Source organism: Meleagris gallopavo, chromosome 15 (genome assembly GCF_905368555.1).
Source record: "Meleagris gallopavo chromosome 15, MGAL_WU_HG_1.1, whole genome shotgun sequence".
Taxonomy (NCBI): domain Eukaryota; kingdom Metazoa; phylum Chordata; class Aves; order Galliformes; family Phasianidae; genus Meleagris; species Meleagris gallopavo.
The window spans coordinates 12,517,915-12,653,395 of record NC_139418.1 but is presented as its reverse complement, the minus strand read 5'-3'; the positions used below and the strand labels follow the sequence as shown (position 1 = coordinate 12,653,395).

The window sequence follows — 135,481 nt, the reverse complement described above, 5'->3', positions numbered from 1 at the left end:
CCTACGCAGCTTGTGTTATCTCGAACCCAGATCCTATTGCTGGGGAAAAAAAGAAGAAAAAAAAAAACAGACTGTAAGAGAACTCCAGCTATGTAACAGCTCATTACCTACTTCAACTTAACAGCCAATCCAGCTCTCAAGATTACATAAACTAAATAAAGATCCACATAGTTCTGTCTATTTGAGAATCAAGCCCCTGAGGACAGCATACACACGGCAACTGAGAAAGTGATAATGTGTCTCCACGTCACTCCCAGTACTCACCTTCCCCATTTGACATTGAGCCTGCGACCGTTGACAATGAGCTTGTTGAAGGATTTCTCAGCAGCCACTTCTGCAGCTTGCCGGGTGGCAAACTGGATGAAAGCACACTGTTGCCTCTGCACTACTGTTATTGTCCGGATCTCCCCAAACTGGTAGAAGTGATTTCTGCATGGAGGATAAGAGAGTATGAAGCCCTTTTCCTCTTGGCCACAGAATACACAGCAGTTAAATGTGATAAAATAGGTATGTTTGGATCCTTTCCTTTCTCCATCACCAGTTCGGAGCAGTGAGTACAAACCAAGCCACTTGCTCTTCCTTGTAGTTATGGAACAATAAAATAAACACTTTAGCATAGGATAAGGGTTAGGGCTTTTCTCAGCAGCTAACTAGAGAGAAAATATGGAATTTGTTGTAAGAAGTGTTAACGCATTATCCCCAAGAACTCAGAAAGATGACTCATCTTTAAGATTTCTCTCTTAATCAAAGCTCTTGAAATGTGCTTGTTTATTTGTTCTCCAACAAGCTGGCACTCCTCTGCACTTGCCCACGAACAAGTTCCCCATTAAAGAAAACTGAAAGCCAGTTTCCATCCCCCAAACCCCCCCTTGAAGGACAGATTTCCTCCCCTGAAGATGAGAAGTACCAAAGCATAAAGCATACAAGCAAATGCACCAACACACCTGAGATCTGATTCAGTGATAGTATCTCCAAGCCCTCCAACATACAGCGTAGTGATAGTCTTATCATCAGGAGGGTCCAGTCGAGGCATGGTCGATGCTCGTTTCAGAAGCTTATCAGCTACAGGATCATTAATTCCATAGTAACGATCTTTGATATTCTGATCAGCCAGAGGATCGTCTGGATCCGTAGGTTTCTCATGCCTGGGGTTCAGCAAACAAAGTGTTTCTTAATGCCCGTCACAGCTGCAGCTTACATGACTTCATCCACTACTTTCCCCTCTAAACACCATCTGGTTGCTTATATGCTTAACCCTGCTCACAGAAAGATGTCAAACTGGAACAAAAAGCCCGAAGAAGTCAGACCGGGGCTACCAACATGCTATTGGCAGAACTGCCTGGAGTTCAGAATGAATGGCACTTCTGACAGCCAAGCATTCAATACTACAAAACATAAGAGCTGGATTTCAAATGGCCTCTTGTTCAAATACAAAGACCTCTGATTGTGGGGACTGACGCCACGATGGGAAGAAATGAACTGTGCAAGAGAAGAGCTGCAGTCACTGCTTTGGCAAAACACTACAAACCTACGCAGCAAATCCCTCACAAATGAGCCTGTCACAACAAAGATTTATTCGGATGCTGCATGCCACCTTACTGCAAATTTCACAGCTCCAATCACAGTGTTGCACCTCCTGCTCACTGCAGCACTTCCTGTTCTTCAGTCCCTAAGGGGAGGCGTATCTGACCACGGTGAACAGAAATACTTAAGATTGTGTGTACCTGTAAGGACATTCTTCTCCTCTCTTGCATTCCCCTTTTACCCAGAAGGAACAGATGTGAGGACGATTACGTTTATAGTAAGGAGTGGTCCGTGCCAGCTTCAGCAGCATGTCACTGGTAGAAGTAGCTTTTCCTAGTGCACCAACTGGTCTAGTGCCATCAGAGTTGGCTATCTACACAGCAGTTAAAAGGCAGACAAGTTATTATAAATACACACACAATACTGACAAGTAATGCAGAATGAAAACAAACACATGATTTTAAGATGACATAGGTCATTCTTTTTCAGAGAAAGTGTGTTTGACCCCCCTTCCCTCCCCTGTACACATCCATACACAGAGATCATAATCATAATGACACTTTCTTACCTCTCGTTCCATGTTCTGGGTGTAGTACTCTTTATTGACATCAGATTTAGGCATTTCATCCTTAAGGGACAGTCCTGCATCCCGGACTTGAATAGGCAAACCTAGAATTAAACAAACAAAAAACCCTATGAAGCACAAGCTGAAAGAGCAAAAAAATAATTACAACAACTCAGGTTAAGCAGAGATAATTTGTCTCCTGCTCAAGCACATCAAGCTGCCCCTGAATCTCAGAAGAGATCAGATCACAAAGACTTGCTCTACTTAAAGTCTGGAAACAACTACTCCAATTTAATGCACAGATTTAAAGAAGCTTTCACTTCAGAAGCAAGCAGAAGTGCTGCTTCTCTCAGCTGACCCTTTTTGGTACACACCATATTCCAGGTCAAGCAGACAGGTTTGACAGACATTCTTCAACTTGCTGCAGGTCTGGCACACTTCTGTTTTCTTGAAACGCATACGAACACCAGGACACCAGCGAAACACTGTGAAAGGCCTGGCACAAATCTGAAAGACAGAAAGCAGACAACTGAGCTGCTATCACACCACAGCCAAGATGCCATTTTGAGTTTTACATTTCCATGCAGGAACTCAAACACGTCCAGCCTCATTGAAGTCTTAAGCAAAGTTCTAGGCAAAAAAGTTCAAGAGTTCAGGATAATGCTGATTGCTATTTGCTGCCTTACTGTGACAGGAGAAAGCTTTTGGAAGGTCTGGGGAAAGTCTGGAGTTATTAAAGTAACCTGAATGCTGAAAGCAGATCTACTCAATGGAAGGAATTCATTTTTTATTCCAGATGACGTCAGCATGGAGCTATTAGAGATGAATTACCAATTATGTGTAAATGGAGAGGTCGCTGAAATAGCAGCAAGCCCAGTGAGAGCTTACTGACACAAAAAGTACTGCCCTCTACGTTATGTGTTGGAGAAATGCATCTGCTTCTGCTGCACATATATTTGAGGAACAGAAGCAAGATCTCAACACGTACCTCGTCCCTGCCTCAGGTGACAACTGATAAAAGGGGCAGAGGGACAACTCACGTCAAGAAAACACTAAATAATTCTTGCTCTCTCAGATACAAACCTGTATTACTTCGTACAATGGCTAACACAAATTATTAGCTGGCAAAAAATAACAGATTCGCAGCAAAACCTAAACTCCAGTTACTTCTGCATCACATAGCAGTAAAAACAAACTTGCAGCAGAAAATATGAAATACTTTAGCAAAATCTAATAATTTTCATAAGCGTGAGCAAATCTTAACTCTGTTAGCAGTAATTTTACAATTCAAGAATAACTAGCACAGAGAAGATGATATACCTAAAATTTCATGTAGTTATGTACATGTTAAGCTTTCAGCCAAGATAAACACTTTCATGAAGGCAGCAGATGTTTTAAAAAACATTAAACACACATTACTCCCAGATGTGCACCAATTTAGAAGCTTGTTCTTCAAAAGACAAGGAACATACCTTGCATTCTTTTCCATATTTCTCTTTGGTCTGAAATATAATAAATAAATAGAAAAGAAAATATGAAATATCAAAATATCATTAGTGAATGATGAAATGTCATCACTGAACTTATAGCACAGTGTTCCTGTTCTTATCATACTGCATTTAGACTCGCTCACCTCTACTTTTGGTGCTTAAGCAGAATCTCTCTTGCCTGGCAAACAGGACCAAAAAAAAATCTAAGAAACTCTCAACCTATTTTTGTTTTACAAGCACTCATTAAAACAAAGTATTATGAGCTCCACCTCACATACCAAAGAAAAACAATCATGAAACAGGTTATTAATACTATTTTTAATTGAAATGATGTAAGTGCATAAAAGAAACACACCAAAACAAAGCATTTTTTAAATATCTATACGGACTATAAAGTCACGTTCCATAAAAATATAACAGCTCTCAGCAAACTTGGAGAAAGGAAACGCAAGGCAAAGATAATCTAAAGGTACGCCCTATGTAACTGGACGGAGCTCTGAGAAAAGCAGCATAGAATGGCCTGACTCATCCTGGATGTATTAAACCATGGTCAACAAAGCAGGATTTAAATTACTGTCAGCAGCCTTTGTAAGACGGTTCTAGCTCCTTTTCATGTTATGCAGGTTTTAGAGATTGTGCTCATCCATTTAATATTTCTTCCCACGTCACATGATTTACTGGTACTGGCTTTATTGGTATTTCCTGCACTCCAGACATCAGACTGTGACATCCTGCTCAGCTTTTTGACTGAGTTATTGTCACCTGCACCAACCACCACGATGTGATGCACTTAACAAAGGCATGAACTAAACCCTGCAGTGCACCGCCAACGAGCCAGGAGTGCATGTCCTCGGCATCCCCTCCTGCACCCAAGCTTGCTTGAGCCCTCAAAACCGAACAGTTCTACAGCCATCAGCACCCAACGAAGGACACAAGGCCACCAGCACATACCATGCGAATGTACGGGTTTTCTCCAAGACACGTCTGGCACAGAATAGGGAAGTCCTAAGCAGAGAAAAAGAAAGAAAACGTGCACCGAGCAATCAAATCATCACAACGGCACCGGAATCACCCTCTGCGCTCACCCTGCCGAGGGAACCCAGCCTGACTTAGCGAGGTGCTCACAGGACCGGCGCACAGGAGCCATGTGAGAAGCCGCAACCCACGCCCTTATGGCTGAAGGACCGCAGCAGGCCAGCCGCTCCTGTTCTCACCGCCCACCTTACACACACACCCAACCCAAAGGACGTTCTCGAGGCCGGCGCTCCCCAGCTCTGCAGCAGAAGCCACCCTCGGCCCTAGGGGGCCCATCGCGTCGCCCCGGCCCTGCCCGCAGTCCCCAGCCCCACAGCACGGTCCCCCCGGGCTCACCGCATCCTCCCAGTTCTGCCGGTTGTAAGTGTTGGAGCCCAGCGACGTCGACATGGCGGCCCCGCGCCGCTCCGCCTCGATCCCGGCAGGCGGTGGGACCCGGAAGTGACGTCACTTCCGCTAGCGACGTGCGGGCGCGGGAGAAGCGGTGGGGGCGCTCTAGGCACTGCCAACCATAGAGATGAGCCAGCGCGGAGGAATTGGTAGGAGCGAACGGGGGAGGGGACGAAAGCGCTGGGAGCGCGGGGTGCTCAGCTTTTCATATTTCAATTATTATTATTTCCCCATTAACGGCGGTGTAAATAACAGTGCAGAGCCTGAGAGCCAAGGTCGCTTTATTGAAGATTACTACATGAAGTTAAGCAGTAAGGCAACAGTCGCCTGTCATTAACGGGTAACACCGATGGGCAAGAACTCCTGCGCTCCGGGAGCAAGGACAGACAGACGGACAGACACAGCTCACGGCATCGCTATCACCTACAAGCACCTAAAGGAGAGGAACATCTCACCGAGCACAACGGACTGCTCGGACAGCCACCGACCTGCGCACCCAGCAGCTGTCGGTGAGGCACAGAGCCCAGCAGCCCGTCACTGTCCAGTAGCACAGGGCACAGCCAGAGCCCATCCCAATGCCTCTGGTGGCACCGGGACCGGGAGCTGCAGCCAGAGGGCTCCATCAGCCAGCAGCATCCCAAAAGCTGCTTCCATAGGTAGTAGTGTTGCGGCTAAGGAGAGAACTGATGGCCATGGTTTAAGTGTTTTGTTATCTGGAAGGTAAAACAGCAGCAGACGCTAGTGCTATACGTTAATAAATACAAACTACACTTCTTAAACTCATGCTGGATACCTGTGTGTAACCTAGGCATTGTAAACGTGCTGACTTGCTGCTCTGGGAGGTGCTGCAGGAGCAGGGCAGTAAGGAGGTGCTTCCCTTCCAGGCATAGGGAAACCACCCCTGTGGGCACACTAAGGCAGGCTGCTTGGTTTGCAGGAGATGTGGCCTTATCCCTCCCTCCCACACAGGGATTTGCAGCTCTGGGGTGGCAGAACCACAGCACAGTGAGCAACAAAGCTGTCCTTGGCCGATACACAAACATCTTCCAAAGCCAGCACATCAAAGCCCATCAGAAAGGGGGTAATGAAAGTAAACATTGAACTGGGAATGAAACTGAAGTCTCCCAAGGACAAACAATCTCACCCACTCGCACTGTACTACTGCAGTGAACTGGCATTCAGTACCCTGCATACACTCTTCTTAATTAAAGTTTTAGTTTGGGCTATGGCCGAATTACACCCCAGATAATTTTTTTCTGCTTTTTAAACAGTGGTACAGTGTATGCTAGTTACAGTGGAACAGCCTTTCCTCCTTTATACCCCCACTCCCACAGCTGGAAAAGACAGTATGAACTTGGACAGCCTCAGTAGTTTTTTGTATGCTAGAGCTAATCTCAATTCTCCAAGTTTAGTACTGATTGCTATCCCTATTAACACACATTTATTAATACAAAGATTGACAGGCAGCCTCTCAGGACCACTCTCACCTCAGTAAAGAAATGTAGCACAACGGGACTTCCCAGTTTCTAATAATTCACACTACCACATCCACCTTGCAACACAACGAGCCTACAGTGTGGTTGGTGGCCAGTCAGATCCATGAACACTGCAGTATATCACGTTCTGGGACTGAAGACAAAGAGACCGTTTCCTTTGTGAAAAGATTTACCACTTTGGCTAAGGAAACTACATGTGCCAGAGTGTTTTTTCACAAGAACAGAAAGGGTTGTACATCTGAGTGCCCCACAGTTATTTGAGGTATCCTCACAGGAAGCAAAAAACAAAGGAAAGAAAGCATCATGCTGCAGCAACAGACTCATCAGTAACGCAGCAGACACTGCCACCTCCTAAAATGTTTGTTTGAGAAGGGCATAGCTCTGTGTGGGGAAAAAGTTCACTTTTGTGTATGTAACATTAGGTTTGTGGGCTGACTTGAAAGAAGAAGAAAAACAATAGGGTTTCTTTTTTGTTGATAAAGCCAAATTCAGCCAGTAACACAAATCTGGAGAAAGCTAGCTCTATCTGCGTGCTGAAACACGTGCTGTGAGTTAAACTAGCCTGTGGCAGTGTGGGGAAGCAGAGCTTTAGTTAGTGGGCACTACGATAAGAAGAGAGAACAAGTCATCCCAAACCACAGCACCCTCACCCACGCAGCCTCCTCCTGATGGCCTGGCTGCAGCCTGTGGCACACACCCACACATCACACAGGAGCTTTCACAGAAGGTTTCACCAGGGTGCATTCTTTCACTGACAGTCCATCCTGCGGCCAGCCATGGGGACACGAGTGCTGGGAGCTTTTAGGGGAGCACTGGACCGAGGCTGAGCTCAACGTGGTGGGTAAGCCAGATGACCTCTGAGACCTGATCGCATTCCTCACTGGGCCGGATTGGAGCAGCAAGGTTTTTAAACTCGTGCTTCATCTTAAAGCTCACGGTCACGTCGCCCTCCTCTTTCTGTGGGGTAACCTTGATGAAAACTCCTACCTTATTGGCTTTTCTGAAGGCAATAACGCTGCAAAACAGAAAACAAAAGAACTGGGTCAGCTGAGTTCTCCATCTATTGTTCTGAGAGATTTATTCTGACACGAAGTAAGGGGGATGCTCAGTTTACAGTCCACGGGCTGAACATGCCTCACTAGAACAATTGCTCTGGTTGGTGGCTGTTGCTCTTTTCCCAGGGGACTCACAGCCCCTCCTGCCTCAAGATCAGAATGCACTACCCTCCTCTAAGCTGGCAGCTGCTGGCAGAACAGAACATGCCTGCTTTGGCCATGGAAGTTATGTACCTAATTATGCAACAGAGAAAGGCCATAATATATGGTTCAAGCTGCTCTGTAAGAGGCTGCAGAGTGTATTTCAATTCAAAAGCTGGAGGCACCTCTGTTGTACACACTACTGTGTGGTTCCCATCACTTCTTTGAACCCTCTGCTTGCAAAGGAAAGGATTACATAGAGTATTGAAGAGAGAATCAGTACCACCACCTATAACTCAACTGCTCTAACACCATACTTGCTTTGAAGGAATGAAATGTCTCCTGAACAGTCCAAACCACAAACAGAAGAGAAAGATTTGCACTGCTCTTCTCTGATCACAAAACTAAACAAATTAACAATTTAAAAAAAAAAAAAAAAACAACAACACCCACAACATGCTGAAGAGAGAGAGTACATAGCAAGCTACTTGGTTAAAGTGCCAAGTATTTAAGGGACAGGATCCCTACAGGACAGACAGCACTCACTCAGGGTCATCCTGGAAGTCCTGAGGCTCTGCCAGCTCATCATATTCTGCTGCAGCATCTTTGCCAGCCAGAATAAGCTCCTTGGGAGGAACTACCACCTGAAACAAAACAGAAACCTTTCAGTACTGACCACCATCTACACCACAAACAGGACAAAGTAATTCCCTTCTGAATTAAGATCACCTACAGCTTAATAGAATGATTCACCCTTGGTTTCTCCCTCCTCTGGCACTACAACTCATTTACAACTCTTATCTCTGAAGTGACATATTTCTCCCTTGGGTTCTGAATCTCAATGATCAGACAGAATTTTAAAATACACTAAGAGCTGATGTTTACACTGACGGTGGTAATTTGAACCTCCCAGGAAGAAAAGGAAACACAGTCAGTATGGACTAAAGGTATGACCTGAGGAAAGATAAATGGGAGCAGAAAGCCTTGGAACAGGCCTGGCTTGCACAGCAGGTACAATACCTTGGCACTGCTGTTAATGTTGTCAGGGTCTCCTTCTTCACACTCCAGCAGCGTGACATGTGTTATATTTTCCACTGGATTGGTCAGAGTCAGAAGAACTTGGCTTTCCTGGAAAGATTCAAGAATTGCAAGTCAAGAAGTAATTATGCTAAAAGTCATCATTATCGTTAGTACCCCCACACTCTGTGACTGATCGACACCTTCAAAAAAATCACACTGCTTACTCAAAGGATGGACAGCAAACAGCCCCATTCCTCCAGAATGCTGGCAACATCATGCAGCTCTCCACACCTTTTATTCTTCAGACACCAGCATGTACTTGCTATGCCAGATATCAGACTGCACTGTAATCTACTCACGTGGAGTGACAAGTGCAGGCAGTGTTATTCTGACCGCTCCCTTAAGCCCTGCACTCTCTCTAAACAAAGCTAGCAGAGCCCTCAGGAAACAATCCCACATCCACACCTCTCAGTTATATCTTACCCTAAAATGTTTCTGGAAAAAAACACTGACCTTCATGTAGCGCAGGTTGGGAATAGACATGATTCTCACTTCAGGGATGTAGTTACTAAAACAGCAACAGAGCAAATGAATGTGATAAACTGCACTGCTGTCTGTAACCTACCTGTTGAAGCAAGTATTCACAGGCATCTGGCTGGCATGTTCAATGCTAGTAGAGCTTAGCTTACATCAAGCAAATAAATGAAGAGCTTTTTGCTGTGTAAGGCTAAACCTACAACTCCTGCTACTACATGGAGCTGAACAGCATGCATTGCCTTTTTCAAACTGCTGAGGTCCTCAGCAAGCTTCCAATACATCAGGGAGCAAACTTACTACAAATTACTCAAATACATGAACTGATTATATCATTTTAACAGATTACACAATTGTACACAAGGTCAAATCAAGAGCACAAAAGAAATGAAAATATAAGGCTCTAAGTATTGGTAGGCAGTTGCTGGCCCCACCCCCCACATCTTACTTACACAGCAACCATCTGGATCTTGAATTTGATGGATGTTGGGTTGAATTCTGGTTTGCTGAGGTTATGTTCACATTTCTAGACACAAAGATATTTTTGTTAGCACCAAAAGATAGCATATGCTCACAAGCAGATGAACCAGAGCTGCAGGCACAGGGCCACTAACCACAGCATTACCAACCTGTAGCACAGTACACATCAAGCTATCTTGGGGTGCATGTAGCCACAATGGTGGCAAGTTATTGATACTTTGAAAGTGTCTTATCAGTTCTATAGGTGCAATTTCAGAAATACAACTTGGAACCAAGCTAAAAAATACTCAGATGCAGCAGAAGGAAGGCAGAAATAGCTGGAACCCAAGACTGACCTCCTTGTGGGCCACTCCTTAAATACAGGCACTGTTTGACACAAATGATTTCCTAGAAAACGTTCCTAAACTGGATTTAATTCTTGCCCGTCTTCATGATCCAGCTCCCTGCTTTTCTTCTCTTTCTGTATGGCAGGACACACAGACTCTTCCGCAAATCCATATTTGTGTCTTTACATGTCTTTCAATAATGTGAAGGGGTAGCTGCATTGTCATCACACCAGAGATGCGACAGCCTCCCTAATCTCCTCACGCTGCTTCCAGTATTCAACCACCAAAAGCATTTGAGCAGTTTCTTTTAAAAAAGAAATGCAGAGCTCATTTCCCATAGTCCGAGTCCTGTGAGCCTAGAAGAAGTCATTACTGTTTTGTAGTCATTACTCACCCGACAGCGCAGTGAACGTTTGATCAGGAGGTGCTTATGACGTGGGTAGAGCTGGGAAGCACAGATTGGCTGGAAGTCAGGCTGCAGCAAGCGCTGATGCAGTGTCGTCACTGGGTGACACAAAGGAGACCAAATTTACAACTTATCCACGCACTGAAACTCAAGCCAGACTGTACATATGCACTGGTCTAACAGCATGTGTGCAAAGGGCATTTCATAGCTTTGTTACTGTCACAGCTGGGTGCTGCTTCAGTAGAAGACAAAGTTTTGCAGCAAGGAGTTTGCGTAATTCAGACTCACACAAAGAATTATTGACTACAGTTACACAGGCAAGGAACTTCAGCAGCCAAACTCCCCATGGTATTCTTCCATAAAAGAGTCTCCTCACCACTGTCTAACAGGCAGCGAGCCACCTGGCAGCCTTTCCCCTCAATGCAGAAGTTGTCTTCTTCACCAGCATCCTATTTTCTCAACGCTGACAGAGCCTCATGAGGAAAGGAGACCATCCATGCCTTCCCAAAAATCTTTTATGAATTATTTAATATGTGTGAACTTTGTAGGCCTGCAGAACTGAGGACATCTGTCCTGCTTAGAACCACCTCAGTAGAAAGTTCACATTGCTTCCTGTTCCTGCTGTTTTATCCCACTTACTCCTTCATTTCTTGGACCAATCTACAATATGTGCTGATTGAATCATGAGTCAACTATCTCACAAGCATACGTAAGCTGTTCCAACCTGATGTCAAAATGATGCACAACTGTTACTTAACAGGTCAGATAAGGTGCCAATTCACCAGCAGCACAACTACTTCCTTATTATCTGCTATTATTTGAAAAAGGATGTCAGGTCTTTCCTTCACCCAAATCTCACATGCAGAAAAATTACAATCAGTGAAAAAATGTAACAATAGCAAAGAAGTTGGTTTTGGATCTGAGCTTTCCTTATTTATTTATTTATTTTTGCTGAGCTGCAATCAAAAGTGCCATTAGAAAATCACAAATTTCACACCATTTCAACCCCAGCATGCTAAAACCTTAAACCACTAGGAACCCATTGACACGTTTCCAAACACTGTGTTATAAAATGAATGGACAAAGTGACAAAATGTTAAGGTATTACCTTCAGTCAGATTGATTGGTCTTGTGTAGTAATCCTCAGGAAGGGGTTCTACTTCTTCTACTGCATCAGCTGGCTCAATCTTGATCTCCTTTTGGTCCTCTCCTTCTTTCAGACTGAAGCAAAACACCAAGAAACTTAGTCATAAAACACAGCACAAATGCTCTGACAGACAGCAAGGATAGCACTGCGTTATACCACAGAAGGCAGGCGGTGCTAGGAGTGCAAGACAACAGTAAGTGCACAGGGATGTGAGAATGTACTTGTTTCTGTTAGGTGACACTCACGAGAGTCCAGCAAGAGCACTGATGGGAGCACCGGGCCTCTGGCGCTGTAGTCTGGTTCCAAGGCCATATTTGTCCTACAGGAACAAAAAGGCATTGTCAGCCTGAGGTCTGCTTCCTTCCAGAGCAACAAGACCTACTGCAAACTCATTCTTTGAGCTGCATGATAAGCATAGGGAAACAAGCAAATTAAAGCAGAAAGGGAAAGGTATTCAAGGCCACTCAAGATTTTTTTTTCCCCGCTCAAACTGTAAATGAGGAGAAAATAACTGAAGAGACTAATGTTTGTGGATATTGCTTATAACATTTTTTGTTGTTTCTAAACCATCAGCCTACAGTACTAACATATTCTCCCTTAACTGCTTGTCAAGTCGTGCAGAATGAGAGTTCAACTGCGTAAGAACTAGGTAGACGTGGCTATGTGTCCATATGAAATGTTCTCCCTGCTGCACTCCTACAGATGCTGGAAGGTTCCATTTCCTATGAGCTTTGTTACCTAAAGGTATGTTTCTCTCACCAGGCACAACCACTCAGCAGGAACAGCTGAGCTACTCCTCTGCTTTCCGCAGCTGAACTGTACACATGATGTTTGGAAGCAGAGATCTTCCTTCTGGGCAGAACTGAAAATTTATTTCTTACCAAATGAGAAATCTGAGCATCAGCCTACCCTGATCCTCACAGATCAGAAGACTGAGACTAGTACCAGTTCCCTCAGGTATGCGGATGGAGCTCTTGGCTGAGATTTGTGAAGAACTGCCTTTCAACTGTGAATTACTTACCCAAAGGCAACGCTCTGTTTCCAAACTAGCAAAAACCATGTTTTTTAAACACATTACCCTCTAACTAGTTAGCTTTCAGGTGCTTTTGCTCTATACTCATTCAAGTCAGAGGCCCTGAGGAAAGGTGAAGAGCAGAATATGTTACTGCCCTTCAGTTGGTATGAGAGCTTTAACACCAGCAGAAATGGTGAAAAGACTTACCACTACATGTATAGTGTGTTGCTGTGGAGAGCCCCCAAAATAGCAGCAGGTAGCAACGGAGACAAAAAAATGCAGCCATAAGACACAAGCAAGGGCACAGAGCAGGCACAGTTAATTGAGAAGTAGCAAGCATATGCGGAGTCATCCAGCTGAACGAAGTAAGCATTTACCTGACAGTTACAATGAACAAGTAATTCAGGCCACAATCAAGTCTTAACATTAATTTCAGTTGAGACTTCATGCAGCAAAGTGCAGGACAATCCTGATTTGGTACTGAGCAGCAGTATGCAACTTTCCTAAGAAGGCTACCACCATATCGTAACTACAGCTGCAATGCACTTCACTGCTAGATATGCACTCCTTTGCCTGGCAAGTACAAACCCTTCTGACACGATCAGAGAGGATTATTACAGAAAAATGCAATATAGTACAAATTAAAGGGTGCAGAACTACTCATCCCTAACGAAATCCTAGCGCGTTTTCTTCACGTTATTCTCAATTGAAAAAAAGAAGAGAAAGCAAAGTAGCCCTATCATGCTACACCTCTAACAATCATTTTCCAAGGTGAGGCTGCTGTGCATCACTTTGCCTGCTCTGAGAGCACAGGACTCCCAGCTCACCGAGAAGGCCAGAGGCATGTAGTTTCGGCGCCGCACCAACTTCTTCCGGTCCCGCTCGATCTTCTCTTTCTGAGCCAACTGCTGGTAGTACTCAACCAGCTTGTTAATCTGGAGTTAAGAAGAGGAACAGATACCCAGTGAAAGAAGAACAAACATCACACCAGCTGCAATATTTCAGTGTGAACAAGCTGGGGTTCCTGCTAATTGTTTCATTCCGTTCCTAGTTCCAGTATATCACAGGATATACATAAAGAAGCTGCTGTGTCTTTAAATTTATTGTTGCGCATCATGGGTGACAAACTGATGGTCCTCTGAGAACGAGGCCTCCCAGAAAACAGCATCCTGTTCTGATTTTCCAGTTAGTAACTGTCCCTGTTTAGAATCATCCTTTAGTTTTTCCAAAGCGTGCTTTCAAACTTATTAAGAGTTTTAAAGGGAGACCAGTAAGGCAAAATTTGATATGCTCCATCAAAGGTTAAGAACACTTCTCATTAAATAGCAGGCTTACTCAGACACATAGACAGCATGCTCATTACTGCAATTTTAACAGTGCCACTTGTTACCATGTTTGCAGTGGAAATCCTCCCAAACAAGCAATTTCATACTACGACATCCATGGGTATGCCTCTAAGAGGCCTTTCTTCCACTGAATTCAGTCAAGGCAGAGATTATGAACTGGACATGGCACCAGAAGAATTGTACAGGTGCAAAACCCAAGATTGAGATGGCCTGGCACCTCTAGCAGTTCTTTTTAGCTGATGCCATCTCAGCCCAAGGGTGGCCTACCCCTTCACTCACCCTCTGTGTGTGAGGATTCTCTGGTTCCTGCCAGCCACCACTAGCTGCAAGAGAATAAAACAAAGTCCTGAGGAGATTTCCAGACTCCACATAGAAATCACCCCTTATATCCACCTGTCTCAGTCCTAGCTTTGAAATATGGCATTCCCTATTCACTACTCTTACGATCACAGTTCTTAAGTTTGTACCTGTATAAATATATACCTCTATGAGCTTTCCACGGGCAGGGTTTGAGTTGAAGTGACTTGTTCAGGTTTTACACTGCATTTTTGAACAACTTCTGCTTGAGGAATACTCAGAACAGCACCTAAGGGTGACTATGGCAGTATGCACATCAGTTTATAACTACTCTTATTAACAGCTGCCCACGTCTCTGCACCTTCACCTCCAAGTCTTCAGTCATACGAACACTAGGAGTCAAAGAGAACCTGCCTGCTCTACTCAGCCTCGTTCCTGGAGCCTGGTACATATTTCCTTCCTATGGACTGAGAAATAGACAAAAGCTCTGTTCCATTTCTGTCATGAAGAGAAAAAACAGGGGCACACAGTGACTAATACCTCTGAAATAAGCCTAAACAAACAGAAGTGACAGGAAATGAGCAAGATTTCTGTGCTGTCAGACTGAGTAACTTCAAAGACTGAAGCAAGTTCTCAGCTGGGAGAGAGAGCACACCTACTGACAAAGATCCACGTCTGACAGTTTTCTGATAAGTCAGGTAACACAAGCATGGAAGGGGGTCAGATGTTACACTAAACTCAGCTCTTCAGATGAGATTTCACCAGAAAAGCATTTTCCCAACTGCAACTCAAAACCTAGACAAACCTTATGCTTATCATACAGCCATAAATTAGGCTGGTTGTATTCTACCTTCACTAGACATGGTGGACTGCTATTTGCCTTGTATTTTTGCACGTCACTTACCAACAGACTTATCTGCCATGCCCACATCCCGGGAAGTCCAGCGGCAAAACCCACAGGCCAAATAATATGCTTTCTTCATGGTAGTTTTGGCTGGGTCATCGGGGAGTGGAGCAGGAATACTAGTGGCCCGGGTGGAAAGGGTGTGCATGCAGCAGGGGCAGTCAAAACAGTTAGCACACCTGGAGAAAGAAAGGCCTTAGAATCATGGAAACATTAAGGCTGAAAAAGCCCTCCAAGATCATCCAGTCCAATTGTCAGCCCATCACAGTGCTCCTAACGCAGCCCACAGGCACAGGAACACACACTCAATGGGCAAATTAAGATTAAATCAACATCATGGGAGAACAATTTTTCCCCAAGACAAACCAAAAGGTAACAAGTGATGTAATTTTTGAAGGGGACTTCAGGTACGTGTAGTTGGGTGCTCACAATGTAAGGACAAAGCCGCTCTGAATGGTGGCCCTTGATGACAAATGAACCTTACCGATTCTTTTTCAGCTTGGCCTCAGCTGACGGCATGTTTTCCAGGCAGCTGGGGCAGTAGTGGGAATCCACCTGAGGGACAACACAGACATGTCACTGTTCTGCCATGCTGCAGCACACAGACTGCAGCTGGAAACTGCTGTGCTATTCGTGAGGCTTTGCCTGCAGACAGGATGGCGAAGCCAGAGAGGACCTGAGGTATTCTTTCAGTATCTGAAACCTCTGGCTGTCTCAGCCAAAAACTGATGTTTAATAACATTGGGAGGTTTCTTAAGGCACTTAAAGCACTCTGCCTGGTACAGGGCAAAGGCCATTGGATGATTGCAGATCCCACAGTGTCACTTCTGAGCCCAGACAGCAGGCTGCAATGCACTATTAGCCATTTCCATCTACATTTATTCTGCCTTATACCCACAGCGGGCACAAAGCCACACGTTTCAGGAAATGTTTTGCTGCCACAAACTGACGTTGTCAGTTAGCACAACGGTAACAGGAAGGAGACCCTGCCCAAATTAGGAAGCATCCACAGTTAGGAACCAGGCCTGAGGCCTCCCGGGAGCAGCGCGATGGAGGCAGATGGTGACACATCTATTTTCTGTTCCCGGGAGGCTTTACGGTTTGCAGAGACGCCTCTTCAAGGAATCTAATGCTTTTCGTAACGCTTCTTTAGCCTCCGATGCTTTCTTAATTCGCGGTATAACCGGGCAATCGATTTAGGGAGCCCGAGCGGCCACCAGAGCCCAGGGCCCAGGACAAGGCCGCACCGCCCCGCAGGAGCTCGGCCCTCTACACGCGGTCCCACCCCTGCCCCGTGCGATCTCGCCAATCACAGCCCAAACTCCGCAGATGGACAGGATCACTGAGCCAATCCACCGAGAAGCACCGCCCCCTCTGTCACGGACAGCCAATCGCATCGCCAAGCCCGGGCACCGCTGTGCTCACCCCCGGCCGGCGCCGCGAGCCAATGACGAGGCGAGTCGCGAGTAAGCGACAGACGAGATAGCCAGTAAGCGCGCGCGGAGGGCAGCGCCCCGTTCTGTATGCCGGCGCGGCGCGGCCGGGCGGCCGTTACCTCGTGCGAGACGCACTCCAGGGAGCGGAGCTCGCTGCAATAGCGGCAGAAGTAGAGCTGCGACAGCGGAGCCCGCATCTCCTTCTCGCCGCGCACCAAGTACAGCACCCGCTCCGACTGCAGCAGCGACGCCATCTTGGGAGGGAACGGCCGCCACGCGCCGCGCCGCGCTTACGTCACCGCGCTGCGCCGCCCCCGCGTGCGGCGGAGACCACGTGACCTGTCACTTTAACCCCTGCGGCGCCGGGCGGGATGAGATGGTACGCTGACGCCCTGTTGTATTGTTGTACTGTGTGCAGAGCTCGTGTACGGCCTGCAGAGCCTGAATGCCCCCTGCAGTGTTCCTGTGGCCTCTCGCAGTGCACCGCTGTTTGTTGTTGCATGGGTACTTGCAGCGTTGCATTGGGCGTGCATGGCCTGGGTGCCTCTCGCAGCGTTGTGTTGCTTGTACATTGCACAGGTGCTTCCTGCAGCGTTGCATTGCTGCATTCAGCTGCCTCCTAAGCAGTGCGCTGGCTGTGGGGAGGAGGAGAGCAGCAGTGCCCTAGCTGTGCCTGCAGCTCCTGATTGTCCCTGTGCAGGGCTCAGGCACAGCCACTCTTTACTGAGAAGTGAGCAGCACAGAACAACCCAGAGATCTGCTGATGTGTGTCAGGTCCGGGCGCTATGCTTTGTTGTGCTCTGCAGGCAGGGTTCATGAAGTCAGCTCCTGGGTATAGAACTGAGGTTCCTCTGTGTGAACCCTGCGGTGTCGTGCAGCTCCAGCAGCCGCCTGCCCTTCCTGTGCGGCTGTGGAGGAAATCCACGACTGTGATGCTTCCTCTGCATGGTGATAAGAGCCCGTGTGGCTTTATCCCAGGCTGCACTGGAGGCTGATGAGGGCTGAGCTGCTGTGGGCTCCTGCCTGGCTCTGAGCGAAGGGCTGCTGAGCTGATGGAAGTGATCTGTGACGGTGCTCAGCCATGAAATGTCAATAGAATACAATGAAAGAGTGTCATGACCTGGGAGGAACCCACAGGGACCACCGAGCCCAACTGTGGCTTCATACAGGAACGCACAAACCCTATGGCTGAGCGGTGTCCAAAATTTCCTGAGCTCCTGCAGCTCCGGGCCATACCCCTGCCCTGGGAAGCTGTTCCATGCCCACTGCCCTCTGGTGCAGAACCTTTTCCTGACGCAGCACCATGCCGTACCCTAGAGTCGTATCACTGGTCCCACGGCGCATCCATCCCACATCCATCCCCACACCCCGCAGCAGTGGCCGCGTTACCCCATCCCCTCTTTCTCCGGCACGCAGCGGGCTGCAGGGGCTCGGACTTCACTCTGGAGAGTGAGTTCCCAGCCCTCTCTCCCCTCCGGGCCTCCTCCCCCTCTCCCTCCCCCGCCCGGCCCCGCTTCCCCTCCCCGCCCCGTCCCTCCCCCGACGGCCGCCCCGGCTCCGCGCTCCGTGCCGGGGCCGTGTTCGGCGGGACGCTGCCTCCGCTCTGCGCCGCAGGTAGGGGACAAGCTCCGGGGCGTGGGTACCGGCGTGATGTTCGCTTCGTGCCGCGCGGTGCTGCTCCCCGCCCCGAGCCACGCGTGGCCGTCGGCACCGCGCTTGGTCCCGGGAAGCTCGGAGCGCACCGAGCGGGCGTGGAGCGGCCCCGGTGTCCACCGGTGGGACCCCCGCCCCGTCGAGGAGGCGCTGGGAGCGCAGCCCACGCGTGTTTTCAGCGCGCTCGAGTTGCTGAGAAGGAGGGGAGGCACCGCGGTGGTGATGCCCACCGTGTGGTGCCGAAGCAGCTCTGCTAATTGAGCCGTTAATTGCGTGACTCAGCGGGAACCGGGGGGTGCGGGGAGCTGTGAGCTGCGTGGCACCGTGCGTTCCAGTGCTCTGCTTCCCCAGAGAGCTGCCTTGGGGCTGGACACCCACCGGCTGCCCGCAGTGCCTCACTGCAGCATCGTTCTGCACTGCCAGCAGACCCCAAAGTGAGTGGGCAACCGGTGGGATGCCTGCTGGCAGCTTTGCTCCATTAGTTCCTTTAATTGCAGCAGCAATTAACAGGGAACATTTTTTCTCCCGGGCTTCCATCCAGCTGCATCAAAGCATGCTGTAAATCCCACGGCGTCTCGAAGGAGCTTTAGCCAAAGCCTGTTTGCTCTGCAAGGAGCACATGGCCAAGGCTGGATGTGGTCTCCTTGGGGAGGCTTTGGGCTCTACAGCCCTATCACTGATCTGTGTCTCCCTCTTAGGATGGACCTCCCTATCCCTGCTGATCCCGCTGCCCTCCCCAAGCACATCTTGGACATCTGGGTCATCGTTCTTATCATCCTGGCCACCATCCTTGTCATGACAGCCCTATTGCTGTGCCCAGCCACGGCTGTCATCATCTACCGGGTACGGACTCACCCCACACGCAATGGCATCGTGTGAGGGAGATCAGCAGGACTCCCACCACGGGACACCCCGAGAGTGGAGAGAGGATGGGGCTGGAGTGGGAGTGAAGCCACTGTGCTGCTGGGGAGCACAGCAGGATCTGGTTGTGTGGCATTGAGGAGGTGATGCCCAGCTGGAAGTGACTTGTTCTTGTAAGATAGCTTGCCTCTGCTATCTTGCAGCCATGTTATCCCATTGGGACTCTCTCAGCACCAGCAGCAAGGCAGTAAGGACCGTAAATGCCTGGCATAGTTATTTCTCCAGCTGCTGGGGTGATTGGAAAAGAAGAGTTGAAGCCAGATGACGGATGTGGCTTCCATATGTGCAGCCGTACTGCTGAAAGCATTGCTGCAGGAGCCCATCCCAGCAGGAATGCAGCTGGCACCAGTGGTTCCATGTGTCAGATATCAACTGGAATTGCAGGAAACCCTGCACGGTTCAGATCCTATGGGTCCAGTGGGACAGAGGAGTGTGGGAAGCTCCTGCCTGCGTGGTGTCGGAGCTGCGTCCCTTCCCTTGTGCCTTCCTATCAAACAGGCAGCAGAGGGTTCACCCACAGGTACTGCCAGACCAAATAAGCTCATAGAAAATAAATTGATTTTATTCTATATGTTTATATGTCTATCTATGTGTTGTGCAGCTCTGTCCACGTGATTGGTGTTGGGGCGCAGTGCTTTGCCACAGCTTCCCAAACCCTTGCCCATCCATGAGCCCATTGGCACAGCCCCATGCTGCAGTGCAGCCCCTGTGCTGGGTGCGATGTAGGTCCAGGGCTGCTGTGTGTGGGACAGAAGCCCTGAGGCCAGACCAGCATCCTGGCATGACTCAACATGAGAAAGTACGTAAGCAGTGAGCTGAATCAGGCTGGGATGTGGGAACGGTTGCTTAAACGCTGTGTTCACCGCTGCGGAGGTACATCCTCTCATTTTGGGCAGGGCTTGCTTTAGGGTCAGCGGAAAGCACAGATCCCAGGGAGCAAGGAGATGTTCTCCTTTCGAGCTGTCGTGTTGCTCTCCCCTCTCGAGTTGCCGAACTGGAGCAGAGAACCAGATTTCTTCCTCCTTTGTTCCTCCTCTCTCCCTGTCTCGCTGGCAGTCACAGTGTGCAGCTGGTGGTGGTCACGGTGCTGCGGCTCAGAGCAGCCCCCGCCTTGCTGCTGTCCCCCCATCCCACCCCACTGCCAGCAGCTGCTGCCTGGGACATGCGCGGGGCAGCCGCGGTGAGTGGAGCAGAGCAGAGCAGCATTACAGGAGGTAGACAGGGACAGAGCCACAGCTGTGTCAGTGGTTTGAGGAGGAAGCCTGGCTTGAGGTAAGAGAACAAAAAACAGCTGTTCCCACCTCCCTGAGTGCTTTTCTCCTGGGCCAGGGGTGCACGAGGGATTTCCTTTTGCGGCGGCGGAGATTTCTGGGAAGATTTGATCCTATTGCAAACATTTCCAGGAAAGGCATTGTGGAACATTGCAAAGAAGGCTTTGTGAGCAGAGCCCGGAGCCACGTGAAGCAACATGGCAGCAGAAGGGAGAGCAGGGGGGAGCAGGGGCACTTCCAGAGTGTAACAAGGAGGGATTGCACACCTGCAACAAAAGTTCAGAGGTTGTGCTGGGACTAATGTTTTTCCACGGCCATGTGCTGTCTCCCAGGTAGCAGAGGTGCACGGGTTCCCTGTCCCTTGCTGTGATCTCTACAGCCTCTGATGTGCAGAAGGGATGAGTGCTACTGGAGGAGAAGGGAATGGAGGCGATGGGTGTGGAGTGCCTGGTGCTGACCCAAAGCCATGCAGGGCAGGATGCTGCTGTCCCACTGCAGCACCGGAGGTGATGGTAGCAGGAATGAGACTGGAAGCACTGCTGGCCGTCTATCCCCAGCCCCTGCCAAACATCTGCAGCAGGCGGGGCTGGCTCCAGCAGAAAAACACCCGAGGAGGGAAGCTGCTGGGCGGCCAGCCTATCCCACACTCCCCTTGTTGGGGTGGGGGATGCTGCTCCAGTCTCGGCACGGATTTGGGGTGACACAGGCAGGGTCCCACCGAACTCAGCCATGGGGATGGGAATCCATTGACCACAGCTTGTTGAATCCTTCCCTGTGGCTCAGTGCTCTCCCCAGGGAGGCTGGCCTGGCGTCAGGACCCAAGGAACAATTTATTTTTGTTTTGGTTTAGGAAAAAAAAAAAGGTTCAGGAGCAGGTCAGCCCTTCCCCGTGTGCGGAGGCGATTTAGAGACGTGTGGAAGGGACGTGTCCACTTCTGAAGCACAGCCCCAAGTCCCTGTGCACAGCTGGAAACCCACCAGAGCCCCACACCAGCAATTAGGGGATAAATATAAGAATGGTGTAAAACAGCAGGGAGAGAACACACCTCGAGCAGGGGGACTGCTGTGTCCAGAGCGTTCCCTGCTATGGGGGATTAGAGAAGGGCTAAGCCACCTCTCCATGTGCTTAAAGCTTTGGGGAACACTGTGATTGAGGAACACAGAGGGACCTGTGGGTACACTGCCCCATGGCCAGGCTGTAAGGTCCCCTTCATTTCACTGTGCAGGGAGCACACCCTGAGCCAGCTCTCCCCTGCTGCAGACATGACCTATCCACTCTGCTCCTAGGACCAGAGGTTCACTGCTCTGAACCCTGTTTCCCTAATTAAGCAATCCCAGCTGTGTTCCATCAATCTGTGATACTTCCCATCACTGACACCAAGCAACCCTGGGGCCTTTTCAGAGCAGCCTGCTGCCCCATGCCAAGACATCGTGTCCTTGCTGTGGGATGGGGATTGCTCCCCTGAGCCCACAGCACTGCTGCCCCTCTCCTTCAGTCCTCTTGATTTGGGAGGAAGCCCTGGTCTGGCCAGCACTGCTATCTAGCAAAGGTAAAGTCCAGCTCTGGTGCTGGAGGCTGGATACTCACTGTGTCTCAGGGCCACACTTTGTCCCAGGTCAGTGAACCTCTGACCACAGCCTCCCCCCCACTCCCTCAGACCAGTTCATCAGGCCATTTGGAGGGATTTAAGGGAATTTACACCTCATTGCGGATATTTCCCTTGGAGCCAGCCCAGGGTAAATGTTTGCATTCCCTGAGTGTGCAAGAAGGGCCTTGGAAATTCCTGTCCCTGAGGATAAGGGGATAAGGGTCCTGCCCTCGGCTTGTGACTGCAGCATTACAGTGGGGACACTGCGGAGTCACCCTATAGAGCCCAACCCAATCTCCTGAAGGATGCTGATGGAGTGCTTTGGTCCCTGCACTCGCCCATCCCTACCCGAGGATGGCAGCAGGGTGTTACCTTGCCCAGGTGCTCCTTGCCAGGTTGGGGCTTTTAAATCCTATTGCATAAACCAGGATTTTAATCCCCAGGGGCTCATATTGCAGCCTGTGGGCCACACATCGCTGCCAAGAGGAGGCGGCACTGCCAACAGTCCCCAACATCCCCCTCCCCACCCCAACGTAATAAAAAATAAAGAAAAAAAAAAAGAAAACAAACACTTAAACCCCTCAAATAAACCAAAACACAATAAATCAAAGTAAAGGAAAAACAAAAAAACAAAAAACCACGGTGCACCGCAGGCTGCGCATCGCCCGCCCCAGGGCGCACACACGGTTAACGGCGCGGCCCCCCGCCCTCTCCCCCCCCCGCCCCGCCGCCGGCGCTTGGCCCGGCCCCGCGGCCCCGCCGCTATTTCCCCGGCGCTGGGCCGGGTGCGGGCAGAAGGCGGTGAGCCCGAACCCCTCCGTGCTACCGTCCCGGGGGTCCCCGCACCACTCGCCCGCCCCCGATATGGGGTGCCGAGCCGTCTGCGTGCTGGCCGTGCTGCTGGCCGGGCTCGTCCCTCTGGGGCAGGGCCAGGAGAGGGAGATGGTAAGGAGTGGGGGGTCGCGGAGGGGTGCGTGGAGCAGTGCCGAGGAGGGGGGGGGGTGCAGAGCGTTGCGCCCCCACTGCGCTGCCCGGGCTGGCCGGTGCTCCCAGCGCCGTGTGCGCGGAGGGCGGCAGGATACGGCCCGGGGCGGCCGAGCTCCCCGTGACTCTGTCCCCTGCCAGCTCCTAAAATAGCCCCCTACGGTGCCGGGCACCTCGGTGGGCACGGCCGCCCGCTCCCCCCGTTAACCCTCGCACCGCGCGGCTCCGAGCGCGGCTGTCCCTCGATCACAGCGATGCATTCCGTCCCGCGGCGCCGCGTCCGCCGGGGGAGGGGATGGGGGGGGACAGTTCTCATTCCCGCTGTGGCGCGGCCCCCCTTTCGCCTTCCCGGGACTCTGCAGCCGGGTAAACATCCCCGCCGCTGCAGCAGCCGCTCCCGTAGGATGGGTCTGCGCACATCTGCACGTGTGCGTGTACCTCCATACGGTGCCCACCCTGCTGCCGTGACACGTCCCTCGTGTCCTACGCGGTGGCCAACGCTGTCGTGGCACAGTGACGGCCCCCAGCCCGGCCCCACAGACCGCTCCCCGTAGGTGAAATGCTACGACTCCGTGCGGGGCACCATCTATGACTACGGGGCGCTGACCATCGATGGGGACGAGTACATCCCCTTCCGAAAGTACGCGGGGAAGATGGTGCTCTTTGTCAACGTGGCCACGTACTGAGGGCTCACCCTGCAGTACCTCGGTAAGGTCCCCATACCTGCCCTGCCCTGGGGATGGGGTGACAGCGATGCAAAGGGCTTGGATTCCCCTAACCTATCCCCGGCTCTTTGTCTGCAGAACTGAATGCACTACAAAATGAGCTGGGGCCCTATGGACTTGTCGTCCTGGGCTTCCCCTCCAACCAATTTGGGAAGCAGGAGCCTGGCCAGAACTCTGAGATCCTCCCCGCACTGAAGTGAGTACTGGGGATGAGAAAGGTGGGGTATGGAAAGGCTGCGGCAACATGGGAGTGTTCATCCCCAGCTGGAGAATGAGGTTTTGGGGTCCCCTGCCCAACTTGGAGATGAGATTTTAGCATTCCCTGTCCATCCTGGGGATGAAGTTTGCGGTTCCCACATGTCACACCTCCACCTGCTGTGCCCTTGTCTCCCACAGGTACGTGCGGCCAGGAGGTGGCTTCGTCCCCAACTTCCAACTCTTCCAGAAAGGGGATGTGAACGGGGCAAAGGAGCAGAAGGTCTACAGCTTCCTGAAGGTAGGTGCTGTGCCAAGGGTGGAGGGCAGCACCCAGATTTTGGGGGTCATGCGGCACTGACGCATCCCTTTCTCTTTGCAGAACTCCTGCCCTCCGGTGGCAGAGGAGTTCGGCAACCCCAAGAACCTCTTCTGGGAGCCACTGAGGAACCACGACATCAAATGGAACTTTGAGAAGTTCCTGGTGGGCACTGACGGGGTGCCCATCATGCGCTGGTACCACCGTGCCAACATCGCCACCGTCAAGAACGACATCATCGCCTACATGCGGCAGCAGCGGGGCCATTAGCCCCCCAGCTCAACCCCCTGCAGCCCCCAACCCGGCCCTGGGGAACTGAGGATGACATCTCCATGAAGGCCTGGCCTGAAAGCTCCACCGTGGGGTGGGCTCGGCCTGATCCTGCCCGGGTGCAGTGCAGTTCTTCAGTGCATTCAGGCTGCCCGCACTGTGCAGGGATGTGCTCCTCTCCCAGCCCCGGGGGCCGACCCCCAGTGCTCCAACCCCACAGCAATGCCAAATAAAGGCTCTGCAACCGCACTGCTCTGCTTGTTGCTTGTCACCACCAGAGGGTGGAATGCTTTATGGGATGGGGTCAGCGCTTCCCAAGGGGATGACAACTACACCCCCCCCCCCCAGCCAGAGTGCAGTGTCTCCAGCTGGAAATCTCTGTGTGTTTATTAATTATAGCACACACACATTTATCACTACGGCTCCGAGCGCTGCAGGCTGAGCCCAGCCTCCTCCTGGCTGCCCTCATGCTGGGTCACGGAGCGGGGCAAGCGCTCGGGTTTCAGTCCAGAGCACAGAAGGGAAAAATAACAGGCAGCAGCCAGGCAGGAGGAATGCTGCCGAGCAGCACCTAGAAAAAAGCACAGCTGCTGCTGGCACGCGCATGACACCGATGGCTGTATTTTTCCCTCTGCAGCTTTGTTTTCCTGGAGCAGGATTGGCTCCAGGGAGCGGGGGGATGCATGGGGCTGAGCCCGGGGCTGGGCAGGGCTCAGATAAATGAATGTTGACCGCTTGCGCAGTGAGCGGGTTCATGTTTTGCTCTGGACACGTGGTTACATCTGAATCAATCTGGGCAAACAGTCTGAGACAACTCCCACCTCGAGTACTGCACTGAGACTCTTCCGGCGAAAACACACTTTTAGAATGAGAACACATTCAGTTCCAGTCCTTAAATAAATACATCACCAAGCACTCTCAGTGCGGGATCCATCTGGCCACAGGTGCTCCCAGCACCAGGAAGGGACCGCTGGCAGAGGTGCTCCAGGAACAGAGGGAGCGCAGCTCCTTTTCCTGGCTCAAGATCCCAATCCCAATCCTTCAGGTGGAATGAGATGGCTATGCCATCCACAGTCCCTCTGCCACCACTGCGGCCTCTCTGGCCCCAGGCGTGCATCCACTGTGTGCAGATACAGCGGGCAATCAGCTGGAGGAAGGTCCTAGCTCTACATACACGGGCACACACACACATCCTGCTTCTCTTCTGCCATCAGCCCCCATCGCAGCACAGCAACGCCGCTCCTCGGCATCACGGCAGCGCAGGACCTGCCTGGTCTGGGACACAAGAGACACAGTATGGCGTCAGCACCGCTCCTCAGCCACCACTCCATGTGTGACACAGGGACAGAAGGCTGGGACACGCTGCAGGGCCCCAGAGGGATGTGGTGCAGGACAGCAGGGGGATGCTACCGTCAGGGTCCAGTCCCCACCACCCATTCCCACTCCCCCTTATGATACAGGATGCCCAAACCCATGGGATCTGAAGGGAACCCCTCCAGCTAACCTGTCCCATCCCTTACCCAAGTCCTTGGGGACGGGTTTCACCCCGGGCACTGCCGTGGCATTCTGGCTGCGGGCCATAGCACAGGGCGGGCGCCAGGGGTATTCCGGCTGGAAGAGATGGGAATGGGATCGATGAATGACTGTGCATGTGCATCACAAGCCCCAGACCTGATCTGTGCTCCCCGTTGTGCTCACTGGGGGATAATGGTGGAAGTTCTGTCCTGGCGCATGCTCGCCCTGCAGCGCCGGTGGGTAGCGGATCTGCTGCCATTCGTCGTAGCCATGGTACATGGGGTGAGGCACGGAGGGGCTGTACTGGTACTGGTACACGGGGCACGCAGGGCCCAGCGGTCCGGGCACTGGGTCAGGGTGCAGCCTCTCTCCAGAAGCCTGTGAGAGGCCGGGAGAGATGTTGAGAGCCTAGGGACAGCCCAGAGCAGTCCCAGCCCTCTCTGTGCCAGGCCCTCCACCAGGAAGTGCATTTCACCATCCCACCTGTTTGTGCTGTTTCAGCATCTTCTTCAGCTTCTCCTTCTCCTCCTTCTCTCTCTGGCAGTCATCCTTGGAGGCACGCAGCTGGGGGTGAGGAGAGGTTAGGGCAGAGCATGGGGCAAGGAATGCTGCTGTGCCCCAACCAGACTCATTGGAAAAGTGCAAGGGGCAGAGAGGAGAGCCCTAAACCTCTCCACGGGCACAGCTGGGCTGGGGAGATCTCTGTGCCAGGCAGGATGGGAGGGCAGTACCACCCACTTAATAAACTTCAGCTCCTGCATTAGGCTCTGGCAGGGATAAGCAGCAGTAAAACCACTGCTCTGTCCCCTGTCCCTCCTCATCCCCTGCTCTGAGGTGTGTGACACGGCTGCAACACAGGGGACAAGCATCTCCAACTCATCCATGAAGGGTGCACTGCTGCTCACCTGGTTGTTGGACACGGCCAGCTGCTTCTGCAGCTTCTCCAGCTGCTGTTTCAGCTCCTCCTTCTCCTCGTTCATCCTCTCCCTATCACTGCGCTCCCGCTGGAAGTCTTCCTCGAAGATTTTCACCTGGTGGAAGACAGAGCACTGGGTGCACCCGGTCTCTGTGTTATAAACCCCAACCGCAGTGGCTGTGCCAAGTCCTGGGCACACATGGTACCATTACAGTCCCTCTGGTGAAGGACCACAGGACGCTCTGCTCTGCCCTCCCTCCCACCCCTCTGGCCCTACCTGCTGCTTGAGCAGCTCGTTCTGGGTCAGCAGTTCCTGTGGTGGCACCTTCCCGGCTGGCTCCAGAGTGCCAGCGAAGATGGGTGGAGGGGAGGCCTGGACATTCAGTGCCTCCTCCAGTGCCTGGAGAGGGAGAGGAGTGTGAGTTAGAGTGGGCATCATCTCTGGGGTTGCATCCTTGGAGAACCGATGGGGATGGGATGGGCATCGTCTGATGCTGTCACTCTGCAGCAAAATGGTGGCAGGGGCCATTCTGCAGCTTCTTACCTTGTTCAACCGCTGGATCTCCTTCTCCTGGTACTCCCTCTGTCTGGTGACTGGCGCCAGCTGTTCCTGCAGGAACCGCATCCTCTGCTGCAGGTCCCGCACCTCCATGCCCAGCCGGTCCTTCTCTGCCTGCAGGGATGGGGTCAGCCAGGGAAGGGCGATGGGTTTGGCAGCTGCCCACTGCTCTTCCCAGGGGACTTGCCTCCTCCGTTTCGATCCGGGATTTGGCCAGCAGCAGCTTGCGGTCAAAATCCCTCTGCTTCTGCTCCCTCTCTGACTCCAGCTCAGTCAGTGCCCGCCGCGCCTCGGCCAGCTCCTGGTGTAGGTCTGTCATCTGCCAGCACGGAATGGGGATGCTGGGATGGCCTCAAGCCCCTTCCCCATGCTGGGTCTCATCTGAGCATCCCATGTGCCCAGCAGATGTGTGCAACCCGAGCACAACCCCAAGTCCTACCTTCTGCTCATACTTCTGCTTCATGGCTCGGAAGTGCTGGTCCCACTGCTTGTTCACTTCCAGCAGCTGTGGGTACAGAGTGCTGTTTGCAGGAGTGCACACTGTGCCCCCGCAGCCCAAATCCTGCTCCTCCTATGGGCTGTGTCTCAGTCTCAGCCTCATCCTCACCTCCCGGCGCTGGTGCTCCAGGATCTTCACCTTCTTCTCCTTGGCCTCCAGCTCTCCTCTGCCCGCTGCCTTCTCTATTACCACCCCGCTCTGCTGCAAGTGCACACACAGTGACCTCAAGCTTTTGCAAGCCATTTCCATCTCCACCACCAACCTCACCCCTCAACACCCTGAGGATTTGCACCAGTCCTACTGGGACAAACTGGAGAGAACTGAGACGAGGCCATGGGGATTCTTGCCTGCCCCCTGCCCAGCCCTGCCTGAGGTCCGTGCTCTCCCCACACCTGTTGCTGCTCAGCTGCCTCTCTCTTTGCGCTCTCCTGGTTGCTAAGGGTCACCATCCTCCGCAGCTCCTGGTTCTCACACCTGCAGGCAGAGACCCCTGGGGTCAGTGGGGAAAAACCCCCCGGGTGCCCCATCCCGCCCCCCACAACATGCTGGCTGCCCTCACCTGAGCTTCTCCAGCGCTTGGTTTCTCTGCTCCAGGTCCCTCTCCAGCTTGGTTCGCAGCTCCTTGTTCTCTGTGTGCAGTGTCTCGCACAGCGTCTGCAAGGTGAATGACGGCAGTGTGAGGATCCCCCAGCACACAGCTTCTACTGGGGTTGCCACCCCTAGTCCCCCCCTGGGATGTCTACCAGGCACAAGAACCTTTGTCATTCCCAGCTGCCCAACTCCACAGAATGAAAAAAAAAGGAAAAAAAAAAAGTGGAAAAACAAACATCCATGCTTCACTCACCTGCAGGAAGGACGTCCTCTGCTCATTCTTGTGCACCTTGGAGGCCAGGCGCTTCAGCTCGGAGGCCATGTAGCCCATGCGCACGAAGACCTGGTCCTTGCTGGCCTCACGAGCACAGCCACTCAGTGTGCTCTCCAGCTGCTGCAGCTGTGGCAGAAGGTTGGCATCCTCATGGGGCAGCGGCTCCAGCTCCTGCACGAAGCTCTGCATCACTCTCTGCTCAGGGTTTCTGCTCCTTCCCCTCGTCCTCCCTCAGGGCTCTGTGTGTCCCTGGCACACCGTGGGATTTAATGCAGCCTTGGGGAGCGCGCATCGGGCGCACCCTGCAGCGTCACGGCACATCCCCACCTACACACAGGGGGTGTCCCCAATGGGCTCATCCTCCCTTTTTGTGGCATCACCTAGGAGACCTGTGGCAGCACTGGCACAACACAGCCTGACTCTGTGCTGTGAACACAATGGCACACCTTCACGGCACCACTCCCAGCCCCACTGACTCATCACTGCCCTCGGGAACTCCCCAGGCATCCCCTCCTGTCACAGCCTGTCCCCGTGCCCTGTGCTCAGGGATAAGTGCCCTGAAACTGCCCCAGGAGGGTGTGCTGCAGGGCATGGCCCTGGGATGGCATGGTGAGGCAGGGTATGGCTGTAATGCTGGAGTCGCTGTCCCTGCCCTCATCCCTTCCAGAGCACACAGAACTGCAGCAGATGGAGGTGACAGTGCTAGCCAAGGGGACATTCAGCAAACAGTTCACACTGTGCCGGGGTTGGGGCAGACCCTGCCAGCGGTGGTGCACAATGCTGGTCTTCCCACTGGCTCTGAGAGGGGAGCACCGAAGCATTCAGCTCCTTGGGCTGTCGCCGTCACTGTCACAGCTGACACACCGGTGCTCCCCTTGCCCCCGAGCCCACTGTGCACTGTAAGAAGCCTTGGGCCATGCAGTTCCTCCTGCCCAAATCCCAGCACTCACCACTCTGCCACTGTCCTGGGGACAGCCCTGTGCTTCCACAGCCACCACCTCTGATGAGGAGCCCTGCAATGGGAGCAGCATGGTCAGCTCCAGCTGGGAGTGGCATAGCCCCTGCTGCACCCCTCTCTTCTCAGCCCCACTTTCACCACTCACATTTGGGGATTTCTGTGTTCCTGTGTCTGGCTGGGCACTGCCTGGGGCAGCTAGGGCAGAGCTGTGCTCAGGGCCAGCGGCTGCAGGAGGAGAGAACAGGCACACATCAGACCTCCTTCACAACCTCTGCCTTGCCCCAAGCTCAGCTCCTGGGCTGTCAGGTTCCCTCTGCTCAGTGAGATCCCATCTCCAACCTCCAGTTTCCACCAGCTCCTCCAATGTGGACGATGCTATCAGCATCTTGTTGTCCTTCACGAGGTCCTCTGCCTTCTGCCGCAGCTTGGATGCCTCCACCTGAGACTCCTCCAGCAGCTCTCCTGGGGGACAGCAGAAGGATGCTCACCAAGGGCACTCCTCGAGGATACTCCCCCCTACCCACAGTGCCCACACTGCTGCAGCCACAGCCATCAGCATCAGTCCCCCTACTTGGGTATGAGGTCTGTTTTTACCCAACAACATCTCCTCCTGACCAAATCCTGGGGCCAAGCTGTCTTTGTGGCTCACAGCCGCAGGTTCCTCATACTGATGCAGGGAGGATTGGTTCCAGGAGGTGGAACAGCAGCACTACATTTGTACACCTCCCACAAGAACCCAATTTAAGCCTGGGTAATGTACAGTCAAGGCTGCAAGCCTCAGGGCAGCAAACAGCTTGAGCCCCAGGCAAGGACATGGCAGACGGGGATCAGGAGGGAGGTAGAAATTCAGTTGCTGAAGCAGAAGGACTCGAAAGCAGAAGCTGGGTCACGGGACTGAAAGCAAAATATGGGGTGGGTGGGAGAAGGAGGATAAAGAGGAAAAAGGGGGTGGCACAACTGCAAAACACCCCAGGAGCTTAGAAAGGTCTCAGTCCATCCACATCCCACGGTAAAAAGGCCCATGAATGCCGCACAGGCTGCAAAGCTGAGGCTGTCCAGAAACCAAACCCCATCCTCTGGGTCTGGTATCCACCGTGCAGTGATTACCAATGGATTTGATCCCCTGCATCCTCTCCTTCAGCCGGGTGTTCTCCTCTATCAGCCGCTCGAAAGCCGTGGATCCATTCTCCTCCGTGCCCCCGCCAGGGTCGTAGATGCGATAGGGTCCCCTCCCTTCCATGGCCGCCATTCAGCCGCCCACCTCCCAGCCCAGCATCCCTGCAAGGAACAGCAAGTCACCCTCCTGCCCCGGCTGCCGCCGCAGTCCCCACTGCAGCACCGCACCAGGTGAAGGCACTGCGCTCTGCACGCTCTGCTCGCGCCCGCCCTGTGCGAGTGACAGCACCGGGGTGACTCAGGGCCACGAGAGCTGTCACATGTGGTAGCATTGCTGGCAGTCCTCGTGCCGTGTGGATCACAGCTCAGCAGACACAAGGGTCCCCGCGCAGCCCCAACCACCTGCATTGCTGAGGGAACGGAGGCCCTGGTGGATACTGCAGCTTGGGGCATCGCCTGCATGCAGCAGGGTGCTGTTAGTCAAGGAAAACAGCTGAGGTTGGGCTTTTGTTTTCCTGCAAGAAGCCTTTTTCCTGCTGGGTTTGAAAACCATTGAAGTGATGGGAGCTTTACAGTGAAGTCACAATTTCCATCCATGCAGCAGGGCAAACAAACAAATGAACTAAAGGAACACACAGAGCCTGACAACATCGTACTGGAAAGCCCCTCAGACAGAGATTTCCGCAAACAATTGTCACCAAAACAAAGGGAAATGAGAAAAAAAAACAAGTCCTTCCACTCCGCTCCCAAGCACTACTCATGTTGAAAATGAAAAGCCGTGCCTGTGTGGGTGTCCCAGTCACACTCCTTGCATTCGTGGCAGTGGGAGCAGGTTCCCAGCCCAGCTGTTGTCCTTACCCTGCAGGTGACAGCTTAGCAGCCAGAAGGGCACTGAGCAGCTGTGCCCAGCTAAGGGGGAATGGAGGATCCTGGGGGACATTTTTGAAGAGGAAGCCCTGATTTTAGACCAGTATCCACATCACATGTCATCTGAGCAGGTCACAGGGGATGGTGACTGCCCAGAAGCAGAGGGGACATCCTAGGTGACAGCTGCCACCTGGCAGCGTCCACAGCAGGAGCAGCAATTAGCGCTCACCTTATCAGGAGGTAATTATCATACACCACATCTGACAGCAGTGGCATGTCCACTGCAGGGAGATGGCACAGCAGGTGCCTCACTCACCTGGGCAACATGAGGACAGCAGCACACACAGGCTGGGGACCTGTCTGGTCACCATGTGCTGTTCCAGGTGCAAGCATGGGGCTTTCAGAGTGGCTGGCCAGCATTGTGCTCCTGCATCCAGCACCTTGCTGGCACACACACCACTGCCCTCCTGTCCCCTGCTCTGACCTTGTACACAAGGGGATTTGACATTAAGCATCCCAACATGACCCACAGCACTAAATCCAACTATGGCCAAGCACACAAACCAAAGCCTCCAGCCTCTGCTTATCCCCAATACCCACAATTCTGTCATGGATTTCCCTATCCACGGGCCATCCCAAAGACTGTAAATGGCCATATCAAAACCACAACGTACAATGAAGATCCCACATTTCACTAAAAACAGAGGAGGATAGACATGTCAACAGCCAACTCAAGCGAAGCTGCTGGTTTTTGAGTAGGTTGGATGTTTGGTTCTTAATCAAACCACTGAGGTCATTCCATGACTCCTTGCTGGCCATGGGATGCTCACCAGGAGGGAGGCAGAAAGGCCTTTGGTAGGGGTGCCAGAAGGTGCTGGCAGAGGCTGTGAGACACTGTGGTCACCACTGGGGTTTTGGTGCCCGTGGGCAGGTTGTGGATGCAGGCAGGGCAGCGGGACCTTGGGGTGGTGAATTTTGGTCACAGCTCAGCAAAAGGAGAGAAGGACAGAGTGGGTGGGCAGGGAGACTCTCAGGTGTTTATGTAGCTTGGGAGTAAGGCAACACGGAAGCCATGGGCTGGTTGTGGTGCTGCAAGGTCCCCATGCAATGAAAGAGGACACAAAGCACGTCCCCTCTGTGATGTCCCAATGCTCAAGAGGATACTGGCTTTCATCCTCATCCCCGCAGCAAAGCAAGGCTTGCTGCAGCAGCATCTTCGTGCTGCCTTCTCTGTTCCTCTCCCCAGAACCCGGAGGCTGTCACACACGGCTGTATCACAGCTCTCACCATGCAAGGAAAGCAGCAAGGCTCAGCGCTGCCACCCTCACTGCTCTGCACAGCACTGGGGCAAAGCACACTGCTCCAATGCAATCAATGCCAGCAGCAGAAGGCTGCAAAGCTGTGCTAGCAAAGTTCCCCTCTGGCACCCAGAGTGAAGGGATTGTTGTTCTCAAAGCACTGAGATCTGCAGTGCTACAAGAGGTGGTTCGGCTGCCTCCACCCACGGTGTTTTGCAGCAGCTGTTGGCAAGCAGCAGCCCACAGCCCCGTGCCAAACAGGTCGGGCCAAAAGGGCATCTTTCAGAGCCAGGAAGGATGTCAAAGGATGCCAACCCCCCCTCCTTTGATTGCACGCTTTGCAGAGCCACATACAAGGCTCCCAAGGGCGCGCCTTGCTGGAACCTTCCTGCCTCCACAAAGTGCTCTGTGCTCAAGGTCTGCTCTCACAGCCCAGCTGTCTGTAAACAAACGTGCACTTCGGCAGGACGCGCGGCGGCACAGCGCTGCCTCTTTGCCCAGGAGGGTGGAAATAGCGAGCTTTGGGAGGAAAGCTGCGTTTGCTGTGCTATGGGGTGCAAAGCGGTGCACACCACGAATCCAGAATCGGGGTATGCACGGCACAGCATCCCAGCAGAGCACGGCACCTGCTCGTGTTCCAGCCCCAAAAGGCCCATATCAGTGAGCAGAGCCGTGGGGTTTGGGAAACCCCGGGTTGTGCAACCCAGCGCCGGGTTGCGGTGCGTTCCGCGATGGGGCAACGCGCGGCACGCGGCCACGCCGAGCCCGGAGCCCACGGCCCGCCGGCCGTCAGCAACGGGAACGTTCCGAATGGACGCGCCTGGGGTGTTCGGGAACGCGGAGCGGTGTGGAGCATCCCGGCACCGCTCCGCCCCGAGGGGAAACCGCGGCACGGCGTCACCGCGCGACGGAAGCACGGAAAGACGTTCATCCCAACGGCGAGCGGCACGACAGCCCCGGGGATGTCACCGCCGCACGCAGCGACAGCCGCCCCATTTCAGAAGAAGTCGGTTCAGCGTCCCAGCAGAGGACAGCCGTGCCCCTCCGGGACGGCCTCCACATCCAACCCAACCCCACCGAGCCGCTACGAGCCCACCTGCAGCCGCGGGGCTCCCAGCACCGCTCCGCTGCGCTCCGCCGCCGGCACAGGAGGAGGAAACGGCGCGGCAGCGCTGGGCCCGCCCTCGGGAAATTCCCAGCATGACGGACAGGCGCCGCAGCCAATCGGAGCGGCCGGTGCGGATTATAAAGAACGAGGGTTGGGGCGGCCGGGGCAGTGGGGTGTAATGGCGGGCGGTGGGTGGTGTGTATTATAGGATATGTGCGCTGCTCGTCCTCACTCTTGGGGCTCTGAGGGGTGCGGGGTCCCGGCCTTTCCCCATCTGAGGGGGTTCTCTGTGAGAGGAGAGGCAGACCCGAGGCTCTCAGCCCTTCAGCTGGCTCGCAGAGAGACAAAATGGCTTCTCGCTGCCTTCCTGAGGGCTGGTGCAGGTCTCTGCCGCGGGCCGGGGAGGAGCTGGGCAGGGGCTCTGCCGCAGTGTCAGGCCTTCCTGCGTGAGCCCTGTGGGAGGGCAGCGTGAGGCTGAGCCTGTCCTTCCTCAGCTGGGCAGCGAGAATTCCCCGCTGAGTCTAATTACAGAGGAGTGATTACGGCCCTTCGGCTGCAGCGCCAATTACAGCAGGCCGTCTCTGCGCTGCTGCTTTGTTTGTCGCCTGCTTGCTAACAGCAACATCAGCCGGAGGAGCAGAACTGCAGAGAACGCCTCTTGGCTTCTGCAGTTCTCTGGGACTTGCCAAGTTGCTACCTGGTTCTCTGTCCTGGTTCTGCTGTGAGGAAGGTGTTTGGTATTCAATAAACAGGAACTGCTGTAAGCAGTTGTCCTCCTTCTGTAGGGACCTGCTGTGCTCCTGGGGTGGAGCTGTCTCAATCCTGGCTTCCTAGGTTCTGTGCTGTTCCATTGTTTCCTGGCAATTTGAGGTTTTGGGGCACTGCCTGGGTTAAAAAAAGTAAAAGAAAACAAATTCTGTTCCCACCGAATTTAACGCCCTGCTTGTTTTCCTCCCTGAGAGGACATCGCCCTTGAAGCCTGGCTGGGTTGTGGGAGGTGCTGGAGCCCTGATGTGCTGTGTGTCTGCCATGTCCAAGGTCTCATCGAGGCACGGGACGAAGAGCTGAGCAAGCGATGTTTCCCTTTTTCTCCATCAAATTCTTTGTTTTCCTCCAGAGACCCAGAACTGTTCTGTGAACCCTCAGAAATCTTGGCTTTCGCACTAAACAAAATCCCACAGACCCAGAAAGCATTTTGTTTATACAGTGTCCCAGCCTGCAATAAATAGCCAAACCCTCTTCTATTTCTCACAGCTCTGAGCTGACAACCAAAAGCTGCTTGCCTTCCCCTCCGCTCCATCCCGAGAGAAGCATCCTGCTACTCACCTGGCTGGGCACGAGGGGCTCAGGGAGCGAGAGCCTGTCGGTCTGGGTGCTCGGTCCTGGCTGCTGCGATCCCCGACTGCAGGAAGGCTGGCCCAGCTGAGTTTACTTTTAGGCATGGAGAAGGGGAATTCCCCATGATGGAGGCCCCAGACAGCCTCTGGGTGGTTTCGATAGGCAGCCAGGCACCACTTAAAGGGCTCTCCTGTGCCATTCCTTCCACACTGAGGGGCCGCTGAGCAGTGTCGGGTATTAGTCAGCAAAAGGGGGGTGTCATGGGGGCTGTGATTCACTTTGAGAATACTAGAGAAACTGATTACATCATTGTCATCATTTGATTTCTGAGCGATTTCACCAGGTTTGCAAACAGTGGGCGCTTCTCCCCAGGGAACCCGCTGCATCTTGTGATGCTGCTGTTGTGCCACACACATTTCTGTCCTGCGTATGGCAGTCTCTGGAGCCAAAACAGGAGGATGATTCCATTTGGGAGAGCAGGGAAGAGCTGTCTCTGCTACAGAAGCCAGAACTGCAGGGAGACCTCAGTGGCTGGCCATCCACTGAGATGATCAGAAACAAGTCTGGAACTGGCTGGTGCTGAGATTTGTGTTGCTATTTTAGAAGCTGAATACAGTTCCTGAGCTCCTTACCTGTGGCCTCATTGTACCTGTGTGCTACTGAGGCAAGAGCTGGCTCACTGGCTGCCTGGTGGTCCTGGAAGCAGAGGGTTGTTCTCCAGCACTGTGCTGCTGCTGCATACATGCCCACTGGCTTCCTTTGTGTTTTCCCCAGTTGTTCTTTGTACTTCTGCCTGAGGTCACCAACCCAGGTTGCCCCAGAACAAATTTCATTCTGAAAACAGCAATCAGGACACGGTTGTTACCAGAGGCTTGTGGTCCTGCTGGTTCTTCCTCGTTCTCTTGGTTCTTTTGTGCTCACAAGAGAGAAAACTCATAGAATCATAGAATGATTTGGGATGGAGGGGACCTTAAAGATCAGCTAGTTCATCTGTAGGCACCTCCCTCTAGACCAGATTGCTTACAGCCCCATCCAGCTTGGCCTTGAATGCTTCCAGGGAGGGAGCATTCACAATCTCACTGGGCAACCTGTTCCAGTGTCACACCACCCTCACAATAAGGAATTTCTTAATATTTAGTCTAAATCTGCCCTTGTCCAGTTTAAAATAGTTTCCCCTTGTCCTGTCACTACGTGCCCTTATGAAATGTCCTTCCTCAGCTTTCCTGTAGGCCCTTTCTGAAGGCCGCTGTAAGGAACCCCCAGAGCCTTCTCTCCTCCAGGCTGAAGAGCCCCAGCTCTCTCAGCCTGTCCTCATAAGGGATGTGCTACAGCCCTCTGATCTCAAACACCTGATAGCAACTGCAGTACACAAGCATGTGAGCATGGCTATGAGATGTGTTTTTGCATACTGGTGTTTTTTGGTTGGGGAAGACCAGGCTCAGTACCTTTAGCTGAGGTTCATTCACACGAGGGCACTCTCGTTGCTTCTGTGGTCTCCTTTTGCCCCATGCTCCTGCTCATTTCAGTTCAATAGTACTTTCCTTTGGGTTGTGCCTTCTCAAGTGGGAGCACGTGCATATCCAGCCTTGGAGATCCCAAGTGGCACTGACCCAGCAGTCCAAGGTATCTGATAAATCCACCTCTTCTAAGTGCTTCCAGGCAAACTGAGTGCATTGCAACTCAAAGGCTGATTGGTTTTTGGGCTTCAGTGAAGCTGAGTGAACTTCAGTGAACCCCAGCAAAGACCAACAAACCCAAGCGGACCTCAGCAAACCTCAGTGAAGACCTGTGGGTTCACATCCCCTGCCTTCATGGGCTTCCCATGGCAGAGCTGCTTTTCTGGTTCAAACACACACGAGTGCCAAGAGCTCCCAATATTTGCTTGAGTGCTTTAAGCTTTGAATTATTTGGAAGCTCAATTTGCAAGGTCAACAACTCACACAAAGGGGATTTTCCCCTCTTCTGCTCTCCCCACACCATGTCTTATCCTGTTGCAATGCCTGAAAAGAAGCAGATGTGTCAACAGTCAGCATGTCCTGGGAAGGCAGCACAAGGCTGGCTGCACGTGGAGAGCTCGCCTATTCCCCGGCCTCTTCTCACCATGGGGTACAGCATTCAGCAGTATGCACGTGGCAGAGCTGTTTCTTCCTCCTTTGGCTTGAGAAGAAGGAAAGCCAGGCCCTGGCTGGGTTTCTCCCTGCAGAGGATGGAGTGCATCGCAGAGGAGGTGGAAGTGGCTCGCTGAAATAGCAGCGTGAAGTGCTGGGCCAAGAACCAAGACAAGAACCAAGCATCTGTAGGTCGTGCACAGACGTGGTGTCTTCTGGTGGGCTCTTGTAGCTAAGAGGCTGTATGGTGGCTGCAGGAGCTGACTCAGAGGCAGAGTTCTGGCCCTCTGCATGCAGAATGCAAGCTTGTGGGGTTTTTTGGATGTTGCAACCTGTGAAATCTAGCACTGGTTTGCCTGGAAGTGAGCCCTTGCCTCCGGTGCTGCTGGTCAACGTGCGGAGCAGATGGGTGCTGGGGAGAGTCCCTGATCCTGCTGCAGCCCTAAATGCCTGCAGTGTGGGTGGCTGGTGGGGTCCTGCCTCTGGACCGTGCCCTGCTCACAGCTCTCCTGCTTCTTTCCCTTCTCTGTGCCCATCGGTTTGGGCACTGGCAGCAATTTGCTGAGTTCAGTCCTGTTTGCAGCTTTCTCTCAGAGCACAGCCCACTGTGAGCAGCCCCAGGTGTGCTGCTGGCCGCTGCAATGTGAAGGCTGAATGTTTAAATATCTGATGCTTAAATAGGATATTAACTAGTATTTCCAGCAATTCAAATGCTGCTGACTGCATTCTCTTCCAGCTGTAGCAACAGATGATGCAGATGGATTGTGCGACGCTGGGTGCAGAAAGCAGGACAAAGGCTTCTTGGCAACAGGAGCTGCCCAGAGATCTTCCAAGGGAGGGTGTTCCTCTGAGGAGGAAATCCCATCCTGCTCTCCCTCCCTGTCCCCAAACACTGTGTGACTCTGGTATCTCATTGTTTTGGCAGTGGGTGCCAGGGAAATTCCTAACATGGGGAAATGGAATGTGGGGATCAGGTGGGTTTCTTGGGGAGTGCTGGCAGTGTCACAGCTTCAGCAGGGCTGGGGGCAGCCCTGAGGCTCATACATGGTCCTGTGCTGCTCGGAGCCAGTGGGTGATGGAGTGGTTGGTCACAGGTTTATGGCGATCGGTGGGGTGGGAGCCCACCCCTGCACGTGTATAGGGAAGGCCAAGGGAGGAGTTGGACTCAGTGGTCCTTATGGGTCCTTCCCAACTTGGGATGTTCTAAGAAATCTCTGTCAGAAGGTGAAATTGTTCAGTGGGGTTGTTCACCCTCGAGAAAAGCGTGTTTGTCACAGGGGGTGTTTTACAGGAACACATTGAGAGAACGCTCAGTGCAGTAACCCCAAACCAAGGCATGTCAGCTTCCGTGGTTTGTCTCTACATGTTGCTGCTGTTTGACCTCAGCTGGGTTTGAAACACTGTAATAACGTTGCGTTATTACTCCTAGTGCTGCTTTGATATTTTGAAGGTGAGCCTTTCCTCATCAGGCTGTTCTGAGGAAAATGTGGGTATTTAAGACTTTTTGTTCTGACTTGGAAACAATTGAAAGTGCTGGAATTTCCCACTTTTGGAAATTCCAGTTCTTTCCTTTTGGGAGCTGGGGGAAGTGCAAACATAAACTCTTTGGGGGTGTAGCCTGCATGGCATGTGCATTTCAACTGCTGTTTTGGCAACTTGAAAGCACAGGAAACTGTGTGTGAGGACGGCTGGGTGCCATCGAGCCTGATGTGTATCTCTAGTTTATGAAAGCCCCATCTGCACGAGATCCAGCCCTGACCACAGCACAGAGGGGAACGGCACAGAACCTGCCAGGAGCTTTCAGAGGTATGGGGAGAGCTTTCAGAGGCTCTGGGTGACATCCATGCACTGCTGCCAGCCCCGGAGTGGTTAACAGCCTTTTGATGATAAGGGTTTGAGGCATCAGTTGCTTAAAGTGGTGGTGGATGTCCTGTCCCTGGAGACACCCAAGGTCAGGCTGGATGGGGCTCCGAGCTCCTGATTGAGCTGTAGGTGTCCCTGTTCATTGCAGGGAAGTCAGACCAGATGGCTTTTAAGGTTCCATTTCAACTCAAACGATTCTACGAACAAATGGACAGGTCTCACCCCAAGGTCAGCAACAGTAAGGTTTTATTCATGAGATTTAAAACCATCTTTTTGATATGGATAAATTTCTGATATGGATAAATTCCTGGGCTAGTGGCACATTTGTGTATGCATTTGCACTGAGACAGACAGTAATCCCCCCACGTAGTCCCCTCCCCGTGTGCCCCCCTCCCGCAATGCGGTGCTGCTCTCCGGTGCGAAACGAGCTGTGCTCCGCAGGACCCCGCGTCCCCCCAAAGCCCCCAAAGCTGCAGTGACATCCAGGCGGTGGGTGTGCACGTGCTGGCTCAGACACGACATCGAGGCTGGCCTGGCCTCCTAGTCATCCCCCCCACACAGGGCCAGCAGAGCCTTGCGATAGTCACCGGAGGTGTCCTTCTGCAAGAGGACATCTGGCTCAGTGCTCTCTGCCCAAGAATCCTCAGATTATGACTTGGCCAGAAAAAGTGCTGAGTCAAATGGGGTGCCACCCTCCCCTTACCTCGATCATATGGTACAGAGATTTATCAAACAGGTCTATAAACTCGCCCCGGATGTTGAGCAGGTCGATCTCGCTCCGGGAAATCATGATCCGAGTGAGAGTTCTCTCATCTGTGCCGGCACCCTGTGGAAGGGAACTTGAACAAATAAACACAGAAAGAGGGGCACGGGAGCCTCTCAGCATATCCAGCACAGCCCAAGTTGGAGGTCACCACTGGGGCATATGCAGGGCTTGCTGCTGGCATGGCACGAGGCTCCTGTGTCTCCACTAATCCAGAACTGGTTTGAGCTCAGTCCTGCTCCCTTGGGGATAATTGGAGGCCAAGCCCCATTGCTACAATGGGATGAAATCAGAGTCCCAGAGGGTCCCATAGCCCTGCTTCCCTAGGAGAGCCCATCTGTACCTTCATGGATTTGTAGAGCTTGTCAGCAAAGAAGGCTGGCTTGTTCTTCACACTCCGCACTGCACCACAGAGGGAAGAGAAACTGAGTGCAGGCATAGTCCCATAGGATGCCTTGTATATGTCCCAACCCCACGCCGTGCTGTGAGCCTCCCTGTCCCAAAGCAGGGAGGAAGCAGGCAAAGGGGCTGCTGCCTGGTGCCGTGCACTGACCGATAGCCACAAAGGCATCTCTCACATCTCCTGACATCCGCTTCCTGATGGCGTGCTCCACGTCGTGGTTGGTCATTTTGATGAACTCCTGGAACACTTGGGATGGGGAAAGGAAAGATCAGCACCAAGCACTTGTCCCAGCCCCGGGAGACCCAAGCCTCAAATACGGAGGTTTCTGGACAGTATGGGACAAGCTTGGATGACCCCAACTGACCACCCCAAATGGGGGGCTATGCTATCTCCTCCCACTGCCTCGTCCCCATCGCTGTTGGAGATATGGAGCCACCCAAGGATCAGAGCACTTGTGCCACAGGCAGGATCCAGCACAGAATGACAAAATCATAGTCATAGAATCATTAAGGTTAGAAAAGACCACCAAGGTCATCAAGTCCAACCACTGACTCATCACTACTGTGCCCTCTAAACCATGTCCCTCAGTGCCACATCTCCCTCAGCAGGGAGGAGCGGGGCAGTCCTACCTCTGCGGAGGTGCGGATAGCTGCGGGTGCAGAGGATGCTGAGGAAGCGGGTCTCCAGGGAGTCGCTGGAGTCATTGCTGGCAACGTCAGCAAGTTTCTATGGGAGGAGGAGAGAGTGAGGAGGGGGGCAGGGGGAGGGATGTCAGTCAGCTCTTCCTAGATGTGAAGGTTCCCAGCTGCACAACCACGCATTATGTCTGAGAAAAAGTGACGTTCTCCAGTTTTTATGAAAAAAAATGGAATGCTTGTCGTTAGGGTATTCTTTCCATCTTTTGAAGTGGATGACCAATAGTGCACAGGGAACTCAGAGCTGCCAGACACAGGAACCCCCAGCCCTAGCCCTGCACCCATGGACTGCAGCTCTCAGAAATATGCAGAAGGCTGAGGAGCAATAGGGCAGGCACTCACCAGGGTCTCAGCAACAACCTGGTGGAGAGAAAGAGAGAGACAGGAAGACAACAGGATCAGAAGGTGCTGCACAACCTTTCGCTTTCCTTTGACAATGTGAAGGAAGTCTATCAAAAGCCCACAAAATGACCTGTCCCCTGCTTCCCCAGGCTGAGCTGATCACAGAATCCCCCATCTCCTTCTCCAGTTCGATCCCAGACTGATGGGGACTAAGAGAATGGGACAGAGCTGGGGCTGGATTTAAGCAACCCAGATCTGGAGCACACCAGCCACCTCTGCTTTGCAGCAGAACACCACCGGGCGCCGGGACAGCTGCCGTCCAGCTGCAATCCCTGTGCTCGTCACCCCTGGCTCTCTCTTTCTCCGCAGCAGCACCAGCAGCAGCACCAGCACATGCAGAAGCGAAGCAGCCGCTCCCTCTGCTGGCAGCAGCTCGGCTGTCCCCATGCTTATGGCATGCACTGGGGCAGGACAGGGATGATAGGTTGGGGAAAGGTGGCCCCTTGCTCTGTGGCCCCAAGGAGCGATGCTTGCCCCAGAAAGGGGCCCCTCCCCATCCTTCACCACATGCCAAACGAAGCCAAAGGGAAGGAAAGGAGGGGAAGAGCCCAGCGTCATCCTGCTGCAGAATGGGGAGGCAGCCTCAGGGAGCAGGATATGGCTGCAGTGCAGGACATGCAGCCACCAATCTCTCCATCACCCTTGGAGAAGTCTCGACCTGAAAGAACAGGACCCCAGGCGATGGGTCCAGCACCCCAATTCTGCTCTCTCAGCCCTCCCCATCTGGTCTTGACTCATCATCACCCAGTAAAGACCAGGGGATGGTTTGGGGCAGCATCCTGAACACTGGTGAGATGCAAAGTAGCATAAGCTTCAGTGCTTCCCCATGCACAAGGCAAAGAGTTGAGTGCCTCCTGCAGGCCAGCCCAAAGCTGCTTTTGAAGCTGAAGATCCTTGTTTCAGTATTGCTGTGTGCTTTGGAACCCCAAAGCAGCCACTCTGCACAAGGAGCAGTGCAGCTCTGGCTGGGTGCTCCCTGAGGCTGCTGTATGTGCATGGAGGAGCATCACCCAGGGCATCAGGCAGAGCTGCAGAAATCAGTCCTGAGAGCTGACATTCCTTCACTTGCCATTTCTCCCTGCAGCTTGCAGAGCACCATATGTTGCCCTGAGGATGCAATGCCCTTGATCCTATACAAACAGCTTGTAAGGTTCTCACCTTGGCATCTTCATGCGCCTGTGTGAGGTTCTCTGGTCCCTCATCACGATTGCCCTGTGGGTCAGTGCAAAAATCATGGAGATTTGGGGAAGAAATCTGGGAAAGTCCCAGGTGAGGGGAGGACAGACAGGGCATTCCCAACCCACAGCCACATCCCCACATGGTCCCTGCAACAGGACCATGCCCCACATGAGAGCTGTCCATACCAGAGCCAAGGAGACGAGGATCCTCTTGAAGTGTCCCGACGTGTCAGAGCTCAGGTCATCCTCCAGGCTCTTGTGGTAGGCTGAGGGCAAGGGGACAGCTGAGCCCTGCCACCCACCAGCACCCACTGTCCCTGTGACCCACCCGTGGGTTCTCTTTGTTCCTGGGCTTGGTATGGTCATCCTCTAGATGCCTCTATGCCTGGAGGTGGGGACCAGCCCAGCAGCTCTGATGCCTTTCTGCTGGGACCACAAAGCTGTCTGCTTTAAACCAGAGGGCTCTGGGGCAGAAGGGGCTGTGGATTTAACCTGGCTCTTGCTGCTCTTGTTCCACAAGGAGAAGGGGGCTCGGGTGGAAGGGAGAGAAATGCATGGCCCTCAGTGCTCCCAGCACTCCCACCCATCCCATACCCTGCTGGTACGCCTCGTTGATTGCTGCGATCTCCTGGTTGTTCCGTGTGGCCATGATCTCAATAAGGGTGCTCTCGTCTGTGCCAGCCCCCTGCAAGAGAGCATCTCCCAGTGCCAGGCCTTCATCCTGTCCATGCAGCAAAACCCGCGCTGTCTGTGCATGCAGAAGCCAATGGCATCACTATGACACCCACCTCCACTGCCTTCCTCAGCTGCTTGGCATCGTACTGCGCCGGTGTCAGCATGAGCCCGAGGATCAGCTTGGCCAGGCTTCCTGATAGCTCTGACTTCAGGTCTGCCAGCAGATCCTACAAAAGCAATGGGATATTTGGTGCACCAGCTCCTTCTGCAGGGACAGTCCAATGCAGCAGCAGGGAGAAATGTGTGGAGGGAGGCAGCCAGGAAGGCCCCAGCAGGATTTCTTGCAGCGAGGAAATGACGTTGAGGAGGGAAGGACACCGGCAGAGCAATGGATCAGGGCGGGAGAAGCCAGCGGTACCCTGCCATAGTGAGCCTTGTAGGCCTTCAGAATCTGCTGCCTCTGGGCATTGCTTCTCTGTGTGAGCACCTCAATGATGGCCCCTTCATCCGTGCCTGCAACGACAGCAGAGATGCAGGTGAGGGGCTCCAAGGGTCCAATAAAGCCATGCACATTGTCATCCCCTGCAAACTGGTGCATGAGGAGGAGGAGCTTACATAGCTACAAAGCTCATGCTTTATTGTCCCAGGGCTATTCTGCAGCCCTGCATGGGTTTTCTGCCCGAGGATCTGTTGGGGAGCATCTCCCCATGGGGTCAGCATGGGGCTGGGTGCACTTACCCAGGCCCTTCATTGCCTTCCGCAGCACCTGCGCATCACCATCATCATTGAAGTTGCCCACGGGCTGCACGGTTCCTCGCAGCTGTGGAGATACAGAGTGTGTGGATTCGCCCGTAGGCAGCAGGATGGGAGGAAGGAAGGATGGAGAAAGGGACAGTGCCACCCAGCAAGCCCAAGCCAAAGCAGTGGTGGGTTAGTGCGAGCACCTGGAGCTGGGTGAGGATGTCCCCAATACCATCACCCCTTCCATCTGAGGGTAAACCATAGCCAGGCAGCAGAGAGAGGGGAGCAGGTGGCAGGCAGCCCCCTGCGTCTCGGTGTGCTGCTTTTTACCATCCCCTAGCACTGAGACCTCATCAGCTGAGAGCCAGGAGAGGGGCACAGAAAGAAATCATGCCCTGTGTCCTTACACAACTCCCAGCACAGCACCGGGGCTCCCAACCCTCTGGGCATCTCTCTGCCCGCCATAAAGTACTGTGTCCTAGGTACCTCTGGCCACATGCAGGTCCCACCAACTGTGCCCTGGGTCCCCTTGCTCTGGGGTGAGTGCCCCGGGGCTGTGCGGGCTGCATCACACAGACATGCAGGAGCTGCTGCCTCAGTGAGAGAGGCTTCTGAAAGACGGGTTAGTGGGGACAGGAGTGGCTAGCCCTGCAAGGTTACGCTGATCTGACATTGTGCCCAAAACCAAAGAGCCAAAAGAGTTGAAAGAAGGCACACAGCAAGAGGTAGAGAGGGGACACAGGGTTGTGCCCCGTGACAGAAGGGAGCAGGCGGTTCCCAAGCTGGCGGCGAGCAGAGGAGGCTAGGGGTGGGGGCTGAAGGTGCTGACCTCCACTTTGGCCACCGCGCTAAGCTCCCACATCCGATAGGCCACCTGCGCTGCCTCGGGGAAGAACTCACCTGCGGCACTGCAACGGGATGGCAAGGACAGGCAGACAGTGAGTTGCCCCCTGCCCTGCAGCCACCCCGTCCTGCACATCCCCAGGGTTCCACAGCCACCATGTGCTGCGCATGGGGCAAGTGGAAGGGACCGTGGCATCAGTGGTGGGAATGTTAAGGGGACACAGGGTCACCAGACCCAGCTGGGTGCTCCGCAGGGAACCAAACCATAGGTTTGTACCCAGCCCCAGAGGGACAAGGATGGATGAAAAAGGGGGTGGCAGGTGTTCTTACTCATCATCCCCTCCGCACAGCTTCAGCAGAGCCTTCTTGTACTCTCCAGAGGTGTCCTCCTGGAAGGATGGACAAAGATGGATGATGGTGCATGACAGGGATGCACTGTGGTCACAGGATGGTGCCGTAGGAATGGCACAGGGAGAGGGGTTCCCCGAGCTGTCCCCTCGAGCTGGAGCCCTGGCACCTGGGCTGCCCCATGCTCAGCACTGGGAGGGAGGCAGCAGTGGGAGAGCAGGACCCCCCAGCCCTCACCTTTATCATGTTGTGGAGAGATTTCTCGTACTTGGTCCTGAACACCTCCCGGATGTCCAGCATGTCAATCTCGCTGCGTGACACCATGATGCGGATCAGAGTGTTGTCCCTTGTGCCCAACCCCTGCAATGGAGCATCCCTTGTGTCAAGCCCTGGAACTGCAAACCCACTCAGACTGGGAAGGATGCTTGGATATGGGGTTCTCTATTGGGTTTCCCTCAGTCCCAAGTCTGGTGAGTCCTTTGTAGGAAGATCTGAGGTCCCAAGACACAAGTCCTGGCTTCACAGCCACTCATTGGCATGGTGAGGGGAGATTTCCTTGGGCTGGGGTGATGTACCCACCTTCATGGCCTTGTAGAGCCTTTCAGCAAAATACTCTGCTGTGCTTCTGATGCACTTCACTGCAGGGGAAATGGGCAAAGTGAAGGGGGGGACAATGGCAGCCTGCCCAGCACAGCCACCCCCCAATCCCACTGGTGCTCGTGCTGCACCATGCAGCCCCAGCAACGCCAGTGATGGTTTCACCACCCAACTGCACCACCATACCCACTGCCAGCATCAGCTTCTCGAAGTCACCAGAGAGCTCTCCCCGGATGCTCCTCTCGATTGGCTTCCCCGAAATCTTCATGTACTCATCAAAGACTGCATTATGAGAGTAGAGTGTTGGATGCTGAGCCCTTTTGGGGCTACCAGGAATGGAGCAGCACCCCTTTAGGGTATAAACCACTCTGTGGGTATGGTGTTCCAGTGGCTTGGACGTCCCCATCCCTCCTGCGGGTCAGCCCAGTCCTTTCTGGGGCATGCAGTATGCTCCAGTAGAAGTCAGGCCCCATGGGTCCATGCAGGTGGCCTTGGCAGGAGGTGCCCAAGCCCTGCAGGTGCTCACCCATACGGAGGTGCTGCTTGCTCCGCCGGCCCAGGATGTAGATGAACTGAGCTTCATCAGTGCCCCACTTCAGCTCACCAGCTTCCAGCAGGTCCTTATGGAATGGGGAGGGGGCAGAGAGCCTGAATCAGAGTGCTACTTGCACGCTTTGCAGCCCCAGGTCTGGCTCATCCCGATGCCACCCTACTCAGATGCCACCTATGAGCCTCACCTTGGCATCCTGCTCCACCAAGTCCTCGCTCACCACATCGTCCTCCTCCCTGGCGCCCTGTGGGATGGCTATGGGCTCAGCCCTGCTGGGTGAAGCACCCACTACTGGCTGAGGCTGGACAGACAGACAGACATACCTGGAGCAGGACAACAAGCATCTTCTTGAAGTGGCCTGATGTGTCCCCAACGATGTCAGCCTCCAGGTCTCTCTCGTATGCTAGTGAAAGATGGAAAATTCAGCGCTGGGGGAGCTGAGATCCCCTTAGTTCTGACCCTGCCCTTCCCCAGCCCTCACCGTCCTTGTAGGCAGCCACCAGGTCGTGGATCTCCTGGTTGGTGCGGGAGGCGAGGATCTCAATGAGGCACTTCTCATCCGTGCCGACACCCTTCGAGCACAGACACACAGCCCTGTGAGCAGCGGGGAGAGCTGGGGGCATCCCCAAAGAGCTCCCAGAGGCTGCTCAGCCCTTACTGCGATGGCATCTTTGATCTCCTTGGCATCACTATAAGCTGGAGGCCTCATCAAGCTTACAATCAGCCGCTCAAACTTGCCCGTCAGCTCATACTTGAGGTCTGCAATGAGGTCCTGGGGGAGGACAAGGAAAAGGATGAAGGGGCTGAGATGCCTTTGGCTGCACAGCATCCCCTGAGGGTGCAGGATGCAGCATTCGGGGTCTGGATCAGATCTCATTTCTGCTGTTACCTTCCCATATTGGGACTTGTAGGCTTGGCAGATCTCCACACGCTGCTTGTTGCTGCGGGATGTGATGAGGTCGAGGATGGCATCCTTGTCACTGCCTGTGGGGAAAGTCAGGTGGCTGTGTCTGGCCCCATGGCTGGTTCCCACCCCATTTTGGCCTCACCATCACCATCCCAACATGCCCAAAGCTGCTGCTGGCTCAGGGCGGGAGGAGAAGCAGAGTTGTGGGGAGGAAGGGGAGAGGGAGCCGGGAGCAATCCTGGCATGCTGCTGAACAAAACAGCTGGAAGGGTTGCGATGCGGGGCACCCAGCATGCAGTTGGCAACTAAAGGACATCAGGGTGGTCCTGGGGTGACAGCCTCGAGGAGCATCCATACCAAATCCCTTCATGGCATTGTACAAGGCATCTGCATCCTGGCTGGCATTGAAGCCTGGGAAGTCCTTCACCGAGCCCCTGTAAACCTGGGAGGGAGGAAGCAAGGAGATGCAGGGGGAGGGCAGCCCACGACCTGTGCTTCAGTGGGGGGGAAGAGGAACTGAAGGCTGAGGGGCAGCAGAATGAGGCTGGCTCGTGCCTTGGGCTGGGACTGCTGAGCTCAGCCTCAAACCCAAACACTGTTCTTCTTTCCAGTTGTTTCCTTTCCTGTTTGTTCTCCTTGCTGTATAAATTGTTTGTGTTTCATGTCCGTGCAGACCGTGACCTTCCCACTTGTATTTTGCTGGCACCGCTCTCTGTTTGCCCAAGGTTAAGCTGAATGCAGCCCTCCCTGACCCAGGTGTTTGTTAGCAGTCCTGTTGGCTCTCCTGAGGGCATCTCAGAGGGTTTGGGCAGCTGAAAGGAGAAGCTCCAAGGAGACCCCTGAATGCAGGAACCCCTGCAAGGCAGCAGGGTTTCAGGGAATTAGCAGGGCACACCCAAAGCAAACAAAAGGAAGTCATTTTCTCTGCCTCCTGTCATGAGCAGGAAAACCCTCAAGATGCTGAGGATGCCTGAGCTCTGCATGGGGTCCAAGCAATGAGGCAGGGACTGGAAAGAGCAGGGGCTGGGGTTTCTGTCCCCAGGTTAACTTTGCCCAAGGTCAGTCACCCCAGTGGAGCCTTGAGTCAGACCCTGCACATTGTCAGCACAAGCCTGGGATGGAAGCAGATCTGAAACTGACACAACGCTGTGGTATAAGGAACTGGACACATATCTGCTGTGGGAAGAGCAGTAGAATTCCTTTATCAGTTTCACAGGGGAAAGGGAATGGGGCTGGGGACCAGGGCTTGCAGAGAGAAGACACTGTCCTCAAGGGAGACGTGCAGGCATGGGTGCAGATCGTGTTGCAGCTGATTCATTCGAGAGCTGCATTTAGCCCCACTTCCCGGCAGCTCCAGACCCTCCTGCTGCCAGCACACACATGGCACTGACAAGGAGATGTGGGGAAAGGGAGGTGCCCACAGGCAGCAAGAAGGGACAAGGGTGGCTGAAGGATGCTGGGATCTCATGGGTGGGTGACACAGAGCTGGCGGGCAAAGCCAGCACCTCGCTGCAGTGCTGTGTGGTGGGAATCAGGGAAACTGAGGCAGGAGGTAGGTGCGTCACCCTCTGCTCCCTGCAGAGCCCCGAGGAGGTGCAGAACATTGCTGGGGAGGGAAGCAGCATCCATCCTGCTGTGCCTTCCCACACCTCCAAGCCCTCCGTCCCCCTGCTCCAGCAGCTCAGGGCCCCCCACCTCCCCTCCTCCAGCCTCTGACTCATCTCAGAGCTAAAAATAAGCCAGGCTGGGACTGGTGGGGCGGAGGCAAAATTCCCAGCGTGTCTCCGCTCCCACCCGCAGCAGCTGCTTGGGTTCTGGACCACCGATGCTCACTCGCACTGTGCCTCAGTTCCCCACTCAGAGGCAACCACTAAGTGAGATGCCGTGGTTTGTCGGACTTTAGGCAATAACTGTGTGTTTCCTAAAGGGAATGGTGAGCAGCAGGGCAGTCAGCCTCTTCTCTCTCCCATCCCACTGTGGTCCCAGGGGATTTTTGCCCCTGGCTGCCCCTAGTTCTCCCTGCCAGCATTATCCCCATCTGCTGGTGTTGCCTGGGGAGACCAGAATGTGCACAGACCCCACACCACACCCCCACACCACAGGCTGCTATTCCAGCCCTGGGGGCAACACTCCCATGGCCTCCCAGAACCCATCCCACCCAAGCATCCCATAGAGTGCAGACGTTATACCTTTCCTTTGGGTGCCATGGGAATCACAGGGATGAGGGCACAGAGGAGCTGCAGGAGGGAGCAGAAAAACAGACGTGAGCCAAAGCATCCCCTGGTACCCTGCACCATCTCTCAGAACAGACAGCTTGGTGTACCCTGTCCCCTCCAGGGCACTGTAGGGTGACCACGGAGTGACCACAGCTGAGCTCCTGGCAGCAAGATGGGAGCAGTGGGGATGATGTGTGCCTGCACAATTTCCTGCTGCTGCAGAAAAGAACCCAGGAGGGGAAGAAAGTGCTGAATATGTGGAAATGGGCTGAGCATCCTCTTTGAGGAGCACGCTGCAGTGCTGATCCCACCTCCTTGCCATGCCCCGTGATGCTCCCGTGCTGCTGGGCTGTGACCGTGCATCCCAGTGGCCCTGAAGGCACCATGGCTTCAGGGATGCCTGGGGAATCCCTGCTGCCGTATGGGACCAGGCAGTACCTGGGCTTCTGCACACCAAATCAGCACTGTCATCAGCTCAGCACACAGAGCGGAGCTCCGGAAACCCAGATGGGTTTCTGAGGTTTCCAGGGTAACAAGTGGGTTGTTTTCTAACAACCAACACCATTTATAGCTGCAGTCTGTCTCAATGTAAGCTTTCCCCACCCCCACGGAGAAAGTCCCCAGGCAATTCTGAGAAAGCTGTTGGAGGGAGAGAAACAGCTGGAAAATGGAGGGTGGACCTGCACGAGTCCCTGAGCACCATCTGAGCCTTTGGTCCCCATCACGCTCTGCCAGTGCTGCCCTCCCTCTGCGACACATTGCACTGAAGCACAAGGCACAGCTGGGCCCCTCTGGGCTTCCAGCCGGGCAGCAAGCAGGGGGAAAGCACACAAATTCACCCAGCTTCACCCCATGTCTTTGGGAGGGCAGACAGCAGAGGAGAGTGAGGCCCTGCCCGTGCTGCAGGGCACCTTCTGGCACTGAGCATTTCCGCAAGCATCCTTGCCAGGGCAGGAAGTCTTGCAGAAAAGCTGAGCTGCTGCCTTCTCTTTTCAGCTCTGGGAGAGTCCCAGGATTGCAGCAGGGCTGCAGTGCACCAGATGGGTGCCACGGATCCCAGCCCTTGGCCTGCGCATGCTTCCAGTGCCTCTCAAGATTCTCTGTGTCGCAGGGGATGTGGGCTTCATCCTCTCTAGGCACAGAGGAAGCCCAGGCACAGTGGTCCCTCTCTCTCTGCATGCAGCAGCCAGGCTGAGTCCGCCCTGTTCATCACAGCAGTGAGTGCCCTGCCACACCCAGTGCCTGCAGTGTGCCTGCTGTCCTTCATAGCAGAGCTCACCGTGGGGCTGACACATCTGTGGAGACCCAGAGAATGGCTCCAGCTCTTCCCCAAGTGACTGAAGCTCCATGCAGCCCCCAACCCAGCCTGATGGAGAGCTCTGTGCCCGTGGGCCAAAAGTGGCCCTAAATGATGCACCCACACCATCTGTTCCATCTGCATCACCCCTGTTTTGCGGCCACTCTCAGCCCCTTGTGAGCCCTTGCCAAAATCCCGGTGCAGATGGCCGGATCCTGCCCTGGCCCACACCGTGGCTCTGGGGCTGTCACTGCAGCACGGCAGAGGCTGTGGCACACCCAGCACTTCTCACCCTGCCTCAGGGAGGAAAAAGTGCTCCATGGGGTTGGAAATGTTGAGGATGTGTCCCCCATTGAGGAAGGGGGGGGGTCCCCGAGTTCCCCTGCCACACCCTAATGCCAAAAGTCCCCTGCGCTAAAGTGCATTTGGGGCGTTTCCCTGCACAAAACTTTACCGTTAATAAAATAAATGAGATTTCCATCCGTGGAGGGCAGGTGTGGGTGTCCAGGGCACGGTGATGGGTGTTTGTGCAGCTCAGAGCGCACAAAGCCACATCCCCACTGCCGGACACACCCATGGGCCCTGGCCCCACAGCAACGTCTGTGCCCTAAAAGTGCCCCCAAACCTCTCCACCCACAGCAGAGCAGCCACAGCTTTTGTTAGAAAGGAATGGCTTTGCAAATAAAGTTTAAAAAAAAAAAGAAAAAAAGAAAAAAAAAAGGAAAAGAAAAAAAAAAAAAGAAAAAGAAGGGGCTGGTTGCCAGCGTCCCCTCAGCCCCCCCTCTGCTTGCATCTCTCACCCCTCACCATCGCTTCCCCCTCCCTCCCCTCTCCCCTTGCACTGCACCGCGGTGCCTTTGCTTTGCACGCCCCTTGCACGGCAGCTCGCACTTACCAGCACGGCCGAGGCCTGTTGGGTAGTGGAGCAGCCAGGCGCGCTGCTGGCGTACTGGTGGCCGTGTGCCCGTCCTTGCTGTGCAGCTGTTCCTTCCCTCCTAACAACGTCACTGCTGCCGGCCCCAATCCCCGCCCGCCGTGGCTTTGGGGTCAGAGCTGCGCTCCCACCCTCCCCATCCCAGCCCCGTGATTTTGGATGAGCACAGTGTGGGGTGACCCGATGCCGCCCGTCCCTGCCAGGGCTTGGGGATGGTGGTAGGAAACCCCAGAGGTGTGTGAGGCTGTGGGGTTGCTGGGGGACCACAGGGATGATGTTTCAGCTGCAGAAATTTCATTGCTGCCACTCTCCAGGATAACACCAGGGTGCCCCACTCCCCGCTCCTTCTGCCGGACATCTCCGCCTGCAGCACTCAGCCCCCTCCTGCACAGAGCAGGCAGCACCCATCCCTGATGCCCTCTGCCAAAGCCAAGGGAGGCTTTTCCCCCTTTTCTGCTAAGGGGAAGGTGCTGAGCAAGCTGCGAGATGCTGAGCTGGATGCTGCAGGCATACGTGAGGCAGGAGTTGGGTGCTGCAGGGAGAGCTGCTCGGTCCCCCTGCAAACACAGAGCAAAGACCTTGCAGCAAAGCCATGGGTGGAGTTGCAGGCTGAGCATCTGCACGGTGCTCCCTTTCTGCAGCCCCCATTGCACCAAGGTGAGCCCCTGCTCCCCGCCAGCACGTTTCCCCAACCAGCACAGGGTACAGTGATGTCCCTGCTGTGACAGCAGCACAAGGAAACGTGGGCCACTTTGAGATGCATGGTGCTGACACCTAAACCCTTGGCATCACGCAGGCTCTAACACTGACCCCAGGTGGGCTGTGACATGGCCCATGGCCAGCATGGGATTGGGCTGTCCCACAGGGAACCACAGACACCCTATTGTCGGGAGCCACTCATACTGCTCTCCCCTGCCCTGTTGTTCCCCCCCAGGGCAATGTTCCCTAGGGAAGGCGTTGGTGGCTGGAGACCTCACTCGTGAGGCTGCGTGGGTGACAAATGTGGCTTTGTTCAGTCTGTGCTGTGCTGCAGGACGATGGCCCCGCTCTCCTCCTGGTGCCACGCTGTGCTCAGTGCCCCAGAGGTGCTCAGGGGGTGCACTGGGGATGTGGGGCTTAGAGCATGCCTCTGTGCTTTGTGTGCTCTGTGTAATTCCTTGCTTTATCCCCTCCCTACTGATGTCCCCTTCCAATGGAGATGTCACTGCCTGAGTGCACCCCCCAAATCTGGATGGGTGCTGCTGTTGCAGCAACCATGAAAAGGGAGAGGGAGAGAAGAGCTTCCCCCTTCCACCTGCCCCAGCAGCTTTGAAACAATGGAAACCCCTCACTGATGTCCCTGAGCCCATTAGCATTGTGTGCTCGTGTGTACGGTTTGGAAGGCATTATGGGAAAAATATTTCTGCATAGATTTCCCATTGTACTGCAAGAGCGGTGGTCAGCGGAGGGCAGGGGCGGTGGGCAGAGGGAGGATCAGGGTGTTCCCAAAGGGATTTAAGCCCAAGGGGTGAGCACAGATGCTGCTGGGGCTGTCTGAGGCTCACTTTGCAGCTGGAGAAGTTTTCCTAAAGGATTGCCAGGGTGAGTAGTTGGTCTTACCAGGAAGATGTTTTAGATTTTGATAACCTTCTGATTAAAACAAAATGATCAGGGAAAAGTGGTCTGAGTGGGACTGATGGTGTGCAATGGGGAAATGCAGCTGGGGGTGGGGTGGGAAGGCAGGCTGGGTGTCTGACTGAGCTCCTGGACCCTTGAAGAGCAGATTATGGGACCAAACTCCATGCTGCACAGTGCAGCACCACGGGAATGTGAAGGCATGCGGTGCCCTTCGCTGTGGTCCTGGGAGCTCCCAGGGGAAGGCATGCAGATCCCAGCACCACCCAGAGCACCAATGTCCACCAGTGTGGGATTGCTGCAAGGCTGACATCCTTTTCGGTGACATTGGCAATCACGGTCCCCTGCCTGAGATGCGTTATGGTGTGTTTATGGTGCAGTGGGAACATCCCTGTGGCAGCCAGTGGTCCCCCCCGGTGCCCTCTGAGGCCATCCCCCAATGCAGCATCCTCACACTATCTCTTTGCTCTCCTGCAGATGCCGTGTTGGGGCCGCCTGCTTTCCACCTGGATGCTGCTCTTCCGCAGGAAGACCCCGGGCGGCTCGGTGCCCTCCAGCCTCCGCCGCTGCCTTTCCCCCTCTGACCTGGTTGCACTGGGAGTGGGCAGCACGCTGGGAGCTGGTGTCTACGTACTGGTGGGGGACGTGGCCAAGACCACCTCCGGCCCCAGTATCATTATTTCTTTCTTGATTGCAGCCATTGTGTCCATTTTATCTGGGTTGTGCTATGCCGAATTCGGGGCGCGCGTGCCCATGGCCGGCTCTGCTTATCTCTACTGCTATGTGACAGTGGGCGAGCTGTGGGCGTTCATTGCTGGGTGGAATCTGCTGCTGTCCTATGTCATCGGTATAGGGCACTTCTGACCCTTCCAGTGCTTGGTGGCTGTGGGTTTGCCTAGCTCCATTGGAAGCATCCCCAGCAGTGCCCAAGTCAACACCATCACCTCTCCCCAGGTACCGCCAGCGTTGCTCGAGCCTGGAGTGCTACCTTTGATGAACTCCTTGGCAAGAGGATGGGGAGGTTTTTGGATGCCCATGCCCCCATCAACTCCGCAGGGCTGGCGGAGCATCCCGATGTCCTTGCTGCATGCCTGGTGGTGCTGCTAGCAGGTAATGTGCTTGCCCCACACCAGCCTACTGGGCAGGAGGATCCCACTGCTGTCCTTCATTTCTACCATCCCCAGTTATGTTCACCGTAGTGTCACCCCAAGGGCACAGACAGCTTTGTGCTCTTCTCCCCAGGGCTGCTTTCCTTTGGAGTGAAGGAGTCCACCACAATCAACAAAGCTTTCACTGCCCTCAATGTACTCATCCTGCTCTTCATCACAGCCAGTGGCTTCATCAAAGGCGACCTGAGCAACTGGCAGCTGCGGGAAGAGGACCTGCCCTGGGCAGCCCATGGGGCCGGGTATGAGTGGCTCTGCAACCCAGTGCTGCCTTCATGGGGTTGTGGATGGATGGGTGGCCCCCTAATGCTCTCTCCTAGGAAATCCCACTTTCTCCTTTATTTCTCCATGCTCTGTTGACAATACGCCTTAGAGCCAAAGTCCCATCCTGAGACCCCTTTATGCCGTCTGACTCTTCCTTCTCTTCTTCCTCACAGGAACCAATCCATGTCTGACAACAAAACTGGTGTCTTTGGGGTGGGAGGCTTCATGCCGTATGGTTTCACTGGCATCTTGGCTGGAGCTGCCACCTGTTTCTATGCTTTTGTTGGGTTTGACTGCATTGCTACCACAGGTGAGCCAGAGGTGATGGAGTTGTGAATTCCACTATGGTGGTAAATCTTCTGCACCCATGCAGATGCTGCAGATCCACTCCCCAGCCTCACCTTGTCCTCCTCAGGGGAAGAAGTGAGGGACCCACAGAGATCCATCCCCATGGGCATCATCCTTTCCCTCCTCGTCTGCTTCCTGGCATACTTTGGAGTATCTGCTGCCCTCACCTTGATGATGCCCTACCACCTCCTGGACACCACCAGCCCCTTCCCAGTGGCTTTTGACTATGTTGGCTGGGGCACTGCAAAGCACGCTGTGGCTGTAGGGTCCTTGTGTGCCCTCATCACCAGGTGAGCGGGGGTCCTGGTGTACCCAGATGACCTGTGGACACCACACCTATGATGCTGGCCATTATCTGATGGTAAGGGGGGTGACAGCCATGCCAATGTGGTCTTGAAGAGGTGATAGATGGTACAGAAGAGTGGGAGCTCCCCTGGGTGCAGGATGTCACCTCCTGAGCGCTGCCCTTTTCTCCTCTCTCTGCAGCCTCCTGGGCTCCATGTTCCCCATGCCAAGGATTCTGTATGCCATGGCTCGAGATGGGCTCCTCTTCAGTCCTCTGGCCAAAGTCAGTCACCGTCAGTGCCCGGTGGTGGCCACGCTGGTGTCTGGAGCAGTGGCAGGTGGGCAAGCTAATGAGCTAGCTGTTATCCACCAAGGTTGTTCTCATTCAGAGCTCCTATATAGAGCCCATATAGCCTGTCTATGGGTTCAAGCAACGTTTAAGGTTAAATTCATTGTGGGGGGAACCAAGCAGAACCAGGAACCCTAAAGTGAGGAGCTGGGAAATTCCTACAGACGGTCTCTTGGAGACTCAGAAGGGGGTGCTGAAGGCTGGTGCTGTGCTGAGGGGCTTGAAGCATCAACAGCTTGAGCCCTGCTGCAGTGGTGACACAGGGAGAGCATGGCCCATGGTGTGCTCGTCATCCCCGCAGCTCTCCTGGCTCTCCTCCTTGACCTGAAGGCTCTGGTGGACACCATGTCCCTTGGCACACTGCTGTCCTACTCACTGGTGGCTGGCTGCGTGCTTCTGCTCAGGTGTGGCTGCAGGGTGGGCTGGGGGGTTGGGGACATACAGCATCACTGCCTGATGTTGAACATCTGCTCAGGTACCGCCCTGAGCCCTGCACCCAGGATGTTCCTGTGAGGAAGGTCCCGGTGGCACAGTCCTGGTGGCAGGCTGTGCTGCGGCCACCCCGCCATCCCACCCCGCATTCCTACACCGTGGTGTCCTGGGCTCTGCTGGCCATCGGTACACATGGGGGCTATGGGAGAGCTGGTGTGGGTGGACCCGTGGGGACGTGGCGGGGTGGGCAGGATCACGCCCTGCAGCACACGCTGAGCTCCCTCCTGCCCTCTCCTGGAGCCTCTCTCTCTTTCTGCTTTCCATGCTAAAAGCTACGCAGGCAGTCCCGAGCTGTCAGCTCCCACCCCGGCCCCCTGTCCCTTGTCACCGCAGGGAGCTGCTCCTAAGGCACTGACCCGTATCCCCGCAGCCGCGCTGCTCGGTGCCGTCAGTGGGCTTAGCGGTGCCGCGCTGCCCTGCCTGCATGCCTATGGGGCCGGCTGCGGGGCTGCCCTGGTTCTGCTGCTGCTGGGAATCCTGGTGGCCGCTCTGCTCGTCCGGAGGCAGCCCCAGAGCCGGGAGAGAGCATCTTTCATGGTGAGCAAAGCGGCCTCAGGGACCTTCCCTAGGGAAAGGGATTTGGGGGATGGAGCACCTGCAGCACCTCCTGCCCCAGTGCAGCACCCATCAGCCAAACCACCCCATGAGCACCCATTTCCACAGCAGGGGCTGGGTGGCAGCACCCCTCAGAGCCCCATATCCCAGTGATGGGGTTGGGCTTCCCCTTGCCATAGCCACAGCACAGAGCCCAAGTAGGCTGCAGCTCCCCCAAGGGGTCCAGGCTGACCCCATGACCTGACGGCTGTAGGTTCCCTGCCTGCCCTTCCTGCCACTGCTCAGCATCACTGCCAACAGCTGCCTGATGGCACAGCTCAGTGCGGCCGCATGGCTGCGGTACCTGCTTTGGATGGCCCTTGGTAAGCCCTGCACCTTGCTTTGCTCTGCTGGTGGGAAGTGGATGGTGGAGAGATGCCTGCTTTACTAGGAAAGGGCAGTGGGAGCATCCCGTCCTCTGATCCATGGCCCAAAGAGTTTGGAGGAGAGGGCAGAGAGCCCCCCACTCTATTCTGCCCACTCCCAGGTTTCTTCATTTACTTTGGCTATGGGATCTGGCACAGTGCTGAGAACCACCAGCCCCGGGAGCTGCAGGAGGACAGCGCTGGGGATGCAGTGCCCATGTGCCTGGGGAGGGCTGGAAGGGACGGCCTGGTCCCCAGCACCTGGCTTCATCCACCCTGTGCACAGGGAGCTGCTGTCCTTGAGCAGCCCCAACCCTCAAGGCAAGCCCCTGCCAAAGGAGCTTTGTTCAGAGAGGATAAAGCAGTCAAGCTTTTTTGCTGGTTTTGTTATTTTTCTGCCACCCCACCAGACCCCAAAAACACTGACACTGGGTTCTCGAGGCTGCTGCTTCTCATCAACTTGTCATTGTTACAGCCAGTAGCACGTTGGCCTAGTGCACAACTCACACACACACACACAAACACACGCACAGACACCCACACCCCGACTACACAGCCCCAAGGAGGGGACAGACTGATGACAACCTCTGGAGTGGTGACTGTTCCACCACGCTCATGTGTGCCCAGGGGAAAGTGCTGTGTGCATCCAGCCCATACCTGTGTCCATCTATGTGCGGTGGCCCCACGGCCCTGTTGGAGTCCCCTGGCTTGGAGCAGGGGGATGTGACCTGCTGGCATCCTGTGGAAGGATGCTCTGCTCCCAGGTGTGCATCTCTACCCAGCACTGGGAGAGAAGATGAGGCTGGTGGTGCCGGCTGATTGCAGAGGGACAGGCAGGGCTCGGCTGTGGTGTGGCAGTGAGCAGGGTCATACCTGGGCGTGGGAAAGGTCCCTGGGAGCTGATGCTGGAGATGGAGGTGGCAGCAGGGAGCTCTGACTGCCCACCTGCCCCAAGGAATGGGACCAGCACATCCCATGCCCATCCCACCTCCAGGCAGCACTGATGCTGGATACTCTCAGAGCCAAGTGCTAGGTCAGATCCAACCCCCACGCACGTCTGTGAGTTCCAGCTGACCCTGCTCACCCCCAGAAAAGGGGTGTGGGAATGGCACAGCGTGCCCCCCCCTGCAGCAGAGGCCGGGGAAAGGCAGGTGCAGGCGTCCTGGGAAGTGCTCCATTGCACAGGGCCACCCCAAGGGCCAGCCCTGGAGTGTGGGGGCACTCCTAGCCGTGCCACCCCCTGGGCTGTGCACTACGTGGCGATGAGAGGCACGTCACTGGCAGCAATGGGGAAGGGGCAGCCATCCCCCCCGTTGAGCACGCGGTACAGCAGCTCCTCCTTCTCGTGGTGAGCCTGCTCCCGCAGCTTCGACTCCTTCTCCAGCGCCCCACGGATGGCCAGCAGCTCCTCTGACAGCTGCCTGTGGGCAAAGGGCAATGCTGTGGGATTCAAGTCCCCACCACTGTCCCTTGTGCCTCCTCAGGTACCACCCTCGACCATGAAGCTGATGGATGTGTGCTTACCTTGTCATCACCAGGTGGTTCTGGGTGCGCACCTGCAGGTCCTCATTCTCTTGCTGCAAGGTCTTCACCTTCTCCTCCAGCAGAAGGTTTCTCTCTGCCTGCAAGGGGAACACCAGGGTGAGAAGAGGGCTGGGGAGCACCCACTTGTGTTCCCCAGTGCTGCGCTCAGTGGGAAGCCATCTCAGTGGCACCTCCCTGCCCCAAGGGAGGAACCAGGCTCCATCCAGCTTCACTCAGCCAGAGATACTGGTCAGTATTCAGGTGGGGAGAAGAGATACATTCGGGTGAATATCAAGAGATAGAAAGAGCAAAACTCATCTGCACCCCTCTTGAACCCACCACACTCTCCAGGTTCAGCAGCTTCTTGTCCAAGCCGTGGATATGCTCATTTTTCATCTCGATGACAAAGTGAAAGCTCTCCAGCTCCTGCTCCCAGAAGGGACTGGGGCTCCCATGCTCCTAGGGTTACGGGGGAGGAGGGTCAGAATGGCAGTGGGGTGGGCACTTGGTGCTTCCACCTTGGCTTATTTGCCCATGTGTGACCCTGCTGGGATGGTGCTCGCAGCTGGGGTCCTTCATGCCCACAGTGGGTTTGTACATTCAGTGTGCCAAGATTTGCCCTTCACTCTTGTTCAAGAGACCCAAACAGCCCACACGCCTCCCAGGAATGGCATTTCACCCCTTTAGCTGTCCCAGTGCCCCCTGTGCATCCGTTGCTGGGCTCCATCAGAGAAGCTTTGTGCCAACCTCCCAGGGACAGGACACCTCCCTGACACCAATATGTGCCCTGGGCAGCCTGATCCAGTGGGTGGCAGCCCTTCCTTGGCAGGGGGTTGGAACTGGATTGGCTTGAAGGCCTCTTCCAACCCAAGTCATTCTATGACTCCACGATATTTGCACCCTGGGTGTCCTTCAAAGGCCACCAGCTGTGTGTCCCAGCACCTCGATGTGCTTCTTGTAGTCCCTGCTCAGCAGTGATTCCTCCACCCGTTTCATCCTGTCCTGGAAAGACTGCAGTTGGGACTTCAGCACGGCGATGGTCTCCTGGGCAGCAGGGGAAGAAGCAGGAGGCAGCTGGGATTTTTTCTCCAGCAGAGGCAGCCCAATAACACCAGGACTGCACGGCACACCGGAGACCCCAAGATGGTCCTCCTAGGGCTGAGGATTTCCCCATGGGTACCTGTAAAGCTTCTTGGGACTTGTGGTGGGACTCTGCCAGCAGCAGCTTCTCCTGCTCGTGCACTCTTTGGAGCTCTGTCGGGGAAACAAGAGCTGAGTGTCACTGGCACGAAGACACCAGCGGTGGCATCCCCACGTCCCACAGCCCCACACGAACTGGAGAGGCTGTGGGGAGCGGATGGGGGTTGTGGGGAACATTGCTCCGCCCAGGGATCTCACCTTGCAGGGTCTCCTCATGCTCTCTCCTCAGGGCATCAAACTTCTCCTTCAGCTCCAGGTCCTCTCCCTTTTCCACCTGGAGATGACAGACTCTGAATGTCCCATAGGCTGTCCCTGCAGCCAAGCAGTGCACCCCGCAGCATCCTGATTCCTGACCCACCTGGGTGCTGGCACCTCGCTGTTCCTCATTCTCTGCCGCCCGGGCTCCTCGCAGCCTCTCCTCCTCCTCCTGTCCTTGGAGCAGTTTCACTGCCTCAGCACCGTGCTCCTCCCCCAGCGCTGCCTGCTCCTTGCCGGCTCCATTGGCTGCAAAACATACGGGGCTGAAACCGGGAACATCCCGCTGGTGTCAGCCCCTCCGTTCTCTTCCACTGGACAAATCCCTCCTCCCAACACACTCAGTGCAAATTAGCACTAATTGGGATGGCGTTAGCAGGCTGTGAGAGGAGGCAACCCTATTGCCTCCTGCCCCGGGGATGGCCGATCTGTCCAAGATGATGGGATGCCACTACGACACCATTGGGATGCCACTGGGATTTCTTCATCCCTTCCCGTGCTGGAGCTGGGGCATCACCCCGAGCCTCCATCAGCCTCATGGGGACTGTTTTACTGTTTTACTTTTGTAGCAATGCCCTGAGTGAGTGCGTCGATGGAGACAGACATTTCCTTCTCACCATTCTCTGTCCTCCAGGCGCTGAGCTCCTGGCCAGGCGCTCCCTGCTGTTGCTTGCCTTTTTGCTGCCTCTGGCCAAGAAAAACATGATATGCACAATAGGATGGGACAGCAAAACTTCTGTCCGAGTCCCTTTCACCCTCCTCCATCCCTATTTCCCTGGGATGCACCGTGACCAAATACAAACCCCATTAGGGAGCCTGGCTGGAGAAAAAAGCAAAGCAAAGCAAACAGGAACGGTGCTGCTCCGCTCCCTTGCTGCCCCTCTTTTGCAGCTGCACGGAAGCGTGCTGCCAGAGAGCCGGGAACGCTGAGCCTCTGGGAAGCCCCGGCTGCATCTGCCCTTCTATGGTGTTGGTGGAGGCAGCCGGGATTTGCCGTGTGCAGTGTGAACGCGGCATGCTGAGGTCGGGCTCTTCCCTGCCTGCAGCTCAGCTCCAGCCCCGAGCTGATCCTTCAGGGCATTGGGAATGGGAAATGGGGATTTAAGAGCCAGGCAAGCCTGCCAAAGGGTTCCCTGTGTCTGAGACTCAGTTGCGGGAAGGGTGCAAGGTGGAAACGCCACGGCATGTTCTGTGCCTCACATGGCTGCACAATGGCCATGGAGGCTTTGGGGACACCTTCCAGAAGTAGGTCTTAGATGTAAATCTGATCAGAAGACTGTGAGAGGGCATGGCATGGCACAGCCAGGGGGATGCAGCCCAGGGTGCTCAAAGCAGCATGAAGGTGATGCTGAGGGACCGGCTGTGCACAGACCATGTCCCCAGCACGGCTCTGGGGCACTTTTCCCTCTCTCCTGTGCCCACGTTCAGTGGAATGGAGCCTCAGAGCCTCTTTGCTGCCCATCAAGTTGATTTCAGGCAACTACATCTGCTCCGGAACCATTGCCTGGGGTGAGAAGTGTGTCAGCCTTTCCAGATCTGAATACCTGCCCTAAGTCTGCAGGTGACAGCACCTCTGGGAGCAACTGAGTGTCTGCAGCTCAATGAGCTCTTGAGTGCTCCTCTATCTTGGAGGAGAGCTTCATCACAAAAACCAAAACCAAGTGGCTGAAAGCTAAACACGTGTACAGCAGCCCCAGAGCTGCTCTGGCTGCAGCGGGGTTTGCACTGGGAGAACCACACAGAATGTCTGCAGGTGCTGCTGTTCTGGTTCTGCGATGTTTCAGCATGAAGACATTTGGAGAGGCATTCAGGTTTGGAGAGGCTCATGCCAAAACCACCCTCTAGCTTAAAACAAAATTAAAACATACATGTATATACTCAAATTCTTACAACAAAATATTTCTAACGGTGGAGCAAAACTGTTCAGGGCCAGTTCTGAGCAGTTTCCCCCTGAACCTGCAGCACCTCGAGGTGTGTGTGCACCCATGCACCTGCAGGCAGCTGTGGGCTTCTGCCTCAGCTCTCAGTGCTTTTGTGCGCTGTGTTTTCTTCCTCTTTTCCTGCTTTACGCGAAGCAACGAAACCACGCAATGTTGTGGTAAGCAAATGAAATCACACAGAGGCAGGAAACGAACATTCAAATCCCAGTTGGGCTGCTGGGTATTGCTTAGTGCCTGTGGAGAGGGGGGACAGGATTTGGCTGATGGCCCTAAAGCACCTCCCTAGGTCTCAGCAGATGCTCAGTGCAGGGTACATGGGGCCTGCATTCTGCTGCTCTCCTGCAGCGGTTGTTTCAGGGTGATTCTCACCCCTGTACAGTCGGATCAGCCGCCGACAGCCCCACGTTTTGCATTCTGACCTTCCCCTGCCTCCCGCTGCTACATATAGTTCCTATATCTCCAAAACAAACTCACCCCAGCCCTGGAAAGCATCCAAGCCTCAGCCCTGATCTCTCTGAAAGGCATCCAACCAAGCAGTGAGCACAAATGGAGGGGAAGGGGCCCCTGGAGCCGGGCTTCCACCTGCCCCCACTGCTTTATCACAGAATCATTGAATTGTAGGGTTATCAGCCGCTGTTGCTGGGGAGGATGTGGCTGCCCAGCAGTGCCTCCCCCGGCTGCTGCTGCACCCCAAAGTCACCTCTGCCATGGGGCCGGTCACATTCCCCCGTGGGGACCCCTCTGTCCTGGGGGTTTCTGGGGTTCCCCACCCCAAGGGATGTGCTTCAAAGGCCCATCCATCAGCAGTGGGAGGGTGGAGGTCTCACACTGCGCGCTGCGGTGCCCTGGGCAGGAGGACATGGGTGGCTGTGCTGTGTGCCTTCCTTTACCTCTTTTGGCCATAAAGGGGATTTTCAGCGCTGCTTTCGGGATTAATGCACCTGAGTCATAGCAGCGGGGACGTTGTGTGGGGTGCAAACTGCAGCAAGCTGAGTGGATGAACAGAAGAGTTAGAGAGCGGGCGCAGGAAGGGAGGTGTCTGCAGACTGAAATTTCCGCATTTCGGTACATGTGTGCTTCTCAGCACCTGGGGCCGTGGGGCTGTGGGTTCTCCCTGCCCCGTGCCCCCCTTCCCGCAAGCTCTCAGCGTCATCAACCAGCCCAGAAGCATTTGGTCTCATGACACAGAGAAGAGCGGTTTTTTCCATGATACAGAGAAGCAGCCAAGCTCTCGAGTGCTGTAAATAAGACACTTGCTGGCTGCGGGGCCGTGCCTGCTCCCCCCCCACATCCTGCAGTGTTTCAGCTGTGTGTTCCCACTGCCCCCCTGCACAGGGCCATGGGGGCACTGCGGGGCTGTGCCAACTTCCTTGCTGCCCATCCAGCACCCATCGACAGCAGCACGCAGCACATCCAACTCACAAACAGCCCTGAGGCCAATGGTGGGGGGTAAAGGAGTGTGAGCGTGGCAAAAAGAAAAGGGTGATAATGTCTGAGGTTTAACTTGCAGAAGACCTCACCCGTGCGCTGGAGGACTCAAAGCATTTCCCTGGAAGAGTGTAACTTTGGGCAGGATGGGTACATTGGAACAAGGGTGGGGAGGGGGGAACCACTTCTGGGACATGGAGGATGCTATGGGAGGATGGCAAGCATCAAGCTGGGGACGAATCCTATGTGAAATAAGCACTTCTAACACCATTACACTGATGCTGCACCCCCTCGGTATGAGCTTCCACGTGCTGTGGGGCTTCTCCCCCACGTGGATGCAGCACGGCAGGTGGCTGCTCCGGGACCGGGACCTCCGGGACCTCAACAGCACAGCAAAGTGGGGCTCCCCGCCACCCTAACCCCACACAGACCCCAACTCCACGCAAACCAAACTCCGCGCAAACTCCCAGCCCCAAACCGCATCTCCACGCCAGCTCCCACCTCCCTCAAGCCCTCACCACGCACCCCCAGCCCGGCTCCCGGCAGACCCGGCTCCACTACCTTGCCGCCGGCGGGGCAGCAGCGCAGGGCGCTGCCGGAGCCGCCCATGGAAGCCCGGAGGCGCTCAGGCTCGGGGCGCGGGGCGCGCCGTCATCCCCCGACGGGCGGGCGGCGGCTTCCGCGGAGAGCGGCGGCACCGGAGGGGACGGGACGGGTCGGGCCGGGACGAGCCGCCCCAGCTGGGACGGCAGAAGAGGGGAAAAAAAAAAAAAAAGAAATTAATTAATAAAGTCCCGAATCGCCGTGGCTGCTCACAGGCGGCGCCGGGAGAGGGTGCTCTGCACCCCCAGCAGCGGGCAGCCCCCCCTCTCCCCCCCCGCAGCTGCTTGCCCGCCCCCGGGGGCTGTCCCTGGGTGCACAGCGGGGACGATCCGGCCCGGTAACCCCCCCGTGTGCTCGGGGTGCTCCGATGTGGGTGGGGACCCTGCGCGGGGCTGGGGTGCGGCAGGAGCTGAGGGGGAAACCCCTGAGGAAGAGATGGGTTGGGGTTAGGATTAGAGTTTGCTGTGGGGTACTTGGGGGAAGGTGCTGGTTTGGGAGCGGTTTTGTTCTGCTCCGGGTGGGCTGTGCTTTCACTGTTGTCTGCAGTGCCTGGGGGGGCCGTGTCCTGCTCACCTCCTCCTCAGCGCCCCAGATACCCCCTGGGCTGGGGGCAGAGTGCCATGATTCAAGCAGGAAATCCTGTGGTTTGGAAATGGGCTCCGAACAGGAGGGGTTGGAGTGTCCTGTCTCACAACTGCTGCCAAAGAGGGCAGGTTCCTCTGCGCTTTTTGGTTGTGATGATTTTTTTTAAAAGGGTCTAAAATAAATAGAAAGGAAATGGAGAGGAAAAAGGAAAGGGAAAGAGGAAATGGAGTGGGAAAGGGAAAATAAAAGGAAGAAGAAAGAAAAAAGAAAAAATAGAAGGGAAAAAGAAGAAAAAGAAAAAGAAAGAAGAGTCCGGATCTGAAAAAAAAAAAAAAAAAAGAAAAGAAACAAAAACAAAAAAACCCACCCAACTTCATGCCCACCACTGCTGAAATAAACGTCCCAACCCGATCACAAGGCAGTGTCTGTATGGAAACACTGCCAGTTTTTGTCAACAAGTTTCTATTCTGACATTGTCCAAACTGCCCCTGGGAGCCGTCCCAGCGCAGGAGGTGACGGAGGTGCTGGAGGTGCTCCGTCACTGCGCTGCCAGGCGGTGTTCCTGGTAACCCTGCCTGGTGGGAACACCTCTCTTCCAAGTGGGGTTGTGAAATGTCACTGGGATCAGGGGGTGGGGACCAGTGGGACCAGATGCCGCGTCCTCCCTGAGTAGATGCTGCTTCACTTGGGTGAAGTTTGTGAGTCAGAGCTGCTTCCTGGCATCCGTCCTATGTTTGGAACCACCGGGAGCGTCCCTGCTCTTATCTCCCCACAGCAACACACGGGGCAGGTCTCCATCCCCACGGAGAGCACTTATTTGGCAGGCCGAGCAGATTGCAGCTGGGATAAAAGGCTGTGAGGAGCCGGTCTCCACCTCTCCGGGGTTAGTTACAAATCCTGGTCCAGATTTCGGAGGTGAGCACAAAAGGATGGGTGTATTTTTGGGCTGAAGTCGCATTCCTGAAACAGAGGCAGCTGTGCACACAGCTGAGTGTCAGCTGGCATCGTGCCTTGCACGCATGCTGTTGGGAACTTGGGGTGCAGAAGGGTTGTGCCGAGGTGTCCCTGTGCTGCAGAGCTTGGCTGTAGATGGGGCTTCTCTTGGCTGTGGAAGCATTGCAGGAGATGTGGGAGCAGAGCTGGGGCTTGGGAAGGGGCCCATGCATCGGGACCGGCCCCAGCACCCTGCTTCTGTAGCCCCTGTATGACCCTGCACTCAGTGTTTGGGCCGCCCTCTCTGACTTTAACTTCATTTTTAGCAATTTCTCCATTTCTCCAATCTTTCCTGTGTGGGATGTCCCTGCCGGAGGTTTCCCTGTCAGCCCTGCTGCCCCTCCCCTCAGCCACTAAGCATGATTTGCTCCCTTTGTTCTGGAGTTGGTCGCAATGCCTTTCTACCACTGAACACCTTTCCAGCTGGGCTCTGGGTGATGGCAGGACAGAGTCAATACGATGTCTCCCTGCTGACTGCAGATGGCCTCTAAGGGTCTTTCTGACTCCAATGGTTCTGTGATTTCTATGAGTGGGTGTTCCCAGGAATGGCAGCACCTGGAGACATCTCAAGGGCTTTACCTGGAAAAGTGAACCTGGGAAGGTTTGTCTCACAATCAGCTGAATTCCTGTAAGCAGGACGCCTGCTGACCCAGCGCAGAGTTAATTTGTACGATGGTGCTTTCAAGTGTTTGCCAAAGCTGATTGATAAGAGAAGCACTTACGCAAGCTGCTGAAGTGCCCCGGCTCTCCCTCCAGCCCCAGCTGTGGTGGGCTGGGTGCAGGGGCTGCCACAAAGGATTTTGCATCCGGAGCCCTGGTGGGGTTTGTGGTTGTGCCCTTTGGCCTCCATGCTTTGCTCAGGGATTGCTGCTGTAAACAAGCCACGAAATCACCATCCCCTCTGCCCATCAGTCGGCTGCTTCCTTTCTATGCAAATCAAAGATGTTTGGCCAGAACTGTGCAAACCTCGTGACTCTTGAGTGGGAGAGCTCTGCAGCTCCGTCTGAGATGGGGCCCTGAAAGCATCTCCTTCTGTGGATCTGGGTCACACCTTCTGCTGCCCTGGGGAAAAAAGCAGTGATTCCACAGCATTCCTGTCTCTGTGAATTTCCTACCAGAGATGTGCTTAACCTGCCATTAGAACACTTTCTTCTCTTTTTGTTGTTATTATTTTTGTTTCACATAGAAAAACAAAGTGGGGAAAGGATGGGGATGGAGGATGAAAACTTCTCGTGCCATGGAAACTAAGGGACACGGGGCAGAAGCTCAAGCACAGCTGTGCCCACACCTCTCCCAATGCATCCCCATCCCTGTTGCTGTGCTCAGGGGCCCCACAGTGAAAACCAATCCTGGGGATAACTTCCCCCTCCCCCCCACTCTCCAGGAGGAGGAGGGCAAGCAGGAATGGGGCTATTTATTCCCAGCCCTTAAGCCAGAGCGGGGGGGATCAGTGACAGTTGTCGTCGATGGTGGGAGCAGCATCCATCCATCCCTGCACGCTCCCTGCGTGCTGCCAGCCGGCCGCGCTGCTAAATAAGGATGGAAAGCTAAAAATAGAGCCCAGCAGGGGCTGGGATGAGCCCGGGGCTGGGAGAAGTGCGGGGAGGTCAGAGGGTGTCTGCGTAAGGGGGGGGGAAACGGCTGAGAGCGGCCTCACTCACATCCCCCCTGCCCACCCCTGGTCCCGCTGCCGATGGGGGGAGGCAGAACAGCTGGGGAGCGGCATCCGGAGGGGGAGGAGTGGGACGGGGAGGGGGGTTAAATGCTGAAATGATGGGCAGGGGGCGATGGGTGGCTAACCCTCCAGCTGCGTGCCCCCACCCCACTGCAGCACGCACGGCATCGGGTTCTGATAGCTCCGCTGGCGGGGATTTGGGGGCTGCGCGGAGCGAGGTGGGAGCGGCCCCAGCGCACGGCTGTGGGGTCGGGGTCGGGGGGAGCTGAATGCCCTCTTCCCCCCCCCTCCCGTGCTGCCTGGGAACCGCTTCCCGTCCCAGCATCCCCGCGCTCCAGTCCTGTTCTTTGCAAAATAAAGGAATACCCCAAACCAACCCACACAAGGTAGGAATTAAAAAAAAAAAAAAAAAAAAAAGAGGGCAGGACGGTGTGAGCACGCACGGGCGGAGGGAGGGGAATCAGGAGATGGGCCGGGCGAGCAGATAGCAGTGTGCAACCCAGCACCGCGCTGCCAGCCGCTCTGCTTTCCTTCTCGCTCTCCTCCCGCGTTGCCCCCCGTGCCCCCCCCCGGACGATGCTGTTGGCGGGGCTGTTCCTGGCGCTCTGCGCGCTGTCGCTGTGCCCGGCGGTGCTCGGCGCTGCGCGGCCGCAGCTGCTGGTGGAGAGGAGCGGCTCCAGGATGCTGCGGGAGGTGAGAGGAACCGGCCCCGCCTCGCTGTTGCGGGAGAGGGGACGTGAGTGGGAGCGAGGGGGGCTGCGGGGTGAAGAGGGAGCCCACAAACATCCCCACGCCTTGGGGACAGGGCTGCAGCTTCGGGCTCGGCCTCAGCCCGTCTCCAAGCGCAGAGGAATGTCAGTGCGGCCGCATCCCTTCGGCCGGAGCCCGGCGGCCTCTCGCTCGGCTCTGTCCCTCCCCTCTGTGCGCCTTCCCGGTGCGCAGCTCTGGTTCCCACACACAGAACCGACGTGCAGAGGGAAACGCTCAGGCGGCTTTGGGAAACCTCTGCGTGACTTTCACGTGATGTGGAGGGAAAGATCTTTTTTGTTTTCCCGAGGCGCCGATGTCGCTTGGGGAGAGGGTCAGCAGGTCGGATGGGGTGCTGAGAAGCAGCAGGAGGGGCTGTGCACAGCCGCACGCACCCACGTTGTGCCGTTCCCCTGCCGTGGAGCCTCTCTGCCTGCAGACCCGCGGGTGGGGAGGAGCAGGGGCTCAGGGCTCTTGCAAAAGTCGGGATGTGCTGCTGCCCCATGTCCTGGCTTGCCCTGCACGCAGACTGTGTGGGCAGCGGTGCAGTTGTGGCAGCAGATACGCAGCGGGGCACCCGGCCTCACCAGGACATACAGCCACCACCAGTTCCAGGGCAGCCGTAGCCAGGCTTGCTCGGGGTGCACAGCCCAGGCATCTCCCACTTCAGCCCCAACCGATCTTCCCTCTGTGGTTTCCATACCCCCTCTTCTCTACTGGCTCTCCCAGTCCTGAAAGCTGGGACTGCTCAAGGTGCAGCCAGTGGGGCAGGAGCTGCCAGCACTGCTGGCTCCGAGCACCACTTCACTCCACACTTTGACTCCGAGCCCCCAGCCCACCGAGCTGCTCAGCAGGGCGTGCAGGCTGTGTCCCCCTCCTGAGTGACATCCCGTGGGTTTCCATTACCCCACGGGACTTGCCAGGCTCCTTCAGCTGCTCGCCGAACTGGCTCAGCATTAGAGCCACGAGGTGTCTGGAGGAGCAGTGAGCAGCAGGATGAGTCAGGCCCAGCAGCCTGCCCCGAGCACCAGAGAGTATGGGAATTTTAAACCCCATTTGAAGTGCAAAGTGTGAACCAATTCCCAGAACAGAGCTCGCCTGGGGGCTGCTCCAATCCCAGCACCCTGAGAGCATGCAGCTCCTGCTGCTTTTGCTTTCACAGCTCCTGCTCTGTGACTGGAGCTGGCGTGAAAAATAATGTTCACCTTCTTTGCATGCAAAGTGTTTCCAGGCTGAGATGGAAATCGCAGCCTGGAAACTCTGTTTTGGAGAAAATGAGCACAAAAGGGGGTTGTTATAATTGCTTGCTGATGGAGAGTTCTTGAAACATCCTGAGGCTCACAGAGTTGGAAGTTTGAGAAGCGTAGGGTAAATGTCACTGGATTTTTTGGAATGGATGAAGGTCATCTACTGTTTGCGATGAGCCCCCCCCAGAAATCCAGGGCAAAGTTTAGGATCTGCCTCTCCTGGTGCTGCAGGTTGGTGGCTTTTCCTGGGAGGACTGTGGTAACGGGCGGGATCCCGTCGTGCTCCAGAGCCTCTCGGTGGCACCCGACCCCATCAGCATCCCGGGGACCCTGCGCATCAGCGCGGCCGTGAGCAGCAGCAAGGCCATGACCTCCCCCCTGAAGGTGGGTATGGGATCGAGGGAGGGCAGCAAGCTTCACAACCCCCCAGGAGCTGGGAAATGCCCGGGGATGGGTATGGGAACAGCAGTCCTTGGGAACGTCAGGGGCACGGTGCCCCCTCCCGGCCAGATGTATGGGGCAGTGAGAAGGGGGAAGTTTGCTCAGGGGGTCAGGATGGAGGAAGAGGAACCAATGGGATGAGAGAAACTGAAAGCAGAATTAGGGCACCCATAAGGTTCCTTAGGTCAGGAGGGGAAGGGCTGGGTGCACACTGCCTTTTCTTACAGGCGGTGCTGGTGGTGGAGAAGGCCTTGGGTGACCTCTGGATCCAACTGCCCTGCATCGACCAGCTGGGCAGCTGCACCTATGATGATGTATGCACCATCCTCGACAACCTCATCCCACCTGGCACGCCCTGCCCGGAGCCGCTGCTCACCTACGGCATCCCCTGCCACTGCCCCTTCAAGGCGGTACGTCCCACAACCGGGTGCCCTCGGTGCTGTAGGTTCTGTGTTGGCTCACGCAGCCTCTCTCTCTGCAGGGCTCCTACTCACTGCCCGCCAGCGACTTCGCCCTGCCCGAAGTCGAGCTGCCCTCCTGGATGACCAACGGCAACTACCGCGTGCGGGTGGTGGTCAGCAACAAGGGGCAGGAACTCTCCTGTGTCAAGCTGGGCTTCTCCCTGCAGTCCCAGTGAGGGGCTGGGGGCATCCCTCCTCTCCCCACTGCCTTTTTCATTCATCTCATCCCATCCTCATCCCTTCTCCATCCCATCCCATGTCCATCCCGTATCTGCTGCTCTGTCTGTCTGTACACCTCCACCACCCTGTCCCTCCCTGTGGTCCCAAACTGACACTTGAAGCAGGAGGAGAGGAAAGCTTTGGGTGGGCACAGAAGCTCTGCCCAGCCCTGTACCTGCAGGGTCAGAGACTCTGCTGCCAGGAAGAGGTCCCCCGTTGTACCCGCTTGGTAAATCCTCTCCTGCCAAACATAGAAGGGACCCCCCTTGCTGTCCCTCTGTCCCCAACCTCACCACCAGTGTCCCCAACCTGGAACGAGGTGGCTTTGGAGCCTACCCCCAGCCTTTTGGGGTAACAATTTTTTACTCTTACCCCTCTTTTTTTTTTTTTTAAACTTTTCTTAATCCCATCAAGGGAGTTTCAGACAAAAACATTCCAGGGAAAAGCAATACTTCTTGAAGGTGGAAAGGAAAGAACATGTGGGGAATGCAGGGGCTGGAGGGATGCGGGGCGAGTTGTGCAGGTGTCCACACCCACCTCTACTGAAGCACAGATGCAGGTCCCACTCATCTCATTCTGCCTACTGAGCTGGGGCAGGGTGCTGCACTCCAGCACAGGACCAGCAGCCCAGGTCTTATCTGGGGACCCCTCAGCTTGGCTGACACCAGTGTGACCCCCCCCATGCCTGTATCAGCTCCAAAGGTGCGGGTGGCCCATCAGCACCACATCCATCACTCCCTGCCCAACACCTTGTAGGGTTGCTCTTCCTCCCGGCGCTGTGTGTGCCTTAATTTCAGCATGGAGCAGTGGGAGGTACTTTGCCTGCAGCTGTTCTCCCCGTGCTCTGTGCCCCGAGCTCTCCCCGTCTCACTTTGGTGCAGCATGGGGTCATTCTGCTTGGAGAAGAGCTCACCCTCCCACCCTGCTCCTGCTGCTTCCCTGCTCACAGCCGATACCCAATGGCACCCTCCTTTCAGGCAGGTTCTTAATAAATCTTTTTACCAGAAAGTGGATCTGGTGCCTTGTGGTGCTTGGGAGGCAGAGGCTGGGATGAACTGGAGGTGGTGTGGGCATGAGTGCTGTGTGGGGGCAGTGGTATTGAGTGTGTAGCCTGACCACGAGGCCAACTGCTGTGCGAGGGTGGGGGGGGGAGGCATGCTGGAGGGACACAGTGGTGGGACATACTGGTGGGACATACTGGAGGGACATATTGGTAGGACTTGCTTGTTCAGTGTGTTGGTGGGGCAGTGGTGGGGCATACTGGTAGGACACGGTGGGACAAGCTGGCAGGACATACTGGTGGGACATGTTAGTGAGACAGGCTGGTGGGACATACTAATGGGATTTGCTTGTGGGAAACATTGATGGAACACATCAGCGGGACATATTGGAGAGGTACACTGGTGAGGCACGTTGGAGGGACACTCTGGCAGGGCACAGTGGTGGGATATACTGGTGGGGCACACTGGTGAGACATATTGGTGGGACACAGTGGTGGGACGTGTTGGAGTGATAGACCCTGGTAGGCCGTACTGATACGCCATACTGGTGGGACACGCTGCAGTGACACGCTGTTCACGCCAGAGGGCGCTCCAAGCACCGCGCCCGCTCCGGACTGCCGCTACGCCATACGCCCACGAGGGGGCGCCACAACTCCCAGCTCGCCGCGCTCTTCCCTTTTCGCCTTCACTTCTCCCCGTGCGCATGCGCCGGCCGGGCGCGATCAGCTGAGCGGGCTGTCACGTGACGGCGCGGCCGAAGGAGCGGGGCCGGCCGGCCGGGGCGGCGGCGAGGTGCGGGGCCGGGGCCGGGGCCGGGGCCGGGCGGGGTGCGGCGCGGGGCGGCGGCGGTAGCAGCGGCTGCTTATGGTGCCCGGGGTGATCGACGGCTCGTGGGGAAGCGGCCTGCGGGTGAGGCCAGCTGTGAGCTGCCTCTGGCTGGTGATCTCCGCTGCGCGTGGAGCAGAAACACGCGTGAAAGCGGCGCGCTGCTGGGCGATGCCCGAGCGTCCCCGCTGAGAGCAGCCGGGCTGGCTGGGGAGCGGGGAACGGGAACGGGAACGCACGGGCTGCACGGGACGAGGTTGGTTATCTGGGACGGGCGGCCCCTCCCGCGTCGCTGCTTGCCCGTCGCCGATGACGAACAGCTCCCTGTGTAAACTCCGGCCGCAATCCTCACCTGCTCGCATCGCCCGGCTGGCCCTGGGCACCGTGACGTGGCCGCGCTGTGATTTATGGCGTTGCCGGGTTGCCCTGAGCCTGGCGGTGCTGCTCCGTGGGCCGGTTGCCGCACGCTGCTCCGGCCCCGCGTGGAGCGGCGATGTTGGGTCGCAGCGCTGAGAGCGGCGTGGTTGGGTTTGCGGTGGTGATGGGCTCTGCGCCGTGCTGCCCTCTGGGGACCCTCGGGGTGGTGGCACCGAGGGGTGCTCGCTGCTTGCTGCCCCCTTTGGCCTGGGGACAAACGGGTCCCCGTGTCCCGGAGTGTCCTTTGGAAGCCGGGTGGGGGCTGAAGGAGGGAGTGGGAGAAGTGAAATTGTGCAGGGGAAGGTCAGGAGGACTGGGGCTATGGAAGCACACCCGCGGTGCAGGATGTGGGCCATTTCCTTGTAGGTGTCTGCAAAGGGACAGTCCGTGGGAGTGCCCAACGGGGGCAGCAGCCCAGGGTAAAGTGCTTGGGACTTTTGACCTGGGGCCACGTGGCTGGCAGCCGGGGCGGGCACGCTGCCCTATAAATGCCAGCTGCGCTGCCAGCTGCACTACCAGCAGTCGGTTCCTCCTGCCATGGCTGATGTCAAAGAGCCCGGGGCGGCAGAGCCAGCTGTCCCCATGGAGCCCCGTGTCCCCATGGAGCCCGGTGTTCCCACAGGGCCGGATGTCCCTGCTGATGCTGCTCCATCCTCAGGGGCCATGTCCACTCGACGGCTGTGCAGCGAGGACTACAATGACTACAGCTCTACTGATGTGACCCCGGAGGGCAGCCCGCCTGCGGGCATCAATGGCTTCACACGGCCCGAGTCCTACCAGCGCTTTGGGGAGAGCAACGGGACCACGTGAGTGTGCACTTGGGGTGGAGGAGAGTTGGGGGCTGCATCCAGCAAGGTAAGGGAGGTGATCCTGCCCCTCTGTGCTGGTGGGACCTCCCCTGGAGTGTTGCATCCAGATACGGAGCTCTCGGTGCAGGAGAGATGTGGTCCTGTTGGAGTGTGTCCAGAGGAAGATCCCAAAAATCCTGCAAGGATGGGCTGAGAGCTGGGGCTGTGATTCTATGATCCCTTCGCCTTTTGTCTTTCAGGTGGTACCAGACCCTGATCCATCTCCTGAAGGGGAACATTGGCACCGGGCTGCTGGGGCTGCCCCTGGCTCTGAAGAATGCCGGCATCCTGGTAAGCAGCTCCTCACCTTTTGGCTATGGGATTGCTGCGTGCTTCCCATGCTGTGTGCTCTGCATGGAAATAGAAAGGATTAAATAGACCAGAAAACCTTTTTCTTTTATTCAACCTATGCTTCCTTTGTTACCTTTGTAATAGCAATGCACAAGATAGTTTGAAGAACAATTCATATTGGTGTTTTGTTACATCCTAACTGACACAACATGCTTGTTCCTCACGTATCTGGGACTTCCTGTGGATTATTCTCCCCTCTCTTTTCTGCAGCTGGGTCCTCTGAGCCTCCTGGTGATGGGTGTTGTGGCTGTGCACTGCATGAGCATCCTGGTGAAATGTGCCCACCACTTCTGCTACAGGTAAGGAGCAGCACCTGTCCTCCCACAGCTCTTCCATCCTTCCCTCTGGCTCCTGAGATTTCCCTGGAGCCTCCCAGCAGCAGGCTGCCCACGTGAAGTCTCAGCCAGGAGTTGTTTTTGGGACTTTGTCACCAGCTGTCTACCCATGAGTGCCACCATGGGAGCCAGCAGGTGGAACTGAGGTGACATCCCTTTCTTCTCTCTTCCCATTCTGGACAGGTTTCAGAAGCAGTTTTTGGACTACGGGGGGACTGTGATGTATGGGCTGGAGTCAACACCCGTTGCCTGCCTGAGGACACACGCCATATGGGGAAGGTACTGCTGCCCCCAGGGCAGGGCTTGGCTATAGCTGATGTAGGGGCAGTGCTGGCAAACAGCACCAGGAAAATAAGAGGGTAACGCTGGGATCTTTCACTTACACAGGCGAGTCTTAAGGGATGTGCTCTTACTTCAGAATAGTACTGAAAGGGTGGGAGAAGCATCTGCAGTGTTGGGAGGATGGGAGATAATGGTCTCACATTGTGCCAGGGGAGGTTTAGGCTGCAGTTTAGGAACCATTTCTCAGAAAGAGCAGTGATGCAGTGGCACTGCTGCCCAGGGAGGTGGGAGGGTCACCATCCCTGGAGGTGTTTGAGAACCACAGAGATGTGGCGCTGAGGATGTAATTATGGGCACGGTGGGGGTGGGCTGGGGTTGGAATTGGGGATCTTAGGTGTCTGTTCCATCCTTAATGATTCCGTGAGTCTGATTAAAAGTGAGGGAATAATGCATGTGGCAGTGTTGGCTGGTGCTGATCCCACTGAGGGATGGGAGTGGGGATGGGGAAGCCCAAGGTCTGTGGGGCTGGTTGGGGGTACGTTCGCTTTTCCAAGCATGGAAGAGAAGTGACCTGCACATCCCAGCCTTTGAGGAATGTAGCGTTGCAGCTGAGTTTGAGCTCACCCAGGCGTGCCCCTATTTCTGAATGGCCCCTTTACTGAGTGCCTTTTTCCTTTCCTAGGCGTGTGGTGGGACTCTTCTTGATCCTCACTCAGCTGGGTTTCTGCTGTGTGTACTTTGTCTTTCTGGCTGACAATCTGAGGCAGGTGAGGCTCCCGCTGTGTCCCAGCCCTTCCCTCAACAAAGTTCTGGTTTCTGTGGTGGGTGCTGCTTTGGAATGCACAAATCCTATACCTGAGCAGTTCTGAGATGCCCTGCAATTTTGTGAGGATGGCTTGGAGCTGCCTGTATTGGCCAAGAGGAGCAGAGGCTCCTTCCTGGGAGGGGATGCAGGAATGGGGTCACAGAGGAAACACTGTGCTTCTGATGTGCTGCCCAGCTCGCTAATTGCCTTATCGATACTCCGCATGGACAGCAGTGCACAATGGCATGGCATGAACCTCTCTCGGTCTTGTTTGCATTCCGTTTTTTTGCCTCATCCTGTGGTCCTGGAGCTTAATTATAGGTTGCGTTGGAAGAGTTTCCTTCTGCCAAGCATTGGAAGAAAATAAACAGAAACCCTGAACCTGCCTGGCTCCTGTGCTGCAGGAAGCTGCCAGTACATCCTTCCCCGTTCACAGCCCCTGCATGCCTCAGTGTTTTGCAGATGATGCTGATCATCACTCCCCCTGTGTGCTTCTACAGCCACAGTCAGGTTCCTCCCACCATAGCTGTGCCCTTTGCCTCTTTACGTGGGGCTGGGTGCGCTGCAGTCAGCAATGGGCGGTGGGCAGCACGCCTGTGCTCTGGAGAGGCTCAGCCACCCAATTCCTGGGGCAGAGCCTTCTGTGGAGCTGAGAACACGGCTCAGATTGCCTATGGGGTGAAAGAGCCTAAGGGAAGCATAAATGACTTCTATCAGGAAAAGCAGAGTTAGTCTGCCTGGCCTGGGGTGGACTTCCAGCATCCATCACCATGGGATTCATCAGGCATTCCTGTGCTTTCCCAGGTTGTATCCTCTGCCAACAGCACCACCACTGACTGCCAGTCCAACAGGACGGTGACCCTCACACCCACCATGGACTCCCGACTCTACATGCTATCCCTGCTGCCTTTTGTGGTGCTGTTGTCATTCATCCAGAATCTCAAGATCCTGTCCATCTTTTCCATGCTGGCCAACGTGGCCATGCTCATCAGCCTTGTTGTGATCTACCAGTACATTGTCAGGGTACGTTGTGACGTTCTGTGTGTTGGCAGAGCTTGGTGGTGGAGTTGGGGTGGCGATGTTGTGTAGTGAGCTTTCCCTCTGCCCCATGGGGAAGGAGCTGTGGGGATGAGCAGTGCTCTGACTGCATGTGGGCTGTTTTCCAGGACATCCCCGATCCCAGCACCCTGCCTCTTGCTGCAGCCTGGAAGACCTACCCTCTGTTTTTTGGCACGGCCATCTTTGCTTTCGAAGGCATCGGGGTGGTAAGTCCTGGTGTGTGGCTCAGCCCCCGCTCGGGCTTGCAGTCAGCACCTGCTTTGCACTGCAGCTGTATTTGCAGATGGATTTTTCAGGTTGCAGCCCAGCTTCTGGGTGATGCTGTTGGCTCCAGGCTGTCTCCTGGGTCAAACTTCTTTGCGTGTGCTCCAAACCTCAGGTGGGTGCTGTGAGCTGGGCTCTCCAGGAGCTTCACAAAGCCTTAGGCTCCGTGATTGGAGCCAGAGTCTGGGGGCAAAAGCATAGCACAGCAACATATGATCCATTTCCCTCTCTGCTGGCATCACCTGCCTTCAGCCACACAGCCCCAGTCCACACAGTGCCAGCTTGGCATGTGCCTTGTGTATGAGGCTGTAAATGCATGCATCCCACCTCTGGCTGGTCTGCGCCGCACTGAGCGAGTTGTCTCGGGCTGCACATAAAGTACACACCATATAGTTAATGTATATAAGTAGGAAAACTCTTTTTATTTCTTTATAATTTTTATTAAAACATAAAAAAGGAAAGAGGGCAACAAAAAGATAAAAGGAGCGGGTTGGCTGCATGTGCTGTAAACAGAGGAGCTGGGAAGGAGGCGGGGTGGGTGGGAAGCATAATGGCACACTGAGATGCTGTGGGTTGTTTCCGGAGCTCCCTTCAAAGGAGGAAAAAGTGTTTTTATCTCATAATATGAGATAGCAGTGTAAACATGGGGTTGCAGCATGCCAGCTCCCTGCAGGAGGGGCATTTGCAGAGTGCTGTGCCCAGGATAGAGGGCTCGTGCTGGAGCATGGCACGCACACACACACACATGCACAGCTGGGAGGTGGAGCAGCACATAAAACCTATTCTGATTCTGCTACATCAGCAGCTATGTCCCTATCTCTTTCCTTGAAATGCCCACCACCCATAATAAAATAAAATAAAAAAAAAAAAGTTGCTGAAATAGTTGAAGCAAATAGTAGTATAATGGCAGGGGGTTGTCCCTGCTCTTTTTTTTTTTTTTTTAACCCCCTTTTTTTTATTGCCTTACCTGTATGGGCAGATTGCAAACATACTTGCAGGGAGAGGAAGAAGGGTTTCAGCCTTTTCACTCTGTGCTGTGAGCAATAACTGTAAGGCATTGTCCCACTGGGCTGGGAGCAGAGGATTCACATCTCTGGGGCAGCAGCTGGTGGGGTCTCCAGATTTCTTGCGTGGCCCTGGGCGCTGTGCACGGCCCTGATTGCAAAGGGCAGCCCTCAGCCCCATGGCTGCCCCACAGGGCTGGGAATGCAGAGGAATGGGGAGGACCCCCTGTTCCATTCTCCTCTTCCTCCTGCTCCTTTCACAGGTGCTACCTTTGGAAAACAAGATGAAGAACCCACGGCAGTTCCCTCTGATCCTCTATGTGGGGATGACAATTGTTACCATCCTGTACATCAGCCTGGGTGTGCTGGGCTATCTGCGCTTCGGGGCTGCCATCCAGGCCAGCATAACACTCAACCTGCCCAACTGCTGGTGAGTGCTGCCCAGGGATGTTGTCCTTACTTGTCCAGGTGAGCCTGGAGGGGGACAGAACCACCTGGAGGAACTGTCACCCACATCCTTTTAGATTTTTCCCTTGGGATTAGGTGGTTGCGTGCTGCACTTGTTGCACTGCTCTGTACTTATCCTGGAGGAGAAACGCAAGCAGCTCCTCTACCTTTGGGATGAAAGGTGTGGAGGCTCTTAGCATTCGAATGTTGGGCAGGACTCAGGATTTTGAGTTTGGGAGGCTGATGTGGTCACCCCATGGGCTGGGAGCCCTTCCAGATGGGGTCTGTGGCTGTGCATGGTGCTGGGTCACACTGCCAGCCCCTACTCACAGCTGACCCATAGTGCTGGCAGCCTCAGCTGTGTCTGCTCCGAAGGAACACATTCCCTTTAGAAGAGGATGAAGTGACTCAGGCTACAGGAAGGTCCTACCTCACATCTGTGTTTCTAGGAGCATCTCCACTTTCTGGTTGGGGGTGGGCAGAGCAGGGCTGTCAGGCAGGGCAGAGCAGCGTGGCCCTTTGGCAGCAGGGCACGGGGAAGCCCAGCAGCACAGGACAGGAGTGCTGTGTCTGCAGTGACTCAGCGTGGAATGCTTCAGTGTCAGTGCATGTTTCTTCCTGGCAGAACACCTGATGTGAGCTGTAAACACTGAACTTGGAAATGCGTTATCTGTCTTGTGAAAGGCAAATAACTGGGACAGAGGCTGGGAAACTCAGGCTGAAGTCTCGAGGACTTATTCCCAGATATGTGTTGCCCAGGAGGTGATGGGTGAAGGTTTGCTTTGGGAACAAGTGCTTTGCCAGCAGGTTTTCTCTTCAATGGCACGAGACAGAAGTTGCAGAAAGGTCAGAAAGGCTTGCGGTGAGAGATGTATCAGTGTGGGTACAGGTGAGGTCTGAGCAGAGGATGCTGCACCCTTCCCTCACAGCAGCCATTGCCTGGAGGTCTTCGGGAGCACATTTAGTGAACGTGTACTGGAATCGTTGAGATAGAGGGTGACTCAGGGCTTTTCAGCCTCATTGCTCTGTAACCACAGCTTCCTCAAGCGAGTAGTGTCGGTGCCCAGGGCTGACCACAGCCTCCTGAAATACAGCTCCTTACAGCCTCTAGAGTTGCTTCACCCTGAAAGGTGCCATCCTGAATGGGAAGGAGGGGCAGATGTTGGCTGCGTGCAGCCCATTGGAGGTGTGCCGTGACCAAACTTATGGCCAAAGGAGGATTTCTGTGTCCATGTGGCCTTGGGTTTTCTGTTGGTCAGAACTGGTTCTTGAGCTCTTCCTCTTCTTGGTATTCAAACTGCCCTTTTTGTCCTCACCCGACCAGTGCACAGCTGAGACCCAGCCTTAATCTGAACCTTTTTTTAAATTTTATTTTAATAACATCTCTTAAACATAGATTGCCTTCGAGCTCTTAATTGCTTTATGATGTTCCCTTAATCAAGCAGTAGGAGATGAGGAGCATAGGATAGGTAGCTCAAGGCTACCGTGCACCTGGGCTTGGGAGCACAATGTGCTCGGCTGAGCACTGCCCTCTGGACTCTGCTGATAGCTTTGCCCTTTGTTGGCTGCAGAATCGCTGGGTAATGTGGTTTGGAGAGAGGATAGTGAGATGGTTGGGTCCAACCACCTGCTCAAAGCAGAGCCAGCTTAAATGTTGAGTGTCAATAAGGATGGAGACTTCCAGCCTCCCTGTGCCCTTGTCCTGGTGCTGACTGACCCTTCTGGACGCAGCTCTGCTGCCTCTCTGATTTCTGTTTCCCCAAGTAGAGCCTATCTTTGTCTTCTCTATGTCCTCCCAGAAGATAAAATCCACCTGGTTGTAAACAGGAAAAAAGGAGCTATTTCCCTTTGTTCAACCCAGTAGTGGAGTGTTCTCAGTGAAGCTCAAGCTGATCACCACCTCTGGGGTGGGTGATGGACACAGCTCCAGGTCGTGGGCTGAGAGCAAGCACTGCAGGCTGTGGGCAGTATCGATGCTGCTGCCCATCTCTGTGGTTTTTCCACAGAGGGGTGTTTCCTAATGCTTGGGTATCTGGGTGTTGCCTGTGTGTGTGGTCACCTTGTGTCACTGCAGACCTTGACCTGGTCAGGCAGCCAGAGCCTGCACCCCTCTATGGGCAGTGCTGACCCTGCAGGATGCATTGCTTTGTGCAGTGCTGGCATACGTGTCTAGAAATGCAGATGGGTGCCTCGTGTCAAGGAGCATGTTGGGCTCCAGCCCCCAGGCCAGGGACATAACAGATATCCCCTTGCCCTTGGGAGGAGGTAGGAGCAGAACACCACTCTGTATGATTTGCTTTTATTTTGAAACAGCCCTTTGCATCTGTGCCCAGGAGATTTCCCAAGGGGAAGCAGCACTTGGGAGGCTGCTGGCCCCACTGTTGACCTGCTGCTCCTTACAAAAAGCTGGAGCCTCTAATTAGGTGTGGGCATGTTGCAATGGCTTGGATGTTGTGCTATCTCCTTGCTGTCTCTTGCACAAGAGGTGTCTCGGTGGGTTGAATGCATTAGCTCTTAATGTGCCGGAAGGAAAAGAGCTGAGATACAGAAGTCCTTGTAGGCAGAGTGCTCCTGCTGTGCTTTATGGATTTGGAATTGTAGTATCTCCCAGATTGGAAGGGCTCCATAAGGACCATTGGATCCAACTCCTGGATTGGCACAGGAACACATCTCACTGGTCTCTCCTTCTCATTTGCAGGCTGTACCAAGCTGTCAAGCTGCTTTTCTCCTTTGGGATTTTCTTCACCTATGCTGTGCAGTTCTACGTCCCCGCTGAGATCATCATCCCACCACTGGTTGCTCGTGTGCCGGAGCGCTGGGGCTGGCTGGTCAACCTGCTGCTGCGGGTGGTCCTGGTCGGCATCACCTGTGAGTAGAAAGCAGCCTGTCCCAGAGCCTTTGTCCCGCTGTCTGAGTCCCACTGAATTTGGAGGAGCCATCAAGTCCCATCAAATTTGGGATGATCTGGTGCTTAGGTAGCCCCCGTTGGAGCTTTGGAAGGGTGTAGATGCAGCAAGAGTGAGCTCTTCTCACCCTAAAGCCATGTGCTGGCTAGAACAGCAAGACCTGGGGGCACCCTCTGCTCCTCCAGCTTGGAGTTGAGGGCTTGGAAGGCTTTTTCAGGTGGCTTTTAGTGGCTGTAGGAGCTCAGAGACCTCTTGGGGGGCTGTGATGTGTCCCAGTTCTGCACTAAGGTACAGCCTGATGCTTGCTGTAGAAGTCATTTGTTATGTGCTGCTGCTCCCAGGAGTTTGAAGTTTGGTCGAACTCATGATGTTAGCAGTTGGGAATGAGGTTTGGCCTATCTGCCTGCTTAAAGGGAAAAATCTGAGCTGAGAAAAGCAAGTTTGTAGAAGCTTAAGGGGCGTCAGTTCAGTGAAGCACAGGAGTGTCTGATTTTTGGCTGGCTTTGATTCCTGTAAACTAAGTCTTGGCTGTTCTCAGCACAGCTGAGATGCTTCACTGAGCTTCCAGGCATCGTCCCCCCGAAGCACAGCGTTCCTGCATGGCGTGGTGCTGCCAGTGCATCAGAGCTGAGCATTACAGACCTGATCCTGTGTCTCAATAGCTCTGGTTTGGGCTTGGCTGCATCATGGCCAGGAGCTGTGTGTCCATGTCTGCTCTGCAGCCAAAGTCACTTCCCTATCCCATTATTGCTCAGTGTGTGAGAAGAGGAAGCTTTGATCTTGCTGCCTTTCATTTCCTCAAAACGAGAGGAGAAAGACCTCTCAGTGTCTGTTCTGCCATTTTCCACCCTCATGTGGCAGAGATTCAGGAACTTTTGATCTTGGGCCCTGTCCCTCCTGCCCCACAGAGCTGAGATCCCATTGGGTTCTGGTGCTGGAGAAGCTCAGACTGGGAACAAGGCTGACAGCAGCACTCGTGCCCACTGCTTTGGGGTGGAAAATCAACAGGGTGTTGGAAGGACACTGGTGCCTTTGTACCTCCTCCCCTTATCTTTTCATATAAGAAATTGCTGTTGGCAAGGATAAAAGCAATCGGGGGGCTGCATAAATATTCATGGCATGAGCATGTGGCCACAGAACATCGTGGCTTTGGCTTCCAAAGAGAGGATGCAATTTGGTGTATGGGTGTCTTTCAAGCTCAGACTTCAAACCCAGCGCCCTTAAAACCCCCTTGGAACGAATCCCTGCGGAAAGCACGGCCGTTCCCCCGGAGGCAGAGGGCTGCAGCTGGCACTTGAGCTCTGTTTTAGGGGAAGGAGGGGGTTCATTCTGTTTGCTGGGAGCCCACAGAGCGCTGTGGGGGTGGGCTGTGGATGTGCTGCCCAAAGCCTGGTGCTGCGGGTGCTCTTGGAGCACGAATGCTGCAGAGTTTGCAGCCACTCATTGGAAGCTGAAAGGAGGCTCCTGGGGGATTTTCCTTTGCTGCAAATGTTCCCCCCGGGTTGTGCTCTGGGGGCAGAGGGGCTCTGACTGCTTACCAACCACACACATTCATTCATGGTGGGCTTTTCCCCACGCCTCCTCTTTTTGTGGGCTCTGAGGTTTTACAGCTCCCCAGGTGTGAGGCAGAGACCTGGGGGGTGCAGGGGAGATGGAGCTGGGGATGCTTCTGTGAGCAGCACCCTTCTGCTGGGGCACTGCCCAGCCCTCTGCAGCAGCATATATATTCATTAGCTCAGTGAAAAGCCTTAATTGCTTGGGGGGCTGTTGCTGGAAGCACGCAGCTTTCTGTTCAAAGCTCAGAGAAAGTTGCAGGGTCAACTTGTGAGCAGTGGCATGGGACAGCTTTGCTTCAACAGCTCCTAGCTCAGAGCAGGGTCCAGCTCTTGGAGTAATGTGTCCAGACGTGGAGTCCTCAGTATAGGAGAGACATGGATATGCTGGATTTCCTCCAGAGGAGGACCACGAAGTGATCTGAGGGATGGAACACCTCCCCTAGAGGACAGGCTGAGAAGAGAAGGCTTTAGGGAGATTTTAATGATAAGAGTAGTGAAGCACTGGCACGGGTTGCCCAAAGAGGTGGTGGTGCCCCATCCCTACAGACACCCAAGGCCAGGCTGGGGGGACTCTGAACACCTGATGGAGCTGTGGGTGTCCCTGTTTGGTGCAGGGGAGTTGGACTGTCACTTGCAGAGACAACTTTTCCAGATGGCCTTTAATGGTCCCTTCCAACTCAAACGATTCTGTGATTCTATGAGCTCCTGACCACCCCATTGCCCTCTCTCCCCCCAGGCGTGCTGGCCATCCTCATCCCCCGCCTGGACATCGTCATCTCGCTGGTGGGCTCGGTCAGCAGCAGCGCGCTGGCTCTCATCTTCCCCCCGCTTCTGGAGATCGCCACCTACTACACAGAGGGCATGCACCCCCTGCTCATTGCCAAGGACGTGCTCATCAGCCTCTTCGGCTTCGTTGGCTTCGTGGTGGGCACCTACGAGGCGCTGGTGGAGCTGGCTACTCCTGCTGCTGTCATCAATGGCACCAGCACCTCGGGGCAGTGACGGTCCCTGCTGGGTGGTGGCACACAGACGGGTGCTCAGCCTTCTCCTCCTGCAGAACGTGGTGGGTTTGGGCTGCGAGGGGTGTGGAGTGGCACAGCACTCTTCCCCTCCACACTCCTGTACATAGTTACTTTGGGGAGGGGGGATCCTGGGGATGTAGACTTTATTTTTTAATGTTTATTTTATTTTTTTTAATCCTTCCCGTATTTCCCCCACTCCCATCACTCTGGGACTGCTCTTCTCCGTGCCAGTTTGTTGTTGTTTTTGTTTTTATTTTTCCCCCTTCTCCCCTCCCCTCAGCACTTTATTTTACAGCAACAAAGAAACCTCAGCTCAGGTTGGAGGTGCAGAGCTGCTTCCTCGCCCCGGCCCTCGGGGATGCAGAGCAGCGCTGGGTGAGCACTGCTGGTGCAGGTCCTGCTGTGCTCTGGTTTCCAGCTCTTTCGTGCAGAGAGGGCTGCCATGGAAGGTTCTATTTGTTTCTTTTTTTTTTTTTTTCTCCCTGTACACATACTCCTCACATGGTTTTTGGCATTAGAAATTCAGGTGTGCAGAGCCCACGCTCTGCAGAAACACAGCGCCTTGTTTGCTGCGCTCTGGCTGCATCTGCAGTCCTCCACTGAATGTCACACCCCAATAAGAACACTGATCATGTTGTTTTCCCTCCTGGCCCCGGTGGCAGCTCCCAGCAGGAGGCAGCCCGTTGAACTGCTCTCTCTCCTCCTGCTGCTGGTACTGGGGCAGGTGCATGCTGAGGGCACAGACTCTGGCCTTGCCACACTTTGCCTTTCTGCTGCTTTTTTTTTTTTTTTTTTTTTTTTTTTTTTGAAGGCAGATGAGAGCAAATGAATCCTCCATTGGGTGTCTCATACTGGTGGTGCAGTTGCACTCAGGAGGGGAAGGGCACACAGAATGGTGTGCACGCAGCCAGCAGGGCTCTGGGCTCCCTGCAGGTGGGAGTGGTGCAATATCTGTGTCCAGCGCTGAGCACTGCTGTCCCCTGGGAGGGGACGGCTGGCAGTCCCAACAGGAGGGACAGCCCTGTTCTGGGGTACAGCTGTGTGATGGCTGTCCCCAGCACTGGGGTTGGTGGGTTTGCTGGAGTGGTGCACCATGGCAATGTTAAACAGTGGCACCAGGGCACCGTGGCAATGTTAAGCAGTGTCCGGAGGAGTTTTTTGGTTTTATTGGGCTGAAACACTGTGGGTGGTGGGAAACGCATGGAATACCAGGAAGACCTGGTATGGGACCAGGGGGACACAGAAATGTGACACTTGTGTGTTGTAGCTGCTCTGTGACAGGGGAATTGTGTATATACAAAGGTGATTAATGTCTGTGTTGTGTGCCTATGGATATTGTCAGTGTGGGTTGCTGCCCACTGCTGCAGCACCTGAATCATGTATCTCACTTTAATCAATAAATAAGAGTTATTTTTTACGTGGAAAGGCTGTGGGATGAGGTGGGGCTTCTCTCCCCCACGCACAGAGGAGCAGGAAGGCTGGGAGATGTGAGGGGACCCCAACAGGGTGCCCAGGGCAGCAGTTTGCTGTCAGCACCAGTGATTTCCTATGGCTTTGGGAAACTTGGTCTTGCTTGCAAGTGCTGCAAGCACAAGTGAAGTGCTGGGGTGCCGCTGTGCAGACTGAGGTGGTGTTCTCAGGGCAGCCCTTTGCTGTATCCACGTCCTAGTTGCAAAGGAATCAGAGGTATCTGGTGAAATCATAATAGTAAAAACAAACAAACAAACAAACCAATTCTTTTAATACTTTGCAAAAAAAAAAAAAAAATGAAACAGCAAAAAAATATTACATCAAACAACTGACCAAAGTAAACCTCTCACAAGAAACAATACAATCCCAAGCAGGAGGACAGATGGGCCAGCCTGTGGGCAGTGCTTAGTGCCTGTCCTGGAACCCACATGGGCACAGTTTGTTTGGTCCATTTGGGATACAACAGACCCAGGACCCCTTGCAGGGGGTGGCAGGGCTGGGTACTGCTGTCACCAGCTGGGGGCCAAGAGAGCTGTGGACATGGCTCTGTGCCAGTCTCCGTGCCTGTAGCCCTGAGGCTGGGTGCCCTACAGCAGGTTTCAGTCTACTCCTTGGTGCTTGGTTCTTCTGTAGAAATGGATTTAAGTTTGTTTTCATGGACTTCTTTTTGCCAAGTGAGGATGTGTTGGTGGCACTGGCTGCATATTCCTATCTCTTCCCCTGGGGAACAGAGGGAGAAGAGGCTGTGCACCAACTGCACCATCCCACTGAGCAAACCATCGCCCTGATGCAAACTCTCAGTGCCAGAGCTGGATGCAGAGAGACCTGCGTGCCACCTGGGCTTGGCCGTTGCTGGTCCTTCTGTGCCTCCTCCACCACTGCTGTCCCTGTGGTGCTGCTCTGCTCCTCCCCATGGCCGGGCAGCACGGGGTGGGAGATGTGCGGTGCCCATGAGGTGCGTTAGTCATTGGCATCCCAGGAGCATCCTCCACGTCCCGGCTGTGGCTGGAGCATTTCCCCTCTGTCTGCAGTGTAGGGACAAGGATCCAGCCAAATTACAGCCCAGCCATGCAGGGGGAGATGCTGCAAGCTGGGCCAGGGGAACTGCAAATCCCCTGGTACCACGTGCCAGCTCCGGCGCTTCTCCTCTCATCCCAAGGACGAGTCCTTCCGTTAGAACATCACCTCCTCACAGCTGCCGTAGTCGCTCTCCACCATGTCAGAGCCCTCATAGTTGGGGGGTGGTGGGGGCTGGGTGCGCAGGGTGGGCGGATGGGCCCCCACCTCACAGTCGGCATAGGAAGGTTGGGCCACGCTCAGCCGCATGCTCACCCGCTTGTAGCCAGGGTCAGGTGGGTACGGGGCACCTTCACCCTGCACCAGCTGGGCTGGGTAATAGCTGATGGCTGTGTACTCGTTCTGGCACTGGGATGCTGCCATCTCCACGGGGCCCAGTGGTAGGAGGTCCTCCAGATTCTGGTTACTGTAGCGGGGAGGGATGGGTGCCCGCTTGTTGCTTTGGTCCAGTGGAAAAGGGAAACCCCCATAGAGAGTGACTGGCTCCGGGTCTGCCGGTGGAGGGGGTGGTGGGGGGAGAGGAGGGTGGGAGGAGGGCACGGCGGGGGGACCTTGGATGATCTCGTAGTGGGAGTACTCCTGGACGTCGGAGGAAAGGTAGCGTGGCGGCCAGTAGGTTGTCTCTGCTGGGTACACTGGAAGGAAACAGAGCTGTGTTAGCTGTGTGGGCTGCTTTCCTCCTCCTGCTAATTCCTGCTGCATAAGCCTGAGCTGCAGGAGGTGTGCCAGTCTGCCTTGGGAATGAAACAGGCTTCGGGGCTCCCACTGGGACCTAAAAGGCACTTCTTATTGTGCCACATGGGTGCAAGAAGCTGGCACAGTGATGGGACAGGGCAGAGCAAGTGACTCACTGGATCTTTCCCCCTGTACCTCTCTTTATCTCTGGTATAGTCTGATTTTTGGGTGGCCCTGTGTGGACCTGAAGTTGGACTTGCTGATCCTCGTGGCTCCCTTCCAACATGAGATAATCTATGACTCTCTGACTTGGGCACTTCCTTCTGGCAGCTGTCCTTGATGCTGCTGAGCTCCCGGTGAGCTCTGGGCCAGGCCAAGCAGGGACCTGGCTGCCTGGGGCTGTTTCCCTCTGTTGTGATCCCTGTGGCAGCTGATGCAAGGGATGCCACTAAAACTCACACTGAACTCCACTTCTAATCATCACTTTTCTCCTTTATAGGGACTTTTTAGCCTGGGTATGTTGGAACCCAGGCCATGCATTAATGCATTCCCTGCTGATTTTGTAGAGAACTGAACAAACTGAAGTTGAATACTGGTATTTATGAGTGGGGGAAGAGCCAGTGAAGGCACTTGGACATCACTGGCCCATGTTTTTCTCGTCTTTACCCAACACCGTTGGTCTCCCGCATTCACAAACCTTCCATCCACCCCCCAGGGATAAAAGCAAGAGCAAGCTGTGACTACTGACCCATCTCCTCCCTGGCCCAAGTGCACTTGACGAAGGACTCGTTGTCTGAGTTGGACGGGGGGGCCGGGGGCAGGTTGGGTGCCACACTGCACACAATGGTGCCGCGATGCTTGGGCCCGTTGGCCGAGTTGAAGGTGACAAACTCAGGGGTACCGCTGGCTTTGCGCTGCTCCGGCGCAGCCCGGTCCAAATTGTTGTGGGCCGCATCGCTGAGGATGTTGAGCTCGATGGGCGGCACCGCTTGGGTGCCCACCCCCACGCTCTTGGAGAACTCGCTCTTGGACAGCAGATCAGGGTCCTCCCGTGCCACCGGCTTGTGGGCCTTGGCCCGGTGCTGGTAGCACTTGCGGACGAGCACGAAGGCCACGGCCAAGATGGCTGCCCCCAGCACGCCGGCTGCGATCTCAGCGATCTCCTCAGGGCCCACGGCCCAGTGTGTGGGCACGATGGCAGGCGTGATGATGGGCTGCGTGCAGTAGTCCCCCTGGTAGTCCGATGGGCAGATGCAGTGGATGGAGCCCTGGGCGCTCACGCAGCGCCCGGCATTGTGGCATGGGTTGTCCTGGCATTCCTCAGCCAGCTTCTCACACCTGGGGGGATGGAGGCAGAGGCATCAGCCTGGGGGTGAGGCCCAACCCACAGCATCCTGCTCTGAGCTCTGCTTTATGCCTACAGGGATGCTCTGTCCTGGCCAATTATTTCTGCTGTCAGTGGATCTTGACGTCTACCATGGTGCTGTTCGGAAGAAGGCCATGTTACGCAGAACAGCCCCTTTTTGGGAGGCATTTTATGGAGTATATACAGAGCTAAGACTGAATTTCTGATACTCTGTCCTTCTGCACCCTATACACTCTAAGTATTCCCAGTATTCCCCTTTCCCACTCTCCAGCAGGACAGGGGATTTTCCTTCCATCCCTTCCAGCAGCAATGACCTCCTATATTAGGAGGGATATGCAATAGCTGGTTTTCCCTTTTTTTCCCCCCCCCACGTTACTGTTACTGAAGAACCCCTGCATGTTTTTCATTCTTTTATTTCTCAGCCAGGGCTCAAGATGCGTGAGCTGGTCCGTGCAACGCGTGCCCAATGGCTGTGCCCGGAGTGACGATGACCGCAGGTATCGTCGCACTGCCACCTAACGCCCAGAGCTTCGCTACCAATTCCTCTCTTGGCATTGATTCAGAGCACCAGTGTCCATCCTGGCCAAGCGACCCGGCAGGGAGGAGGAGCTGCTGTGATGCTGCCCTGAGCTCCGAGCAGCCCCTGGGCATGGTTGCTTCCCCAGCTGCAGGCATTTGGCAGGCACTCACCCACGTAGCAGCTGGGGAGGTATATCCAAGGCCGAAGCCAAACACCATGCAGTTCAGCAATCAGGGGGTCGGTAGGACAGCTGGCAGCATCCTACACCTGTTTTTAGGCAGCCCCGCATTGCATTGCTCCCAGGTGGATGCAGTGAGCTCCAGGAGCACACAAAGCTCGTTGCTGAGGTCGCGCTTTCAGCCTTCCATGGGAACTATCTGGCCCTTTCAGCCCTTACCTGTCACCCAGGTACCACTCGGGGCAGTGGCAGGAGTACCCGGAGCCGGAGAGGACGCAGGTGCCGCCGTGCAGGCAGGGCTTGGACTCGCAGGGGCTGTCCCCCAGCTCACAGCGCTCGCCAGAAAACAGCCCGGGACAGATGCACGTGTAACCTGCAGAGGTGAGAGGGTGCTGTCAGGAGACTGCTGGGGAGGTGGAGGGTTTGCTGCTAGGTGGGATTTAGCTGCTGGTTCGTGCAGCCCTGAGCATGGGAATGCCCCCAGTTCTGCTGAGCTCCCTCAGTCCCTTGGCTGGTGGTGCCACGTGGAATGTTCTGGCGTTCTACCCTGCAGCACTCTGCAAAGCCTTCGCTGCTCATCCGTAGCACAACTTCATAGCAATGCGAGCAGGGCAGACCTGTAGCCACATGCATGCAGTGCTGTGCAGCTAGAACATGCTGGCGCTTGCAGGGCAGATGCTGGACGTTGCCTGTGGGGTTGCGTGTTCACATGGCTTTGTGTCTGAGGTTCTGGTTGATGTGGTGCTGGGTTTGACTGTGACCCTCTCGGTGTTCTCACTTGGTTCCATGGCCGCTGGCCCACCCAAGCAAGCTCATAGGGACCTGTGTGTGCATGTGTGGGTAATCCTGTGCCTGAGGTCCCTGAGCAGAGATTTGTACAAACTCATGCTGTGTGCCCGTGGCTATAGGACTGCTGCAGGAAGGCAGGCGCTTAGGCTCACTGCACTTCTATGGCCTTCCATCAACCACTGCCCTGCAGAAATGTCCTGCATGGCCCTACAGGGTGGGGGTACACCTGGTGGGTGGGACAGAGCCTGGTGCCAAGCCCCTGCTGAGCACTTGTGCCTCATGCTAACCTGTGATGCTCAGTTTTCCCAGATACCTTCCCATAGCCCCAGGGAGTCAATGACTGCAATGGGAATAGATGAAAATCTTGGCTTGTTTCTGCCCAGATACCATCACTGCATGATCCCATCTTACCCAATTCCAACTCTGCTAATGGCTCTTTAAGGAAAGAGGATGTTGGGGGGAAGGTGGAATTTCTATTTGTGCTTGCATTTTTGGCAAAGGTGCTCACTCCTAGGTCATGCCCACTCCTTAGAAATGCTCCTGCCCTGTAGGCTATTGTCTGATACTGAGAGCCAGGATGACGATCTCATGCCACCAGCTGTTCCTGCACTGAGTCAGCCACCACCTGAGCCCCTGGGATGGGGCACTTCTCCTTGCATAGAGAAGCATCAAGGTGTCGTGGCTTTCCCTTCTCTCTTGCCCCCCCTATATGTAGGATATTCACATACCTCCTCCGTGAGTTTCAGAGCACATCCCGTTGTTCAGGCATGGATTGCTGCTGCAGGCACCAGTTGGGGAGCAGCACTGCTTCATCCCCATCTCCTCCATGACCTCCTTGGATTGCCCTTTCCCATGCAGGAGAACCACCTCTCTGCCATTGATGGCAAGTACATCCAGGCAGCCCCTGAACCCCCGTGTGACTCTCTGGGACTGGAGTGGGTGCCGGAGGCCCCCAAAAAGCAGGTCTCGCCTGCCCTGGGATGTGCTGCAGGCCCCTGGCAGTTGGAGGGAGGTGTTTCCCAGACCATCGACGAGCAGACGGACCGACGCATTCTTCACCTCCAGGAAGACTGAGTGCCACTCCCCATCGCTCACAAAACGTGAGGAGGAGAGGTTCCCGGTGTAGTTTCCCCAGCAGCTGTACCCCAGGTGAAGCACCCCATGAACCATCTGCAAAACACGTCCCAGAAGTCATGGTTAGCACAGAGATTCTTGGCAATTCTTAACCTCCTCTGCCCCTGCCTGAGTGTTTTGAGTCAAGATGAATCCCAAGATGTTGCCTTTTCAACATCCTCTTTTACTCATGCATAAGCTTTGCATGGGTCAGCTAAAGCCAAAGAGACTACTGTCTCTTTTATGTTGCCCTCATTTCATCTATGGCCCTTTCCAACCACTGACAGCGTGAGAGAAGTTTCCACAGAACAAGATGCAGAGATGCAATCCAGTCCTTGTTCTCCAGTAGGTAGGATGAAGACCATCAAGCTGCTGATCTTCTAAAATCAAACCACACCAGTGTTCTCAGCACGAAACTGGACCATCAGAAATCCCCGTGGCCCAAGATTCCTCTTTAAAACACATATGGAGGAACGTTAGCTTTCAGCTTTTAGCAACTGCTGAAAGAGTGTGAGGATGACAGAGGAAAGGAAGAACCAGGTGCAGCTGGCACACACCCTAATAAGGCCTCAGGGCAACATGTGTGTAAATCCCTTTGCACAATTGGCAAGCGCACCAGAGAGCTTTGTCACTTGGCTTTATCCAAAGGAATGTGATCTCACTTCAGATGGGTCTGTAGATTGGGCTTATCAATTTCTGGGGCTGAGAGACAGCTGAGAACTCGATTCCCTGAAGCAAGAACTGACAGGCTGCCAGCTCCTTCTCAGTGTGCCTGACTTGCCATCCTTTTGCTGCTTCCTATTTCTGAATAGCAGATCAGCTTGGCAATTGGAAGAGTGATGTTATGCATGCCCTTGAGAGAACGTGTCCTCTATACCAAATCTACAAACCATGGGAGTTCTGATTTCCTTCCACTTACCAAGTGGAAGAGGGAGATGGTCTTTGAGTTCTGTGTGGGTTCAGTGTGCAAATGAGGAAGAAAACAGTCAGAGTGAAATGTCTGTGGTTCTGCCGGTTCTTTAAACAAGGAAACCACCTGAAAGATGTGGCTGAAAAGAGTGGGAGCTGCAAAATAGCATGTAAGACTCCTGTTTTGTCTGTTCTGTGCACCTGATAAATTCTTTGTCCCATAAATGCAATGAAAAAGAGGGATGAAGAAGCAAGCCATAGGGGAAGAAGTCTTGACGTAGGTCTATGATATGGGCATGTGCTGCCTTTACACCAGAGGCCACCGCAGGCACTCACAGATGGAAGAAAAAAACAATTCACCAGCTATGGTTGCAGCAATTGTCAAACTGTGCTCAGCTCTCACTTGGCCTTCTCAAGTCTTACGTGCTCGCTAGATCAATTACTAAAGATATGTACTACTGCATCTTCTTTCTCTGATTCCCTTCCCCAAAACAATTAATGTTTTTTTTTTACCCTGGAAAGAGACCTTTGTGTGTTGCAATGCGTACCTCCAACGTGGCGTGGTCAGTGCCGTTGGCGTAGAACACGACAGCATGCAGCTGGTGGGTCTTCATGCGGAAGTGCATGTGCCAGGATCCCACCTGGGAGTGCTGGTACCAGATGTAGCTGTGGCCCCCAAACCTCACAGCAGTTCCTGGAAGTGGAATGAACAAAAGGTTTCATAGTTGTCGTGCTTTGAGACTGTACCTAGCCTTGCCTCTTCCCCAGCCTGATGCAGTAACTGTCCAGGATCAGACCTGTCCCATACCACCTTTTAGGTGCTTTTAGCTCAGTCTACAACACCCTTGGATTTCCTCATCCTTTAATACATCTTTATCTTAGCCTGCAGTTTCCCCTTACCACTCCTGCCTAAGTGATGTTAATCTCTATCCCTGCTGCCTTGGCTTGTTTCTGAAATACTCTAAAGTGGACAGAGTATATCCATTCTACTTGCTTTTCCTGGAGTTTACCAGTTTGTCTTAGGCTCAGCAAAATACAGACTCAGGAGCTCAAAGATCAAATAGCTAATCACTGAGCTTCTTTGGCTGCTAAGTATGAATGAGTTTTCCCAATGAGATATTTGTAGAATTGCTTGGGGTGAAGGGACCTTAAAGATCGCTGAGTTCCAATCCTTGTATTGATGCTATTTAATTAATTGCTACAGGAGATTAATTGAATAAATTTTAAAAAAAAAAAGACTAAGTGAAATTTTCAAGCTCTATGAGGTTTATATCGTGAGATGCTACCAAGGATTGCTCACCATTACAGGAGCAGATTTGTTCCAAGCTGTGCCGTGGGGTGAGGACGCTGAGTCGGGCAGTGCTGTATGTAGACATCATGCCTGGGTCCAGTTGGATGGTTTCCTTGCAGACGCGGTGGGCACAGTCTGACCCGTGACATGGCACATGAATTGCTTTCTTCATCCGGAGTCCAACGAGCTGGTCCATCTCCCCAGCTGAGATGGTGATCTTGTTGGCAAGGACCCGAGGCTCGTACAAGGAGCCGTGTGGCTCTCCAACGGCCAAGAGCAGATCTACTCCATCAGAGGTAGCTGCAGGCTGTAAGCTGGCCATGTGGATGTTTTGGCGCCGGGTGATGAGGACATTTCCCAAAAACCTCTGCAGGTTGCGCCAGTGGTCCCCCACAAACTCCTCAGGGGACAGGTGGCGGAAGTGCAGCACCACTGCCCTGTCCAGTGCCTCCTGCGTGAAGCACCACACGTGGATGTTGACACTGGTGGTGGCTGTGAAAGTGCCATCGCTGACCGTCACATTCAGGAGATAATGGCCATGGGGCAGCTTATTCCCAGCAATGATCTTTCCATCCGCAGCTCCAACGGAGAAGCGTCCCTCTTGGGGCACCTCTGCCACCAAAGTATACACCAACGTGTCGTGGGGGTCTCGGTCCGTGGCGTGAATCTTGCCCAGAACGCCGCCTCGGAAGGCTTCCTCATTTGTGGTGATGAATATCTCCAGGGGAAGTGCTGACGGGGCATACTGGCTCTGCTCAGTCACTTGGATGTTTACGAATGCTGATGAGGACAAAGGAGGGATACCGCTGTCGGAGACCTGACAAATTAAAGAGAAAGCTTCTTTATAGCCATCTACTGGCTTTCATGACAGCATGTCTTCCATCATGGAGACTGATTGAGACCTTCCCTCAGTGGTGGGACACTTATCTCTGTGTCCACCTGCACTGAGTGGTTCTGATTTCCTAAGAATTAATTATCAGTAGAGATGCTGCCAATCTTAAGGTTTCTGCATGTAACTGTATGTACAAAGATAAAAGCAGTCATGTACATCAACACATTTGCTCAGACTCCAAAGTATTTAAGCCAAACTTCCATCTCTGACAATATCTGTCTAGCATGAGCCAAGGAAACTCAAAGCAGAAAAATGTGAATAATCAGGGTACAGGATAAGGCTCTCTCATTCTCAGGCAGTTAGTGGTTGAGGTTTATAATAATAATGATAATCGTACCTAGCTTCTTTACTGAAGATGTACTTTTTATTATCCTGCTGTTTATAACTATCCTTACTGATAACATTGATAATTAATAAATTTACCCTGCAACAATAGACATCTTCTTTAAAAAGGAGATTAAATCACTTCTGGGATTCTTGGGTAAAGATTTCAGGATCACAGCCAGGTCTCACTTTAAACTGGAAGTTGCTGGAATTATGCTGGGAAAAGCATCTGTCTAAGGAAACCACTGACAGAGCATTTCTTGTGATCGCATTATCCGATTTCATCAATGCAGAGGTTTGTTTCCAGCTTCCTGTGGGCAGACTTTGTGGAAAAACAAGCTCTGGACTTGGCTCGTAGGTATGGGATTTTTTTCCTGTGTTGGATTTCTCCAGTACCAGACAACTTCCCATCCAGCTGTGCCATCCTAATCTCATTTTATCACTCAGCTGTCAGAACAGATCCCAGGACAGAAAGTCAGACTTTACCTGGACTTGTAATAGGTACTGCTCTTTCACTCTTCTGTTCAGGGTGGATGAAGTCACCAGCAAACCATTTTGGGTGACATCAAATGCCTTCCCGTCGTTGCCCTGGGTGATCTGGAATGAATACGGCGGTCCATTTTCTGGTGAGTCTCTGTCGCTCATAATCAGCTCCAAGACACTGGTTCCCACTGGGGCGTTCTCCTGAAATGCAGAAAGATGCCAGTGGAGAACAGCAGGCAAAGAGAAAAGGCTCAGGAGAATCCATATTGCCACTGGGCCTTATGGATAAAGAACAGAGAACCAAATCCCACACCTTGTGTGGAACTCTTGCCAGCAATAGCAGACAGTGCCTTTCATGGCATTACACACGTGGTAGAGTCAAGCAGCTAAAAGCAGACAGTTGTGCTGATGCCCTTGTTTTCCCCTTGAGTCATGTCTGTACAGGAGCAGATGAAAGCATGTTTTGGGTACGTTTCTTTCTGAGTACCCATGGGTGTTTTGAGTCCAAGCAACAACTGGTCTGCATCCAGCAGAGATGGTGATGCTTGACCATGTGCTGAAGTCTATATATATTTTGTGTTGTATACACGGACAAACACAGTGGACAAAGGGGCTGCTGGTCAGGCTTGGAAAGTGTGAAAGGAGAGAGGAGAAAGAACAGAAGGTGCCTGCAGCCATTGGTAGGAGAAAATGGCATTTGTTGGCAGAACATCTGCCCCCGCAGATGTCAGCAGTTTTTTGTGCCCATGAGCAGAAAGCAATTGCATGCTTCATTGCTGTCCCACCCTTGTGCTCCAGCAGGAGCCCGTCCATGAGAACCTTGGCACCCTGAGACAGACTAGGATAACAGTGTCCTGGCTTACCTGCACCACCACGCTGTAGTTGAGCTGGAAGAACCGAGGAGGATTGTCATTGACATCAGACACGTGGACACGCACTGCGACATCGCTGAACTGAGCAGGGTGGCCGTTGTCTGTGGCTCGAACTGTTAGGGAGTAGCTGGAGATCTGGGGGATTCATAGCATGGAATCACATGGAGAAGTGGAAGGATGGTCACTTATTCACATTCATGCTTTACTCTCTTGCAGAGTAAAACATGCCAAACATGGATGAGACCCAAAAACATAAAAACATCTGTTGGCAGCAGTTTGAGCTGCTGCTGCTTTAAGAAAGAGATTGTCCAGATGGCCTGTTCCTGCTTGTGCATGTTTTCTATCTGCTCTGATGCAGAGAAGCATAAACCAGCCATGTTGTTTTCCAGTTTGGGGCCAACTCTTGCCTGACCAGCTTAGAGCACCAGTAGAGCAGACCACAGCACAGAGTTGTGACCATTGAAGCCTATACTGTCTCCTCTAAAGCCTTACTTTTCTACAGAAGTATCTGCGGGTGTAGGAAATGAATAACTTGCCTTTTGCTTTCAGTATTACTAGTAGATGATTCAGAAAACAGCAGGCAGCTGAATATAATCTGCTCACTCCAGCATAACAACTGCTTTATCTTTCTCATTTCCATTTCCTGGAACTCACCTCCTCCCTATCCAGGTGCTTGGCAATGCTGATCTGCCCGCTTTTGGGTTGGATGGCAAAATGTCCCTGCGGGTTCCCTTCCACAATTGAATATGTGATCTGATTGTTCATTGTTCCATCCAAGTCATCAGCTGACACCTGTTAGAAGGAAAAACACATAGGACTCATGGCCAAAGAGCCTTGCTGTGGAGGAATCCCCAGAACAGGACCTCGCTGTCTTTTAAGGATATTGGTTTGAGCTTGCTTTAAATGAGGAGGAGGAAGGAAAGTGGTTTACATCAGTGTATTTTGCTGTCATCTCTGCCTATGGGCTGTCAGGAATTCTGGCAATCATTGTTTTTTAAGTCATGCCTCGGTCTCAGGTGCCAAATGACACAAACCCACTGGAACGGCTGTGTCCAAGGAAGAAAAAAGTTCAGAGGGAGAGTAAATATTACACAGCACAAGTAAGAAAATGAGGTTAAAAATGTGGTTTTGTTCATATTCATACCGTGAGGATGATTTCTCCAACTGCAGCATCCTCTCGGATATCAGCAAAGTAAGGGTCTTGGATGAACTCTGGTGCATGATCGTTAATATCAGTTATGTTGATAACCACCATGGTGACATCGCTGAGAGAAGCTGAGCCCTTCCTTGTGCCCTCAATGGATAAGTAGTACTCATGACTCGCTTCAAAGTCCAAGCTCCCATTTATGTATAAGGCACCTGCAAGGGCAGATGGATAGAAATGGCATGAGATATTTTAAATGTCTTTTAAGGTAATGCATGTCAGTGGAAGATTGGTGTGGAAAGATTAGCAAGAGCCTTTAAGACAGAGAAACTGAGGAAAACACTGAATGAGGATGGTACATACAGAAGCAGGAGACTGCTGAAGTTCAGCCAATGCTTGTTCCAGGGATCTAACATTGGCCTTGAGATAACAGCTCTTATCAGGTGCTGTGCAAATACATCAGTGCTTTATTTGGCAAGAAATCCTGCCTCAGCACCTGCTTGTGGTTTAATAGATTGGTAGTAACTACATTCATTGAGTGCTCCCTAATAAAACTGTCTGGGCTACAGGTTCCTCCTGACATCAGGATGGGGAGACTTCTTTAAATGAAATCAACTTCTCCCATATTTTGAAGTGGAACTTTTCTTTCCATCCTCTTCTCTACCTACTCCTCTTTCTCACGGTCCCATCTCAGATCCCAGACATGTAACAGGAATCTTTCCGTTCATTCAGAAAGATTTGGTTCACGCCCTACGTGACTTAGCTGATGAAATTTAGGGTAGACGTGAAGACTGTATTCTCTGCCCCCATACTGTACTCTGTGTAGTAGCAGAAGAGATCTGACTGCTTGGAAACAGAAGGGTAATCTATTTTAGAAAATGAAGAATGTGGGATCAACCTGGACCGGCTTGGCTATGAGATCATCTTACCTGTGTTTGAGTTGAGCTGAAATTTGCCATGGTCATTGCCATTCACAATTTCATACTTGATCTCTGTGTTTTCTGTGTTGTCTCTCGTTAAGGCTGACAAGTTGAGGACTTCCGTACCCACAGCCACGTCTTCTTTCACCATGGCCACATATTCAGGGGCCAGGAAGACAGGCAGATATTCATTTAGATCCACAACAGAAACGGTGACAGTGCCAAGAGCAGAGAGGGGCTGCGGGGTGCCCTGGTCGGTGGCACAGACCGTCAGCTCAAAAGCTGAATGCTGAGAGTCCTTCAGGGGCTTTTCCAGACGGATCACCCCCGTGGTTTCCTCAATTGAAAAGTGTCCATTGGCGGAGTCAGAGAGGGAATAGACCACCTCGGCATTGAGACCTGTAAGGGTAAGGGACAGGCTGCATAAATTTATGGTTAGGAATGCTGCTGGTATATCCTTTTATCCAGAAGGATGATATATGCCTAAGCGAGATAAAATTTCTAGGAAAACGGGATTGTATGAACAACTTCTTCAAATGTGCCCCTGTCCACCCACATCCCCATGTTTTTAAATGCCATTTTCCTTCATCTCTGCTTCCAGAGCAGATCTTGCTTTTATATCATGTAATTTCAGTCTCTGCCCAGCACCTTTCTTAGAAGCCTTTTGTCTCTATCTGAGAATCTTTTGTCTTCCAAGGACTTCTCCACCCATTTTAGGTGGTCCTATCTGGAGCCAGAGGTTGGGCTTGATGATTCCTACAGGTCCATTCCAATTTGGGATATTCTATGGTTCTATGATATCATCTACCCTCGCCAGACACACAGCTCCTTTTTTCCTTATTATGTCCATTTTGTCTCCATCTTTCATATGATTTCTATCCAGTTGGGAGCTGTGTGTCAGGAGAGGGTTTGGAGGCTGTGTCAGGGACATGGTTTAGTGAGTACTGTTGGTAATAGGTGGATGGTTGGACTGGATGATCTTGAAGGTCTTTTCCAACCTTGGCAATTCTGTGATTCTCTGTCACAGTTTGAGCTGTGCATCACTGTTACAGTTGATGAGCTTTTCCTTGAATTCTGTGCATGTTTCTACAGATATGCATTTCTGACAGGTGCTGATGCCAGCCTGCTAGTCAAGAACAGTGATGAGATCCAGGCAGGCTCTTGCCAAGACTCACTCATCTATGCCCATTGCTGCAGCCCTTCCCTAGCTTTTAAAGGTTTCTATTCAGGATGAAAGATGGACTTCGCTAAAACGTAGATCTCACCCTGACTCACCTTCATCAAGGTCCCTGGCAGATACCACAGCAATGGGTGTTTTTGTGGTGGTGTTGTCAAAAACAGCAACGGCGCAGTGGCTGGGGAAGAATCTGGGTGCGTTGTCATTGGTGTCCTCTATGGTCAGCATTATGTCTGCCTGGCACGAGCGGCCACCACCATCAGTAGCTTTGGCAACCAGGTGGTAGGTGGGCTTCTGCTCCCGGTCAAGAGGTGCGGAGGTGGTCAGTTCCCCTGTGGGAAAGAATGGGAAAGAATGGGAAGTGGTCTCGTGTCCAGCAACTGCAAACCCTACTGCATTAAGCCTCCTGCAATGTAATGAGCCCCAACTGTGGAAAGGAGGAAAGCTTTGTGTGCAGGTCCTGATCTCACCTGTATGGGCGCCCAGGCGGAACTCCTCTGCGCCGGGGCCGTGCAGGCTGTATGTGATCTGGGCGTTGCTGCCAACATCGGGGTCGGTTGCTGATATTTTCAAAATGAAATGACCTGGCTGAGCATCTTCGGAGACTCTTCCGGTGTAGAATATCTGGCAAGGACAGAAGGTGTCATTGGCATCTGATCTGTCTCCAAAACACCTTCACACCATATGAGGAGGAACGGAACAGGAGAAGCTTCGTAGAAAAGGGTTAAACGTGGTTTGCAGAAAAACACAAGGTGCCTTGTGTCTTGGTGCTGTGAAAGATGACCACAACACCAGGGTACATGAGCCCAGAAGCCCAGACTGGAGGACAAGCCTGTTACATTTGGGACTTCTGTGGCCCCAGCTGGAACAGCAGCCAACAGTGAAAACCACAGCTTGGGAAGGATATAGACCTCAGGGAGAGAAGCTTGGAGATACAGAAAATGTGACCCATGATTAAACTGATGATTGCTATCTAGCTTTATGATATTAAAAAGAAATGTCAGTAATTGGTTTGACTATGGCAATCCATAATAGGCTGTTGAATAGGATAAAGCAGCAGTCCAGTTACCAGAATGGTAGGATGAAAGGTAATTGCCTTATGTTGTGTTAGGGGAGGTTGGATATTAGGGAACATTTATTCTCAGAAAGAGTGGTTAGGCAGTGGAATGGGCTGCCCACAGAGGTGGTGGAGTCACCGTCCCTGGAGATGTTCAAGTACAGTGGAGATGTGGGTCTGAGGGACGTGGTTAGTGGACATGGTGAGGATAGGTTGACAGCTGGACTTGCTGATCTTAGAGATCTCTTCCAACCTTAATGATTCTATGAGTCAATTTTGACACTTGGACTGACAAATGATGTAGTGAAGGTCAGGAGCAGACTATGAAGGGTGGCTGCAAACCTCCATCTCTACCTCTAAGAACGGGTGAGGCAGTTTCAGTAAAATGGACCTTGTTTGCAACCAGGTTCTCTCTATGACACCTTTAACTTCTTTTAAAGCCTAGATTTTCTTGTTAGCAAGTGCTAAATAATATATGTAGTTTCTTTTATCCTTCCACTTACGTCAGGCTATGAATGCTGCTGTGGGTACATTTCAGCACCTGCTGCTGGTCTCTGCTAGGACACATGGAGGCCAATACTTTGCATCATGCCTTTGAGAGGAGGGCAGCCAGTTCCAGGGTGTGGGCTGGGACCAGTGAGCTCATTTCACTCAAGTCTCTGACTCTCCTTTGGGAAACAGCCTCTTCTGTTCTTTCTCACCATGAGTAAAATCCATACCAGTGATCAACTCTCCACAGCTACAGCTCTCCTGATGGGAATCTTTCAACTTAGCAGGATATAAAACTTGGTAATTTACATGCCCCTTCCCAGAAGGCTTCCTGGCATTGTTTATCTCCAAAAATTATCCTTCATAATGCTTAGGTGTTCACTTACTGCTGGCAAACATGCTTGGAGGCTAAATTTAATGTTCTCGCTTGACATGCACCTTAATTAAAATTGCTAAGTATAATCAAAGCAACCGGATTGTGTGAGAAACATGACAAGCCAAACTCTCTCAACATGTGCTCTTTCTGCCTTTTCTTCTCCTCATGCCCCCTGATGTAGCAGGATAGCCGCCTTACCTGGCCGCACTCAGGGCTGTTGTCATTGATATCCAGAACAAAAATTTCCACTTCAGTGGTAGCCTGAAATTTCCCATCAGAAGCCATCACCTTGAGGAGATATTTCTCTGTATCTTCTCTGTCCAAAGGCTTCTTGGAAGAAATTGTCCATTCTCCCTCAATTTGGTCAACTGTGAACTGTCCTAGCACATCTCCTTCTAGAAGGGGCAAGAAGAAGAAAATAGACATTTACTGAAGTGGCAAGAGAGCACTGGCACAGGTGGTCCAGAAAGGTGGTACACAACCAAGCTCAGGTTGGAGGAGGTCTGAGCACCTGATGGAGCTGTGGGTGTCCCTGTTCATTGCAGGGGAGTTGGACTAGATGACTTTTAAAGGTCCTTTCCAAATCAAAAGGTTGTATGATTCCAAGGGCGGTGTAGGTGTGGCTACTGCCAGTCCCATATGAGAGCTGGAAGACTTGCATTGGTGACACAGAAAGGACACTGGTGTCATAGCATCCCCATGGGGAGTGGTTGGTCTACTGCACAGCTCAGAAATACCCTGTGTGTTTCTGCTGTTCACTGAATATGACGCTGGGGAAATGAATGGGGTGGAAAGAGAAAACAATTGCAAAAATGTCTTTGTAATGTTCTGCAGATATGCATATTCATTGCTGGAAAACCACATTGTCTCACTCTCCTAAAACGTGTCAGGCTTTCTTGGTGTACGTTCCTAAAGGGATCTGAGAGTTGCAAATACCTTGGAGACACTGGTTAGGCTTTGTTGCTATATAACACATACAACGTTTAGATGCATTTAAATCTAGAGCTGCTTTTCACTCTGTAAGACCCAGTTGATGGGAGACACAGGTAAATTGAGACTGGGCAGGCTCTCCAGTCCATCAGATTCATGCCTCTCCTGTTCCTGTCATACAAAGTGGATTTTAAAAGGCCTCTGGCACATCCCTCTCTTCTGGCAAAGAGCTCATGTCCTCTGCTGAACCCAGCCCAAGTGACTGGAGAGAGAAGAGAGCACATTAGGTAATGGGAGGCAATGCAGAGAGCTGGCTGCAGGGCTTGTTTGCTTTGGGCTCTGAAGGGCTCACACAGCCAGGTAAATTAAATTTGCTCTTTCTTCTTTCATGTACGCTATGGAGATGTGGTGGTGAATCTGGAGGCTCAGTGAGACATCTGCTGGCCCTTCTGATGCTGCCACACTGCAGCCCTTGCTCAGATTAGGTCCTGTGTTCTTGAAATCAAGGTGCGTGTGGACAGTGGGAAGTTTGGCTCTGTGTTCACCCCTCATTTCTTTTGCTGTGGTGTTACGCTGCACTTGTATTTATATGGTTATATGTAAAGTTTGACCTGAGCTTTGAAGTACAAAGCAGCAAGAATTCAAGGCATCCACCACTACCACGAGTGTGAATTCTCTCAGGTTTAAAACTACTGCCTTAAAAGTGGCAGAAACAATAATGCAGAAATAGATTGACTATTGTCTTCCAGAGGCTTGCAAATAGCTAGACATACCATACACCAACCAAAAGTGCCAGCATTCCTCCTTTGTTTTGAATGGTTATTACAATAGATAACAGGCTACAACATGAACTTGTTAAATGCTTTGACCCTGAAGGGTCTTCATTTGAGTCTGAACAAACATTTTAATTTGAAGTATCTGTTCCAGGACCCCTTTGGGGTCAAAAAATACCGTAAAATCAAGCTGCTACTTGTGCGGATGCACAACATTCCAGTATAAACTTTTGTAGGTTTACAGCAGTGGTTAATTTTAGTTGGCACTGCTGATGTGTGGAGTCATCTTCTGTGCCTTCTGTTAGCCAAAACTCTCCCAAAGATTGATGTGATAGTCTCAAGTATCCACCAGTCTGCAGAGCGGTTAGCTGCAGTCATGTCTAATTTTTTGATAAGTTAGAATCAAAGTGGCATCAGAAGAAATAGGTTTAATACCAGAAATATATGTCTATATATGTACTTATTAAAACATACAGATAGGCTACGTATTTGTGTGGCTTGCAGAAAAAAAAGTGCAGGGCCAAAGAAATTACATACAGACCTCAAAGCCTCTGAGAGAAAACCTTCCTTCTGGCTTCTGTCACTGCACTAGATCTTACAGTTACATAGTTATAGTTGTTTAGCTAGTTAAAAAAAAATTAAGTAAATACTTGTATAGTACTGTGTATTTGTTTATATTTTAAGAAACATGGAAGGTCCAGTGGAGGAGATAGCTATTTTAATGATAATTCCATTCAGCCAGTTTTGGGAATGTCACTGAAATTAATTTCTAAAGAGTTCTGCACACCCTAGGCTCAGTGGACTGATGAGTTAGGCTTCATCTCCTATTTCCAATAGGACTGTCAGGGTGAAGTTGTTTCTGTACCAGTACTTTACAAGACAAGGTAAAGGCCTCACTTTGACATGATACTCTAATAATTCTTGCCCATTTAAAATATGTAGAGTCATGAAAACTCACCAGTTATGTAGCACGTGACCCGCCGATTCTGCTCAGAGATGTCTGCATCAATGGTACTCAGTGTGACAATGATCTGCCCTGGCTCGGCGTTCTCAATTACTGACCCTTTGTAGAAGTCTGAGGTGAACTGGGGAGCATTATCGTTTTCATCAGAGACGGTGACTTCCACCAAGGTTTGGGAAGAGAGCTGGACTTTTCTGCCATGGTCAGTGGCCACCACATAGAAACGATAGGTCTCCTGAGTTTCACAGTCCAGCTCCTTCAGTGTAGTGATCCATCCAGTCTCTCCATCAATGGTGAATAGTCCTCGGAGGTTGCCAGACTCTGCTTCCAAGCTGTAGGTCACTTGTCCATCACTTCCTGTGTCTTGGTCATTTGCTGTCACTTGAATGACTGTGGTTCCTGATGGCATGTTCTCCATGACAAAAGCTCTGTAAGGATCTGCTTCAAAAACAGGCTTGTTGTCATTTATGTCTTGCACTTGGATGTTCACAGAGACCAGGGAGACCAGCTCAGTCTCTAGATGTGAGCAGTGAGCCATAACATCAATCTGGTACCACTTGGTGGTCTCATGATCCACTGCCTTTTTGATTTTCAAAGCTCCAGTTTGTTCATCCAGGATGAACACCTCATCCTTGTTACTTTCTGTAGTGGTTCCCTTCACCAGGCTATATATGATGGGATCCTCTGCAAAAGCTTTGACTGACCCTATTTCTGAACCTTCTGGAAGGTCCTCAGATGCTGAGAATGTATAAAGGGGCTCAGAAAATCTTGGCAATGTCACTTCCCGGGGGACAATCTGAAGATTCACTGGGACAAGGGAGTTCCAGTGAGGAGGTCTGCCATCTTCAGCTTTCACCTTGAAGTTAAAGGCTCTGTTTTCCAAACCAACAAGGCTCTCCTTGACCTTAACAACCCCGGTGGCAGCATTGATCTCAACAATATCTTCTGATACATCTTCCACGGAGTCAACGGAGTAAACGACATCTGCATTTGCACCTTCATCAGCATCATAAGCCAGTACCTGAATGACAGGGGAGCCTTTGCTTACATTGGACTGGATGGACAGTGTATATTCAGAGGCTTTGAACTGAGGAGGGTTGTCATTCTCATCTGTAAGGATTATTTTGACAGTGCAGAACGCCACCTTCCCACCCCCATCCTTAGCCATGACCTTAATGGCAATGACTCTCTCTGTGGAATTTTCCCTGTCCAATTTTTGCAGTGTGGTAATATGGCCTTTGTTATCGATGGAGAATTTCTCATCGGCAAGTTTATTGATGATAGTGTAGTCTATGGTGCCATATGGGCCACCATCTGGGTCAATGGCCAGCAGCTCAATCACTTTGGTTCCTATCTCAGCATTTTCTGCCAGCTCTGCCTCGTACATGTTCTGCTGAAAAGAAGGGCTGTATTTGTTGGCATTTGTGGTGTTGATATACACAGGCACGGTGCTCTTGAAAACTCCATCTGAAGCAGAAACTCGGAGACTGTAGGATGACTCCAGGTCCTTTTTGCAGCGGTTGAACATGGATATTATTCCAGAAGTGCTGTTGATAGTGAAATGCCTGTGGTCGTTGCCTGAGAGAATCACGTACTCCAGTCGGGTGGTATCTCCGCTGTCAGGGTCCAGGGCCTGGACTTTTATCACAATGTGCCCACATGTTGCCATTTCGCTTACCTTGGCTTCATACTGCAGCTGGCTGAATTCAGGAGGATTATCATTGATGTCTGTCACATCTACAATTACCAGGGCATCGCTGCTAAGTGGAGGCATCCCATGATCTGCAGCTCTCACCTTCATGCGAAACTGCTGAGTTTCTTCATAATCCAGTGCTTGAGCTGTTGTTATTTGACCTGTGCTGGTGTCAATATTAAAGAACTTGGTAGTATCTGAACCATCATCCAAGATCTGATAGGAGACCATTTTGTTTCTGCCTGAGTCTTTATCAGAAGCGAAGATTTGAACAACAGGGGTATGTGCTGGCATGTTCTCTGAAACAGACGCTGTGTAGATTATCTCAGAAAATACAGGTGGGTTGTCATTGATGTCTTCTACCTCCACCTCTACCCTGGCTTCTGAAAATGACCCTAGCGCCGTGTCTGTGGCCCTAACAGTGAATGAGTGCTTTGTCTCTATCTCATAGTCCAGCTGCCCTGTGACAGTAAGGACACCAGTTTTAAAGTCAGTGCTGAACAGTTTCAGGGAGTCTTCTTCCAGTATGTTGTAGATGAGGCGCAAGCCTTCGGGGCTGCGGGCCTGGATGTGGAGGATGGATGTGTATGGGGGGATATTTTCTGGCACTTTTACTCGGTAATACAAGCTTTGGAACAGAGGGTTGGATTTGTTCCTCACACTGATCACAACCTCTTCTTCAGCAAGAAGTGGGGGCTCACCGTTGTCCTTAGCAATGACTCGGAGGCTGTATTTGTTTAAAGCATGATAGTCAAGAGGCTTCTTAAGTGAGATGTCTCCTAAGTAGGGGTCAATCCTAAAGTACTTATAGTCCTCTGCGAATGAGTAGGTAATGACTGCATTATTCCCTATGTCTTTGTCCGTGGCTGACACCTGAAAAAGTACATCACCTGGCTCCATGCCGTCCTGCACTGAGGTGTAGTATGGCACGTTCTCAAACTGAGGTGGGTTGTCATTGACATCTTCTACATAAACTTTGACAGTGGCTTGGGACACTCTCGGTGGTTTCCTATTGTCCTTCACTTCCACAGCTACCTCGTGCACATCTTGTGCTTCACGGTCAAATTTCACACCTTTGGTCTGGAGTACTCCAGATGCTTGGATCATTTTAAATCTTTCCTTCCCATTCAAAAGTGAATAGAAGAGTGGTTCATTTAGCTGGTATCCCTTGACCCCCAGAACAGTGAGAGTCTTCTCGTCTGTAGAGTTCTCCATCACAGTTGCTGTGTATACATCTTGATCAAATTTTAAGCCACTACCTTGTGCTTGAGTTAAATTTAGTTTAACCAGAGCAGTACTCTTATATAAACCATCATCAGCTCTGACCGTGAGTTCATGATGATTTCCCAAGCCAGTGGTATTAAGAATGGAGACAAGTCCAGTGAGTGGATGAATGTAGAAAGCATTATCAAGGTTTCCTTCCACGATGCTGTAGGTCACCTCCGAATCAGCATCTTTTGCCTGCACTGATAAAAGCTCCATCCCTGGATGGGCTGGTAACAGGACAGAAAGCTCATAAGTGTCTTTGGCAAAGACTGGAGGTGAATCATTCACATCTTTAACATGGATTGTGACCTTGGCTGGCTTGGATGCAAACAAACTGGGATTTCCGCTGTCACGTGCATGTACACTGAAGTGGAAAACTGGGGTGAGCTCATAGTCAATATCAGCACGACTGGTAAGTGTCCCTGTGCTGGGATCTACTGTAAAATATTTTAGTGCTTCTGGTTCTAAAATCTCATAGACGAGCAAAGCATTGGAGTCTTGATCAGCATCTGTTGCATGGGTCACCAGGGGAGCATTGCTTTCATCTAGAACCATGCTTTGTGGGGGAGCATTCTCCATGATCCAGCCGATGAAGGCAGGCTTAACAAAGATAGGCACATTGTCGTTCTCATCTATGACATAGATAAGCACCATTGTGTCCATGAATGCTCCAGCCATGTTGGTGCCACGAACTTTCAGCTGGTAAAAAGACACCTGCTCAAAATCTAAGCTCTTCTGAGTGGAAATGAGGCCTGACTGATAGTTCATGGAGAACACTCCATCTCCATTTCCATCTTTTATTTCGTAGCTGACTGGTGACAAGCTTGAGGCTGAAACCTGGATCAGAGGAGAGCCAACAGCAGCAGATTCACTGATCTCTGTGATGTATTCAGCCTCTGGAAATTTTGGAGGGGTTTGATCAGAGGGTCTAATGCGGACATGTACTGTAGCAGAATCTTTAAGCTGGGGGAACCCTTGATCTTCTGCCTTTACAATAAGAGTAAATCTCTCTTGCTTGGATGGATCCAGTTTCTGTGCAACTGTAATAATACCAGAATGTGGGTCGATGCTAAAGAAACCTTCCGCGTTACCTGCAAGAAGAGAAATGCAAAGTGAAGAATGCAAACGCCCTCTTGCTCTTGTTTTTTTTGTCTTTTCTATAGTGCTCCCAATTTCAGACCTAATTAACATATATATATATATTTAATTAGCAGGCTACAATCGTCTTCATTAATTTCTAAATAATTTTCATTCTAAGAACAATGAATCCATTGAGATCTGTGGGGTAACTTTTAACTCAATCAAAAGGTAAATTAGAAGATGAATACTCTTCTAATTTAAGCATATTTAGTGGTGGCAGAGTATGTGTTTGAAACTTCTGCCTTGTGTGCAGAACAAGGTAGCACAGACTGTACTAGCCGCTTCAAGCCCTGTCATGCTTATAATTACCAATACTTCAGGAGCAATTAAATTCCTCACTCCTTGATCTCAATTGCAGTGAGAAAGATGTAGCAAAGGATGGCTTGTCTCCTGCAAAGAATTTACCTGCTAAATCGGCAGTGTGGCACAGCCATAGATAAATATTTAGGTTTTAATCTTCAGAGTGAATGATAAAATACTTGCCCAACAAGTTTGTCCCATAGAGACCCACCAACCAAAGCTGAGAGAGTGCTCCCCTTTCCTCAAGGATGTATTTTGTGGTAGGACTAGTGAAAGGGATGGTGGTGGTTGTGTAAAGGCAGTACTTTTGTCTAACAAGGACAGTGATCCGTCGCTCCCAAGGGTTGCAAGATCAGATCTTAAGTTGTTCTAACTTGTCCATTCATATTTTTCCTTAGAACAGTGACTCAACATTGTCCTGTCTTTCTGAGGAAGGATGCTAACATTTCATAATATGGAAATGTCTGACTAGCTGTAGTTTTTCTCTGGATAGGAAGGAAATCACAGTGTAGAAACAGGCAGCTTTTCACCATTCTTTGCAACAACTAGCAAAAGCTGGGTGGCAGTTTGGTCACCAGCTGGAGAATGGAAATGCATGCATGCTCCTAGCCAAAACACCTTACTACATGGCCCTCACCTGCCTGCAGAGAGTAGTGGATTTCAGCATTGGCTCCTTGGTCCTGATCAAGGGCTCTGACTTGTAGAATCTCTGTGCCCACCGCTGCCGAATCCAGTGCTTCTGCTTCATAATGGATGCTGCTGAACTGGGGAGGGTGAAGGTTGCAGTTCTCCACATGGATGATGACCCGAACAAAGTTCCTCTTGATGGGGACCTCCTGGTCCCTTACCTGAGTGACAGAGAAAGGGCAGGTAGGGTCACGCTCTAGGAGCAGGCAGGCCTTCCAGTATAAGGATTCCAGAATTTCATCAGGACTCTTAGAAAGGGTGATATGTTTCATTGCTATCAACACTTTGGATAGGGATGAGCCTGCAAGTTTTAGAGCCAAAGCGCAGCCTTGGAGGAGAATTAATGCAAAAATTAACAAATATGCACTATGTGTTCTTGTACAAGAACCCAGCAGCCCTCTGATGAAATTAGCTGGGTGATGTGCTCAGACGTTGCTATTTATCCAGGATTTGGTAAAGATTAATACCCTGCTTTCCTCTTTCCTGTCACTCAAGGCAAATTCTGTTTGAAAGACTAGAATTAGCCTAAATTTCTTAAGCAACCAATACATCCTGGTGAAGCTGGCAGATTTGTCAAGGTTTGGATAGGACTCACCATCACTGTTAGGGTGTGCAGTGGCATTGGCTGGGAACTGAAGCCTTCTGCTGTTGTGAGGGCCCCACTGCTGGGATCCAACTGGAAAAATCTTGTGCTTTTGGGGTCCATGCTACCATGGATGGTGTAGATAAGACCTTTGCCTTTGTCTTTGTCTGTGGCGCTGACTTGAAGGATCTCCCTCCCTGAGGGGGTATCTTCAGGAATCGTCACCTCATAATGGCTCTCCAGGAACTGGGGACGATGCTGGTTGATGTCAATAACATGGATAAAGGCCTGTGGGGAAAACAGCTCAGTAAGGGCAATGTAATCTTGAGTGCTACTGGACTTACGGAGCCCTGCAAAATCTCCTAATTCCTTTTGACTGGGGCTCTGAGCCCTGTGACTCTCACAGCTCCTCCAGCACTTGGGCCATCTATCCATGGTGACTAGGTCTCGTACCTTGACTGTCCCCAACCACCACACTGACACTGACTGCATCTGAGGAAGTCCCAACCACCTGTAATAGTTTGCTTCCTTTAACAAACCTGAACATGCCACGGGTGTTTTGCTCAAGCAGGTTTCTTGACATCTGCCAGTAGCCTTGAGTGCCAAAATAAACATGGGGATGAGATGCAAGGTGGCAGGGAATGCACAGCAGGGAAGGCAGGGCTGTGTTTGTTTATTTGGAAAAATGCTTGAAGATAGACGAGATATTATCCATTAGCACTGCATTCACAGGAACAGTAGTGTTCCTCACTCATCCTCCACAAACCTTCACAGTGAATTTCCCACAATAAGAATCACTGATGGGTGTCGCGTGTTCTAGGCCTAGACTTCTTTTTATGAAAGAAAATGAAGAAAATGGTTGTTGAAAAATTAAGCTCTGAACACCCCTCCTGACAAGTAGCTAAAAATGGGTGAATCTCAACAGCTGCTTAGGAACAGTAAAGTCAGAAGAAAGATTCCATTTGGCATATACTGACTCTGTATGGGGTTTCTACTACAGCATAAAGCCTTACCTGAGTTTTGATGGTAGTGGACCCATCAGTGACTTCTACTGTCAGGTTATAGCTTGACTTCTTCCTTGCATCAAGGGCTCTTGCAATGACCATACTGCCCGTACTCTTCTCAATATCAAAATCCATGTCATCGTCACCACCTGGAATAAGAGAGAAATGAAAAAAGGGAAACGGTGGGACAGTTATGGCTAGATTTGTCTGGGGCTAGCTATAAGCAGGGCAAACATATTCCAGGAGCTGCCTGGAGATCTGAAGGATGAGGATCTCCCCTCCAGACAGCACACACAAGCCACACATCAAGCTCACACCCAGCCACAGAGAAATGTGGCATGCTAGGCAATACACCTGGAATGGGGATGTGTAGGCACTCACCCTAGGCATTCAGCTCATTTGGGGGCAGTGCCAGAGGCAAGGCTTCCTCCAAATCTAGAAAGTCAATGCTAAATGTGAAGGATGGACGCAGGAGACAGGGAGCGCATGCAGAAGATGGGCAAAGAGCTAGTAGGACATGATGACAAAGGAGTGTGACAGGAACAACAAGGGGATGTACAGAAAATGAGGGGGAGGAGAGGAGAATGGATGCGTGGATGCACTCAATCTCCTGGCTGGATTTGCAAGAGGCCCATCTGACCACTGATCGATTTGCACAAGGTCTCCAGCTATGCACCACCATGAGCTTAGCACGGATCAGCAGCCTGCAGGGCTGGCCCATGGTCCTGCTGGCCTCCAACTCAAGGTCACACCATGGGCATGCCAGCAGCGGTCTTCATGGCCATGGCCAGAAGCCTGTGCTCTACCCAACAGCCCAATTTCTGAACAGTTGGAGAGGCAGAAGGTGCTTCCAGGGTGAGCAGAGCCATTCCAGATGGCCATGGAGTGCTGGAACCGCAGGCCCAAGTAGCAGAAGCTGTCCCTCATGCTGTTGCTGCTCAGCCCTTGGCGTGGCAGCCCCCTTCTCATGCTTCACTTGCTGATGGTCTTTCTCTGTCACGCATGAAGCACATTGTTCTGGGATTGGGCTAAAGAGAAGTAGTGCTCTGCTGTTGTATCCTAGCTCTTAGCTCCTCCATTTTTGGCTACCAGATGCTCTGGATTCTGTTTTGTGCTTTTACCAGCTGGGGAAATCTTGGCTGGTTGCTAAATTACATGCCTTTCCTTGTGGGAAAAGTGCAGTGGTTGCCAGCCATCTGGACCAGCACTTTCCTGCTGGGCAGAAAACAGAAGGAAGCAGAAAAGAGGAAAAGAGAGAGATCCAGGGTTGTCTTTCCCTGGCAGAAGAGAAGAGGACTCCCTCTGTGTGCTGCCAAAGGGAAAGAGGAAGCCCAGGAAAGGAGAGACAAGAAAAATGCTACTTGGTCAGAGTTTTTGCATGAGATTGAGCATGCAGGCAAGTGCAGGTACATGATGGGATAACATTCAGAGGAAGACACTGTTAGTGCTGCGAGCCCACACAGACACTGCTAATGCCAGGCAAGACTTGCACTTGCACACCACCTCTTGTAGCATTGCATTTCTTGTTGCTTAATTGTATTTATACACCTTTATCCCTGCCCTGACATTCTAACGGGGAAAGCTATTTGCTCACCCAATTAAGGCTTTGACGAGGGCTAGCCCTGCAGGCAGTGTCAGGAAGAGGCTGTGCAAAGCAAATTGGGGCAACACTTCAAAACACCAAATTACAGGAGCACAACTGGCCTTTTTTCCTGGACAAGTTCTGCATGCCCACTGCCTGAGACCTGGGGATGACAGCCCATGTCCCCTCTGCTCTGTCATCCAGTGTCCCAGAGGGAACAATGGCAAATCTCAGAATGTGATTATAAAAAGAGTGTTAGATAATTGCACTTGGCAGCAGAGCCCTTGGGCAGGCAGTGGTCTATTGATGCCTTTTTTGTGTCTGAGAAAGCTTTCTCTGTAGCTCACCTACACCTAAAGCAAAAAACTTCATTAGCTCAGGTACGTGAGCATTGGAAGCCAAAGAGCCAGCGCTCCAGACACCGTGCACCGCTTTCATTTCTGCATCTCACCTGTGATATTAAACCACACTTGGCTGGGACCCATCTCGATGCTGATCACTCCCACCATATGGTTTACGGGATCTGTTTCCATGACGGCAAAATTAAAGTGGGGCTCATCAAACGCCAGCGGCTCTGAGGAGGGTCCGGGCCGTGCCACCCAGCTGATGTGGAGCCGCACGTGGGAGGAGAGCGGGGGGCTGCCGCCGTCTGTGGCCTTGACCTACCAAGAGATGCAAGGTGAGGGTCTTCCAACTCAAACAACTCTATGATTTTGCGATGTACTGAATGAACTGGGGCTGGAAGGGCATACAAAGCCCTGTGGAAATCTGCTTCTCCCACCCACCAACTAAGAGCCTTGAGCTCTGTGTGCGCCTTAAATCCCACAAGGTAAATCTTGTGAGGCCTGTGTCCTAGGTAGAGCCATGCAACCCAAATTCGTCTTGGGCATGGAGCAAGTCTACTGGATCCAAAGCAGAGAGATGGGTCACAGCCCTTGTTCTGAAGGCCCACAGGGTATGGGCAAGCTGCAAACCTGAAACTCACAGACTGTTCAGGTTCAGGTCCACCTCTGGATGAGATGTGGATCACTGTATCCATCACTGGGGGTGCATTAGACAGTCCTTTTAAAATTTCTCCTTCGTTTTTAATAGCTTCTTATCTTCCACATTGCTTCTCCTGCCCTTTCTCCCAGTTTCTGTAGCCCACCCTTATCTGAATCAAATTCTCCCACTGTTGCATTTCACCCACCTCTTTTCTTATCTTTCCTGTCTCAGCAGCCTTCCCTCTACACCCACTCTGTTTCCCTCTCCTCTCACCGTGAGTATGTTGTATTCAGAGGCAGGAAAAGCCTTCCTGGAGAGCACCATGCCGGTTGTGGGGTTGATGGTGAAGATCCCTTCCTCCTCCTCCTCGATGGTGTAGGTGACCTGGCTGTTCTGGCCCTGGTCACGGTCTGAAGCAATAAGCCTGTAGACTGGCAGTGGTGTCTCTGAGGCTTCTCTCTCTGGGAGCTGCACCATGAAGAGCTTGTGGGGAAAACTGGGAGGGTTGTCATTGGCATCCAGGACTTGTATCACCACTCTGCTGGTGGACTTCAGGGCTGGGTCTCCGTTGTCAGAAACAGCCACCTGCCAGCAAGCAAAGGGACAGAGCTGCTTGTTGTGACCTTGGACATAAGCAGCCAGCCTTCATCCTGAAGGATAATGCATGTTGCCTACTATACTTCATCCTGAGAATAACAGGGTTTCCATGTGAATCTATCTTTGTATCTCAGAATTTTCAGAGCTGTTTCTCCTTTCTACAAAGCTAAACCTCATGGCTGAAACTTGCACTGCCCAGTGCTTGCGCAAGGACAGGGCAATGTGCCTGCAGGGCTCCTGCTTGCAGCAGCTCAGAGCAGCAGGTCAGGCATTGGTCATTAGGAACTGCACACCTGAAAACACCTGTATTCCTTTGACTGACCTAGTTATCATCTATCCTCTCTTTGCTCTGCCTGTGCACACTCCCATCACATTGCACTGCAGAGGAATTTTTATCCTCCACCACCTTGATAGACACAAAACACCTTCTGGTCCCCATAATGTAAAATACGTGTGTCTCAGAGCAGCTGGGGATGGAGGCAGGCATTGCAAAGCTACAGAACAAAGTCTGGTACAGTGAGATAAATGAGGGTGGATTTCTCCGGGTTCCTTCTCTAGTAATTTATTATCCAACCTCCTAGAGGACAATTCCAGTCTTCTTACATTCCCACAGCTTCCAGAACAAGCCTTTCGCTCCTGTTTCCAGCAAGGAAATAATAAACCCCACAGTACTGCTGCAGCTGTCTCTTAGGGCAACGCACACCATTTAATTAAGTTTCCCAGCAGTTGGGAGCTGATGGGATGAGATTCCTTCTCTGTGCTCCAACATGCAAGGAAAGTTCTTTGAGGACTTAATACACTTGTAAGTAAATAAAGCTAATTACAATCATCATTACCCACCTCTAGGATATGTTCAGCCTTGTATTCTCGATCCAGCTGCCGTGAAGTTGTAGAAATCAGACCTGCCATGAAAGAAAGAGCCTTTGAGCTTCAAGAGCCAGTGCCCAGAGAAAGCAAGGGCTGACCAGATCCCCATGTATCCAGTGGGTTTGTTTCAGGTTCCTGCTGTGATCAGAAGCAGATTCCCCAAAGAGCAGTTTGTCTGCTGCAAATCATTGGGTGGAAGAGCTGCCCTCTCCTCCGAGTGCAGAGGCCATGGAGGATAAGGGATATCTCCCGGATCCCAACACATCTCAGATCCCAGACCTATACCAGATCCCACACCTCCCAGATCCCATAACGGCTGAGGGCTGTGGAGACCTTGTGGTGAGGCACTTGGTGAGAAAGGCTGCAGAACCAAGAAAACAAAACCTTTCTTATGCCTCTAAGTAAGAAACATTCTGCATGCGCTGGCAGAAGTTCGGACTCTAAACGTGTCTCAACTCCTGTTTTCCCCGTGTTGAACCTTGCTCCTTGTAATTTACAGTGTTTTGACAAAACTTTGCCTTCTGTCTTGGGAAATACCCTTCCTTCTACCACTAGAATTTGAGTCTAAAAATAAGGTACGTTGTTGATGATAATGTTGGTACATAGTTTGAGCCTTGCCTGATAGATGGGGCGAATCCCCCAACATCTCCAAGATTTGAGGGGTTTCTAAAAAATACACATTGGTTTAACTGCAGGGAATGGACTGGATGCAGAAGGGAAAAATATGGCTTTTATGAAATAGTTTAAACCAAAGTTTAATTGCCTCTTTTTGGCCCAGGTGAGTAGATGCAAGTATGGAAAGGATGGAGCTGAGGTTTGAGTTTCCATATCTTGTTTGGGAATAGTCCTTACCATATACCTTTATTCCTCGCCTTTGGTGAACTGAAACTCTAGACCATTTTCACAACTACTTTACAGTACTCTTTGACCCAGAGCCAACAAGTTTTAATTAATACCATTGTTTTCAGTTGTATTGGGGCTCTTTGGTATATTGCTGTTTAGGCATGAGAAAATTTCCAATGGCTGCAGGAAACACCAGGCAGCTGAAGGAGGAGTGCAGAGCAGCTGCTTGGAACAAGGCTGTTATTAACTGTTTCCACTCGTTCTCTTGGATTGCTTGTATTTGGCACCAGGCACTGCACTAAACATTTATTTGATGCCTTTACCATCATAAATCAACACTCTTGCACTGTGACAAGATGATTTGGAAGACTGGTTACATGTATGTCATGGATTTTTTTTCCTTCCTAATCCTCCTATTGACATCTCAGCAGGTGAAGGAGATTCAGCAGTGGCCAGGGAGCACACTGGCTGAGGAGCTTTTGATTTCTTCACTGGTGAGAGGCTGTAGGGCTCTGACAACAGCCAAATGCTCAGCATGCGTGGAAATATTCTCTTAGTGGGGGTCAAAACAGAGAATCGCAGCAGCTGTTGACTGAGATCTCTGATGCTCTGCTCTGCATTATCAATGGGCTGAAGAGGACATGGAGTAAAGTCAGAAACTCAGCAACTTCATGGAATGATTTATAATTTTGGTCTAACAAGTCCACAGGGCATGCTGGATATTAATAACAGAGACAACCAATACCCATGAGTACACTGTGGATACTTCCAGTTTACCTCATTGCAAAATTCAGTTGCAACAGACACTCTGTGTGCACTTGGTTGCTGCATGCCGGCTGTTGGAAGGTAACTTAAACCACTCTAAAGAGATTATTTGGATCTGCCTGGCCACACCCTGAAATTCTTCTGTGACCTCATGATAAAAATGAAAGGAACAAGCTCATAGCTGAGATTCTTACAGCCAGAAAAGGATTGTAGTGATGGCACATGAACTGGGACTTAATGGTTGTCCTGAATGTCTGTAGAAGACGCTCTGATCTCCTGAGGAAATTGCTCCTCCCTTTCTTCTGCCACTCCATACATTGGAAACTGCCCATTTAGTTTTTAATGAGAGTGTTTTATGTACATGTGCATGTGTGTGTTATCGTGCCTTTCCTACACCTCTGGAAAACCTGCCAGCCTGTGCAATGGGATTTGAGGTGGAGATGGCTCATAGAAGTGGCACTGAAGGTTTCCTCTAGAGGCTGAATGAAAGTGCTGAAGGTCCTGACTTCGTTTGGCCAGCTACCTGAGCTCAGTGTTCACCTAAGCATCCAGAAGTGATCCCTTCTGTCACTTACCCAAGTCCTGCCCTTGCAGCATATCTACGCACAGCAATGGGAAAAGTTTGCCTGTGATTCTCCCGCTCGCTGCCTTGAAAGGGGAGAGAGGAAGGCTGGTCGTGTTGGAACAGGAGCAGCAAAATTAACAGTGCGTCGTTGTCAGGGAATAAAGAAGAGTAATAACTTCTGCTGGCAAGAGCAGGGCTGGGGTGGATGTTGCTAGCCCCCCACCCTGGCTGCAGGGAGGAAAATCTAAAATAGTTAAAATAGCCAGAATCAGGTTTCCAAGCAATTGAGCTTTCGCAAGAGCTGTAGAAGGGAAGAGGCTGTTCCCCTGAAATTCTCTTTCTCTTGTCCCATTGTTGTTTCCACTTTACCCTCTCCACTCTCCTACCAACTCCCCCGCTGTTCTGTCCCATGCTCATCTTGTGGCACATTGTCCAAGGAGCAGCAGTGTCACCATCCCTCAGACTCAAAGAGCTGTGTCTGGATGCTCTTCCATGCAGAGACATGCATGGAACATCTGGTGTCTATGGGAAGCCTGTGGGCACTGACTCTACAGGAGAATCACCAGAGTAGGTAGGAGCTGGAGATGAATAGGCCAAGACAGAGGGACAGCCTTCCAGCAGGATGGATAGCTCTGTCCTGACTCTTCCTGCCACAGTCTCCTAGTTCCTCTCAGTCCTGCTTGGACTGGAACTTGCTTCGCATCAGCGACTTCAACTCAACACAAAACAAGCTGAAAACTCTTCTAGCAGAAGAATCCCCTAAACCCAACGCTCTCTCCATCTCTCTATCTCTCTATCTGTCTCCCATAAATACTGGTCTGCACCAGCTGCCAGCTTGGGCTGGAGAGATTCCATTGCCCATGGCAGAAAGCTTTCATCTCACTGTGCAGTTTTATTCCCTCTTCTCATTAGCCTTTCATTTATTTTCCCTCTTTTTTCTCCACCCTCTTGAGAGCTGGAAGAGCTTAGAGCTCTTCTGTGGTAGTTCAAGGCTGCTGGAGGAGCCAAGCTCTGCTGAGGGATTGTTGTCATGGCCACTCTTGTCTCTTTCTAAGGCCTCAAGAGGACAAGTCAAGGGGCTTTGCTGGATCTGTGTCCACTGGCCAGCCAACTCCTGTCTTGAGGTACTGAACCAAATGCAGGACAAGCTGGCTCTAGGAACAGAAATAAGTTACTTGTGGTAGGGAGGCACCATGCCCACAGTAATTGTCCACGGCTATTCTGCAGAGTTATTCCGGGTGTAGACATGCCTGTTGTAAGAGTCAGTGCGGTCCCTAATTCCTGTTAGTGCACACAATGCGAACAAGTTTCCTCCTCTCCCTCTGCCAGGGGGTTCCCACCAGCAGAGTCCTGCCTAGGGGCCATGGGGGCTTGCTGGGCTGACCCCTGGCCCCTGTGTGCCTGAGTGCTGGCAAGATGGATCACGTAGATCCCTGGCATCTCAAGAACTGAAACATGATTGGGTCTTTTAATGATGATTTTCTCTAGATAATAAGGGAAGTATGCATTTATTGCATTTGAACAACAGAAGACGTGTCGTAACTAAATGAATGAACATATCTCATGGTTTCCAATAAACTGCCTGCAGCTCAGAGATTCAGACAAGCTGTGATATTTTTCCTGGCAGCAGTAGAAGATGACTTCTCTTCCAATACTGTAAGCATGAGGATATATATTGCTCAGTTTATGCCAACGTTTGCAGGTAATCATTTGTTCTTTCAGATAACACACATGTAAGGAAAGGAGAACTGAATCCTCATCAGGCTTGGAAGCAGGCCTTCAAGCAACCTCACACTCAGGGTTTAAAGAAGAGACCTCCAGCAACTGGCCAGGAGATAAGATCATCTCACGAGCTTCTTACAGGATTGACAAACATATCACTCTTCACATGCAAATTACCTGACTGTAGAGAGAGATGGATAGGAGATGACTCACACCTGAAAGAGCTTTTTTTGTCTAAGATGGGAATTAAAGGATTGGCTTAGAGGTGAGGTACCTCATTAGTAAATGTTTGGATTTGGCCAGTGTTGATTGTTTTAGCATAAAACACGGTGACCTTGGAGTCCAGCTTCATAGGGCTGCGCTCACACTGGAGTGAGCCATCAGCTAATGTCACTGCCTCAGCCTTTTACTGTACATCCCGCTCCTTCCTCATTTGAGAGCAGGCTTCTCTCCCACTGCAGTAGGTGAACTGCTTTTATTACCCACAGGAGATCAAAGTCATACAATTAATCCTCTCCCAAACCCAGGCTTTGTGCCCTCCCTTCCCTCTCCTCCCAGGAGCTGATAGAGCGAAGGGCACGGAGCAGCTTTCCCTGCCAGACTGGCCCGATGTCAGCGCTCTGGGATAGTTTAAGGAAGCTGTTTACACTAAACATCAACTGGTTTTTGATGGTTCTGAAAGATCTGGTAATTAATCCTGAGATGAAAGATACAGTCTAGGAAGATGGCAGCAGAGGCTTGCTGCACTGACTGCGCTAATGGTACCGGGGGATGGGTGGAACTTTTAAAGGCAATGGGATTAATTTTTATTAATCCTGCCTTGCTGGTTCTCAGGAGCAAACAGTCACCTCCAGTAAGGTGCTTCCTGGCTCAGGCTGTGCAATAGCCGGATTGTTTATAAGGGGGAAGAACAACAACAAAAAAAATCCTTGATTCTATGAAGGGCTTTGAACACAACACATTTGTGCCACTCTAAGAGCCATCTGGCTGCAAATAGCAGCCTCCAGGTGGAGGATTTCAGTGGTCAGCCTCCACACAGTGTATTTGGAGATGGACTTTTGCAACAGAAGGAAGGTGCGTAGGCTGTTTCTATTGAGCACATAGCATCTTCTAGGCATTTGAAAGACTCAAAAACCAGAGTTGAGTTGGGTCACTCTTACCTGTCACAAGGTTAATGGTGAAGAGTTCTTGAGGATTTCCAGTTAGGATGTGAAAAGTCAGTTTTCCCTCTGAGCTAGAGTCTGGGTCTAACGCATCGAGCTGAAGGACAGATGTGTTTGGTGGGGAATTCTCCATCACAGAAGCATAATAAACAGGTCTGGACATCTGAGGAGGGTTGTCATTGGTATCGGTGACTTCAATGTAAATTTCAGTTGCAGAAGACAGAGGAACTGTTCCCAGGTCTAGAGCTAGCACTGTCAGCCAGTAGTGAGATGTCCCTTCTCGATCAAGTGGTCCGATGGTCCTGATGGTGCCTACAATGAAAGAGAGTGCTTGTGAGGGATCTGGGGAACTCAGACCACTTTGTCTTCAGTGCTACACCAGTCTGTATTCCTGGTCTGCTTACTGTATTTCATGGAGATATAAACACTGGCACCAGCCTTGCATGCTGTGACACTGTGTGGCAGACAGGGGCTTGCTTGTGTTGGAGGTAATTTGGTACAAATGTGAAGGGGAAGGCCTGGGCAGTTTGAGTTGGGGTGAGGGTTGACATGGATTTTACGCTGTTTAAAGGAGACAAACCCTGCTTGCTCCTCCCCATATACAGGGATACACATTGTAAATCCCTGCGGAAGAACAGAGGATTTGAACACACTGGGTCAAAAAATAAGGCAAAACTCAGCATGTTGTTTCAGCCTTTGAGGTAAATATTTAAATAAAGCTATAATTACCTGTGTCCTTCTCAATGCTGAAGACAGACAGGCCAGTGCCCTCTCGGAGGAAATACTGAACCTCTCCATCTTTCCCCTTATCAATATCCTTTGCTGCGACCATCATCACGGATGTGCCCTCAGGGCTGTTCTCCTGCACCCAGCCTTTGAAGACAAAGGAGGCAAAGCGCGGTGGGTACAGGTTCTCATTGACATCAAGGACGTTCACTTCCAGGTGGCAGAGGGAAGAGCGAGAGACGGGCTTCCCACTGTCACTGACCTGCACGGTTAGATTGTAAGAGTCCTTCTTCTCATAGTCCAGCTCCTTCTCTAACCGCAGTGCTCCAGTCAGCTTGTCTATGTGAAACATCATCTCCTCGTCATTAACAAGGCTGTACCTCACCTCCCCCCCAGAGCCAGCATCGGGGTCAAAAGCCTCCAAAAAGAGGAGGACGGTTCCTACAGGCAGGTCCTCTGGGACTTTCACACTGTTCAGGGCTGGGAGGCAGTGCGGGTCATTGTCATTTACGTCCTCCAGAGTCACAGTGAGATCTGTAATAGAGAACAGCTCGTAGCCTGTTTTGGGCTGGTCTCTAGCTTTTATTTTCAGTGCATAACAAGGCCACAATTCTCTATCCAGGGCACCTGTAACTGTCACTTCTCCAGTGACACCGTTGATGGCAAACTTGTCAGTGGGGGTTAGGAGAGAATATTTTACTCTCCCATTATCATCTGTATCAGCGTCTTCTGCTTTCAACTGAGCTATTGTTGTCCCTGTTGCCACATTTTCAGGTATCGTTACCCAGTAGGCACCTTGTGGGAATCTAGGAGTATTATCGTTGGTATCCAAGACATTCACAGCCAGGAGTTTCCACGATGATTTTTGTGGTGTGCCAAGGTCATACACAGTAATGTTAAGAATGTAGAAACTGGTTCGTTCATGATCTAAAGGAGAAAGGACTTGAAGGAGACCTAGTTCCAGGTCAATGGTAAAGCAGCTGTCAACATTTCCATCTGATATCACATAGACCAATTTCCCATTAAAACCAGTATCAGGATCAACAGCTGAAAGGTCAGCAATAGTTGAGTTGATGGGAACATTCTCTATGATATCAATAGATCGTGGAAAGCTGTCATCAAATTTTGGAGCATTATGGTTTATAAGGTGCAAATTTAGAGTTGTTTCATCATCCTGCCCTTGGCCTTGAGCCTGAGACTCAATGGAGTGTATGATAGTTTCTGTCAGTTGTTTCAATACTCCTGTTTCCTCACACTGCATTTTAACAGGGAGACCTTGGCTGACCACAGTGATATTTACAGATGTTGGCAAAGCATAGTTCTCCCCATCTGTTGCAGTTATTTTCAAAGAGTAGAAGAGTGGCTGTTCAGAAGGAAGATCTCTCAGAGATATTCTAAGAGATATTACTCCAGAGATGGGATTCAGTTCAAAATGCCGTAACTCATTGCCAGACTTGATTTCGTACTTGATACGCTGCAGCTCATCGCTGTCGATTGCAGAGACTGTGGCCACAGGATTCCCAACAGGAAAGTCCCGTGGGATGCTGCCACTGCAGCTTGCCTTCTCAAACACAGGAGCATTGTCGTTGACATTGCTGAGCATGAGGGAAACGTACACCTCCGTTTCATGGCGGAAGGGTGAGCCCCAATCTGATGCCCACACTCGCAGGTGATACCATCTCTGCATCAACTCATAATCCATTGACTTGGAGGTGGAAATTACGCCAGAATACGGGTCAATGACAAAGGGAACTGATTTCTGGTTGGCTATGGTGTAGGTTACAAAGCCATTGTCTCCTTCATCTTCGTCTGTAGCTCTCACTGTTAAGACACTGGTGCCAGGAGGGACATTCTCATCAAAGGCCCCACGATATGAAGACTGACTAAAACTTGGAGCATGATTGTTGCAGTCAATGATGTCAATGACAACAGTTGCAGATGTATGACTGCTAGTGGTTGCAACTTCAAGTTGAAAATTAGATTGCTCGTGGAAGTCCAGTGCTCTGACAGTAGTAATCAATCCAGTGTGAGGATTGATTTTAAAATTTGTGCTGTCAGGAGTAGGTCTCAAGATGTATTTAAGATTTGGAAGGATTGGTGTAATCTTCACCATAGCAACTTGGCTTCCAGGTGGGGAAAATTCACTGAGCTGGACTCGGTAGACTTCTTTCTCAAATCTGGCAGAGACATACTTGGAAGGAGGTATATGTATAACTCTAACAGGAGAGAAAAGTGGTGGTTTATTCTTGTCCTTGGCTTGTAGACTGAGGTTGAAACCAAAAGGGTGAAGTAGCCAATCGATCTCTTTTATTGCCACAATCATGAACTCCGTGCTTCCAAAGTAGGATCTGGTGACTGCGAAATGCCTTCCTGGATCTCCATCTATAAAGTCTACTGAATCTATCCCTGCTTCTGAGTCACCACTTTCTACAGACAGGCTTGCATAGAGAAGGTCTTCGGCCGAGTCAGGCAATGCCACTTTCACTGAGGAGATAGAGGGGGGTTTCCTGGCCGAGGGCTCCACTTGGATCATGAGACTAGCCAGGTTTCCAAAGCCATTCCCCTCCATGATCTTTCTCATTCTGTCCACAGCTAAAACTTGCAGGTGGTGCCTGCCTCGATGGGTGCTGTTCAGCCTACCAGTGGTCACAACTGCTCCCGTGGTGGGGTGGATGGTGAACAGGTCTGACTTTGTGTTGAGGGCATAGTAGAACTCTGCGTTCTGGCCAGCATCGGCATCCGTGGCACTGAGTGTGCTGACCACTGTTTTCAGAGGAGTGTCTTCTCTGATGGACACTTTGTATGAAGGGGGTGAAAAGAGAGGTTTCAAGTCATTTCTGTCAAGAATGTGGATCAAAACTTTGGCCCAGGCTTCATAGGCAAAGGTGTTCTCTGTGGCCTTGATTATTAACATATAACTATCTTTGACTTCTCGGTTTAAAAGTGCTGTGTTGCTGCTCCTAGTTCTTATTCTCAAGAAGCAGAAATCCCCAATTACGTGCTCCTCCGTTTTAAAGAGACCACTGCTATCTCCAGAAGCTATTCTGTATCTGATGTCCCACTCGGGGTCAGTCTTGTAAATACCCATTTTGACATAGCTCTCCACATAAGTCTTGGGAGCTGAGTTCTCATAGATGGTGGCATTGTAGAAGAAGTGGGTGAAGTGCAGAGGGGAAGTGTTGCCTTTCTCACAGCTTGCATCACGGATTGTGCATTGCACCAGTAGAACAGCAATACTCAGGAAGTTCCTCTTGGTAATGATTTCCATGGTGTGGTGTCTCCTCAGGTCCTGTAGGGATTAAAGGAAGAGCATCATGAATTCTGGCACGTATGAAAGAGGACCATTTTTATCAAAGCCATTGTGCTAAAGGAAAAGTCACTGAATCATAGAATGGCTTAGGTTGTGGGGGGGACCCCATTTGGATCATTGAGCTCCAAGCCCTCCTGCCATGGGCAGAGTTGCCAGCCTCTAGGTCAAGCTGCACAGGATTCCATCCAACCTGTATCAGGGATCCCTCTCTTGTGCTGCTTGAAAAGGCAGATCTCTAGAAAGACGCTTTCACCGCATTGCCCTTGGTTGAGTAACTCCCCTGGTTCCTCCTTCTCAAGGCAAAACCCCAGGCTCAGGATTCCCGCCACCCATGACCACCCACCATCCACTGCTTTCTCCAACAACTGGTGAAAATCTGTGGCTTTGCGATTTATCTCCGCAAATATGTGTATCAAAGACATGAGTTTGATGTCACAGAGGAACTGGAGAGTGCACCCATGATTAACAAGGATGTAGCTTTATTAGGCAGCTTTGCAGGGCTTGTTAAAGGATCAAGGCCTGCTCTTTTCAAAAGCTTGGTGTGTGCTGCTGTGTGTGCATGCAGGGGTTGAAGCCAAAGATGAGCTAAATATAGGTGCATATATTTCCCATAGATATCCCAGAAGATCTTTATCTAGAGCTGTTTCTTCCTCTTTTAAATTTAAATTACATATCAAGTACCTGCCAGTCATTTGGCACATTCCTAATTTAAACAGGGAAGACTTGTTTTTCCAGACACTTTTTCAAGACTCATCTCTTTAAAAGCCAGAACTAGTTCAGTTTATAAGTCAATTCGAATGTTAGGAATAAATTAGTGGAGCCTAACTAGCAACGTGTGTCACATTCTCTCACTGAGATGAACTGCTGATAAGCACAAAGCTGTATATTTGGTGCTCCATTCGAAACCCTTTTTCCTTGGTAGGCATGTGCCAATCACCCAGTAATCTCACTGCTGTGGTCACTGAGAGAAATGGCCTCAAACTGAATGCAGCAAGTCAGTATGAAGTGAAAACATCAGAATAAGTTAATGCAATTTAGACTTTCTGTAAGTGACAAAATTCAGACTCTTTTATGGCAACATCATTTCACTTTTAGAAAACACACCATAGTCACAGTGAATGAAAGAAAATCATGAAGGACAAGGATACAAAAAAGCATGTTGTTCCTTCCAAGGAGCTGAAAACTATGTTCTGAAACAATCTGCTCATTACTTAGCAGCGTCTAAGAGTTTGGCAGCATGTAGGGACTTGCCTAGAGCTGCTTCCTTCCAACATTTTCAACTGCTGAACCTGGAAATAAAATGTATGCATGCATACTGGGTGCGCGTGTGTCTGCTAGGACTGGGAAGCAGGAAAAGTCACATACAATTCAGTAGAATAAGACAGCAGAATAAAACAGCAACAAAAATACAGTGTTGTTTCATGAACAACAGAGTTAATGAAGCCGATCGTTTTGTATCTGGGCTAATTGACTTTTTAATTCAATTGTACTGAAATGGCAATGTGAACTCATCTCTTATAAGACATCAGAGAACCCACAAGGCAGAGACATTATGAACTCCACAACCACAAGAAGAGCCAGAGCTAGAGAACATGCCTTCTTGAACACCAGCAATTCCATAAGGGAGGATAACCTTGAGCAGGGAGTGGGTTTTCTGGCACTTAACAAGATGCAAACACTCTTCTGAAACTCTCCTGGGATATCCTGAACCTGACTGCTGCCTGTAGACTTCCTGACATCTAAGATGGTCTCAGCTCGTGTTGGTGTTTTTCCTCTGTGGGGACATTAGCAGGGTTATACACCTCCGTCCAGTTGATTGTTTTGCAAAACCAGTTATGACTTCATGTTTCTGAGAGCTTTGCTCTCAATTACAAGCTGGGCTGAAGGCAATCAATGGCTTCAGCTCTTATTATGGGGGATGGAGAGCAACAACACAGACAGGGCGTGAGGCAGAAGCCTTGCTTCCTCTGGAAATAATCTGAAAAAGTGAAAGGCACAGCCAGACTTTAGGGAGACTTTTCTAGCAGGCAGCACTATCAGCTCTTGATGTTTAGTATTTTTTCTCCAATGCAGGACCCATGCCCAAAGCATGCCCCCTGTCAACACCTCCACCTCATGTGTCATTTCGCCAGCTCTACCTGGAATACAATCTCAGCCATTAGACTTTCTTTCTAGGCTCAGAAAGCTGTGTGGTCATTAAATCAGTGCTTCTCTAGCATCTTTTCCCTGCCCACTGCCTCTTAACAGACAGAGACGACATTGCAAATCCTCTTCTCCTTTCCCATATATCAACCTTCAGCTTTACCAGCTTCATATTCATTTGGACCTGGAGATTACAAGGACATCTTCGTGGCACTGAGGGACATGGTTTGGTAGGCATGGTGGTAGGTGGATGGTTGGACTAGATGATCGTAGTGGTCTTTTCCAATCTTAACAGTTCTATGAGAGTGAGCTGCTGGTGTATAGATCATCTTGGTGGTGGGAGCAAAGAGGAAAGAAGAAAAAAGACCTGTGGGATTTATTAGAAAAATATAGAAAACTACTTATTTTTCATGGCATGGCTGACAGCATCAAAGGTCTTATCTGTCAAGCTCACGAGATTTTAGAACTATTGCTAGGAAGCCCTCTGACAGGAGTGTTGTACCAATTGCCTTTAATTTGTCTATGTATCATGATATTACAAGAGAAAACTCTGAATTTGAGTTTGCAGGCATCAAAACCGGGTAAAACAAGCTAAAATATCCTCCCTCATCCCCCAACCATTATCTCAAGGGATGGCATGTTTCCACTCTTGCTTCTTGCCCAGGAATGAGAGATCCTTGCTTCTCTCTCACCCAGCTCCCTTGGGCACAGACGTCCTCCTGGAGCTGAACGCTGGAGAAAGCCCCTCACTGGAATGGAGCCAGGCAGGGAGGGCATGCTCTGACTGGGGGAGATAGCAGTGGTGGTGATTCAGCCTCCTCCTAATCACCAGGCGACGATCTGAGAGCCTCGAGGGGCTTCGACCTCAGCCCTGTAGATGTAAAGTACCCACAGAGCCAGTAAACACGCGCTGTATCTCTGATCGCAGCCTAAGCACGCGTCTAAATTTAACATCCAAATTGTAATCCTCTGTCAGAGACATGCCCAAATCTGTTGGTTTGAAACAAAGGAACAAACACAGCGTTGAGGTTCAAAGTGTGTGTGTGGGGCGGTCGGGGGACGGGCGCTGTGGGGGGCTCGGGGCAGAGCCTGGCCCCACCAACCAGGGCGAGTGGATGGTGGTGGGAAATGGACCCTGGAGAACCCTGGGGGCTGCGATGGGGTTTGGCCATGCTGCAGACCAGTGCTGCAGCCTGCCAGCAGGCAGGTGTGGCCCCAGCCCCACCTTCTGATCCCCTTCAAGAGGAACATTTGAAAACAAGCAAAACCTCAAACACAAACCAAGCCAAACGCACGAAGAGCAGCATTCCCCTTGCTGGCTGCAGTCAGAGCTTGGCCAAAAGTTTTGGGATCAGAAGAGTAAAGAAAAATCATCATTTTTTTTCTCTCAATTTCTTCCTTTCTTCGTTATAAGAAACAACCTCTCACATGGAATAAATACCCATCAAAACCAACCCTGAGCACACCAATGCCTTGGAGGCTGCCAGCACTAGGAGCAGAGGGAGAAGGAAGATTGCTCAAATAGACAATGCTGGGGCAGTCCAGATCTGGGTGTGGAATTTAGTGGTCACAGAGTAATAGAAGTGGAGAGCAGAGGAAGCATGTCCTGTAGGGTAGTGGGCATGAGGCTTTGGGAAAGAGAAGAGGCAGCGGACTTGTGTTAGGTGGATTGTTGGATTTGATGATCTTAGAAGGCTTTTGCAATGTGGCCCTATGATTTTAGGAGTTGGGTGACTGTCTTCTCCTGGACTGAAGGGTAATGGAGCAGATGGGGTTCATCAGTGGTCAGAGCAGTCTGAATTATGGCTGACTTCTGAGAAGGGTCAATCAGAAAGCAGTCGACGGGGTTTCTATGTTGGAAGTTGTAAAACCTGCTTGTTGTATGGGTGGTGATCCATGTCCATGAGATGTTCTGATTCCTAGCATCAAAATAATCCATGTACACATTGCACTTGGACTGGTGCTTGGCTAATGCTTGCCATTTTTTCACTGCAGCAATGTTGCTGGGATTGGGTCCTCCTGCATTCGGTGCCTTGCAGTTTTGGTGAGCTTCCCCAGGTCAGTAACAAAGCCAGACCCATGGGGTTTGCATTCTGGGGCGAGACTGGTTTTTTTTGAACTGTTTCTCTTGGACTTTGCAAAATAAACAAGCTCATCCCTTGCTAAGTCATGGCATGGAGCTGTTCCCATGTTCTCGGCTGCATTTCTCTCAGTGGGAGGTTGAGTCTGGACTAGTGGCAGGCACTGTGCTTAGCTCTCCTGATTTGGTTGTGCAGAGGTTGGTTTTGCAGTGATGCAGAAGAAATGCATCCTGGAGGTACTACACAGGGACAGAAAACTAAGGAATACTGGCCCTGAAGTTACAGTGCTCCTTTCCTCAGTGTATCTCAGGGTTTTCCAGCACCTGTGGATGACTTTGGAAGGCCTGCCACTGGCGGGACAGTTCTGCAGCAGCATGCTCAGGGATGATGCTCACATGGGCAGAACTTTTTCCTGGACTTGCAGATTTCACTGGGGTGCAGCCAGGCCATTCCTTCCCCATCTCACCTTCCCAAGCTCCAGACACCAAATATTGGTCAACCTTGATGGGATGCTCAGATCCAGGCTGGTTCTATGGACTTCCTCCTCCTCAAGCCAGCCACTTCCACCCCTTCCACCTCAAATATCTCACCCACTGTTTCATCCTCGTGGCTTTGGCTGTGTCCTCCCGCTCTTCCTGCTGCATTTCAGGTCCCACATGTCTTCAGCTCCAAGCCATCTTCCGTCCATGAACAAGGCAACAGCTAGCTATGGAGACAGAGGCTTTCTCCTGTCCCTTTTCCATGAGCAATGTGTGATTTTCAGCCAGTGCTCTGTGAGGAACCCAGGGAGAACCTGATTTTGTAGTGCTGTCAGCACCAAGCCAGGTAATGCCTGGCTTTGACATGTCATATAGCTGAGATTTCTCTGTCATTGCTGTAAGCCTCCAGGAGCTCATCTGTTAGGCACAGGACTTGAACAGGCTTGAGCTTCCCTCAGAGTTATAAGGGTCAGTGATCTTTATCTGCCTTGGCATTGCAACATCGCTCCAGAGCAAGAGTTAATCACACAGCTTCAGGGGTGTACAGCCCTCAGTGAGGGTCTGGGATTCCTGGAGGAGGACTAAGGGACGCGGGAACCTTGCACCCTCCTGAGAGCAGGACACATGGAGACACTGCCTGGGACTGCTGTAACTGACTGGGAGCCCTGGAGGTGCTCATTTCTGAATGGGGTTCTTGGTTGGAGTCATGGATCACAGCTGACAGCAACCCTGTGGCTGCTGGCACCTCAGATGCTGGGTCCAGAGGAAAAGTCCATACATCCCGAGGCAGCTCCTTTCCTGTCTCCTTGCCATGCTGATCTGTGGTCCCTGTGGCTCCCTGTCAATATTCTCCAGCCACAGGCAGTGCCCCCAGTCATTCTTGTCCCTGGGGTTGGAGCTGAGCTCCCTTGACTCACACCTTGATGTGTGTCCTCATGCTGAGCATCTCGACCACCCAGCCCTTGGTAAGGACTGGCATTGCTTTTCTACTGGCTGCTGTCCCACAGAATGTGTGACACTGAGGAGGTTGACTAGCTTGTGCCATGGGCATGTGGGGAAGCATCCTTATGCATTAATCCTAATCCCCTTCTTTTACACTCCTTGATCACTGGTGGTTCCCTGTCCACACCAGATATTTGCAGTAGGGGTAAACCCTACCCACAGCCCAGAAACTGTCAGTGCACGGACAGCCAGGAAGGTGCTGAGTGGTGACTCCTTGCCCAGGAACAGCCATGCAACGAGGAGAGTACAACAGATCCCACTGGTGGCTCTGATGAGGTCTGCTGCCCATTGCTGTGATGCAATGGCTGGGAGGTGGGACGGAGCTGCTGAGCAGGGAGCACAGCCCAGGCATGTTGGCACACGAGGCAGCCGCATCCTGCCAGGCACTCACGTGAGCATGCCCTGACCCCTCTGGAGCCGGGACTGTGCTGCTCTCAGGGATTCAGTTCCCATGGAGGCTGTTAACCATGCACTTCGCTCGCTGCCAATGAGTTGCCCCAGCAGATGTGCCGTGACCATCAGCACAGGTTGAGAGCCACCAGGGATGCTGGTCTCACTTTTGATTGCCTACTCCTGACAAAACCCATACTGAATCTTTCACATTTTCTTCGTGCTTGGGATGCAAATCATCTTGCTCTGATAATCATTCTCTTGCCTTCAGAGTGCTGAGGTAAGCGGCCATGGGAGACCACATCATCGGTTCTCCCTGCCACTTTCTAGATCCACTGGCCAGCTTCAGCCAAAGTTAACAGATAGGTAAAGATTTGAAAGGAGTTGGGTTTGCACAAGCTTGTGAAAATCAGCAGGAGAGAGGAGAGAAATCCAAATTAGGACTCCCAGCTGGAAGAAAAGGCTCTAATGTGAGCCCAACCCCATTATTAGACATCAGAGAATCCACACAAGAGTGAGTGCCCCAGGCAACCAAGCTTCATGAATTCTGCTGCTCACAAAACAGCTGTTTATTTAGGTGCTACAAAGCCTGTGAGATCCTTTCTAGGATCCCAGCACACAGCTCCAATCTGACCCACGGGAGATATGGGTCCGGATTGGGCTCAGCACTCCCCTCAGCCCATGTTTGAGAGGTCCAACCCTGAGCTGTTTGACCCTGGGACACCTCACACAGCCTGCCAAGGACACAGGTTGTGTCACCTGAATGCCAGCAGTCCTCCAATGCCCTTTCCACTCTTCCTCATTCTCCAATGGTCAGTGAAATGTGTTGGGAAGGAATCAGAGCATCTTGGCACCAAGAGCCAGGTGAGGACCATGTGCCCACATGGCTCATGTCAGGAGCCTGGTGCTCAGAGAGGCTGCACCACTCTGCCCTGTGGCACAGCCGTGGCCACCACCCCTCCTTCTCTCCTCCCGGGCAATTCTCAAGCACTTGCAGACCAACCCTGCTCTGATACAGAGATCTGCTCCTTCCCATGCCCAGCGCCCTGCTGCTTCTTCCCTTCTGGTGCCTGGAGGAGAGCAGGGGGAGCAGCTTTCAGCTCTGCCTGCAGCATCCTCAGCTCCACTGCCATCTGTCTGCCTTGCGCTGCTCCTTTTCTTGTGTTTTCAGAGGCAGCATAAGGACACAGAGAACAGAATGAATGAGCCGATCAGGGCATGATCTTTGTAAAATGATGCTGATGGCTGTGCCACAGAATTTCCCTGCAGCAGACATATACTGAATGCAGCAAGATCCTCCCAAACCAATAAAACCCATTCAAAGTCTACCCCTGGCCCAGGGAGCTTGGGCTCTCAGCAGAGGAAAGATTAACCCCTAGACAGGCATGTTTGTTCTCATTGTCACAGCATGTCCTTGTCAGCTCTCACTGCTCCAGACTGTGTGTCAGAAACACATTTCTGAAAGACCTCGTCATCGCAGCACCTCTGCTGAGCCCTGCACTGACACAATGGGACTGTGACACCAGCACCTGGTGCCACCTGCACAGTGCTGGTCCTGGGTAGCCTGAGCCATCCCAAGCACCTATTCATAGTGCACAGGCTGCCTGAGTCACAGCATCAACCTGAGGTCCAAAATAGCCCTATAACACAGCAATGGCCAAACAGCTGTGCTTGGCCATCTCTCTCTAATTTCTCCCCCCAAACAACGCCAGTTTTGATGTTGTAGTGGAGGAGCCTGAGATACAAGGCATGTGCAATGTGGTCTTTCTGCTTTCTAGCCCCAGTGCAAGAGCACCACTGGAGCAGCCGTTGTCCTTGGGCTCTTGTGTTGAACAGAGTCCACTGGAACTACCCATCTCTGGAGGCATTGTCCCATCCCTGAAGGTGTTGCCCCAAACCACGTTGGATGGGCCCTGAGCAGCCTGATCTGATGGGGGGCAGCCAGTCCATGGCAGAGGGCTTGGAACTGATGGTCTCTGAGGTCCCTTCCAACCCAACCTATCTATGATTCTGTCACCTCAAATGGATCAAAACATTGTCTGAAGCCAACTATACTTTTGACCTCTGCGATACCTGTGGCAATATGCCCCCAGATTTAATTATGGACTCTATGTGGAAGAAAAAAACTACATTGCTTGATTTGTTTCAATCCTTGTTCATTTCTGAGCTACAACCCTCCCAAGCAGCCCTTGCAGCTTGCCCCTCCCTGGAGCTCCCTCTTCCAAGAATTAGGAAATGAAGTTTCTTTGCTCATAAAGCAGTACCTGCTCCATTGCCAAGGAAAAACTGTGGTTGAGGGAAAAAATCACTTGCTCAGCAGATCACCTCACTAATAGACAATGGAGCTCCAGTGTTGCCAACCCAGTGAAAAAAAAATAGCGGAGGGTATTTAATCCTCTTACACTTGTGCATGATACAGAAGTGAACCCACTGCTCCGGGTTGAGCTGCTTACTTCACACGTGGCAAAAAACAAAGCGAGGTGCAGTGAGCAGGGAATGCCATTTCTGCAGCATGGAGGTGGCTGGAACGATCCTCCAGCACTTGCCTGGAAGCAGTTGGCAGGAGCGTAGGATGCAAAGCACATTAGTTTCTAACAGATGTTTGATTCCAGGTGTTATGCCTCCTTTGAACTCTCCCTTTGCTAAGAATGATGTTTGTTTGGAGGGCCAGGAGACGCGCTGGTTCCTGCAAGTGTTTGAGTTTGAAACGTGCTCATGGAGTAGGGCTGGAGTGGGGAAAGGGCTCAGGGAGGGCAGATCCCGCTCGTGCCTGCGGTGTTCGGGGCAGGGGCTGAGCCTGGGGCTGGGTTATAGAAGCTGAGGAACCCCAGCACTTATCAGACAGGCGGATGTCCCTGAACTGACCCAGATAAGGAGAGGTGTGCTGCACATTAGGAAGAGATAAGGGTGCACCGTACAAAGCCTGGTGTTTTTTTGCCTCCCTGAATACCGCGACAGCCCAGCCTTCCCCAGCAGCCCCACAGCCTGTTTGCTTTCCGCCCAGAGGCTCCGATAACCTCCCAGCTCCGTGGTGCTGCAACAGTTCCTGCCATGTCCCATGGGCATGGATGGAAGGGCAGCGGGCTCCATCCAGCGCACGCCAACCTGCTGACCTGGGCACTCTCTGAGCCCTGCAGCCCTGCTGCCCCCTGCACACTTTGTGGTTGCTCCTACTTTTTAAAGAGAGTTTTATCTGGCGTTATATCGTGACCACTGATCTTTGCCCCTCATCAGCACAGTGCTCCACCGAGTCTACCTCTAACTCCTGCAGGGGGGTGATTCCCCAGTAAGTGCCCTTTGGAAGGACCTGGTTTGCCTTAAGCTCCCAGCTCTCCCTCCCTTTTCAACTCTTTTCTCAACACTGCATACATACACTGGACATAATTCCTGTGAGCCTGGAGTTGGGATAGTAGGGAGGTTCAGCTTGGTTTGCCATCGCTGATGGCGAACAAAGTTGTTGTGATGCAAAATGCCATACCAACATGCACGCTCCCAGGTGAGGCTGGCGTAGAGCCTGGGGTGCGTGAGGCTTTCATTTCACCTCCCAGCTCTGCTGCTTGCTGTGGGGGACCGGGGCTGACCTGGGAAACACCAGCACTGCGTCCTTCCCCGGGGATCCTCCAGGATCCTCCTGGTGTGAGCTGGCTCAGAGGGGAGCACAGGGCAGGAGGAGCTCCCCAGCAGGTGAGGCTGTGTGCAGACAAGAGCCGTGCCCACAGCCGGGCGCCATCACGCTTCTGCAGAACTCATCCCTCTGCTCCTGCAGGAGCCCTGCCCCATGCACACACCTGGGCACTTCTGTGCTCAGCTCTCCTTCACCCTTTGCTTGGTGATGAGGTTTTCACTCTCTGCTCACAGCCCACCTGCCCAGGTCTCCCACATAAGCCCAGGTGCAAACTCGAGCAAACACACCTGAAGATTTCCTGGCTCTGCCCGTAACTCCCCATGCTACAGCTGCCAGATGAAAAGCAATCCCTTTCCATCCCAAAGCCTGATTCTTAGGATGGAGCAATTTCCAGGCAAACTTACTTACATGCAAAAACAGTTTCACGGCTAAATCTCTCCATCCTCCATGCCCTCCTCCATCCCTGAGTCATTTCGACTTCCCACAACGGCGTGCCTTACCTGTTGCAACAGGAGAGATCTCTCCTGAAGTTTACAGCCTCTCTGCCCTTGCTGCCGAAATCCCCCTCCCGCAGCAGCACCCCGCCGGCTGCCAGGGGTCCATGGCGCTCACAGAGCAGAGAAGAGGGCTGGAAGAAATTCCTGCAAGATGGGATTTTTCTGATTGAAACTCTGGCAGCACAGGTTGGGAGCAGCGAGGGAGAAAGTTGGAGGAGGTGGAACTGCCTGGCTGGAGAGCCAGCCCTTCTGTGACGGGCTGGAGGAGGAGGGAGAGGAGAGGCATCGCTCGCGCCCTCGCTGTGGAGTGAACTTGTGTGTGTGTGCGTGTGTGCGTGTCAGAGCTGGGCAAGCACCCAAATCTTAGAGCCAAGTAATTGCAGAGCTTTCTACTCTTAGTTTATCCCATCGCCATGAAATCAAGGACCTAGCGCAAGGGGGGGTTGGGGGAAATATGTCAGGTAACTCCCTCCAACACACCTGAAAAGCCCAAAGAGTGTTTTTAACTAGCTGCCAGGTGGGTGTTGCGAGGAGGGATGGGGAGAAGGGGGTGGGGGAAACCTGAACCTGTCCTCGGAGCAGCTGCGTGCGGAGAGGCACTTTGAATGTTGTTGTTGTTTGTGTTGGGGGAGCCCCCAGAAAGCCCAGCTGCTGCCAAAAAGCCCCCGGGTGCTCAGCGGGGATGGAAAGGTGGTCCTTGTCCTGAAACGGCAGGAGGCAGAGAGAGAGAGGGAGGCAGCAGGGAGACGGCAGTGCAGGGAGAGCAGAAGCAGAGATGGGGCTGTTGTATCCCAGCCCAGTTTTCTGGCATGTCAACTGGAGCACGGGCAGCTTCAGACCTCGGTCCCATCCCTTTCCTTTCCCTTTTCCTTTTCCCCTCTCCCCTTTCCCCTTCCCCTTTTCCTTTTCCTTTCCTCCCCATCAACCCTCAGAAAATACTGATTTGTCCTCTTTAGATAGCGATGGGTTTTGAAAAGATGTCCCCAGTCAGCAGGCCATGGATCCTCTCCCACAGGCATGGCTTTGACTGGGACTTGTCTCAACCTAGACATTGGTGGATTAAATCACAGGACACAAAAGCATGGGAAAATCCATATGATTTCATGATCCAAATCCTAAAACACAAGAATGGAGGACCCATGATTTTGGATACTTCGGGTTGGCAGTGAAGGTGAGTCAGAAAAATCTGGTGAAATTGCAGAAAAAGCAGCTTTAAGATGACCAAAATTCTTTAGAATCTTCAATCTAGTGAATAATTTGGACCAAGAATCAGAGAGGAAGTATCTCCCCGAAGTGTAGATAGGGATTGCCTTGGTTGGGAACTGATCTGACAGCTTCTTGCTCCTCATCCTGTGCTACAAGCTCCTGCTGGGTGCTCTCCTTACTGTACTTTAACTCCACTTGGAAAATTATTTGGGTTCCAAGCTGATCGTGCCCTTCCAGAAGCAGTTTGGGACGAATGAGAAGACACACTCAGCTTCTCCATTTTTCTAGCTGGTGTAGTCAGATGACTTGCAGGGAACTCGAAGAAGCTGTGAGGATTATGAAAGTGATAGCAGATTTAATAGTAGCTTGAAAATGCCAGTCAGCTCTTCATGACAATGGGTAGCCAATGGTGGGTGGTGCATTTCAGAAGAGTGAAAGGAAAAGTTCCTCCACGTGGCTGCATCTT

The 135,481-nt window shown here is 52.5% G+C and overlaps 11 protein-coding genes across 17 annotated transcripts in view; 5 read left to right on the top strand and 6 right to left on the bottom strand.

The window, feature by feature from the left end:
* Positions 1-5,079, bottom strand: part of RBM22 (RNA binding motif protein 22) — a 7,139-nt gene extending 2,060 nt beyond the window's left edge. Inside the window, exons 1-8 of the mRNA XM_003210404.5 lie at positions 4,951-5,079; positions 4,531-4,584; positions 3,562-3,591; positions 2,464-2,596; positions 2,093-2,193; positions 1,725-1,897; positions 945-1,145; positions 265-429 (exon numbers count right to left, since the gene is read on the bottom strand). Coding sequence (XP_003210452.1) covers positions 265-429; positions 945-1,145; positions 1,725-1,897; positions 2,093-2,193; positions 2,464-2,596; positions 3,562-3,591; positions 4,531-4,584; positions 4,951-5,004 — 911 coding nt within the window. The 5' untranslated portion in view covers positions 5,005-5,079. The remainder of the gene's footprint in view (positions 1-264; positions 430-944; positions 1,146-1,724; positions 1,898-2,092; positions 2,194-2,463; positions 2,597-3,561; positions 3,592-4,530; positions 4,585-4,950) is intronic.
* A 189-nt stretch (positions 5,080-5,268) lies between these two features.
* DCTN4 (dynactin subunit 4) lies at positions 5,269-16,866 on the bottom strand. The gene is made up of 13 exons (XM_003210402.5): positions 16,727-16,866; positions 15,656-15,726; positions 15,172-15,350; positions 14,250-14,293; positions 13,452-13,559; positions 11,855-11,928; positions 11,571-11,683; positions 10,451-10,560; positions 9,703-9,776; positions 9,230-9,284; positions 8,717-8,824; positions 8,243-8,340; positions 5,269-7,515 (listed from the first exon to the last, which is right to left on the bottom strand). The coding sequence occupies exons 1-13, from the start codon at positions 16,859-16,861 to the stop codon at positions 7,302-7,304; spliced, it is 1,383 nt and encodes a 460-aa protein (XP_003210450.1). The 5' UTR covers positions 16,862-16,866; the 3' UTR covers positions 5,269-7,301.
* Positions 16,848-19,750, top strand: SMIM3 (small integral membrane protein 3). Of its 2 annotated transcripts, none has more exons than XM_085236734.1 (2): positions 16,848-16,986; positions 18,959-19,750. In XM_085236734.1, exons 1-2 carry the CDS (start codon positions 16,979-16,981, stop codon positions 19,137-19,139), a joined length of 189 nt encoding a protein of 62 aa, XP_085092860.1. In that variant the 5' UTR covers positions 16,848-16,978; the 3' UTR covers positions 19,140-19,750. The 2 variants fall into 2 exon arrangements, with proteins under 2 accessions (XP_085092860.1, XP_085092861.1); XM_085236735.1 differs by lacking the exon at positions 16,848-16,986 and adding an exon at positions 18,091-18,221.
* Positions 19,751-22,834: 3,084 nt separating this feature from the next.
* Positions 22,835-24,783, top strand: GPX3 (glutathione peroxidase 3). The gene is given in 5 exon segments (NM_001308655.1): positions 22,835-22,986; positions 23,580-23,733; positions 23,829-23,946; positions 24,147-24,246; positions 24,328-24,783. Coding segments are annotated over 5 exon segments (660 nt in total). The 5' UTR covers positions 22,835-22,905; the 3' UTR covers positions 24,535-24,783.
* A 594-nt stretch (positions 24,784-25,377) lies between these two features.
* TNIP1 (TNFAIP3 interacting protein 1) lies at positions 25,378-35,712 on the bottom strand. Of its 3 annotated transcripts, none has more exons than XM_085236727.1 (18): positions 35,562-35,712; positions 30,954-31,124; positions 30,186-30,308; positions 29,992-30,071; positions 29,839-29,901; positions 28,868-29,059; positions 28,583-28,677; positions 28,416-28,497; positions 28,132-28,224; positions 27,964-28,029; positions 27,708-27,843; positions 27,510-27,634; positions 27,243-27,365; positions 26,955-27,080; positions 26,533-26,613; positions 26,233-26,427; positions 26,055-26,145; positions 25,378-25,809 (listed from the first exon to the last, which is right to left on the bottom strand). In XM_085236727.1, the coding sequence occupies exons 2-18, from the start codon at positions 31,093-31,095 to the stop codon at positions 25,784-25,786; spliced, it is 1,839 nt and encodes a 612-aa protein (XP_085092853.1). In that variant the 5' UTR covers positions 31,096-31,124; positions 35,562-35,712; the 3' UTR covers positions 25,378-25,783. The 3 variants fall into 3 exon arrangements, with proteins under 3 accessions (XP_085092853.1, XP_085092852.1, XP_085092854.1); XM_085236726.1 differs by lacking the exon at positions 35,562-35,712 and adding an exon at positions 34,224-34,371; XM_085236728.1 differs by lacking the exon at positions 35,562-35,712 and adding an exon at positions 34,224-34,371 and having other exon boundaries at positions 28,132-28,221.
* Positions 35,713-39,773: 4,061 nt separating this feature from the next.
* ANXA6 (annexin A6) lies at positions 39,774-52,185 on the bottom strand. Of its 2 annotated transcripts, XM_003210394.5 has the most exons (26): positions 52,055-52,185; positions 49,836-49,883; positions 48,004-48,088; positions 47,629-47,723; positions 47,398-47,511; positions 47,221-47,311; positions 47,063-47,142; positions 46,927-46,983; positions 46,716-46,809; positions 46,376-46,471; positions 46,172-46,230; positions 45,830-45,952; positions 45,575-45,633; positions 45,231-45,309; positions 44,399-44,480; positions 44,079-44,173; positions 43,774-43,887; positions 43,580-43,670; positions 43,172-43,251; positions 42,966-43,019; positions 41,748-41,765; positions 41,340-41,436; positions 40,861-40,956; positions 40,651-40,709; positions 40,248-40,370; positions 39,774-40,144 (listed from the first exon to the last, which is right to left on the bottom strand). In XM_003210394.5, the coding sequence occupies exons 2-26, from the start codon at positions 49,851-49,853 to the stop codon at positions 40,085-40,087; spliced, it is 2,019 nt and encodes a 672-aa protein (XP_003210442.2). In that variant the 5' UTR covers positions 49,854-49,883; positions 52,055-52,185; the 3' UTR covers positions 39,774-40,084. The 2 variants fall into 2 exon arrangements, with proteins under 2 accessions (XP_003210442.2, XP_010717451.1); XM_010719149.4 differs by lacking the exon at positions 41,748-41,765.
* Positions 52,186-54,184: 1,999 nt separating this feature from the next.
* LOC100547801 (cationic amino acid transporter 2-like) lies at positions 54,185-55,328 on the top strand. Its single transcript, XM_085236935.1, has 4 exons — positions 54,185-54,554; positions 54,662-54,817; positions 54,950-55,137; positions 55,311-55,328. The coding sequence occupies exons 1-4, from the start codon at positions 54,185-54,187 to the stop codon at positions 55,326-55,328; spliced, it is 732 nt and encodes a 243-aa protein (XP_085093061.1).
* A 2,675-nt stretch (positions 55,329-58,003) lies between these two features.
* On the bottom strand, positions 58,004-64,808 carry CCDC69 (coiled-coil domain containing 69). The gene is made up of 9 exons (XM_085236732.1): positions 64,479-64,808; positions 61,167-61,236; positions 60,653-60,798; positions 60,493-60,568; positions 60,275-60,348; positions 60,037-60,138; positions 59,434-59,553; positions 59,095-59,192; positions 58,004-58,991 (listed from the first exon to the last, which is right to left on the bottom strand). The coding sequence occupies exons 1-9, from the start codon at positions 64,524-64,526 to the stop codon at positions 58,823-58,825; spliced, it is 903 nt and encodes a 300-aa protein (XP_085092858.1). The 5' UTR covers positions 64,527-64,808; the 3' UTR covers positions 58,004-58,822.
* Positions 64,809-68,231: 3,423 nt separating this feature from the next.
* On the top strand, positions 68,232-71,896 carry GM2A (ganglioside GM2 activator). Its single transcript, XM_085236733.1, has 4 exons — positions 68,232-68,466; positions 69,999-70,151; positions 70,436-70,618; positions 70,690-71,896. The coding sequence occupies exons 1-4, from the start codon at positions 68,350-68,352 to the stop codon at positions 70,843-70,845; spliced, it is 609 nt and encodes a 202-aa protein (XP_085092859.1). The 5' UTR covers positions 68,232-68,349; the 3' UTR covers positions 70,846-71,896.
* Positions 71,897-72,544: 648 nt separating this feature from the next.
* LOC100547338 (proton-coupled amino acid transporter 1) lies at positions 72,545-85,435 on the top strand. Of its 3 annotated transcripts, none has more exons than XM_085236729.1 (11): positions 72,545-72,681; positions 73,754-73,937; positions 74,180-74,270; positions 74,541-74,629; positions 74,849-74,944; positions 75,630-75,714; positions 76,557-76,775; positions 76,919-77,017; positions 78,343-78,509; positions 81,225-81,394; positions 83,725-85,435. In XM_085236729.1, exons 2-11 carry the CDS (start codon positions 73,795-73,797, stop codon positions 83,988-83,990), a joined length of 1,425 nt encoding a protein of 474 aa, XP_085092855.1. In that variant the 5' UTR covers positions 72,545-72,681; positions 73,754-73,794; the 3' UTR covers positions 83,991-85,435. The 3 variants fall into 3 exon arrangements, with proteins under 3 accessions (XP_085092855.1, XP_085092856.1, XP_003210444.2); XM_085236730.1 differs by having other exon boundaries at positions 72,577-72,681; positions 73,790-73,937; XM_003210396.5 differs by lacking the exon at positions 72,545-72,681 and having other exon boundaries at positions 72,752-73,937.
* A 295-nt stretch (positions 85,436-85,730) lies between these two features.
* On the bottom strand, positions 85,731-134,086 carry FAT2 (FAT atypical cadherin 2). Its single transcript, XM_085236721.1, has 24 exons — positions 133,813-134,086; positions 120,287-123,572; positions 119,555-119,869; positions 114,473-114,534; positions 113,309-113,620; positions 112,503-112,713; positions 110,479-110,618; positions 109,478-109,753; positions 108,833-109,043; positions 103,794-107,846; positions 101,331-101,527; positions 99,681-99,834; positions 99,309-99,542; positions 98,043-98,432; positions 97,114-97,328; positions 96,624-96,761; positions 95,961-96,104; positions 95,101-95,298; positions 93,408-94,215; positions 92,656-92,801; positions 90,814-91,255; positions 89,516-89,669; positions 87,981-88,570; positions 85,731-87,192 (listed from the first exon to the last, which is right to left on the bottom strand). Exons 2-24 carry the CDS (start codon positions 123,549-123,551, stop codon positions 86,654-86,656), a joined length of 13,194 nt encoding a protein of 4,397 aa, XP_085092847.1. The 5' UTR covers positions 123,552-123,572; positions 133,813-134,086; the 3' UTR covers positions 85,731-86,653.
* Positions 134,087-135,481: the final 1,395 nt, after the last annotated feature.

Bases quoted from the DNA above. Each gene is read 5' to 3' on its own strand.
- ANXA6 (XM_003210394.5), bottom strand. The intron at 47,143-47,220 runs GTGAGGGCTGGG...ATCTTTCACTAG, and splicing joins GGTGGCTGCCTACAAGGACG to CATACGAGAGAGACCTGGAG. The intron at 46,810-46,926 runs GTGAGGCTCATA...CCATTCCATAAG, and splicing joins TGGTGGAGCAGGATGCCAAG to GACCTGCTGGAAGCTGGTGA.
- CCDC69 (XM_085236732.1), bottom strand. From the start codon at position 64,526: ATGGGCGGCTCCGGCAGCGCCCTGCGCTGCTGCCCCGCCGGCGGCAAG. The intron at 59,554-60,036 runs GTGCTGGGACAC...CCGTAACCCTAG, and splicing joins ACTACAAGAAGCACATCGAG to GAGCATGGGAGCCCCAGTCC. The intron at 58,992-59,094 runs GTAAGCACACAT...CTTTGCCCACAG, and splicing joins AACCACCTGGTGATGACAAG to GCAGCTGTCAGAGGAGCTGC.
- LOC100547801 (XM_085236935.1), top strand. From the start codon at position 54,185: ATGCCGTGTTGGGGCCGCCTGCTTTCCACCTGGATGCTGCTCTTCCGC. The intron at 54,555-54,661 runs GTATAGGGCACT...ACCTCTCCCCAG, and splicing joins GCTGCTGTCCTATGTCATCG to GTACCGCCAGCGTTGCTCGA. The intron at 54,818-54,949 runs GTAATGTGCTTG...TCTTCTCCCCAG, and splicing joins CCTGGTGGTGCTGCTAGCAG to GGCTGCTTTCCTTTGGAGTG.
- LOC100547338 (XM_003210396.5), top strand. From the start codon at position 73,669: ATGGCTGATGTCAAAGAGCCCGGGGCGGCAGAGCCAGCTGTCCCCATG. The intron at 78,510-81,224 runs GTGAGTGCTGCC...TCTCATTTGCAG, and splicing joins CTCAACCTGCCCAACTGCTG to GCTGTACCAAGCTGTCAAGC. The intron at 81,395-83,724 runs GTGAGTAGAAAG...CTCTCCCCCCAG, and splicing joins GGTCCTGGTCGGCATCACCT to GCGTGCTGGCCATCCTCATC.
- GM2A (XM_085236733.1), top strand. From the start codon at position 68,350: ATGCTGTTGGCGGGGCTGTTCCTGGCGCTCTGCGCGCTGTCGCTGTGC. The intron at 68,467-69,998 runs GTGAGAGGAACC...CTGGTGCTGCAG, and splicing joins GCTCCAGGATGCTGCGGGAG to GTTGGTGGCTTTTCCTGGGA. The intron at 70,619-70,689 runs GTACGTCCCACA...CTCTCTCTGCAG, and splicing joins GCCACTGCCCCTTCAAGGCG to GGCTCCTACTCACTGCCCGC.
- FAT2 (XM_085236721.1), bottom strand. From the start codon at position 123,551: ATGGAAATCATTACCAAGAGGAACTTCCTGAGTATTGCTGTTCTACTG. The intron at 95,299-95,960 runs GTAAGCCAGGAC...TCTGCATTTCAG, and splicing joins ACTACAGCGTGGTGGTGCAG to GAGAACGCCCCAGTGGGAAC. The intron at 87,193-87,980 runs GTCAGTAGTCAC...GTTTCCTTCCAG, and splicing joins TTGGGCCAGGGAGGAGATGG to TGTACCCAGCAGAGACAACC.
- TNIP1 (XM_085236727.1), bottom strand. From the start codon at position 31,095: ATGGCGGCCATGGAAGGGAGGGGACCCTATCGCATCTACGACCCTGGC. The intron at 29,060-29,838 runs GTGAGTGCTGGG...AGCTTCGTGCAG, and splicing joins CCCAGGACAGTGGCAGAGTG to GAGCTGGAGCCGCTGCCCCA. The intron at 28,030-28,131 runs GTGAGGATGAGG...CTGTACCCACAG, and splicing joins TGGAGCACCAGCGCCGGGAG to CTGCTGGAAGTGAACAAGCA.
- DCTN4 (XM_003210402.5), bottom strand. From the start codon at position 16,861: ATGGCGTCGCTGCTGCAGTCGGAGCGGGTGCTGTACTTGGTGCGCGGC. The intron at 14,294-15,171 runs GTAAGTGACGTG...ATTCTCTTGCAG, and splicing joins CATGGCAGATAAGTCTGTTG to CTAGTGGTGGCTGGCAGGAA. The intron at 10,561-11,570 runs GTAATACCTTAA...TGTGTCACCCAG, and splicing joins ACCAATCAATCTGACTGAAG to TGACGACACTGCATCAGCGC.